Source organism: Stegostoma tigrinum, chromosome 8 (assembly GCF_030684315.1).
Source record: "Stegostoma tigrinum isolate sSteTig4 chromosome 8, sSteTig4.hap1, whole genome shotgun sequence".
NCBI classification, from domain to species: Eukaryota; Metazoa; Chordata; class Chondrichthyes; order Orectolobiformes; family Stegostomatidae; genus Stegostoma; species Stegostoma tigrinum.
This window is the reverse complement of record NC_081361.1, coordinates 73,105,297-73,249,475: the sequence shown is the minus strand read 5'-3', so window position 1 is coordinate 73,249,475 and position 144,179 is coordinate 73,105,297. Positions and strand designations below refer to the sequence as shown.

General features: G+C 41.7%; 1 protein-coding gene across 1 annotated transcript; it reads left to right on the top strand.

Moving 5' to 3' along the window:
- Positions 1–50,642: 50,642 nt before the first annotated feature.
- On the top strand, positions 50,643–116,452 carry LOC125456614 (protein phosphatase 1 regulatory subunit 7-like). The gene is made up of 9 exons (XM_048539894.1): positions 50,643–50,829; positions 51,163–51,275; positions 98,774–98,843; positions 100,621–100,748; positions 103,834–103,990; positions 108,081–108,205; positions 110,548–110,625; positions 113,878–113,926; positions 115,662–116,452. The coding sequence occupies exons 2-9, from the start codon at positions 51,228–51,230 to the stop codon at positions 115,775–115,777; spliced, it is 771 nt and encodes a 256-aa protein (XP_048395851.1). The 5' UTR covers positions 50,643–50,829; positions 51,163–51,227; the 3' UTR covers positions 115,778–116,452.
- Positions 116,453–144,179: the final 27,727 nt, after the last annotated feature.

Here is a 144,179-nt window from a genome sequence, read left to right as displayed (position 1 = left end):
ATATGGGGCCTTCACCTCACTGTCCACCTGGAAACCAGTAAACCTTGAGAATGATAGATAGAAGTCTTACTTCTCTTGGATGCTTCAAAATAGAGTTCCAGTATGGCCAATGCACTCATTTCCGAGTGTGACTATTTAGAACATAGAACATAGAACATAGAACAGTACAGCACAGAACAGGCCCTTCAGCCCACAATGTTGTGCCAACCATTGATCCTCATGGATGCACCCTCAAATTTCTGTGACCATATGCATGTCCAGCAGTCTCTTAAATGACCCCAATGACCTTGCTTCCACAACTGCTGCTGGCAACGCATTCCATGCTCTCACAACTCTCTGCGTAAAGAACCTGCCTCTGACATCCCCTCTATACTTTCCACCAACCAGCTTAAAACTATGACCCCTCGTGCTAGCCATTTCTGCCCTGGGAAATAGTCTCTGGCTATCGACTCTATCTATGCCTCTCATTATCTTGTATACCTCAATTAGGTCCCCTCTCCTCCTCCTTTTCTCCAATGAAAAGAGACCGAGCTCAGTCAACCTCTCTTCATAAGATAAGCCCTCCAGTCCAGGCAGCATCCTGGTAAACCTCCTCTGAACCCTCTCCAAAGCATCCACATCTTTCCTATAATAGGGCGCCCAGAACTGGACGCAGTATTCCAAGTGCGGTCTAACCAAAGTTTTATAGAGCTGCAACAAGATCTCACGACTCTTAAACTCAATCCCCCTGTTAATGAAAGCCAAAACACCATATGCTTTCTTAACAACCCTGTCCACTTGGGTGGCCATTTTAAGGGATCTATGTATCTGCACACCAAGATCCCTCTGTTCCTCCATGCTGCCAAGAATCCTATCCTTAATCCTGTACTCAGCTTTCAAATTCGACCTTCCAAAATGCATCACCTCGCATTTATCCAGGTTGAACTCCATCTGCCACCTCTCAGCCCATCTCTGCATCCTATTTGTCTCATTAGTTTTTTTTGCCTTTTTGGGATGCTGCCTTTCTGTGATCTGGTGTCCTTCCAGTGTCCACCCTGGCCCTTGATTTCCTGTGGGAACCCCCTTCTCCCTCTACTTGTCTGCAGAAATTTTCTCCCCTCCTCCCCTGATCTCTCTATTTGCCCCTTATGTGATCCTTCTCTACCACCCCCAACCACATTCCCTCCTTCAGACAGACTACAGCCGACAACAGCTCGCTACTACCTTCCCAAGTGTAATTAGGGATAGGCAACAAATCTGGGTTTTCATGCAACATTTTTAACAGCAAGAGATATCTTATTTATTGTATTAAAGAGACTTTAGCCTGGAGGTTACAAGAAGCTCGTGATCAGTACTGTATTGTTTCTGCATGGTTTATTTTGAAGTGGTTAGGATTTTGGAGCATTTTACATTATTTTTGGATTTCTTCTAAATGAAAGGAATGTAGAGTAATATAAATTGGAAGCAATCTGTAATTGACAGTAAGTTTGGTTTGTGGCATGGGAAGTTTTCCCAGACATGGCAGTGTGGGTGTTTGATTACCTACTATTTTTATGGGAGTGGTGAAAGTTGACAGCTAACTCACAATGTACAGCTTGTTTTTTTCTTTAAGAAAGTGCAGATGTTTATTTTTGGATTCAGTTGCTGTCTGAGATGGTTTTGTTATTTGTCTCTGTTTTCTTGTGAGCTTAAGATAAGGCCATGGCATGTGGCAGGAAATAGTCATGGTACAGCTTTGGCAGCATTTATCTGAACTAAAAAGATCTGCTCATAGGTTATCAAAGATGACAAGAACAGCAATAGGAATCTGTGACAGTGTCATACGGCTCACCACCTATCCGGGGCAGAACTGGAGTCTGACCTGCGCATCTAGTTCCAAGAGATGTCTCATTTTTCAATCCCAATTTGGTTTCTCTTTGGTGTTTTTTTGTTGAATGTTTGTTACCAACTGATGTCCCAACTTCAATCCCTAAATCGATGAAAAGAGTTTGTAAGGGAGTTAAAAACATAGGGAATGGACCCACAATGCACGTTGTCCATTTGAGAAGGTGGATTTCAGACAGTATATGAGTTGACCTTCCAGTCAGGCTAAAATCTCATTAAGACCTATTGCTCACACTACAATGACATTTGCACTCATATCAGCTCATATTACTGAAACTGGTAAGTTAGCTTTACTTTTCAAGTGTTTCTTCATTAGGGGCAGGAATCTGTCCCACTCGGAATCCTTGGAGCTCCCCTTTCTCAGGGTTTCACATGATAATCTTCCAGACTTATTTTCTGTGGGTGTTACTCTGTCAGATTCACTGTAGTGACCCGCACTTATCATGCCTGCTAAGTCAGTGCCACATCACAAATGCCAGCTTCGGACGGGTGTCAGGTCTAATTTATTTATGTGAGACATGCAAGTTAAAATGTTTTGGGCCATAGTATAAGTTAAAAAGCAGGCTCAGACTCACCAGAGGCACTACAGAGTCACGATTAATTTGGTTTTAATTGCCAATGTTTGTTGGCTGCTGCTGGTGGATTAAGGAATGATTGCTCACAGGGCCCTGAGTGGATATTCAAATATTGTTCACCATCAGGCATTCCATATTTGAAGACATGTGCTTTTGGAATAGGGGTCTTTGGCTGGCAGAAAGAGAAAAAATGTCCCCACTTCAGGGTGACTGAAGCCAATCATAATGCTCCTGCCCTTGCTAATCATGCAAAAATTAAATGTGGGAGATTTATGGAATGTTTGGTGTGGATATTCAATAAATAGTCTATTAGTAGAATGATTGCAGTGTCCCTTTGAAGAAGTAATGACAGACTCAGCTGCATCAAGTACTCTTTATCTAGCAAGCTGTGTGTGGGCTGAGAGGATAAGTACTGTTTGCAGCCTTTAGTGACACAGCTAAAGATTCATCTTGGAGATTTTTGTAGCACGACTGTGCTTACTGTTCTGTGCAATTAGAATGTAAATGACATTCAGAATTACCATAGCGCCACTCTTGTATTCCTAGTCCTCTGCTCCTTTGTTCAAAATGTGAAGGAACAATAGAAGGTTTCTGCATACTGCAAGCCCATTGACATGTCTGCATGATTATTGTTGGAGTTTGCTGGGTCTTATTCATTTAATTTTTTGAGCTATTTTCTTCCTCTGCTAATTTGCTTCAACCGAAAAGACAAGCGCTGACCTGCCGCATTAACCCACCAATGTTGCTTTGTACCTGAGATCAAGGTGGGAGTGAAAGTGCCAAGAATGATGAATGATCTTGTTTTCCTCTGTACTAAACAAGACTGTCCTGTGTTGACATGCTTAGATTTTCTCCCCCTTTCTCCATGACGAAGCATTAGTTACAGGTAACTAGGTGTAACCTGGGTTTGGCATGTATTGAGATAAAAGCACAACATGAACTAATGATTGAAAAATTTAAGGGACAGAGTGCTTTTACAAGCCAACTTCTTTAAGGCAATAAATGGATAATATATTGATCTAAATTCTAATGGCTTGAAGTCCCATCATTGTTGCCCAGAACTTCTAGTCACTGGATTGTTGGATACAGGGTATACGACATAAGATGTGTCTGTGGAGCTTCCCACGCATTGACCTCTACAGGAATTGCTTGGGAAGTTTGAACTTCTGACAGGCAATTCCCCGGCACCCAAGATCCTCTACAAAAATCTACTTTGAATTAAAATCAAAGACATCAGACTGATGTACTCACCTGAATGCTAACTCAAATGATATTAAATAGATTAAAATAGCTTACTATGTGCATGTTGTATCAGGGTAACCCATGGTAACATATAATACCCATGGATTAATGGCTACTCGCAAAAGTAAACTGAGACAGAAATAGGCTATTCAGCCCCTCAAGCCCACTCTACCATATCATCAAGATCAGGCTGACCTGTTTGTCTTTTGAATGCCACTTTCCTATGGGCTCCTGATAACCTTTGATTCTTTTATCTAAGTAAAATCTATCCACCTCCACCTTAAAAATATTCAGTGACCTTATCGCCACTGCCTTGTGAGGCAGAGAGTTTCAAAGCTGCACAACCACTCAGTGTGAAGAAAACTCTCCATGTCTCTGTTCTGTATGGGTGAGCCCTAAGTTTTAAGCAGTGTTTCCTTGTGGACTGGACTTATTGTGGACTCACTAACAAGAGGAAACATGCCAACCATACCCAATTTGTCAAGGCTGTTCAGGATCTTATATTCTTTAATCAAGCCACCCCTCAACTGCCTTAAACTGTAGTGAGAATAAGCCCAGGTGGTTCAGTCTAACCTCATAAGAAAACCTGCTCATTCCAGGTATTAGTGATAATGGGAACTGCAGATGCTGGAGAATCCAAGATAATGAAATGTGAGGCTGGATGAACACAGCAGGCCAAGCAGCATCTCAGGAGCACAAAAGCTGACGTTTCGGGCCTAGACCCTTCATCAGAGAGGGGAATGGGGAGATGGTTCTGGAATAAATAGGGAGCAGGGGGAGGTGGACTGAGGATGGAGAGAAAAGAAAATAGGTGGAGAGGAGAGTATAGGTGGGGAGGTAGGGAGGGGATAGGTCAGTTCAGGGAAGACGGACAGGTCAAGGAGGTGGGATGAGGTTAGTAGGTAGGAGATGGAGGTGCGGCTTGAGGTGGGAGGAAGGGATGGGTGAGAGGAAGAGCAGGTTAGGGAGGCAGAGACAGGTTGGACTGGTTTTGGGATGCAATGGGTAGGGGGGAAGAGCTGGGCTGGTCGTGTGATGCAGTGGGGGGAGGGAACGAGCTGGGCTAGTTTTGGGATGCGGTGGGGGAAGGGGAGATTTTGAAGCTTGTGAAGGCCACATTGATACCATTGGGCTGCAGGGTTCCCAAGCGGAATATGAGTTGCTGTTCCTGCAACCTTTGGGTGGCATCATTGTGGCACTGCAGGAGGCCCAGGATGGACATGTCGTCTGAGGAATGGGAGGGGGAGTTAAAATGGTTCACGACTGGGAGGTGCAGTTGTTTATTGCGAACCGAGCGGAGGTGTTCTGCAAAGCGGTCCCCAAGCCTCCGCTTGGTTTCCCCAAGGTAGAGGATGCCACACCGGGTACAGCGGATGCAGTATACCACATTGGCAGATGTGCAGGTGAACATCTGCTTGATGTGGAAAGTCTTCTTGGGGCCTTGGATGGGGGTGAGGGAGGTGGTGTGGGGGCAAGTGTAGCACTTCCTGCGGTTGCAGGGGAAGGTGCCGGGTGTGATGGGGTTGGAGGGCAGTGTGGAGCGGACAAGGGAGTCACGGAGAGAGTGGTCTCTCCGGAAGGCAGACAAGGGTGGGGATGGAAAAATGTCTTGGGTGGTGGGGTCGGATTGTAGATGGCAGAAGTGTCGGAGGATGATGCGTTGTATCCGGAGGTTGGTGCGGTGGTATGTGAGAACGAGGGGGATCCTCTTGGGGCGGTTGTGGCGGGGGCGAGGTGTGAGGGATGTGTTGTGGGAAATGCGGGAGACGTGGTCAAGGGCGTTCTTGACCACTGCGGGGGGAAAGTTGTGGTCCTTGAAGAACGTGGACATCTGGGATGTGCGGGAGTGGAATGCCTCATTGTGGGAGCAGATGCGGCGGAGGCGGAGGAAGTGGGAATAGGGGATGGAATTTTTGCAGGAGGGTGGGTGGGAGGCAGTGTATTCTAGGTAGCTGTGGGAGTCAGTGGGCTTGAAATGGACATCAGTTTCTAGTTGGTTACCTGAGATGGAGACTGAGAGGTCCAGGAAGGTGAGGAATGTGCTGGAGATGGCCCAGGTGAACTTGAGGTTGGGGTGGAAGGTTTTGGTGAAGTGGATGAACTGTTCGAGCTCCTCTGGGGAGCAAGAGGCGGCGCCGATACAGTCATCAATGTAACGGAGGAAGAGGTGGGGTTTGGGACCTGTGTAGGTGTGGAAGAGAGACTGTTCCACGTAACCTACAAAGAGGCAGGCATAGCTTGGGCCCATGCAGGTACCCATGGCCACCCCTTAGTCTGTAGGAAGTGGGAGGAATCGAAAGAGAAGTTGTTGAGGGTGAGGACGAGTTCGGCTAGGCAGATGAGGGTGTCGGTGGAGGGGGACTGGTTGGGCCTGCGGGACAGGAAGAAGCGGAGGGCCATTCCAGGTATTGATCTGGTAAACCTCCTCGGAATCATCTCCAATGCATTTACATCCTTCCTTAAATAAGATCAAACCTGTACACAGTATTTGAGATGCTTTCTCATCAATATCCCACTTTACTGAAGCAAAACCTCCTTACTCCTATTGGATAGCATTCCATTAGGCTTCTTAGCTACTGCTTAAACTGCGCACTGACTTTTTATGGTTCCTGCGCTAGAAGTCCTGGATCCATCTACACCAAGGAAACTGGAAATAAAATCAGAAAATGCCACAATCGCTTAGTGGATCAGGATGTGGAGAGAAACACATATTGGTCTGGACTTTGACATCCAAGTCAGGATTGCAACACTGGGACATTTCCTGGCTCCGTAAACATAACAGGGAAAAAGGCACTTTCAGTTCTGGATTTTCATTCCAGGTTCATGTAAACCATCCCCCCTATCCTTCTTGACCTATCTGCAGCCTTTGATAAGTGTAGTCACTTGCTTTTCCTCTAATATACATATATTATTTTCAACATTGCTGTTATACTTGGCGCAAATCTATTCTCAGGTCACGCTCTGTTTTTCATTTTCTCAGCCAAAATAAATAATTTCATATTTTCCCACACTATAGTCCACCCGCCAGATTTTTGCCCACTTATTCAACCTATCAAAGCAGTCTGCAACCTCCTTATGTCCTCTTCAGACCATATGTTCCTAATGATTGTTATGTCATCTGCTGCCATACCTTCATTCTCCTCACTGAATTTATTGACATAAATTGTAAAAAGCTGAGACCTTGGCATAAACTGCCTATCCTGCACATTCCTCCTGCCAATCAGAAGAAGACTTGTGCATTCTGCCTGTTTTATTCCAGTTAGCTAATCATGTATCCGTTCTGGCATGACAACTCCCACACCATAAGCTCCTACATTGTGCAATAACTTTTTACATGGAATCTTGCCAAATGTCTTCTGGCAATCCAAGTACAGAATAACACCAGTCTTCCCTTTATCCACAGTGAATGTTACCCTTCAAAGAATTCCAACAAATCGATTAAGCATGGTTTCCCTTTCACAAAACCATGCTGACTCCTCCTGATTAACCTCAGCTTTTTTGTGATCTCCTTATGGTCAATTCTAACACCTTCCCCAAGGTAGATGTCAACCTAACTAGCTTAATAATGACCTTTTTTACTGCCTCTCGCCTTTTTTGATTAAAGGGGTTATATTTGGTATTTTCTAGTCTGTTGAAATCTTGTGAATTTTGCAAATTAACACCAATGCATCATTAGCTTCATTAACCAACTCTTTATAAGGCCCTCTGTTGAAATCCTTCAGGTGTCCAGGACTTGATAGCTCTGCAGCTGCTTCAGTTTGATCAATATCGCTTCCTTGCTGATTGTAATTTCACCAGGTTCTTTTCTCCTTTCCACTTCCAGATTTAGAGCTATTGCTGGGAAGGTTTTTGTATCACTCTGGAATACTGCTTATTTGGTGCAACAGGTCTATGACTTCAAGAGATTTATGATTTTCAATAGATTCTAAGGGTAGTCTTTGTGGACAACTCATCTGTTAGCAGGAACTTCAGGAGACAGCAACATTGTTGTGTTTACTTTGTGCCAATGAGGACACCAGAGAGGGACGTTTAGACAACACATTAATGAAGGTTGGGAAGTTAGATAAGTCTTCATAACAGCGCAACTGTTAACTGAAGTTTTTGTTTTGACGAAATGAAAACATTACAGATGCAGGAAACTTAAAATAAAAACAAAAAATGCCACAATTGCTTAGTGGATCAGGATGTGGAGAGAAACACATATTGGTCTGGACTTTGACATCCAAGTCAGGATTGCAACACTGGGACCTTTCCTGGCTCCATAAACATAACAGAGAAAAAGGCACTTTCAGTTCTGGATTTCCATTCCAGGGTCATGGTAAACTATCCCTCCTATCCTTCTTGACCTATCTGCAGCCTTTGATAAGTGTAGTCACTCCCTTTTCCTCTAATATATCCATATTATGGATGTGAGTTTGCTCGCTGACCTAGAAGGTTAGTTTTCAGACATTTCGTCACCATTCTAGGTAACATCATCAGTAAGCCTCTGATGAAGCGCTGGTGTTATGTCCCGCTTTCTATTTATCTGGTTAGGTTTCCTTGGTTTGGTGATGTCATTTCCTGCATTGGTGATGTCATTTCCTGTTGTTTTTCTCCGGGGGTGGTAGATTGGCTCCAAATCAATGTGTTTGTTGATGGAGTTCCGGTTGGAATGCCATGCTTCTAGGAATTCTCGTGCATGTCTCTGTTTGGCTTGTCCTAGGATGGATGTGTTGTCCCAATCAAAGTGGTGTCCTTCCTTATCTGTATGTAAGGATACGAGTGATAGTGGGTCATGTCGTTTTGTGGCTAGTTGATGTTTATGTATCCTGGTGGCTAGCTTTCTGCCAGTTTGTCCAATGTAGTGTTTGTCACAGTTCTTGCAAGGTATTTTGTAGATGACGTTCGTTTTATTTGTTGTCTGTATGGGGTCTTTTAAATTCATTAGCTAAAAGGCCCCATACAGACAACAAATAAAACGAACGTCATCTACAAAATACCTTGCAAGAACTGTGACAAACACTACATTGGACAAACTGGCAGAAAGCTAGCCACCAGGATACATAAACATCAACTAGCCACAAAACGACATGGCCCACTATCACTCGTATCCTTACATACAGATAAGGAAGGACACCACTTTGATTGGGACAACACATCCATCCTAGGACAAGCCAAACAGAGACATGCACGAGAATTCCTAGAAGCATGGCATTCCAACCGGAACTCCATCAACAAACACATTGATTTGGAGCCAATCTACCATCCCCTGAGAAAAACAACAGGAAATGACATCACCAACGCAGGAAATGACATCACCAAACCAAGGAAACCTAACCAGATAAATAGAAAGCGGGACATAACACCAGCGCTTCGTCAGAGGCTTACTGATGATGTTACCTAGAATGGTGACGAAATGTCTGAAAACTAACCTTCTAGGTCAGCGAGCAAACTCACATCCAGAATCTCAACCTAAGCTACAAATCTTTTCAAAACTCGCTAATATCAATGTTATTGTCAACATTGCTGTTATACTTGTTGCAAATCTATTCTCTGGTTTCAATCTTATCTGTTCAGTCATAGCCAGAACTAACTCACAGCTGCTTCTCTTTTCTGCTCTGCCAGGACAATCGCTGATGTCTTCCAAGGATGTATCCTTGCCTTGCTCCCATTTCTCAAACTGCCCTTCAGTACTATCATCCAAAAATACTGAGACAGTTTGAGCATGAACTCTGTTGTTGTCTCATCTCTGTGCTCGCCTCCATTTCTACAACTCTGTGAGATTGATGCTTCTCCAGTTCTAGCCTCTTGAGCATCTATGATTCTAATCACTCCACAGTGAAGACCATGCCTTCAGCTGCCAGAGCCCTAAACTCGGAATTTTCTCCTCAACCCTTGCTATCTTTCTACCAATATAATCTGTAAGGTTTTTTTTGCAGTGTATGGGCAGTTTATTGAACAATACAGATTCTTCAAGTTATTATGCATGACTCTACACATGCAGTGACCTGTAGGGACTGACTTGTTTGTAGTCTGTGCAAGGTTCTTTTGGGTGATATATAGCCTACTGTTTAGAGGGAACAGTATTTGCTATCACTCTTTCTTCCTCTAATAAGCTTGCTAGAGTCTATTTCTTTGACTAACCTTTCGGTCATCTGCCCTGGTAACACCTTATGTGGCTCAATGTCAAATTTTCTTTCCTAACGTTCATATAAGGTGAGTTTGTAGACATGCTCGCTAAGCCATTGTGTTTAATTGCAGGCATTTCATCACCCTGCGGGGTGACATCATCAGTGCGCCTCCAGTGAAGCGTCGGTGTTCTCTCCCACTTGTTACTTATATAATTCAGTGTGCTGGGGTGGTTGGCATCACTTCCAGAGGTGCACTGACCATGTTACCTTAGTAGGATGACAAAATGTCTACTTCCAAACACACTGGCTCAGTGAGCAAGTCTATGACGCCATCCACAACCCGCGCTACAAATCTTCTCAAAAAGTTCACATGAGGTGCTCTGGGATGCTTTACTGTTTTAAAAATGGTTCACAAAATCTGATATTGTCACAGAGTTGCACATAAACCCTATACAATAGTCTGCTGTAAGAATGCACAATTTATCTTCTTGTTGCTTGTTAAGTTGATGGAAAACTTTGGTGGGAAATAGAAGTGTTTTCCATGACCTGCGCTAGTGTCAGTAATCTGCCCTTCTGCAGATGGTTGGAAAAGTAAAGTTTCTGTTACATGCTGTTATGGGCCATAGATTCTGTATTCTCCCTTTTTCCATTGTTCATTCACCCCCAGGGTTTTTAAGCTCCAGACCCAGAAGACCAACATCTATTGCAGCATTTCCATTTTCTGTATAAACCTTCGCAAACAAATATGACAATTAACTTTGAATTTTGTGCAATTGGCTTTCATCCACAGCCAAAGAAATCAGTAGAAGCTTTCTCATGATAATACTTGCACATGGCATTCACTGAAAGATTATGCTTGCATCTCATCTAGATGTGGATTTAAACCAGGCTCCAATAATCAAATGCCAGCATTCTAAAACACTATCACTTCCTCTTTGGAATCATGCCGAGGATTGTTATCAGACTGTTGCTGTGCACATTTCTTCCTGTTTTCTCCATCTGTTTCCCTCGGATTTCTTGCCTATTCTTGCAAATAGACAACAAAACGGTGCTTTAGATAATCAAACTCACATACAGCTCTTTAGATGTTTGTCAGACACCCATTTATAATGAACATCTTAATTCTGAGAAAATGATTGATTTAGCCCACTGATTAACCCCATAAATATGAATTAAACATTAAAACAAACCAATCACCTGTAGAAATACTGATATTCTGTATCTCTATTAAAATGCACAGAATCTATTTCCTTTTCTGAATCATCAGCACTTCTCGGGCTCTTTGAACAGACAGACTGCGTTAACCTGGAGCGTATCATTAGTTGCCAGCCCCTTGTGCAGAGATCTTAATAAAGTTCCACATGGAAGGAGGTGCTAACGATGCAATACAGTGATGTTTATCAGCTTCTTTTAGTGCTACACTACAGTGGATAGTCCTAAGTATTTATGAAAGTATTACAGGTATTTCTTCCAATTAGTATTGTAGGCTGTATTTGCACCAAAGTTGTTTGATTTATTAAACAGAAGCCTTTCCAATCACATGGAAGGGCAGCATGGTAGCTTGGTAATTAGCACTGCTGGCTCACAGAACTAGGGACCCGGGTTCAATTCCATCCTTGAGCAACTTTGTGGATTATGCACATTCTTCTCTTGTCTGCATAGATTTTGTCTGGGTACTCCGGTTTCTTCCAATAGTCCAAAAATGCGCAGATTAGCCATGCTAAATTGCCCATAGTGTATAGGGATGACTAGACTAGATGGATTAGCTTTGGGAAATGCAGGGTTTCAGTGATAGTGTGAGGGGGTGGGTCTAGGTGAGATGCTCTTCAGAGAGTCTGTGTGCACTTGATGTCTGAATGGCCTGCTTCCACAGTGTAGGAATTCTATGATTTGTATAGCACCACTAGCAAAGACTTCTGACAATTCCCACGTGAGGCAATACCGTGGATTATGACCCAGTGTGGGGTTCTTCATTAATATTTTTGAACTATCAAGAAATTGATGCAACCTGGCCGCTACCTGAATGAATTTCTTTCCCTTTGCTTCATTTCCAAGCCAAAGGTAAGAGATTTTTAAAATAAAAATCAAAAGGTGGGGTGGGGGATTGGTGAAAGGAAATTCAAAAATCAACTTGGCCATGGCTTTGTACCTCTGAGCCAGGAGTTTTTTGGTTCATGTCCTTCTCCAGTATGCACAGCATCTAATCCAGGCTGACTATCCAGTGTTACACTGAGAAAGTGTTATTATATCTGTATTGTCTTCCAGGTCAGACATGAAACCGAGGCCCAGCCACATGGGGGCATAAAAAGGATCTTGACATTCTTTCTAAGAAAAGTTGGGGGTGGCCTAGGTGACATATATCCATAGAACATAGAAGATAGAACATAGAACAGTACAGCACAGAACAGGCCCTTCAGCCCACGATGTTGTGCCAACCATTGATCCTCATGTATGCACCCTCAAATTTCTGTGACCATATGCATGTCCCTCAGTCTCTTAAATGACCCCAATGACCTTGCTTCCACAACTGCTGCTGGCAACGCATTCCATGCTCTCACAACTCTCTGTGTAAAGAACCCGCCTCTGACATCCCCTCTATACTTTCCTCCAACCAGCTTAAAACTATGACCCCTCATGTTAGCCTTTTCTGCCCTGGGAAATAGTCTCTGGCTATCAACTCTATCTATGCCTCTCATTATCTTGTATACCTCAATTAGGTCCCTCTCCTCCTCCTTTTCTCCAATGAAAAGAGTCCGAGCTCAGTCAACCTCTCTTCATAAGATAAGCCCTCCAGTCCAGGCAGCATCCTGGTAAACCTCCTCTGAACCCTCTCCAAAGCATCCACATCTTTCCTATAATAGGGCGACCAGAACTGGATGCAGTATTCCAAGTGCGGTCTAACCAAAGTTTTATAGAGCTGCAACAAGATCTCACGACTCTTAAACTCAATCCCCCTGTTAATGAAAGCCAAAACACCATATGCTTTCTTAACAACCCTGTCCACTTTGGTGGCCATTTTAAGGGATCTATGTATCTGCACACCAAGATCCCTCTGTTCCTCCACACTGCCAAGAATCCTATCCTTAATCCTGTAATCAGCTTTCAAATTCGACCTTCCAAAATGCATCACCTCGCATTTATCCAGGTTGAACTCCATCTGCCACCTCTCAGCCCATCTCTGCATCCTGTCAATGTCCCGCTGCAGCCTACAACAGCCCTCTATACTGTCAACGACACCTCCAACCTTCGTTGAGTCTGCAAACTTGCTGAACCATCCTTCAATCCCCTCATCCAAGTCATTAATAAAAATTACAAACAATAGAGGCCCAAGGACAGAGCCCTGTGGAACACCACTCACCACTGACTTCCAGGCAGAATATTTTCCTTCTACTACCAATTATTAAAAAATCCAGTCGTGACCACGGTGATGGGTGGTACGGTGCCTCAGTACTGCTGCCTCACAGCGCTGGGGACCCAGGTGCGATTCTACCCTCAGGTGACTGCCTGTGTGGAGTTGTATGTTCTCCCCATGTCTGCGTGGGTTTCCTCTGGGTCCTGTAATCTCCTCCCACAATCCAAAGACGTGCATGTTAGCCATGTTAAATTGCCCGTAGTGTCTAGGGTGGGACATGCAGGGATAGGGTAGGGGGTGGATTTGGGTGGAATGCTCTTTAGAGGGTCGGTGTAGACTTGATGGGCTGAATGGCCTGCTTGCACACTGTAGGGATTCTATGTATATGTGATCTTGTAGTGTGCATATTGATTGCTGTGTTTCCTACATTATGCTGGTAAGTGTACTGGTGTAAATTGAATGTCACTGTGCAACAATAGTCTAACATGTATAAAAGATAATGATTTTCCCTCACCAATACTCAAATGGCTGTAAAGTACTTCAGATTTTCTGAGATCATGAAAGACACTATTCAGATACATTTCTATTATTCTTCTCTCTTTCAACTATTATTTGTGTAAAAAGGCCATCTCTTTTCTGGCTGCTGTTTAGTCATGTCAAAAACAGGAATTTCACAGACCAATGTGGGCATTTTTGTTTGTCAAGCTGTTGAAAAATGGTAAGTTTTGAATTTTCATAGAATCCCTACAGTGTGGAAACAGTCCCTTTGGCCCACTGACCTTTAGAACATTCTACCCTGACTCATTCCCCTCCCCCTGCATTTCCCCATGTCTAACCCACCTCACCTAAACATCGTGGGCAACTTAGCATGGCCAATCCACCTAATCTGCACATCTTTGGACTGTTGGAGGAAACTGGAGGAAACCCATGGAGACATGTGAAGAGTTTGCAAACTCCATACAGACAGTTGTCCAAGGGTGGAATTGAACCCAAGTCCCTGAAGGTGTGAAGCAGCAGTGCTAACCACTGAGGCACTGTGCTGCTCCACTTCTTCTGCCATTTAGATTTGTAATCACAGCCATATCACGAGTGTCCCAGTCCGTGATTTCAGAAACTATCCAAAATGTATTAGGTTTTCGTTGCATGCTGATGTTTAAATTTCCTTGACCACACATACTGGCCATTGTGACCTGTTAATTGACTGACTATTGACTCTAAGTGAAGCATGAACTCTGTCTAGCTCACATTGTATTGAGGAAGACTTGATTTTGCCAATGAATGCAAAAATATATAAAAATGTTCTTTCATAAGACAATTCGCCTTTATTTTAAGACAAAGCCCACAAAAAACATAAATGCAAGCAAACACAATTACAAAAAGAATGGAACTTGGTACTTATCTTTATTTCTTGCCCTGTTATCCTGAAGGCTCTGACTCTACAGCTAATTTCACGGTTCAAGTCATTCATCATGTAAAAACTTGAGTATTATCGACCTATTTTAACACAGAGAGTCAACACAACCAGGTTGAATCTGTCTTCCCCTGTTACCTGGCATGTACATACTTTCCAGCACATACAGACTTTGCCATTCAGAAATCCCAAAGTAGGCTGAATGATGTCCTTTGGTTCCAACTCAAAGATACTGAATCCAATGTCCTACCCCTTCTGTTACCCATTCAGTATTCCTAAACATAAATTAGACAAGATATCATACCATACAAAATCAGTTAGCAAATGTAACAGGGCCAAGTCCAGGGACACAATTTTGGATTTATATTTAAAACTGTGGTATGTCAAATTCTTCTAACTGTTATTTCTTTCCTGCATTCAACTAACCGTAAGGGGGCATTCATTTCTACGTCTTACACGTTGTGTGACTTTCTGATGTGCCTGTGGGCTTGTTTTTATTTTGAAACTGCATATTTTTGTTTCTGGTTTCTTGCCATTGCTTGCATTTAAAAATCTACTTCACCTATAGCAGATATTTTGAGCCCTCATCTATTTGTGGATTATCAGATTGCTTCTCTGATATCCAGTACTGGATGAGTAGAAATTTCTTCCAGTTGAATAATGGAGAGAATAAAGTTGTTTTCTTTTGTCTCCGTAATAAATATCATTCCCTAATGGTCAATTCCATTCATCTCCCTGGCAGTGGTCTAAGACTAAACCAGATTGTCCAGAAACTCAATGTCATGTTTGACTCTACTGAGAGATTCTAACCACATATCTGTTCCATCACTTAAGGCTGCCTTTTCGATCACCATTGCATCATCCACTCCATCCTTACCTCAAGTCACCTGCTGCCAAAATCCTGATCAGTTCTTGCTTTTAAACTTGACTATTCTAATATTTCCCTGGCTGTTCTTCCACAGTGTACCCTCTCTAAACTTGAGGGCATCTTCTGTTTGTATGGTAGCTTACACCTAGCTCTGTTCAGGCACACCCCCGAGCTTACTGGTCTGCACTGGATCTAGGTTTTACTTTGATTTTAAAATCCTTAACATTGTTTCCAAATTCCTCCATGGCTTTGTCAATCCATGACTCAAAAATGTCCTCTAGCCGCACAACTCTCAAATATAATGAACTTTTTGTCACGTTGCCTCCTTAGGCTTCCCTGATTTTATTTGCTCCCTGAAGTGATTGTAAAGAGTTCTGCCAGGTGGACCCCATAGAATATGAGTTCCTTGATTGGGATTGTAAAGTGTCAGAGGTTCTGTTCACTCTGAGAGTTGGATCTGAGGGAGCTGGATCAGTGTCAAGGACTCTCCATGTGTAAATAAAGGGTGACTTGGTGATGGGATACTAGCCTCTGTGGAGTTATTTCTCTGCCATTTTCGTGTCTGTACCTTCAGCAGCATGTGCCTTATATTCTGGTATTTTCTTCCCCTTGACTTGTTTACTGCTTTTAAGACTTTTCTTAAAAGCCTCAGCCTAAACTTTTTACCAAATGTTACTCGGAGGCATATTTTCCTTTATAATATTCCTCTGAAGTGTGCTGGACTGTTTCATTACATTAAAGGCACATTGTAAATTATTCTTCTCCCTTTTCTCCTCAATTCTTCCATGTGAAACTAACCTTTGAACACCTAAGAGATCTGAATGATGAACACACGTCTTGTGGCTTGTATTGGGACTTCACTGTCATTGAAGAAAATGAAAAATTATAAATGCCTTTGATCTGCTATCGTTGCATTTGATGTGACATAACACTGTCTAACAGCTATTGATCTGGTGCTGAACAGTCTCAAGGACACTGGAAGAGAACCAGGATCCTTATGAAATGGTGACGACTTACCAGGGGAAAGCAGTGGGGCACAGGTTTCTGGCACAGAGTCTGTGCCTGCTGCTCAGAAGGGAAGGGGGAAGAGGAGCAGAGCAGTAGTCATTAGGGACTCCATAGTTAGGGGGACAAATAGGAGGTTCTGTGGGGATGAGAGAGACTCATGGTTGGCGTGTTGCCTCCCAGGTTCCTGGGATCGTGATGTCTCTGATCGTGATTTTGGGATCCTTAAGGGGGCGGAGGAGCAGTCCCAAGTCGTGGTCCACATAGGCACCAATGACATAGGTAGGAAGAGAGATGGGGATTTAAGGCAGAAATTCAGGGAACTAGGATGGAAGCTTAGTGCGAGGACGAACAGAGTTGTCGAATCTGGTTTGTTGCCCGTGCCACGAGCTAGTGAGGCAAGGAGTAGGGAGTTAGATGAGTTGAACACGTGGCTACAGGGATGGTGCAGGAGGGAGGGTTTTGGATTCTTGGATAATTGGGGCTCTTTCTGGGGTAGGTGGAACCTCTACAAGCAGGATGGTCTTCACCTGAACCAGAGCGGTTCCAATATCCTGAGGGGGAAATTCGCAAAGGCTATTCGGGTGGGGGGATGGGAACCAAAATTGTAGTTCGAGTATAGAAAAGATTGAGAGTAGGGAGGTCCGAAATAAAGTTTCAGGGACGCAAGATGGCACCGGCAAGCAAGAAGTTGGTTTGAAGTGTGTCTACTTCAATGCCAGGAGCGTCCAGAACAAGGTGGGTGAACCAGTAGCATGGGTTGGTACCTGGGACTTCGATGTTGTGGCCATTTCGGAGACATGGATAGAGCAGGGACAGGAATGGTTGTTGCAGGTTCCGGGATTTAGATGTTTCAGTAAGAACAGAGAAGATGGTAAAAGAGGGGGAAGTGTGGCATTGTTGGTCAAGGACAGTATTACAGTTGCAGAAAGGATGTTTGGGGACTCGTCAACTGAGGTAGTATGGGCTGAGGTTAGAAACGGGAAAGGAGAGGTCACCCTGTTGGGAGTTTTCTATAGGCCTCTGAATAGTTCCAGAGATGTAGAGGAAAGGATAGCAAAGATGATTCTCGATACGAGTGAGAGAGACAGGGTAGTTATCATGGGGGACCTCAACTTACCAAATATTGACTGGGAGCACAATAGTTCGAGTACTACAGATGGGTCAGTTTTTGTACAGTGTGTGCAGGAGGGCTTCCTGACACAATAAATAGATAGGCCAACAAGGGGCAAAGCCACATTAGATTTGGTACTGGGTAATGAGCCCGGGCAGGTGTTAGATTTGGAAGTAGGCGAGCGCTTTGGTGATAGCGATCACAATTCTGTTATGTTTACTTTAGTGATGGAAAGGGATAGGTGTATACCACTGGGCAAGAGTTATAGCTGGGGAAAGGCAATTACGATGAGATTGGGCAAGATTTAGGGAGCATAGGATGGGGAAGGAAACTACAGGGAATGGGCACATTAGAAATGTGGAGCTTATTCAAGGAAAAGCTCCTGTGTGTCCTAGATAAGTACGTACCTGCCAGACAGGGAGGAAGCTGTAGAGCGTGGGAGCTGTGGTTTACGAAGGAGGTGGAATCTCTGGTCAAGAGGAAGAAGAAGGCTTATGTTAGGATGAGATATAAAGGCTCAGTTAGAGCACTTGAGCGTTACAAGGTAGCCAGGAAAGACCGAAAGAGAGAGCTGAGAAGAGCCAGGAGGAGACATGAGAAGTCGTTGGCGGATAGGATCAGGATAAACCCTAATGCTTTCTATAGGTATTTAAGGAATAAAAGAATGACGAGAGGAAGATTAGGGCCAATCAAGGATAGTAGTGGGAAGTTGTGTGTGGAGTCAGAGGAGATAAGGGAAGCGCTAAATGAATATTTTTCGACAGTATTCACTCCAGAAAACGACAAAGTTGTTGAGGAGAATACTGAGATACAGGTTACTAGACTAGGTGGGATTGAGGTTCACAAGGAAGAGGTATTAGAAATCCTACAGAGGGTGAAAATGGATAAGTCCCCTGGACCGGATAGGATTTATCCTAGGATCCTCTGGGAAGCCAGGGAGGAGATTGGCGAGCCTTTGACATTGATTTTTAACTCGTCATTGTCGACAGGAATAGTGCCAGAAGACTGGAGGATAGCAAATGTGGTTCCCCTATTCAAGAAGGGGAGTAGAGACAACCCTGGTAATTATAGACCAGTGAGCCTTACTTCAGTTGTTGGTAAAGTGTTGGAAAAGGTTATAAGGGATAGGATTTATAATCATCTAGAAAAGAATAAATTGATTAGGGATAGTCAGCACGGTTTTGTGAAGGGAAGGTCGTGCCTCACAAACCTTATTGAGTTATTTGAGAAGGTGACCAAACAGGTAGATGAGAGTAAACCGGTTGATGTGGTGTATATGGATTTCAGCAAGGCGTTCGATAAGGTTCCCCACAATAGGCTATAGTACAAAATGCGGAGGAATGGAATTGTGGGAGACATAGCAGTTTGGATCGGAAATTAGCTTGCTAAAAGAAGACAGAGGGTGGTGGTTGATGGGAAATGTTCATCCTGGAGACCAGTTACTAGTGGTGTACCGCAAGGGTCGGTGTTGGGTCCACTGCTGTTTGTCATTTTTATAAACAACCTGGATGAGGGCGTAGAAGGATGGGTTAGTAAATTTGCAGATGTCACTAAGGTCAGTGGAGTTGTAGATAGGAATAGTTTCGGTTAGCTGGGCTTCAGATTGGTATGACAGGTCGGCACAATGTCAAGGGCCGAAGGGCCTGTACTGTGCTGTAATGTTCTCTGTTCTATGTTCTATGTGATGATAAAAAGTTCTCGTAATGTATTCAAAATCTTTTGAAATTTTGACTAATATTGCAAGTGAAATTAAAAAAAACTACTTGTTGAAAAAGATAACAAAATGTGAGGCTGGATGAACACAGCAGGCCCAGCAGCATCTCAGGAGCATAAAAGCTGACGTTTCGGGCCTAGACCCTTCATCAGAGAGGGGGATGGGGTGAGGGTTCTGGAATAAATAGGGAGAGAGGGGGAGGCGGACTGAAGATGGAGAGAAAAGAAGATAGGTGGAGAGGAGAGTATAGGTGGGGAGGTAGGGAGGGGATAGGTCAGTCCAGGGAAGACGGACAGGTCAAGGAGGTGGGATGAGGTTAGTAGGTAGGAGATGGAGGTGCGGCTTGGGGTGGGAGGAAGGGATGGGTGAGACGAAGAACTGGTTAGGGAGGCAGAGACAGGTTGGACTGGTTTTGGGATGCAGTGGGTGGGGGGGAAGAGCTGGGCTGGTTGTGTGGTGCAGTGGGGGGAGGGGACGAACTGGGCTGGTTTTGGGATGCGGTGGAGGAAAGGGAGATCTTGAAGCTTGTGAAGTCCACATTGATACCATTAGGCTGCAGGGTTCCCAAGCGGAATATGAGTTGCTGTTTCTGCAGCCTTCGGGTGGCATCATTGTGGCACTGCAGGAGGCCCATGATGGACATGTCATCTAAAGAATGGGAGGGGGAGTGGAAATGGTTTGCGACTGGGAGGTGCAGTTGTTTATTGCGAACCGAGCGGAGGTGTTCTGCAAAGCGATCCCCAAGCCTCCGCTTGGTTTCCCCAATGTAGAGGAAGCCACACCGGGTACAGTGGATGCAGTACACCACATTGGCAGATGTGCAGGTGAACCTCTGCTTAATATGGAAAGTCATCTTGGGGCCGGGGAATGGGGTGAGGGAGGAGGTGTGGGGGCAAGTGTAGCATTTCCTGTGGTTGCAGGGGAAGGTGCCGGGTGTGGTGGGGTTGGAGGGCAGTGTGGAGCGAACAAGGGAGTCACGGAGAGAGTGGTCTCTCCGGAAAGCAGACAGGGGTGGGGATGGAAAAATGTCTTGTGTGGTGGGGTCGGATTGTAAATGGCGGAAGTGTCGGAGGATGATGCGTTGTATCCGGAGGTTGGTGGGGTGGTATGTGAGAACGAGGGGGATCCTCTTTGGGCGGTTGTGGCGGGGGCAGGGTGTGAGGGATGTGTTGCGGGAAATGCAGGAGATGCGGTCCAGGGCTTTCTCGACCACTGTGGGGGGAAAGTTGCGGTCCTTGAAGAACTTGGACATCTGGGATGTGCGGGAGTGGAATGCCTCATCGTGGGAGCAGATGTGGCAGAGGCGGAGGAATTGGGAATAGGGGATGGAATTTTTGCAGGAGGGTGGGTGGGAGGAGGTGTATTCTAGGTAGCTGTGGGAGTCGGTGGGCTTGAAATGGACCTCAGTTACAAGCTGGTTGCCTGAGATGGAGACTGAGAGATCCAGGAAGGCGAGGGATGTGCTGGAGATGGTCCAGGTGAACTGAAGGTTGGGGTAGAAGGTGTTGGTGAAGTGGATGAACTGTTCGAGCTCCTCTGGGGAGCAAGAGGCGGCGCCGATACAGTCATCAATGTAACGGAGGAAGAGGTGGGGTTTGGGGCCTGTGTAGGTGCGGAAGAGGGACTGTTCCACGTAACCTACAAAGAGGCAGGCATAGCTTGGGCCCGTGCGGGTGCCCATGGCCACCCCCTTAGTCTGTAGGAAGTGGGAGGAATCGAAAGAGAAGTTGTTGAGGGTGAGGACGAGTTCGGCTGGGCGGATAAGGGTGTCAGTGGAGGGGGACTGGTCGGGCCTGCGCTTTTCCAGTTTTTTATGGTATTCCCAAAACTAATTTTTGTCATCCTTCTCCGGAAGTGGGATTTATACAATGGTATAACTCGACAGGTAGCAGTGATAGTGAACCCCTGGATTGTTATTCTCCACATGTGAACAATAAGTACTAGTAGATTATTTGTCCAATGTGGCCAGAGCAACTGCTTTTCCTAAACCAACAACCGAAATGTATAGAGACTGGGACTGGCTAGATTATCAGGAACTGATCATAAATTTGGGATCTTTTCTGTCTACGAAAGTGAGTTTTTAAATAACCAACCCTTTAGGAAACAGTATAGCCTGTTTGGTGCTATCATTGGTGGGGTGCAGAGAATGGAATGAAAAAAATACAAGCAATATTCACGTAAAGCCAACATGCATCTCTTCAGTATCTGACCAAGGCTGCAAAGATCCTAGATAACAAAGTGTGGATCTGGATGAACACAGCAAGCCAAGCAGCATCTTAGGAGCACAAAAGCTGACTTTTCGGGCCTAGACACTTCATCAGATGCTGATGATCAGATGAAGGGTCTAGGGCCGAAATGTCAGCTATTGTGCTCCTAAGATGCTGCTTGGCCTGCTGTGTTCATCCAGCTCCACACTTTGTTATAGAATATAGAACATAGAACTATGGCCTTCGATGTTGTGCCGACCTGCCATACCAATCTGAAGCCCATCTAACCTACACTATTCCATGTACGTCCATATGCTTGCCCAATGACGACTTAAATGTACTCAAAGTTGGCAAATCTACTACCGTTGCAGGTAAAGCGTTCCATACCCTTACTATGCTCTGAGTAAAGAAACTACCTCTGACATCTGTCCTATATCTTTCACCCCTCAATTTAAAGCTAAACCCCCTCATGCTCGCCGTCACCATCCTAGGAAAAAGGCTCTCCCTATCCAGCCTATCTAACCCTCTGATTATTTTATATGTTTCAATTAAGTCACCTCTCAACCTTCTTCTCTCTAACAAAAACAGCCTCAAGTCCCTCAGCCTTTCCTCATAAGACCTTCCCTCCATACTAAGCAACATCCTAGTAAATCTCCTCTGCACCCTTTCCAAAGCTTCCACATCCTTCTTATAATGCAGTGACCAGAACTGTACGCAATACTCCAAGTGCGGCCGCACCAGAGTTTTGCACAGCTGCAGCATAACCTCTTGGTTCCGGAACTCGATCCCTCTATTAATAAAAACTAAAACACTGTATGCCTTCTTAACAGCCCTGTCAACCTGGGTGGCAACTTTCAAGGGTCTGTGTACATGGACACTGAGATCTCTCTGCTCATCTACACTACCAAGAATCTTACCATTAGCCCAGTACTTTGCATTCCGGTTACTCCTACCAAAGTGCATCACCTCACACTTGTCCGCATTAAACTCCATTTGCCACCTCTCAGCCCAGCTCTGCAGCTTATCTATGTCTCTCTGTAACCTACAACATCCTTCGACACTACCCACAACTCCACTGACCTTAGTATCGTCTGCAAATTTACTAACCCATCCTTCCACGCCCTCATCCAGGTCATTTATAAAAATGACAAACAGCAGTGGACCCAACACCGACCCTTGCGGTACACCGATCGAATTCTCCAGCATCTGCAGTTCCCATTGTCTCTGCAAAGATCCTAAATGCTTTGCAGATTAGGGAAAGCAAGACCTGGGATTTCTGTGAAGGTTAGGGTAGTTACGATGGCTATGAAGTTCCGGGCTTGTCTTTTGTGACAATGCAATGTTCATCAGATTTACTCAGGTAGCCTGGTGTATAAGAAAGAGCCTGCAGAAGGAGAAAACAAGAAAGGAAACTTGCTGGTGCAGAGTGAGTTCAGGTGCTGATTTTTGTTGTTGGATGGACACCAAGGTGTGGTGTTGTTAGTGTTGCTATTTTCTTGGTGATTCAAAGTGTGGTTCTGTGCAGCAAATGTGACTAATCTTCCTGGGACAATTAGCTGATTGTGGAATGTGATTCTTTCAGGAGCAGCCACGTTCCAGGGGAGTGACCAGGAAAAGCTGAAAGAGATGACTAAGGTTTAAGTACTGAGCATGTTACCAAGGCTGTTGTTCATAAAGTGGGAGCTGTTTACCGGTGATGATAACTAATCTTACAGAAAGGAAATAAGGATGACTTTCACATAATTTCACAACATTTTAATAAACATCAAACGAAAGTACAGTTTCATCCACTTTATAATCAGGTAATTGGAGATTATTAAAATTTATATTACTGAAGTTGTGTTTGAAAACATTTGCCACACAGCCTACCAATTGGAGAAGTAATCATAAACAATGCAATATTTGTGTTTCATTGCTGTGAGACACTTAGAAAAATATTTAGGGGTGTGCCACTGATAAGCGTAAAATGGTTTCTGTTTCAATGAATGAGTTACTAGTCAGATCACAGACCAACTGGGTATATCAGATTGTTGCAGAGATTAACTCTGTGTGTAGTTCATGTTTTGTCTGCAGTCCTGGTTCCTCTGTTAATTTAGTTCAGTATTACTGTTCATGACCAGAAGGTTGTGGGCTCAAGTCTGACTCAAGAAGTTTGAGTACAAAATCTCGGTCAGCAGTTCAATGCAGCACTAAGGGCGTACAGCTCTGGAGGTTTGGTCATTCAGTTGTGATTTCAAACTGATGTGTTGTGGTAACTTCAAATGATCAACCACAGGAGTCTGAGTTCAGGTCTACAACAATTTATTAAATGAAAGCAGAGAGAGTGTATTCTTGATCAGCGAGAATGACCTCTGCTGAATACCAGGAATTCATCACCTATATACACCTTTAATCACATTCCATTATTCAAATTCCAAATTTGTCATTACAAGATCATACAATAAAAAGATGTCTCCAGGCCAGGCAGTATCGTCATTATGAATCTTAATTCAACCACGCAAAGCCATGTTTCTTTCTTACCCAGCCTGGCAGTCCCAGGGAAGGCTCTAGGCCCGAAATGTCAGCTTTTGTGCTCCTGAGATGCTGCTTGGCCTGCTGTGTTCATCCAGCTTCACACTTTGTTATCTTGGATTCTCCAGCATCTGCAGTTCCCATTATCTCTGGTCCCAGGTACTGTTTGCTTCAACTCTTACCTGCTCATTCTATCGTCCCCCTTTGTTTTGTAACAAATTCATTTTTAAGATCTTTCTGGAAGATTCCTGTTGTTCTTGGCTATTATGGTGTTCAAGGTTCGTGTGGAGAATTTTTCTCTTTTAATGTCACTATGAGCAAAGAAAATTCTAACTCTTACAGTCTCACTAACTCATATAAAGGCAACATTAGTCTGCTGAAATGGCTCTTTTTAAATAAGTAAGTGAAAGGGTTAACTGATGCAATGAAGCAAGCTCGGCCATGAGGATATGAAGAACTGTACCTGGGAGGAGCTAACAAATGTTGAATCAGTGTCCAGTGTTGTGTTTATTTACTATAAACCCACAGACTCCACAGCTACCTGGACTACACCTTCTCCCAACATGTATCCTGCAAAAATCTCCATCCCATTTTCCCAATTCCACCATTTCCATTGCATCTGCTCTGTTGAGGAGACATTCCACTCCCAAGCATCCCAGATGTCCTCCTATTTCAAACAACATTGTTTTCGCCCTGCTGTCATCCAGACAACCCTTCACCCCACCCTCTCCCTTCCCCACTCCACAGCTCTTAAGCCTTCCCAAACATAATAAAAATAGTGTCTCCCTTGTCCTCAGTTTCCACTCTACCAACCTTTGCATCTAACATATCAACCTCAAGCACTTCCGCCAACTCCAATTAGATCCCACGATCAAGAAAATCTTCCACCCCCAGCCCTTCTCTGCCTTCTGCAGGGACCATTCCTTTCGCTACTCCTTAGTTCATGTCACACTCCCCATCAACAACCCCAATCCCTCCCAGTACCTTCTCCTGTAACCATACAACAAGTAACACCTGCCTGCACACCACTTCCCTCACCACCATTCAGGGCCCTAAACAATCCTTCCAGGTGAAATAGAGTTTTAGCCGCATCTCCTCCAATCTTGTCTATTGCATCCAGTGTTCGCGATGTGGTTTTTTTCTACATCAGTTAGGCCAAATGTAGACCAGGTGACCGTTTTGCCGAGCATCTTCTTCTGGCCCAAAATGGCCAGCCTAGCCTCTTGGTCACCACCCATTTCAGTTTCCTCCTTCACTTCCTGTCTGACATGTCCATCCTCTACAGCACTCCTCTGTAGGAGTGGAGGGATGGATGAGTAAGTTCGCAGATGATACGAAGGTGAGTCGAGTTGTGGATAGTGCAGCAGGCTATTCTCGATTATAAAGGGACATTGATAGTATGCAGATTTGGGCTGAGAGGTGGCAGGTGGAATTTAACCCTGAAAAGTGTGAGGTGATTCATTTTGGAAGGACAAACTTGAAAGCAGAATACAGGGTTAACAAAAAGATTCTTGGCAGTGTGGAGGAGCAGAAGGATTTGGGGCTCATGTTCAGAGTTCCCTGAAAGCTGCTACCCAAGTGGATAGATTTGTTAAGAAGGTGTATGCGTGTTAGCTTTCATTAATAGAGGGATTGAGTTCAAGAGCTGTGAAGTTATGCTCCACCTATACAAAACCTTGGTTTGGCCACATCTGGAGTATTGTGTCCAATTCTGGTCGCCTCATTACAGGAAAGATGTGGAAGCGTTGGAAAAGGTGCAGAGGAGATTTACCAGGATGTTGCCTGGAATGGAGGGAAGGACTTATGAGGAAAGGTTGAGAGAGAGCTAGGGCTTTTTTCTTTAGAATGACGAAAGATGAGAGGCGACTTGATAGAGTGTACAAAATGATCAGAGGTGTGATAGAGTGGAGTGGACAGTCAGAGACTTTTTTCTAGACTGGGAGTAGCTATTATGAGGGGGCATAGTTTTAAAGTAAGTGGAGGTAGATATGGGGGAGATGTCAGAGGTAGGGTCTTTACTCAGAGAGTGGTAGAGGCGTGGAATGCATTGCCAGAGATGGTAGTGAAGTCGGCCTCATTAGGGACATTTAAGCAGCTATTAGATAGGCATATGGATGAGAATATAAGGTAGTTGTGGTGGTTAGATAGACCTTAGGATTAGGGTAAAATTTCGGCACAACATTGTGTGCCAAAGGGCCTGTACTGTGCTGTACTGTTCTATGTTCTAAGTTCTATGTCCCAGCGTCTCAGTGAATCAGACTGCAAATTTCAGGAACAACACCTTACCTTCTCACTGGGCACCCTACAGCCCAAAGGACTTAACACTGAGTTCTGTAATTTCAAATAACCTTCCCATCCATTCCCCGGTTCCCTTTCCAGGCCCAGCTCCTCACATCCATTCCACCTTCTGATCCTCCCTTCCAGCTACAAACCAGAACCATCCCTCCCATCGACCAACCAGGTTGTACCTACTACTAGTGTCCACCTATCACCACCATTCTGCTATCCTCGCCCTCCACCTTATCTGCAACTGCCCCTGCCCCCACGTCCAGCCCTGAAGAAGGGTAATACCCAAAACGTTGACTTCTCCTTTCCTCCAGATACTGCCTGTCTTACTGTGTTCTTCCATACTGTTGTTTGTCTATCTTGTACTACAATTAATTTTCCCACAGCTTTAGAGGAACACATTGTATGTGCTGCAGAATGTGTGCTCTCATGCTGAACGAAAGAAGGCCTCTACTGGTCATCAAGCCAGAATAAATAATTCTGGTTATTGAAAAAAATATTTTGTTGTGTGTCACTCAAATGTGCACATTATTTTAATAAGTCTGAGTGGTTTCCATTTTCCTTATTTAGAACAGAAACTGTATTCCCTCTAGTCTGCCTTTCTTTAGAGGGACTCCATGCTGGAAAAGGTTTATAGAAACGACCATAAAAGTCAACACCTATAAAAAAAATTGGACAAAGAAGTCCATAGTTGGGGCACCAGTAAGGCCTGAAGACTGAAGGAGGCTGCAGACGTAGGTTTACAAACTCAAGCAAGGAGTTTTAGTTTAATAGATTGGAAACAGGGAATTGTTTAAGGCAATGGTCTAGTGGTATTATCACTGGACTGATAATTCAGAGACCCAGATAATGTTCTGGGGACCAGGATGGAATTTGAATTCAATAAATGTCTGGAATTAAGAGTCTAATGACGACCATGAATCCATTGTCGATTGTTGGGAAAAACCCATCTGGTTCACTAATGTCCTTTAGGGAAGGAAACAGCCATCCTTACCTGGTCCGGCCTACATGTGACACTAGACTCACAGCAATGTGGTTGACTCTTAACTGCCCTCCAGGCAATTAGGCATGGGCAACAAATGCTGCCCAGCCATCGATGCCCTCATCCCGTGAATGAATAACGAAAAGGTTGAAAATGACAAGAATAGACCAAAAGGACTTCATGCAGGTTAGTAACTAGGTAGTGGTTTCAGATGAGGTGAAGCCTCTCTTAGGTAGAGCTGAGAAAACTGCCAAAGAGAGCATTCAATTCAAACCTGTAAGTGACACGTATAAAATAGTCAAACTGAAATCAACAGATATTAAAATGACAGTTTTGTGTGAATATTAAGTAAAACAAAATGAACTGATGTCAACAAAAGCATGTTATTATGAATGCTGTATCAGTGATAATGGGAACTGCAGATGCTGGAGAATCCAAGATAACAAAGTGTGGAGCTGGATGAATACAACAGGCCAAGCAGCATCTCAGGAGCACAAAAGCTGACATTTCGGGCCTAGACCCTTCATCAGAGAGCTCTGTGATGAAGGGTCTAGGCCCGAAACGTCAGCTTTTGTGCTCCTGAGATGCTGCTTGGCCTGCTGTGTTCATCCAGCTCCACACTTTGTTATTATGAATGCTTGTACTTTGTATCAGAAAAGACCATGCAAGTGACAGTCTCTGTTTTCAAGTGGTCAAAAACATGTTTTAGTTTTCAGACTCTGCAGGTTGGATTTTACATTTGGGAATCTGAGGTTGAATGAGTTTCCCGAATATGGCACTATGAGCTAGCACTGATGTTAAGCCTGACTCCTGTAGACTGGACTGCATTGCCCTGTCTGATTTCAGGCACGTTAAATTGATTGTGAATGGGCACAAAAACTTCAGGAACATTTGTTTAATAAAACTGAATGTCCCCTTCCTGCCCCCCTCCAAATCCCCATCACCCTCTTAATCCCACACCCCTACCCTTTGTGCATTCACTTCTCTGCATTCTAAATTATTTTTAAAACTTAAGTTTTGTTTATGTTCTATTTTCAAGGGAATAAGCTAAGAATGTCCACCAATGTTTTTGTTTAACTGCATAAGTAATTGCAGTGATTAAAATGGCCTTTGCGTAAGATTCATTTTCATCAACTGACTTTTAAGAGGTGCAGTTCTGATTATGAATTTTTAATGAGTTTGAGTTCTGATTATGAGTTTCACAATTTTTCTAATAAAGAAACTGTGTAGTGATGCAAAAAGCCCAGGCAATTACAATGAGATCAAAATAATGATGGGAGAGATTGATGCTATATTTGCTGGGACTTCATCACAGTATAATGCAATATAAGCAGTAGACAGATCCTATCCATGTCTTTCTAAATACATTTTGATGGAGATGTTCTCTATTCCTTCTTTTATGAAGTATTTATGACATACTTCGTGTAACATTCTATAGCTATAAACATTCTACAACTCATAAGATGCCGATAAAAGAAGTTGAAAGGCTGATCACTATGATCTGAGATTACTGAATTCCTATTTAATGCTTACTATGGTGAATTGTTATAGAAATGATTCAGATTGAGGACAGGGTAAGTAAAAGAAAACATAAAACTGTGTAGCAACCTGGGGTTATGTACATGCTCAGCTGTTTAACATTTTACCAGTGTTTAACATTCTGATGCAACTTCTGAAAAGCTTTATACTACTTAACAAATATGTAAGAATTTAAAAAAAGGGGAAAGATTAAGCCCTTCAGCTGCTTGAGTTCAATCTTCCATTAAATGAGATCGTGAATGATTCTCTACTCAACGAATTTCCCACACCATCTCTATGTCCCTCCATGTTTGTAATATGCTCAAATCTATCAATAACATGAACATGCTCAATGACTGAGCCTCCTCAGCCTCTCAGGCAGACATTCCAAAGATTTAACAACCTCTGACTGAAGAAGTTCCTTCTCATTGCAGTACTAAATGGCCTTTCCCTTATTCTGAAACTGTGTCCCAGTTCCAGACCACCAAGCCAGGAGAAACAATCTTTTTACATCAACCCTGTAAAATCTTGTTTGTTTGAATGAAATTACCTCTCATACTTCCCAACTCCAGAGAATAAACACCCAACCTATTTAATTTTTCATCGCATGACATTTTTCCCTTCCCAGGAAATAGTTTAATGAGCCTTTATTGCATGCAATACCTCTATGGCAGATGCATTTTTCCAGAGGTATGGAAACTAAAACTGTATACAATTCTTCAGGTGTGGTCCCTCCACGTCTCTATATCACCGTCTTGATGTTTTTACCACATACTCACAAATAACTGTAATAAAAACCAGAGTAGTATTTACCTTTATAATTGCTTGCTATACCTGCATGTTGACATTCAGTGACATGAGGACATGGGCACCTAAATTTCTTTGAAGTTAAACACTTTCTAGCTTCATAATGTTTGGTGATTATTTAAGATTTAGATTAGATTAGATTAGATTCCCTACAGTGTGGAAACAAACCCTTTGGCCCAACAAGTCCACAGTATCCCTTGAAACATCCCACCCGACCCAGACCCATTCCCCTATAGCCCACACACCCCTGAACACTATGGGCAATTTAGCATGGCCAATCCACCTAACCTGCACATCTTTGGACTGTGGGAGGAAACTGGAGCACCCAGAGGAAACCCATGCAGGCACAGGGAGAATGTGCAAACTCCATACAGACAGTTGCCTGAGGCTGGAATGGAACCTGGGTCCCTGGTGCTGAGAGGCTGCAGTGCTAACCACTGAGCCACTGTGCTGCCCCTCTGCAATTATTCAACAATTAGACTTCTTCCCAAAGTGGATAACGTCACATTTCTTCAAATTGTGTTCCATCTGCTGAATTGTCACTTTTTTGACGTTTGCAAATCCTCTTGAACCATGTTTACTTCTTTCTCAGATTTTGCTTTGACTATCTTTGTGTCATCAGCAACTTGGAAATGTTACATTTGATCTCCAAAACCAAATTATCAATGTAGATTGTGAATAGCTGGAGCCTAAATAATGATCCTTGTGGTACCCCACTAGTCACAGTCTGCCAATATAGAAATGATCAATTTGTTCCTACTGTGTTTTCTGTCCATTAACCAGTTTTTAATTTATAGCAGTATCTTACACCCCCTCGTTTCCATGTGCTCTAACTTTGTTTACCAACATCTTCTGTGGGATCTTATCAAAAATAACCACATCTACTTGTTCACCCTTTATCAATTTTGCTAGCTGCAAAATTCAAAACCAGCACGGCGAATAAATAAATCAATGTCTCCAACAGGTTGGCTAAATATAATTCCCCTTCCATAAATCTCTACAATGCCAAGGGAAATCAACACAATATTATGCAATTTTGTCTTCCTGGAAAACTTCCTGGGAAAGAAAATGCACAAGTAAAAACACAAATTAATGCAAGAATGGCATTTAAGATGAAATGACAGATTGTAATTTTGAAGTGCTAAATGGTAATAAAGCTTGGCTATTTATCTGTGCTGCCTCTGATTTGTATCCATGCACTTCACAGAATATTGTAATTAGAGAAATAGAAAGATTTGGACTGGGTTTGCAATAGTGAGAGTTGCATGCAAAGTAGAAAAATTTGCCTTACCCATGCCAATCCTGCCATGCTAGAATTCTCATCTACAAGAATGTTTTTCTGCATTTCAGGATAAAAACTGTCATGTACTCTATTTCACAAAACAAATTATTCAGAAAATTTTGCACAGTTGAAGGTGTTTTAACAATGATGGTTTCTGAATGATTATAATTCAATGACAGAAATGTGTTAGTTACTTTGAAAGATGTGTTGATGTTGGCTGACCTACATACATATAAACTGTAATTATATCTGGTTCCAGCACAAAGCAGCTGTGTATGACCCTTTTGTGTGCATATCAGACGTGCATGAGACAGAGATTTGACTGCTAGCTCATGCCTCAGGCAATTATTACTTGGGATTATTGTGTAAACCATGAAGGATGACAGTTTGCTGTCAAAATAGTGAAAAAGTTCATGGCATTCGTCATTATTTATGCTTATATTATACAGCAACTTCAAGGGAGACGATGATGCAAAGTCAATGGCCAATCTACTAAAGCTGCTGTTTGAAATGCAATGCCATTAGTCTTTTGAAAACACAGACTATCTCACGATTGAGTTATCTTGCATAATATTGCTATGTTTGTGAGGTAAATGTAAATTAAACTCATAGCAGAAAAATAAGTCCTGCCATAATAAACACCAAGTACCCTCCTAATGACAGGAGATAACGTAACAGAGTGGTAATATTACTTGACTAGTAATCCACATGCCAGGACAAATTCTCCAAGGACCGAGTTTAAAATTGAAATGTAAATTCCGTGTACAAATAAATCTGAAATAAAAACCTGGTCTCAGTTATGATAACTGTGAAACCACAGGATTGCTGTAAAAACTCATCTGATTCAATACAATCCTTGAGCGAAGGTAATCTGCCATCCTTACCCAGGCTGGCCTAAATGTGGCTCTGGACCCATAGCAATGGAGTTGATTCTCAACTGCACTCTCAAGTCTAGCAAACCATTCAGTTCTAGTAAACGGCTACAGAAATGTCACCTAGGAATAAAACAAGACATACAGAGCACCATGATGGCTCAGTGGATAGCGCTGCTGCCTCACAGTGCTAGGGACCTGGATTCGATTCCAGTCTTGGGTGACTGTCTGTATGAAGTTTGCACATTTTCCCCGCGTCTGTGTGGTTTTCTGCTGGGGGCTCTGATTTCTTCCTACAGTCCAAATATGTGCAGATTAGATGTATTGGCCAAGCTAAATTGTCAGTCGTGTTCAGGGACAAATAGGCAATAGGATGAATTATGGTAAATATGAATTATGGAGTTACGGGAAGAGGGTGTGGGCTGGGTTGTGAGTAGCTCTTTGGAGGGTCAGTGCAGACTCGATAGACTGAATGGTCTCCTTCTGCACTGGAGGGATTGTATGTACCATGTGGGATGAACTTAGGCCCTAGAAATGACAAAAGCCCACGCCTAAAAAATATGGAAAATTGCTCAGCTTTGCCCTATGTGCAAAACTCAGGACAATTACAATCCAGCCAATTTCCTGCCTACCGTTATCAGCAAAGTGATGGGAATTGTCACTGACAGCGCTACCATGTGGCATCTGAAAGGGAACAATCTACTCACTGATGCTTATCTTGGATTCAGAAAGAGCAACTCAGCTTCTGATTTCATGATGGTTTCGGTTCAACATGGACTAGAGAGCTGAACTCCAGAGATGAGCTGACAATGACTGACCTTGAAATCAAGGCCGTGTTTGATTGAGTATGGCATGAAGGAGCCATAGCAAAACTGGAATCTTTGGGAATTGGGGATCATGCTCTGCTGGCGTCACATTGAGCACAAAGGGAGATGGCTATGGCTTTAGAGGGCAATCTTCTCAAGGACATCTCTGCAGGTGTTATTCAGGGTAGTATCCTAGGTTGAACCATTTTCAACTACTTCATCAATGGTCTTCATTCTATAAATACAGAAATGCACACATTCCTGAAAATTGCACAAAGTTCAGCAGTATTTGTTCTTCTCTGATACTGACGTAAACATGGACAACAACCAGCCTTGGGCTCAAAGATGATGGGAACTACAGATGCTGGAGAATCCAAGATAACAAAGTGTGGAGCTGGATGAACACAGCAGGCCCAGCAGCATCTCAGGAGCTCCTAAGATGCTGCTTGGCCTGCTGTGTTCATCCAGCTCCACGCTTTGTTATCTCACCAGTCTTGGGCTGATATGTGGCAAGTGACATGCATAACACACAAGTGCAACCCCCAACTCTCAGCTGGTGAAACAATGCACCTCTTTGTTGAAGATCACATGGAAAAAGCACTGAGGGTATCAAGGGCCTGTGATAAGTAGCAAGGCAGCCAACAAGTGGGAGAAATATTTCTCATGATCACATGCCAGGTAGAGTAGTCCATGAACCAAACATTTGTATAAGCTCACATGAAGCCCACTTTAAACTATGAGAATTAAAAACAATGAATGACACAGCATTAAACAAGATAACAGGTTCCTCTATCACACAGCAAATGCTGGAAGTTACATAGGTAAGAAGTAATAAAGTTATTAAAGGTTCTGTTTCTGAAGAGAAGGCGTTGATAAACTTGAAGACAGATTCAGCAGGTATGATGAAATCTATTGTGGAATAGTTAGAGCAAGTGGATTGAGCAGATTAGGTCCTGGGAGCGAGAAAGGACTTGGTTGTTGCACTTTTATGGTTCTGGGTCTTGGTGACCTGGTTCAACATGGCAGCCCTGGATGCCTGTCTCTGTCACAAAGCCAGGAATTGCTGGAGAAACTCAGCAGGTCTGGCAGCATCTGTGGAGATAAAGCAGAGTTAATGTTTTGAGTTTACATTTCCAGCTCAATGACTTCTTCTTATTGAGAAGCAGTTTCAAGATGTCTGCCTCATGGCAATCAGATGATTTTCCTCACAGTAACATTTCTAGTTAGCTTCATCACAATCAACCAAAATGGCTTGCAAATGTTGTTTCTGAGAAATCATTTTTTCACAGTAAGCAATCAGTTATGCTGGAATTTTCCTTGAACAAATCATTTCAAATCTACTCTTCTCTAACGCATGAACCAAAGATCTTGTTTTTGATCTGAAAATTAACTTTGCAGCTCTGCTCAGAATGCTTTGCATATTCCCAGTAGCTCCCAATGTAAGAGGAGACAAAACTTTGATACAGGCGTTCTAACTAAAGTTGAACCAGTATCTTGAACAACGACAAATGATGTGCCATGTTTTTCAGGATATAATGCTCTTCTTTTCCCTACAGTACCAATGAAAAAAGCAATGTTCCATGTATTGAATTATATGGTCAGCTAATTTTCTAGGTTGGCAGATGTGATTGAGGAAGTAGATGTGAGCATTAACAGTGTAAATTAGACATAGATGAGATACAGTCCAGTGAAAGACCAAGGTTTAGATTGAACTAGTTGAAAAGGTTTTTAACATGATTGAAGTTCAGTAATTCATTTCAAAAAGAGTCATGTCACATGCTAGCAAGAATGTTCTTTCATGAACAATTTTGGAGAGCGTGAGAGAGAGAGAGAGAGTGCATTTGTTTTTTGCTTCAGAATTCCAGTATTTTGCTGTTGTTATATGATCCCAGCTACACTACTGTAATAGCAAGACTTCAGAGTGCTATAAAGCACTTTGGGATGTCCTAATGTTGTAAAATGTATTGCATAAATATCAGTCTTTTCTTTTTCTGATAATAGTCAATACTTTGCTCTCTTTATCTCCTTGAGGAGGCCCTAGACAAAAGTTCAGAGATAGTAGGAACTGTAGATGCTGGAGAATCTGAGATAACAAGGTGTAGAGCTGGATGAACACAGCAGGCAAAGCTGTATCAGAGGAGCAGGAAAGCTGATGTTTTGGGTCTGGACCCTTCTTCAGAAAAGGGGGGAGGGGAAGGGGACTCTGAAATAGATAGAGAGAAAGGGTCAGGCAATGATGGAAGGTGGGTAAAGGAGCAGATAGGTGGAGAGAAGATGGACACGTCAAGGAGGCAGGGATAAGGCTCGTAAGTAGGAGGTGGGGGTCTGTCAGTAAGTTGGGAAGTGCGGAATGGTGAGAGAAAAGATGCTCAGGTCAAGGAGACAGGGATAAGCTGGGCTGGTTTTGGAATGAGGTCAGGGGTGGGGAGATTTTGAGGCTTGTGAGATCCACATTGAGCCCATTGGCCTGCAGGGTTCCCAAGCGAAATATGAGGTGCTGTTTCTCCAGCCTTCAGGTGGCGTCGTCATGGCAAAAGCTGTCTGGTAACCGGTCATTCATGCCCTATTGATTCTTAGGGCGGTGCCAGTAATAGTTCCTCCCCATTATGGATATGATAACTAAACATGTTTTATGGTGGTTTTATATTAGGATACTGGGGGATTTACACCTCCTCATTATGATGTTATTGTGCTGGGATGTTAGGGGATTTGCAGCTCCTTATTTTCTTACACATTTTAAAGTTCAAATCTGTTGAATTCTTAATGCTACATGGATAGTGACTGTTGAATCTGCTGCTCAAGATTTGCTAGTTTTTTTTAGGTTGGTATGTTTGCAGTATGACAGCTTTACAAGTGATGGTTTTGTGTACATTTTTCCAAAAAAATTATTATTCCTAAACAAAATTCAGATGTAAAATATATTTTATATCATCTCCAAACTTATTTATCTGCTCAAGAAGTGGGAAGGTAGAATGCTTTTCAAATTGGGCTGCATCCATTGATCTTAACTGAGAAATTTAATAAAGAGTGGTCAATGTAGTGTCAGAAAGCTGAATAAATAGCTCAAGGACAACTCTGTTCATGGATCTCACAGACTGCCCAGTGCTCACCATCTTGATTGCAGTAAGTTAGGCAGGAGGCCAAGATGCAGAAGGAGAAACCCTTTGTAGAGAGAGAGATAAAGGAAATAGAAATAATTGCAGAGAAGAAATGTTTAAAACAATCAATAATAAGTGGATTAAGCAGGCCGGTGCTAAAATTATTTATCAGTTTGGTTGCTAGATAAGTGAGGTCTATTGCAATACATAATGTCTTACTCGCCAAAACATGATGTGACAGAAAATAAATCACTTTAGTGTAAGTTGCCAAAATAACATTATTTTAAAAGCTATGAACTTTGAAAGAGCTTGTGAAGTCTTTGGTCCCATCGTTGTCTCTTTAACACATGCAAAACTATTATGTTGTGGCCTATAGTGGAAATTCCCCAAAGATCTAAAGCTTGAAACAGATGAAAATATTAATTTTTGAGAACCAGACAGTAATAATTTGCTGGGACTTTCCAACAGACTCTAATAGCTTTAATAATTCCACTGATTTCATCTCATGCAAAGGGACTGACTTCCACTGGATTTTGAGGGAAAGTACTGTTGGGTGCATTAACCTTTTACTTCAGCTCCAACCCGCCCTCCACTTATGAGCTGCTTCTTCAACTGCAGCTTTGGCATTTCAGTATGAGAGCGTTGGTTAAAAGACACAGCTGAAGGTACATCAAAGGATGAAGAGTGTGTCATGGACTCTGATTTTAACTGCAGGTCAGTTTTCAGAGGATAAGTTTCAATCTCAATTCAAAATTTCCACCTGCCACCAAAACGCATGGCTCCAGCCTCTTTTAATTTATTGTAATCGCACCAATTTCTGATGGGTTCATCAGAGGCAGACTGAAGTGATTGTGTTCCCTTGAAACTGCTTCAGTGTAATTTAAAGTCAAGCTGCTTGGCTTTCTGACACTTTCTAAGAACCGCTGCTCAAAAGCTCAGACCCAGGAGAAAATTCTTTGCCCAGTCTGAGCTAGCTTCTCTTTAATGATCAAGTCATTGGTAGAAATAGCTGATTTTCTGATCTTCAGGACCGTTGCACGAGGACATGGAGGCAGCACAGAAAACAAATTAATGGCCTAATTAATTTAGCTAGTGTACATTCATTTTTTCATTGTCTGGCTCTATCAGTAACACAAAGGACAACAACTGTGTCCTTTCCTACTGCCCCTAATACTCTCAAAGATTCCCTTTAATTGAATCCTTATCTTTATCACTCTCATTGCAAATGCACCATCTCTGTGCTCATTAGCTCCCACAAGTCCCTTCTTTCTTACTTCACACTGTGCACATTTGCTTTCAATTTAACACATTTTCATCCTGATTATCTCATAGGAACATGAAGCATTGAATGGGAGAGTGGTACATATCCTGACAGAGTGCAGCAGATCATTCATCCTCTTTTGGCACTGTAGCTAGATTCTCTCGAGCCCCAACAGGCAATGACATTTGCAAACACCTCTGTAAAGGCTGCCTGTTGTCCGTCAACAGGGAAAATAATTTACCTTCTCCCTTGAGCAACCTTCAGGAAAACCTCTCTGGAGGCATTGCTAAAGTATGGCACTACCTGTTTGTGTAGTCTTCAACATCACCAGTGCATGGGTGGGGATGATGAGAGCAGATGTTGAGTGGTGTTGCTGGTTTGTATAGAGAGAAGTGCTGTCTGGGTATCTTCTAAATATGGAGCCAGGATATTGGGGCCCAGAAGTTACTGATGAGGGACAGAACCTCCTGCCCATAAAATATGACGTTATTTCTCTGCATTAATTTGTAATAAGCTGATAATGATGTACTAGCGTGGCTAAACCCAACCAGTGCAAAGGAAGTAGGTGCTCCCATTTTTATGTCCTCTTCCACACTTAGTGCAAAATAATGCATCACAAGAGCAGAGCCCGTCACCTGCTGATTCTGCACTGAGTCCTTTGAAGAGCAATCCCTCAGTTCTAATTATCTGCTTTTTGCCCAGTATGGAAACATCCCTCCAGCAGTGGGCCACACACTGTTCAAAATTACTGACCTGGCAGAGCTTTGAAATAAACTGAATGTCAAGGAATTGACTGGCATTGTTATTTTGACATTGCAAGTATATGCCATAGAGGTTTTCTTGTACTCAACCAGATGCTAGATAAGTGAATAAATACACAGACTTTGCTAGATTACATAGAGGCCTCAGTTTAACAACTCAACTCAAAGACAGCACCAGAGAATGCAGCGCTCCCTCACTCAATTGTCTGTCTGAACTATATTCAAGTCATTGCCAGTAGGCTCAAGCATATCGATTTCTAACTCAGAGGTTAGAGTGCTAGCATTGAGCAATGTTTGACACCAAATATAGACCAAATAACACAGACTCTAAGTGATTGTTTCATCATACTAGTGCATCTCAATTTATTAATCCTGAGGCTGTTAACAAGGCCTCATTTACCATTCCCTAGAGTTGTCCACATGTCCTTAATGAGCCATGAATTTGTTAAGGTTCAGATTTCCAAGGCTCTGTTATATTGACGTACTTCAAAGATGAGTTCTAAAGTTTCATTTTATTGTAAAGCCAAATGCACTATTTTGATTTTTAATTGACAGATCAGTGTTGATTGCATGCAAAAGCCACTTTGCTTGGCAAAAATAGAACTGTCTTTTCAACTGAAAATAAATCATGTTTGTCTTTGTGCTATTTGATTCTTTATTTTACTTTAGTTACCCTGATTATGTTAACTATGTCTGAGCCAACAAAGCTTCTTTCTAAAATATGAACTATACTGATAATGAAGGTAAAACAAACACAGGCAATTACATTTATGTAATTTTCACCTCCTTCTAGGTTAATTTGCCTTTTTCTAAGCCTCTGACATCAAATGCATCAATTGTGATCTTGAAAAGTAGGCCGAATCCTAAATCAAGTGTTGGAGGACAAATAATCCACGGAAAACTTTTCATGTTGTTTTGTCTTTCCACATAGAAGGCCGATGTAAACGTTATTTAGTGCCTCCCATGAAGGGATGGTGACTTTTAGGAATCTTCTGTCTTTTATCAACAGCAGTAAACATTGCTTTAAAAATAACCGAGAAACATCTGTACGGGCCTCATTTGTCAGCCCCATTTAAATGCATCAAAAGGCAGAGGCGATGGCCTAGTGGTTATTGTCACTGGGTTGTTAATCCTTTAGACCTACATAATGTTCTGTGAACCTGAGTTCAAATCCCACCATGGCAGTTGGTGGAATTTGAATCCAAGTTATAAAATCTGGAATAAAGATTCTAACAATGATCATGAAATCCATTGGCAATTGTCAGGGAAAAACCCATCTAGCTCACTAATGTCCTTTAGAGAAGGAAACTGCCATCTTTACTTGCTCTCGCCTATGTGTGACTCCAGACCCACAGCCATGTGGTTAACTCTTATCTGCTGTCTCGACATTTAGGGATAGGCAATAAGTGCCTAGCCAGTGACATCCTCATCCCATGAATGAAATATCAATGCACCATTTTCTAATTTTAGTCATTTTATTTTAACTGTTTTGGAAAGGGTTTACAGGCAAGGTTGGCAATTATTGCCTATTTGTCATTGCAGTTGAGAAGTTAGTTTTTACCTTCTTGTTGTCTATGTGGTGAATCTTACTAAATTCAATGACATTAAACGAAGAGCAAGATATGCCCAAGACAGGAATGGGTGTGACTTATTGCAAGGTAATGTGTAAATCGTGTTTCCTTTTCACCTCCTGCACTTGAGATTTTTAGGTTTTGCAATTATGGGCCAAATCCTTTGGCTTTACAAGATTCTCAGAGACAGAGCAATTAATTTTTTTCCAAGCCCAAAGTGTCTGTGTTCTGCCAGTCTGCATGATTTTCTCAGTGGCAGCCAGTTAAGCTTCATTCAGGGCATGTGAGCATCGCTGGCTATGCCAGCATGTCATTGAACATCCCTAATTGCCCTTGAGAAAGTAGTGGTAAGCTGCCATCTTGAACTGTTACAGTCCATTGGCATAAGCATACCAACAATGTTGTTCAGCAGGGAGTTGCAGGAGTTTGACCCAATAACAGTGAGGGAATGGCAGTATATTTCCAAGACATGATGGTGAATGGCTTGGATGGGAATCTATAGATGATAATGTTTCCATATATCTGCTGCACTTGTATTTCTAGATGTAGTGGTCGTTGGTTTGGACGGTGCTTTCTCAGGAGCCTTGGTGAATTTCTGCAGTGCATCTTGCAGATAGTGCACACTGCTGCTACTTGGTGTCAGTATCCAGCAAGTGAATGTTTGTGGATTGTATTGCCAGTTGCATTGTCCTGGATGATGTCAAGTTTCTTGAGTGTTGTTCCAGCAACACACATCCAGGTAAATGTGGAATATCCCTTCACATTCCGCATTTATGCATTGTGGATGGTAGACAAGGTTTGTAGAGTTGAGTCGTGACTTAACCAATGCAGGATTTCTGGCCTTTTGACCTGCTTTTGTACCCATAGTTTGTATGATTAGTCCAGTTTAGTTTCAGTCTCCACCAGGATGTTGATTGTGGGGGATTCAGCGATGGTAATGCTGTTGAATGTCGAGGTGTCATGGTTAGATTCTCTTTTGTTGGAAATGCTCATTGCCTGGCATTTGCATGGTACAAATATTGAGTGCCACTTGTTAGTCCAAGTTTGGATCTTGTCCAGATCTTGCTAAATATGGGCATGGACTGCTTCAGTACCTGAGGGTCTCGAATGGTGCTAAATGTTGTGCAATTATCAGTGAACATTCCCACTTCTGACCTTATGATACTAAGAAGGTCACTGATGAAGCAGCTGAAAATATTTGAAGGATGGTGGACAGTTTCCTCTAATAGGGCACACAATCAGAGGGTCCAAAGTTGTGGTAGAATGGGATGCTGGAGCTCTCTGCAGCAGAACGTAAAACATTAAAAAGTGAAGCATGGCCACAGCTGACAGGTCATCATTGTTAAGAAAAACCCACAGCCACAGTGCTCTATAGGAATACTCGTGGTTGTGGTTGTAGCTATCTGATTCCCATAGCTCTAGCTGAGCTTTTAGAAGAGACGATGCCAATAGCCTTGGCTTTTCACCAGGAATCAATTTCCAAACACCTGTGTAGATTTAGCCTCTGTGGGAGACCAGTCCAATGTTGGATAAGCCCTAGTCATGGTGGCATTTTGCTCACATTAGTTCCTCAAGTTTTCTTAACTGGCTATCTTCAAGATCACTTGGAGGCAGAGATGCCGCTGTTACTTAGAAAGCTCTTTGCTCAGTTTGTTTATTCCAAACTCTGGGTTCTGGTTTTAAACCACCTCTTAAGCAGCTTGATTTAGAAACAACCCTGTTTCATTCATCTGGTTCAAATCACAACATTTCACCACCACGAAGTCATCCCCACAGGACCTTTTAGGTTTTCTCTTCCATTGCTGCCTTGTTCCTGCTGTTGCCGGCTCATTGGTCCCAATTTTAAGGAACAGGGAATGGAAAACTCACAAGGTTGCAGATGTATGCATAGCTTCTTAATCCAAATATACTGAGGAGGAAACAACATCTTTCAAATTCAGAGATAATGGGAACTGCAGATGCTGGAGAATCCAAGATGACAAAGTGTGGAGCTGGATGAACACAGCAGGCCCAACAGCATCTCGGGAGCACAAAAGCTGACGTTTCGGGCCTAGACCCTTCATCAGAGAGGGGGATGGGGTGAGGGTTCTGGAATAAACAGGGAGAGAGGGGGAGGCGGACCGAAGATGGAGAGAAAAGAAGATAGGTGGAGAGGAGAGTATAGGTGGGGAGGTGTCTGCCTTCCGGAGAGACCACGCTCTCCGTGACTCCCTTGTTCGCTCCACACTCCCCTCCAACCCCACCACACCCGGCACCTTCCCCTGCAACTGCAGGAAGTGCTACACTTGCCCCCGCACCTCCTCCCTCACCCCCATCCCAGGCCCCAAGATGACTTTCCATATTAAGCAGATGTTGACCTGCACATCTGCCAATGTGGTATACTGTATCCATTGTACCCACTGTGGTTTCCTCTACATTGGGGAAACCAAGCAGAGGCTTGGAGACTGCTTTGCAGAACACCTCCGCTCGGTTCGCAATAAACAACTGCACCTCTCAGTCGCGAACCATTTTAACTCCCCCTCCCATTCTTTAGACAACATGTCCATCATGGGCCTCCTGCAGTGCCACAATGATGCCACCCGAAGGTTGCAGGAACAGCAACTCAAATTCCGCTTGGGAACCCTGCAGCCCAATGGTGTCAACGTGGACTTCACAAGCTTCAAAATCTCCCCTTCCCCCAACGCATCCCAAAACTAGCCCAGTTCGTCCCCTCCCCCCACTGCATCCCAAAACCAGCCCAGCTCGTCTCCGCCTCCCTATCCTGTTCTTCCTCTCACCCATCCCTTCCCCCCACCTCAAGCCACACCTCCATTTCCTACCTCCTAACCTGATCCCATGTCCTTGACCTGTCTGTCTACCCTGGACTGACCTATCCACTCCCTACCTCCCCACCTATACTCTCCTCTCCACCTATCTTCTTTTCTCTCCATCTTCGGTCCACCTCCCCCTCTCTCCCCATTCATTCCATTTCCCTCACCCCATCCCCCTCTCTGATGAAGGGTCTAGGCCTGAAATGTCAGCTTTTGTGCTCCTGAGATGCTGCTTGGCCTGCTGTGTTCATCCAGCTTCACACTTTGTTATCTTTCAAATTCAGTTGTCTGTGGGATTTTTGTTTCTTTTTAATCATTCATCGGATGTGGATATCACTGACCGGGCCAGCATTTATTGCCCATCCTTTATGACTTTTGAACTGAATGGTTTGTTAGGCCATTTCAGAGGGCAGTTAAGATTCAACTACACAGTTGTGGATCTAGAGTCACATGTAGGCCAGGCCCGGTAAGTGAACCAGATAGGATTTTACAACAATTGACAATAGTTATATGGTTGCAATTAGGCTAGCCTTTAATTCTAGATTTTTCAAAAAAACTTCAGATTTCACCTCATGCCATGATGAGATTTGAACCCACACCTCTCAGAACATTGGAGACTCTGGAATATTAGTCTAGTAACAGTTAGAAGACACCACACCTACTTAAATCTGGGTTAAATTTTAAAACCCGATAACATTCTGTGAGGCTGTGCATTTTAAATTGAAGCATCACGGCAATGTTATTAAAATCTTTACTGAATAACTTTCGCTTCTTAAATGATCAGCCTATTGCTGCTAATTCAGTCAGATTGCTTGCGAAGAATATTTTACACTGGGTGCATGAGGTCTGTCTGCTGACAGATTTTGCAGCAGACATGTTTCTCCTACACAGCTCACCAGGGACCACTAGTGGAAAGGCTGTAGCCCAACTTTATAAAGTCTTTTTTTTAACCAAAAAGGCAGCTGTTTAATTTTTGAAAACAACACCCATCACATCCTGTGAGAAACAGCGTTCTGGCTCAGACACTGCAGTTGCTTAGCACTGAGACAGTAGTTATTTTTGCTGAGCCTGTTTGGGTTGTGACCTATTAAATCATCTCTTCTGCACAATTTTCAAAACAAAATCCAGAATCTGGGGGCAAATTGTGGCTCCTCGACAAATGGCTCTTGGCAGACATGGGTAAAACCATTGTTACTGGAGCCATTCCTTTCAGAATTGAGTGGTACAGTGGAGCAGCTCCCTAGGCTTTCACCTTTGGAAGAAGAACTTCAGACTAGTCCACTTTTAGCTTAATGGACCTGCCAGGAAGAACTTGAATATTTTCACCTCGGTTCTTTATAAAAATAAATTATCAGTTTGTTACCAGCCTCATTTGAGAAATCATTGCATGGGGTCTTTTATCAGTTAAAACAGAATTTTCTGTTCTTAAACCAAATCCGGTGCCTCCTGCAGAACAGTGCAAGAGCCTGCAGAAAAGTGCTTGAAACACAAGAAACCCTGGCAAGCAAACTCTGTGGACCAGTGCTATTGAACTGTGGTTCCTAGTTCTGTTTCTCCCTCCACCCATCAGCCTCTTTTTTGTTTGTCTCTCTGTATATGTGTGTAGGGAGAATTTAGTGGAGGGCTAGAATTTTAACTAGTAGAGTTATATGTCAACAGTTCATTGTTGTTTACCTATAGTTGATTCTATTTGTAATAAATAGCAGTTCTTGCTATTTGCTGAAATCCGGTCCCTATTTTCTGTTAATCTAGGGCTATCCAAGAGGTAAGTTAGAGACTGCATACTTAGATGTGGCGGCTTTGGGAATACTGGGGCTTGATTTCCTGTGCGATATCCCAGTGAGACATAAAACTACAAAAGCACTTCGGTGGAAAGTAGACATTTTCATATTGGCACAGTGTGAGTACTTTTCTAAGATTGAAGTCAAACCAAAAATTAAAAGGAACTTATGGTCGCAGTCTACTTCCTTAAATGAGACGTTAGGAATAGAGCTGAATACTGTGCAATCCTCCATGAACATTTCCACTTCTGACCCTATGACAGAGGAAACGTCATTGATGAAGGAGCTGAAAATAGATGGGCCAAGGACGCTACTCTGAGGAACTCCTGCAGTAATGTCTTGAGGATGAGATTCTTGGTCCCTAATAACTACATCCATCTTCCTTTGTCTGTGGCATCTAGTCTGTGGCACATTTTTGCCCAGATTCCCATTGGCATCAATCTTACCAAGTCAATGGAGGTCTGATATTCAAGGACTTTCTTTCTAAATCCCCATTGTTATAGCTTACATGCTTTTCTAAAAGGATTTCTTGAGTGATATCTGCTACATTTATGCATGATACCAATGGGACCTTCTAGCTGAAGCTGTGAAGAAGGTCGCTATGTCTGGCGATCATCCTGTGGTTCTGAAAATAAGCAGTTAACCTCCTCTTATCTCAGACTGTCATCAGTTATATTGCAGTAAGGATCCAGTTGCAAGTCCCAGCCTCAGGCTTCCTCTTGGTTCCAAATGAGCAGACAAAGTGAAAACTAAAGTTGGAGGCCCGTTGCAGTCCCTTCAACATAATTTAAGTTCTGGTGCTTTGACAATGTCTACTTCAGTCACAGCCCAATTCCACAAGAAATAAAAACAAAATGCTGGAAATACTCTGTACATCAGGCAGCATCAGTGGAGAGAACCAGTTAACATTTCGAGTTGATGATCTGACCAGCCAGTGAGCTTTAATCAATACTTTTGCCCTCGCTTTCCCCTTTGTAGGAATATGTCACAGATGTTCTGGAACTCTGTGTTCACTTTGAAGACATTCCATGTTCTATTAGAGATTTTCCTGTCAATTTGTGATTCCAATTTATCTGGGACGTATCCATTTTCCTCCCACTGAAATTGGTCCTTCCTCAATTAGTTATTTTTGTTCTGGACTATACCTTGTCCTTTTCAATAACTGACTTAAACCTTGTGATATATGATCACTGTTCCCTTAATGTTCCCCAGCTGATACTTGATCCACTTGACCCATTTCATTCCCCAGAAACAGATCCAGCAGCTGTGGCTCCTTCCCATGTACTTTGAAACATGCTGTTGTAGAAAACTCTCCGGAATATGTGTTTAAAACAAACCCTTCCCCCTACTTGTTTAGCTTTAAACTATCAACACACTTGATCATATTAGGATAATTAAATGCCCCCATGGTAATACATTATTCTTTTTCACATCTGTAATTTCTAGTTAGAGATTTATAGACTACTCTCAGTAATATAAAAGCCCCTTCATTTTTCTTAGTTTTAACCACGTAGGCTTCAGTATATGTCTAACCTTGATCCCTTGAGAACGTTTTTTTTCCCCAGCACTGTAGCATTCTCCTTAATCAATAAAGTTGCTCCTCTTCTTACCTAATTATTTCATACCCAGTTCGGCCTATTTTTGATCTGGGTTTCCATTCTTGTCACATCACCAGAGAAATTCTGTTTCTCTCCTAAGGAGCTGCCTGATTTGCTTGCTGAGTATTTCCAGCATTGTCTGTTTTTAACCAGCGTTACTACTCCCTTTCCAATCTTCCACCTACCACCCCTCCTGCACAAACCCCGAGGAACACTGTGCATGAAATTTTTAGCCTCGTCGATCCACCTCTGTGATGTCCGCTGCTGCTCAGTCTCTGAAACCCAGAGGAGCTAATTGCTGCAGATGCTGGAATCTGTACTGGAAACAAAAAATGCTGGAGATCACAGTGGGTCAGGAGAGACAGCATCCATGGGGAGACAGCAAGCTGTTCAAGTTTCAAGTTTTGAATCTAGATGATTCTTCATCAGAGATTCACCTAGACTTGAAGTGTTACCTTTCTCTCTCTCTCTCTCTCTCTCTCTATGGATGTTGCCTGACCTACTTTGATCTCCAGCATTTTTATTTTCATTGCAAATTCCATAGTTTGACCTGCTGCAGTGATGATTCTTCTTAAACATGTGGTTATCCAGGATACAAGAAAAATCTTGGAGCTCACGTATGGGCAGGCTACACCTTCCAATTGACTGAGATGCCCTACCAGAGATCTCTAAATGAGTTTTCTAACTAACTTGTCAGAGATAAACTCATGTCTTAAATAAATAAGCCCTTATAGGTGTGTAAAGCTGATAGTCATTGGGGTTAACTGACTAAAATATTGATGTTGTAGGTATAAGGTGGAGTTGAGAGAAGGGATGCATTTAGAACCCGACTGGCACAAAAGGAATGTGACATATGTTGGGTATCCAACCATAATCATGGAAACTAAGGGAATGCTACATTATTGGAAGCGTAACCTTTTTTTAAATTGACTCATGGACATGGACATTTATTGCCTTCCCTCACTGAACTGAATGGCTTCATAGGCCATTTCAGAGGGCAGCTGAAAAACAACCTAATTACTAGGGATCTGGAGTCACATGTAAGCCAGGCCAGGTGAGGATGGCAAATTTCTTTCTCTAAAGGACATTGGTGAGCCAGGTAAGATTTTCCTGACATTTAGCATAATCATAGTCATCAATTCATTCTTAATTCTATATTTTTAATTCAAATTCTACATATGTTGTGTTGGGATTCAAACTGGGGTCCCCAAAACATTAGCTGGGAATTATTAAACCAAAAACACTGTGGGCCCTCACAGGTAAATGTAGATGATCCCATAGCATTAATGAAAAGATTATCTCATCATATCAGATTGTTTTTTGTAGGAGCTTGCTGTATACAATTGACTCTCATGATTCTCATATCACCACAATTACACTCCACAAAGTACTTAATTGACTGGAAAGAATAATAGGGATCAATAAAAATGCATCTGACATTGAGAAAAGCTCTAAGAAAGTACAGAGTAGTTTTTGAGGAATGGGAGGACCAAATGATAAAATTAGGCATCATAGGCTGAAGTTGTGATAAAGGACAGTATTCTGCCAACATTTTATAGAGTAGGTCAATATTTTATGCACAGTTAAAGCTCTAAGTAGGGAGGTGGGATAGAAGCATTGAAGGGTTGGTGAAAAGTTGTGATGTGTTTCAGAATGAGATGAGCAGCAATTCATCTGAATTCCTTTCACTCATGCTAGGGAATGGTGAATTCCCAATTACCACTCATTATTACAGTCCTACTCACCATAGCTTGCAATCTAACCAAACTCGACTTGCAAATGAGTGATAACAAAGTGTGGAGCTGGATGAACACAGCAGGCTAAGCAGCATCTCAGGAGCACGAAAGCTGACGTTTCGGGCCTAGACCCTTCATCAGAGTGTAAATGAGTGATTGGGAAAACTCAACGTGGAAACTAGTGCAGGCTCTTGGTGGGTTCAACTCACCATTTGCTCCAAGAAATTTCCATGTTAGACACGTGGCACCATCATCTCAGCATGGTCCATGGGCACCAGTAACATGCAATTCATGCAGCCCAATGACAATGAGATTCAACCCATGAAAATCTTGGAAATGAGTTCATGTCAATTTCTTTGAACTGGAAGGGAATAAGCTACTTGTTTTTGTCGATAGCCATAGCTATTGTTACCCAATACTATTAGTGACAAAGCACTGTTTATACCTAAAAAGTCTGAAATATTCTATGAGTAAGAATGGAGTCAAAGGCATACATTGTGGGAGGATCACTCTTTTTTCTGGAATTTTTTCATCCGCATGCTTTTATAAGTTACCACCTGTGGTGGTTCTCTTTGACTGAAGATTGTCACGGTTAAAGATACAGAATGTGCCCTACTTGACCACATCTAATTCAGCCTAGGAACAGAGATGGAAGAACACTGAAGAAAATATTAAATCAGTTCAATGGGTAAAGTGAACCCCAGCCTGTGGGAGCAGACAAAGTGAAGGGTCAGCTGAAATATTGCTGTTGTCTCCCTTCCAGCAAGGGAACTGGGACTCCGAGAAGGGAAGGATAAACACAACTTTTGTAAATATGTAAATCACACTTACTGTATTGATGGATCTTTTTCATAACTACAGGAGTGTGGAGGAGTTCAGAAAGATTAATGCCCCTTTGGGAATTCAAAAATCTCAGGATAACTGTACATCAGGTAAGGAACATCTGCTTTATCTTGTACCTCGTGATAAAGGCATAAAGATGTTCAGTTCAGTAGGAGTTTGGATGTCATGTTGCAGCTGTGTAGAACATTGGTTAGGGCTCTTCTGGAATACCGCGTTCAGTTCTGGTCTCTGTACTATAGGAAAGTTGTTAAACTTGAAAGGGTGCAGCACGGATTTACAAGGACATAATCAGGGTTGGAGGGTTTAAACTATAGGGAGAGGCTGAATAGGCTGAGGCTATTTTCCCTAGAGAGTTGGAGGCTGAGGGGTGACTTTGTAGAGTTCTATAAAATCAGGAGGGGTAAGGGTAGGGTAAATAGCCAAGGTCTTTTTACCAGAGTAGGGAAGTCCAAAAATAGAGGGCATAGGTTTAAGGTGAGAGGAGAAAAATATAAAAGAAACCTAAGGGGCAACATTTTCACACAGAGGGTGGTGTGTGTACGGAATGAACTGCCAGAGGAAATGGTGGAGATGGGTACAATTACAACATTGAAAAGGTATCTGGATGTGCACCTGAATTGCAAGAGTTCAGAAGGATTTGGGCCAAATGCTGGCAAATGGTACTAGATTAATTTAGAATATCTGGTCAGCATGGACAAGTTGGACCGAAGGGTCTGTTTCCATGCTGTACAACTCAATGACTGCTAATCTGTGAAATTTTCAAGCATTCATGTTTGCTTTTGTTGCTTTAGTCAAACTCTATGAATACATCTTTGCATGTACCATTTCACATGTCAATATGTGAGTTTATTTTGTAAGCAGCTAGGGAGCTTTGCTGGGAAATCTAAACATTTTGTTGTATTACCTCTCTGCTGCCAGTCTTGTTGGGGAGGTATACGTGAAGTTAGTTCAATACCAGCTGTAAATCCACATGGTAAGTTTTTCTCCTTTTCTGTACTTGTGAAAGGTGCTGTATAACTACAATTTCATTCTCTTTGTAGATAATGTTGCTACCTGGAGGGAGAGATAAAATACAGACTCATAACCTATCCATCAAGCAAATACATTGCAAAATTATTAATCAACTTGACTTTGTTAACTTCCTTGTTCCCTGCTACAAACAGCTGAACACCTGCGGCCACGTGTCTGAAGGTTGAAATGATATGGGGGACTCTATTTGCATGTCAACATGGTCATTGTTAGAATTATTGTTGTTTAGAATTTGTGATTCAGAGTTGGTGCCAGAAGCAAAGTTGTCTAAGTTTGCAGATGACAATATATTTAATGGGGATGTTACAGAGAATATAAAGAATGGATGGATTGAAAAATGGACTGATTATCAATAAATGGTATTTAAAGTGAAAAATCACATGATTAAGGATGGGAAGACATACAAAAAGCTACAAAAACAAAGTTGCTGGAAGAGCTCAGCAGGTCTGGCAGCATCTGTGAAGGCGAAAACAGAGTTAACATTTTGGGTCCTGTGACCCTTCCTCAGAACTGCGGAAAGCTCTTTGGTATGGGAGACTTCACCCAGGATATGGATAGGAGAATCTAAGATGAACACAAGTTTGTGGAGTTTGGAGGATGGGAAAGCGATCAAGAAAAGATCAGAATAGGGGAGCCTGGAGGTAACAAGTACAGGGATGAGGATTTCAGCAGCAGGTAGCGATGTAATGGTGGTGGAAGTAGGTAGTCATTGTGCTAAAGAATATTCTGGCTATGGAGGGAATGCAATAAAGTGTTTACCATTGTGATTCCTGGGATGGCAGGACTGCTGCAGAGTGGTGAGCTTGTAGAATTCTCTGCCACAGAAAGTAGTTGAGGCCAAAACATTGCATGTTTTCAAGAAGGAGTTCAACATAGTTCTGTGGTCTAAAAAGTTAAAAGGTATAAGGAGAAAGTGGGAAAAGGATACCTAGTTGGTTAATCAGCTATGAATGGCCTACTCCTGCTCCTATTTTCTATGTTTCAACGATTAGAGAGGATGTAGTGTCAGAGCTCTACTTGCAGATCAAAGAAAATGCCTAGCTCATAACAGTCCGCTTCAACTTGAGAACAACTGAAAGGAAGTAAACTGGAACCCATGATGAGAGAATGAAATTACTACTGGTGACTGAGATGATTGTTTTCACCTTAATTAGAAGAAATTGTTTCTTGTCCAAGAGTACTTGGTCTGACCAACCACTCAAGTTTCACATCTGCAACACGAGAATTGTGCGCTCCTTATTATACATCTCACTACAGGATGTTTACAATTTTGGGCATAACTCCATTGTAACTAAGCCTTCAGGAACTGAACATCTTTATGCCTTTATCATGAGGTACAAGATAAAGCAGATGTTCCTTACCTGATGTACAGTTATCCTGAGATTTTTGAATTCCCAAAGGGACATTAATCTTTCTGAACTCCTCCACACTCCCGTAGTTATGAAAAAGATCCATCAAATATATTTGTCATGTTGGCCGATGACTGGAACAAAATGAACGCATTGGCTGCAATTTTTAATAAGCTCCCAGGAGGATCTGATTGTCACTGGTGACATATTTTTTAAATAAAACTGCACATGTGTTGGCGTAAATGATAGAAGTGTTAGTACTTTTGCATGAGTCACGGCAATGTGATATTAACAAAGGAAATGATATTCTTCAAGGCAAGAACTCTGTTTTCGGAACATTACCTTGATTGCTGCAATGAAATAATTGGACCATGTGTGAGCTTTCAGGAATTATGTTGGACTAATCATTTCTCACTATCCAGGATGATGATGTGACGCACCAATTGCGTTTTCTGCAGTGTAATCAGGTTGGCAAGCTTGTGCACTTACTAATTGATTTCAGATGCTCTAATTGCAGTTTGTAACAAATTATGTATGGGTCATGGTATCGCAACTGTATTTGTGTTAGTTAATCAATTAATGTTGAGCAGACTTAAGCAATAATATCATAATCCTCTATATGGACACCCTCATATGTTAACTAAATGGAATGCTTAAAATCAGTCCACAAAGAGGAAGGAATGCTTAAATTCTATACGTTAAGGGTGAAGAGTTTTATTGTCATGTGTCTTTTTACAGAAGGCTTTTATCATTAGCAAGATACAATCTAAAGAGGATATTCTGTTTTTAAATGCTTGCAGGCTACCTCTAAACAGCAATGTTATAGCCTAGAGCAGAGTCATCCAGTACGTCAACTGCTTGCTATATGTGGCTAATTCAGGATCCAGGCATGGCAAATTTCATTTTATTATCAGTAAGTAAACAATGAATAATAGTTGCTCCTGTTATACTTGGGATCTCAAACCTCATGCATGCAAAGCACATATAAACAGTTTAACCTTTCGTGTACTTGCTGTAGAATGGTCAGAAAGAAAGAGTACACAAATAATATTTGGTTGTAGCGTGTCTTATTTTCTTGGTTTAAATTAAATGGATGGATTAGCTGACTTACAATGCCCAGTGATGCTAACAATATTGGTCATCCATCTCTTCTCCTTTATCCCCACCTAGCCAGGCCTTGGTGTGCCCATTTGCCACTGGGTGGTGGAGATCCCCAGGGGAGGGCCCTCTATGTGGGGATCCTCCCCATTTCTCTTGTGGATCTTAGATGGAGGGTGTTGCATGCAGCAGTCCCTTGTAATCGCAGGTTGCAGTGGTTCACAGACTTGTGGCCCAAAAATGTATTTTCATATATTATTTATTTTAATTATCTTAAAGACCTCCTTTTGTGCTTTTGGTTACATTTCAGCACCATGCTCCTAATCTTTGAGCACCTGGTGTGGAGGGGGGCGAGCAGATCAGAGGATCTCCTCGTGAGCTTGCTCCTGGGCCTGGCCAAACTGGGCATTAATAAGTCCGGGCAGCAGGCCGTGGAGGGGGTCATTATCATCAACTGCCTGCCCCTTTTCTGTGGCTATGTTCAGACCTGGGTGTCCCTGGAGAAGGAGCATGTGGTGTTAGGGGAGGCAATGGCCCAGTGTGGTATGATCGCTGGACTGTTAATCCAGAGACCCGGACAATACTCTGGGTACCTGGGTTTGAATTCCGCCACGGCAGATGGTGGAATTTGAATTTAATAAAAAAAATCCGGAATTGAGAATCCAATGCTGAAATGTAACGAAAAATCCACCTGGTTTACTAATGTCCGTTAGGGAAGGAAACTGCCATTCTTACCTGGTCTGGCCTACATGTGACTCCAGACCCACAGCAATGTGGTTGACTCTGAACTGTTTTCTGAGCAGGTAGGGATAGGCAATAAATGCTGCCTAGCCAGTGACACCCTCATCCTGTTAATAAATAAAGAAAAAAATCCACCAATACTCTTGACATCTTTCAAGAAAGGTGGGCACAGTGGGGTGTGGAATGCTTTATCTCCCCCTTCAATTCTATTTTTATTTGACCCCTAGCCATCTCTTCACCTTTTTGTTCACATGGGTATTGTCTCCAGCAGTTCTTCTTACTACTGGTTCTTCAGTCACATGGGTGTCGTTCCTGGTGGTGGTATGTTAATAAAAATATTTGCACACCTGATGTTTTTACTATGTCTCACACTTGCGCACGCACAACAAGGGTGCTGGGGAAATGAGTACTGCTGCTGTATGGCAATAGGGTAGGGGTTTGACAAAAAAAGGCAAATAAAACAACATTGGTTCAATTCCCATAATGGCTGAGGTTTGCTATGGAACATTCTCCCTCTCAACCTATCCCTTCAACACAGACATGGTGACCCTCTTTAATGAGAGGATAATGCTGTAGTCTGGTAAGACTAGAGTGATGTAAACTTTTATTCTTCAGGTAATGCAGCATTGACTCAACATTAACAACGTAAACTTTGTCAAACTCTATCATTACAGCAGTCCTGACTTCATGTGAACAAGGAGCAGGGGTAGTCTATTCAACTGCTCAAATCTGTTCTGCCATTTAATAAGTTTATGGCGGATCTGATTGTGACCTTAATTCTATATTCCTGCCTAGCCACTGATAAATTTTCACCCGCTTTCTTACAAAGAATCTATCTACATCTGTCTTGAAAATATTCAAAGACCCTGCTTCCACTGGCTCTTCAGGAAGTATGTTTCAAAGGCTCACAACCCTCTGAGAATTATTTTTGCATCATCTCTGTCTTAAATAGGTGACACTTATTTTTAAATTCACCTAATTTTACATTCCATCAAAAGTGGAAATATTCTGTCCATTTCTACCTTGTCAGGGCCTCTCAGGCTCACTTACGTTTCAATTAAGTTGCCTTTTACTCTTCTAATTCCAGTAGCTATAAGCCTACATTGTCCAAACTTTTGTCAAAACACAACCTGCCTATTCCATAAGTTATTCCATTATTCCCTCTTTGAGCTGCTTTCCACATATTCATATCCATCCTTAAATAAGGTGACCAATTCTGTACCTGGTTGTCCAGATATGGTGTCACAGGTGCATTGTTTTAACATCTTTAATAACAGCTTCTAACATTTTCCCTCCGGCAGATATTAGGCGCACTCGCCTGTACTTTTCTGCTCTCTGTCCTTTTGAATAAAATAATTACGTTTGCTATTGTCTAATCTGAAGGAACCTTCCCAGAATGTAGGGAACTTTTGAAAATGAAAATAATGCATCAATTATCTCATGAACCAATTTTAAGATTGTAGCGTAAGTCAATCTTGATCTGGGCACGTATCAGCTTGCAGCCCCAAATATACGCGCACTAACACTCTCTTGGTGATTGTTCTTTTCTTTAGTCTTCCCTCCCTTCCAGTTCTTGAATTACAGCTATTTTTGAGATGTTATTTATATTCCCTGGAGTTAAAAGCAAAATACCAGTTCAATTCATCTGCCATCTCCTTAATTTCCAACTGTTCATCTCCAGATTCACGATCTGCAGGCAAATATCCAACGGTGTTAACTCTTCTGCTTTTTAAATGTCTATAGAAACTTTTACTACTTGTTTTTATATTTGAAGCTAGCTTTCCCTCATATCCAAATTTTTAATCCTTATTTCAGCCATTCTTCCCTTTTTGTAATATTCTACCCAATCCTCTGACCTTCTAACTGACTTTGCATAATTACATGCTTTTTCTTTAAGTCTGCTATAATCTTAAACTATTTTAGTTAATCACAGATGGTGGATCCTCCCTGTATCTATTCTGTGTAATCTAAAACATCCCCTTCAATGTTTGCCACCGCATCTCTATTCATCTAAATTTTAATCTAATTTGTCAATTCACTTTGACCAGTTCTGCTTTCGTACCTCCATAGTAGATTATATTTAAATTATAAAAATATAATCTCAGACCTAGTGTCCTCTCCCTCAAACCAAATGTAAATTTGGTCATTGTGCAAATTATGGTCATTGTGACCTAGTGTGCCTTCACAATTAGGTCATTAATTATTCCTATCTATTGCACAATACATTACTAGTACAGCCTGATCTTTGGTTGGCTTCAGAATGTATTTATTTAAAAAAACTCTCCTGCAAACATTCCCTGAACACCTCATTTAGACTAAAGCCATATGAAATATGATCAGCGGGTAGACCCTTTGGCACTTCAGGCCAGCTCTGCCATTCAAGAAAATCATGCTGATCTGTTTGTGTTTCAAATTCCATATTCCCATGCAGCCCCAGTAATCTCTGATTCCCATGTGAAACAAGAATCTATCTACAGCTGCCTTATAACTATTTGATGACTCTGCTTCCACCACCTTCTGAAGCAGAGGGTTTCAAAGTTGCACAACACCCTGAGAGAAGAGTTATCTTCCAATATCAATCTTAAGGCAACTTCTAATCTTAGAACAGCGTCACAAAGTTCCGCACTCACCAACAAGAGGAAACATCCTTTCCACATCGAACTTGTCAAGACCTCTCAAGATCATATATATTTAAACCACATCATCACTCGCTGTTCTAAACTCGAGTGAAACAAGCCCAAGCTGTTCACCCTATCCTCATAAGACAACTTGTTTTACCGAGTGTAGGGGTAGGTGATGCCCTAGTGGTATTATCGTTAAACTATTAATCCAGAAACTCAGCTCATGTTCTGGGGACCCAGGTTCGAATGCCACCACGGCAGATGGTAGAATTTGAATTCAATAACAACAATCTGGAATTAAGAATCTACTGATCACCATGAAATTATAGTCGATTGTTGGAAAAATTCATCACATTCACTAATGTCCTTCAGGGAAGGAAATCTGCCATCCTCAACCTGGTCTGGCCTACATGTGTCTCCAGATACACAGCAATGCAGCTAATTCTCAATTGCCTCTGAAATGGCTTAGCAAGCCATTAAGTTTAGCAATGGCTACAACGTCTCAAAGAAATAAAACCGGACGGATCACCTGGCTTCAACCCAGGCACCAGAAAAGACAACAGCAAAAACAGCCCTGTCAACCCTGCAAAGTCCTCCTCACTGACGTTTGGGCTTGTGCCAAAATTGGCGCAGCTGTCTCACAGACTAGTTAAGCAACAGCCTGACATAGTCATACTCACAGAATCATACCTCACAGACAATGTCCCAGACACCACCATCACCATCCCTGGATATGTCCTGTCCCATCGGCAGAGCTGGTGGCACAGTGGTATACAGTCGGCAGGGAGTTGCCCTGGGAGTCCTCAACGTTGAGTCCAGGCCCTATTAAGTCTCATGACTTCAGGTTAAACACGAGCAAGAAACTCTTCTGCTGATTACTACATACTGCCGTCCCTCAGCTAATGAATCAATGCTCTTTAATGTTGAGTAACACTTAGAAGAAGCACTGAGGGTGGCAAGGGTATAGAATATACTCTGGGTGGGGGATTTCAACGTCCATCACCAAGAGTAGCTCAGTAGCAGAACCAATGAGTTGGTTGGTTCCTAAAGGATGCAGCTGCCAGACTGGGTCTGTTGCAGTTGGTGAGGGAACAAACAAGTGGGAAAATCAAATTTGACCTCATCCTTACCAATCTGCCAGCTGCATTTGCATCTGTCCATGACAATATCGCTAAGAGTGACCATTGCACAGACCTTGTGGAGTCAAAGTCCTGCCTTCACATTGAGAACAACTTCCATTGTGTTGTGCGGCACTATGACTGTGCTAAATGGGACAGACCACACAGATCTAGTAACTCATAACTGAGCATCCATGAGACACTGTGGGCCACGAACAGCAGCAGAATTGTACTCCAGCACAATCTGTAACCTCATGGCCTAGGATATCCCCCACTCAACTGTTACCATTAAGCCAGGGAATCAACTCTGGTTCAATGGAGAGTGCAAGAGGGCATGCCAGGAGCAGCACCAGGCATACCTGAAGATAAAGTATCAACCTGGTGAAGCCACCAAACAGGACAACTTGCATGCCAAACAGCATAAGCAGCAAGTGATAGACAGAGCTAAGTAATCCCACAACCGATGGATCAGTTCTAAACTCTGCCACAGCCAGTCAATAATGGCGGTGGACAATTAAACAACTCACTGGAGGAGGGTGGTCCACAAATATCCCCATCCTCGATGATGGAAGAGCCCAGCACATCAGTGCAAAAGATAAGGCTAAAGCATTCGTAGCAATCTTCAGCCAGAAGTGCTGGGTGGGTGATCCATCTAGGCCTCCTCCAGTGGTCCCTATTATCACAGATACCAGTCTTCAGCCAATTCAATTCACTCCATGTGATATCAAGAAATGGTGAGAGACACCGGATGCTGCAAAGGCTACAGGCCCTGACAACATTCCGGCAATAGTACTGAAGACTTGTGCTCCAGAACTTGCCGCTTCCCTAGTCAAGTTGTTCCAGTATAGTTACAACACTGGTATCTACCCGATAATGTGGAAAATTTTCCAATTATGTCCTGTACATAATAAACCAGGACAAATTCAACTTGGTCAATAACCACCCCATCAGTCTACTGTCAATCATCAGTAAAATAGTGGAAGATGTCATCAACAGTGCTATCAAGCAGCACCTGCTCAGAAAATAACCTGCTCAGTGATGCCCGGTTTGGGTTCCGCCAGGGCCATTTAGCCCCTGACCTCATTACAGCCTTGGTTCAAACATGGAAAGAAGAGCTGAATTCCAAAGGTGAGGTGAAAGTGACAGCTCTTGACATAAAGGCTGCATTCTACTGGGTGCGGCATCAACGAGCCTTAGCAAAACTAGGATCAAGGGGCATTCTGTTCGCCATAAGCTTATTCAGATACTTAATGGAAGGAAGATTTGCCAATCAATAAATTAGGTCTCAAGGTTTGACTTTTGATGTATTGAATTGCAGATAAGTAATATAGAATCGTACAATATAAAACTGTATAAAATTAACAAACAATTTGGTAACATTAATGTTGCTTTAAAGTCACACCAATGTAACTTTGTTCTTTTGTCTAGTTGGTGAAAGGTAACTGCCGCAAGTCTTGTTACATTAATGTTGAGCAATCTTAGCAGAAAGAGGATGACGCTCAACAAGGTGAAGTTTTCATCATTGAGCACAGTTCCTGCTGGACTCTGTATTCTATTTGCTGGTGCTTTGGCCTTGTTGTGGTTAACCACCACATTGCAAGAATAAAAGCTCGATAACACAATTAATCAAATGTAATCAAACTTCCTGTTTACACTCTAACATTTTGAGGTGAGATTTCTGGCACTACTGAGAAATAACAGTGTGAGAGGCTGTTTTTGACACAGTCTGCACAGTGCCTTCACTTGTTTGTGATGAGTCTTGCTGACATCATTAGAAAAGTTACCTCAGGGAAAAGGCTAAAATCAATAAGGTTTGCATCAGCAAAGTTATAATTCCAGCTGTATGACATATTCAACTGACAAGATGATTCTGCAGTCCTGTGGTCCTGGAGAAGTCCGGAGGATACAGTTTGGAAAATCAGGTCTTAAAAATGATGTAGTCCTCCCTCTACACCGTGGCTCCTGAAATTCCACATTTCCTATTGAAATTAAGCAACACCAGTGTTGAGTAATACAATACTGTTACAGAACCTAAAGGATTAGGATCATCTGATTCCCATGCGGAATGTACTAGAGGCAGAATAGATTAAAAAAAAGTGAGAATTCTCCTGGTGACTGTGTGCGGTGACATAAATATGTACAAAAGATTTTTCCTTATTCAACATTTCTAATGGTCTGCAGTCATAACAACGGTTAAGAGCATAAATCACAAGTAGACCCTTCAGTCACCAAAAGATATCTGGTGGTGCAAACACAAAGTGACCTAGAATGCATCGTTTTAACGTGTTCTTCTTTCCACATTCCTTTACAATTATTTCTCTCCCACATAGCTCGGCAAAGTATCCCAATCACTGTATTGATCATGTCAGCAGTGTTTATTTATAAAGGAACACAGATCACAAGGTGAAAAAAATTGCATTTTCTGAGTGCTGCTGCCTCAACCATGTTTCTTCATCTGGGACCTAAAACAATTATAAATGTGTTTTTTCATGAGATAGTATAGAGTCAGTCATTCTGGTCCTATAGTCACAAACTTTCTATGTTTTATAATCCCTTCTTGCACAAAAGAAGAAGATCTGATGACAAGAAAGAGAAAGAATAACTTTTGGTGATATCAGGGATGTTTACATGTTTTTCTTAAAGATAATTCATTTTTAATTCTCTTTAAATTATTTAAAGAGAATAGGTTCACAGCACCGTCACAAGCAAACATAAACATTAGGAACAGAAGGAGGCCATTTGGCCCATAAGCCTGCTCCATCATTCGTTAGGTCAAGGATCATCTGTTTGTGTTCTGAATTCCACAATCCCATCAATCCCCAATGACCTTTGGCTCCCTTGCATCCTAGAGTCTACCTTTGGGTTAAAATATTCAATGACCCTCTTGCATTGCATTCTGAAGCAGAACGTTTTAATGTCGCACAAGCCTCTGAAAGAAAAACATTCTCCTCAGCTTAGTCTTAAGAGGTATAGAATCTAGCACATTCCCCCTCTGTCTGCGTGGGTTTCCTCCGAGTGCTCCAGTTTCCTCCCATAGTACAAGGATGTGCAGGCTAGGTGGACTGGCCATGCTAAATTGCCCATAATGTTTAGGTTAGGTGGTTAGACATGGAAAATGTAGGGGAATGGGTCTGGGTGAAATGCTGTTCGGAGGGACGGTGTGGACTTGGGCTGAATGGCCTGTTTCCACGCTGTAGGGTTTCTATGATTCTATGCTAGAGATTGAAGCACGGAAATAAGCCCTGCAGTACAACTCGTCCATGCCGACCAGATATCCTAAATCAATCTAATCCCATTTACCAGCACTTGGTCTATATCCCTCTAAATCCTTCCTATTATGTACTCATCCAGATGCCTTTTAAATGTTGTAATTGTACCAGTCTCCACCACTTCCTCCGGCAGCTCATTCCATACATGTACCAAACACTGCATGATAATGTTGCTACTTAGGTCCCTTTTAAATCTTTTCCCTCTCACCTTAAACCTACGCCCTATAGTTTTGGACTCCCCCTGCCCTGGAGAAAAGAAGAGGGCGATTTCTAGATTTAAAACTGTGTCCCTTAAGCTCTCGACTCACTCGCAGGAGGAAATATCTCTTTGACATCACCATTTCAAGACCTATCAGAATTTTATGGGCTTAAATAACTCTACACTCTTTTAACCTACTGTGAAAACATTTTTTCTTTATAAGACCCCATACTCAGTCTCGGTATGAATCGAGTAAACTTTGGCTGAACTGCCTTTAACACATTTACATCCTTCCTTAAAGGAGACTAAAACAGTATGCGTTATTTGAGATAATAAAATGTGAGGCTGGATGAACACAGCAGGCCAAGCAGCATCCCAGGAACACAAAAGCTGACGCCTCGGGCCTAGACCCTTCATCAGGCCCTCTGATGCAGGGTCTAGGCCCGAGGCGTCAGCTTTTGTGCTCCTGGGATGCTGCTTGGCCTGCTGTGTTCATCCAGCCTCACGTTTTATTATCTTGGATTCTCCAGCATCCGCAGTTCCCATCATCACTGCGTTATTTGAGATGTGATCTCACCAATGACATGAATAAGTGAAGCATAAGCTCCATTCTTTTGGGTTCAGTTGTTCCTTTAATATACGATAGCACTCTGCTAGCAGTCTATTAGCTGCATACTTAAGTTTTATGACTCATCATTAGGCTAACTGCATCCCTCAGGATTCTGCAATCATTCATCATTCCAATAATGCTTGTCCTTTTACTTCATCCTGCCAAAGTAAACAACTTCACATTTCTCCACTTTATACTGCACCTTCTAGATTTTTATGTACTTTCTTAACATGTCTACGTCAGTCTACATCCTTGTTATGTCACCTTCACAATAGTCTTTCCTACCCATCGTTATATACTCTGCTAATTCAGCCACAATTGACATCAACTGTGGGACTCCATTTGTCACATCCTGCTAATCTGATAAAGGCACAATTATGTATATTGTCCACTTTCTGCCGCCCAGCCAATCTTCTATCCATGCTTGTATGTTACCCGCCTTACCTTGGCAATAACCTTTTATGTTCAGCGATATAGGGTACATTGAGGTGTTCTTTTAGACTTCCAAGGTCATTCTGTTGCTCAATCTGCTTTGTCCAGGTTCTTTCACTTCTTCACAGGGGGCACAGAGAAAATGGTCAATCTTTAAAACATCACTTAGTTATTAGTTGAAGGCAGCAGCTTACTACAATTAGTGGGAGAAGATAACTAGATTTCTTCAGGCCTCAGGTACTTTTACCGGAGAGAGAGAGAGAGAGAGAGAGAGAAGGAACCTGCTCTTGTTGCAGTCCAAAGGCTTTTTGCTTTATCATTCACATCCACAAGCTGTTCAGCTACCAGGAATCTGAACGTTGTTGCCAGGCCAGTGGTGTTTGGCAACCACGCCTGGTTACAATTGTACAAACCAATCTGCTACTTGTTGCCAACCAAATCTCTCTCTGTCCACATATGCTCCTGCTGTGCCATCTACAAATATCTTTGACCGTTGCTTGAAAAAGTAGCAATGTAGACACCACACAATGAGTTTTAGTAAATTGTTTTAAAAAGAGCAGCAATTTATTCCAAAATCCTTGCTTTTAAAACAGTACTTTTTCCCATCTTAGTCCACAATAAAAATGCAAACATTGAAATGATACAGTCTTGTCACATTACCAGATCAATTCTAGTAGTAACCTAACCTCTATTGTTTTCAGAATGCACTGCTTTAAGAAACTATCCCAGAATGATTGTATGGACCCCTCAACAAGACTACTATTATCAATCTGACTTTTCAGGTTATATTAAAATCGCACATGATTATTGGACAAGCAGCTATTCTTTCTTCTTGTTATACTGACTAAACTTTGGTTAACTTTTGGAGGCCTGTAGAATGCTCCCACAAATCACTTCTTTCCCCAGTGATCCTCACCTCAAACCGACCCGATTCTGCAGCCTGATCTCCTCAACCAAGGTCATTGCTAACTATTGCCCATAATATCTTTAATGAGGAGTGCCACCTCTCCACTTTTACCCAGCTTTCTATGCCACTTGAGCAACAAATACCCCTTAGTATTCAGAATCCAATCTTTGTCATTCTGCTGCCATGTCTGCAGAATGGTATTAGACAATATTTATATGCCTGAACGAGCACTGTAAATTCATTTAATTTGTTATGAATACTATACATAATCAGATACAGAGCCTTTAGGTTTTTTTTGCTATTTTTCTAGCCTCATATTAGGTACTGATTTACCTGCTTCTTCTGCAGTACAATATTCAAAATCAAATTACAGTGGCTTCAAGAAGTGTTGTGCAGAACAAAAACCTCTTCCGCACCTTTTACCGAACACCTTGCTTAGCATGCATTGTTTCTTGCAGTGAACCTTACTTCAAGTATGTCTTTCCCCCCAGTTTGAACTACGTTCCCAGAAATACTCACTAGCCCTCTGCCTAACTCAGGCAAAGAACCCCTCATACTGATTGTGCTCCCTAATGCCGACTAGAAAACTAAGGGTAATGTGTGTTCCTCAACAATTTTTTTAATGTACTTGTCAGTTTTAGCAGAGAGGCTAATACTACTTTGAATTTTTTTAAAAAGTCGTTATGTAGTTTGCATTTTAGAAGTAAAGATGAAAATGAGGAGAGATGTTGATTTTCGTAACTGCCAATGCGACAACACCTTTGCATATCTTTTGTGCAAAAGAACACCTTCTGGTGCTTCACAGGAGCATTGTACAGAAAATCTAGCCAGGTTTCTGCAGCAGATCAGCTGGGATGGGGCGACATCAGGCTTTGTTTCAAAAGGTAGAGAGAAAATATGTGGTCTTTGTGATGACATAGATACATGGTTTTGGACTTCTCCTGGGATTAAGTATGACACCAAAGTTATAAAACATTTGGCCTTGTCTCAGAGAGTTGCCAGGAAGAGATGGGAGTTGGGTATCAGAGTTTGGAGCGAGATCTGAAGAATTTCTTAAGCTTTCCCAATATTTAATACATAAATATATTTGTTAGATGTCAGAGTAGGCCATTTGGTCCCTAGGGGCTGCATCACCATTTATAATAAGATTATGACTGACTTCAATATGACCCAGCTTCACACTTCCTCGATTCCACTGATTGTTCACCCCTTGCTTACTAAGGCGCTACTGAGCTCTGCCTTAAAAATATTTGAAAACACTGTTTTTATCATCTTTTCATGTGAGAGTTTCAATAACTCAAAACACTTAACAGAGGAGTTATTTCTTCATCAATGTCTTAAATGAGGACCCCTTAGTTTTATAGATTGACCCTGAAATCTACATTCTTCCAAAAGAGGAAACATCTTTTTCAAACCCATCCTGTCAAATTCCAGAAGGATATCATATGTTTGAATCAAGTCCAGCAGATATAAGCCAAGGCTATTCAAATGTTTTTCAAAGGACAATCTGTCCATTCTAAGTATTAATCCCAGTAAACCTTCTGTGAGCTGCTTCCAATGCATCTACATCCTTTCTTAAATGAGGACCTTGGAGAGGAAAGGGATGTGGAAAATTAATTAATGGTTTGCAAGGATGGTGGGGCCAACAGTCTTTTTCGAAGAGATGGATGATGACAGTCGGTTTCACGTAGAGAGACCTAATGCCTGAAAGAGAACTGTCAGGAAAGGGGATTGGTTGAACAGCAGTTCAGTAGAAATAGAACTGAGGTAGGTTTCATGCATACAACTGCTTTGAGAGGGCATGAAGGGAGATAGCATAGAAATTGGATAAGAATATGAGTTCAAGCGAAGAACTTTTGTCCAGTGGGCTAGTGGAAATGATGAAAGTGTCAAAAGCAGCCAGTCAGGTAGCCTTGGTCCTTGAGCTCCTTGCACAAATTGTATGAGTTTTTAAAAAATTGATTCACAGCATGAGAACATTGCTGGCTAGACCATTATTTATTGCTCATCCCCTATTGCCCAGAGGGCGGGTAAGAGTTAACCACATGGCTGTGAGTTTGGAGTCATGTGTAGGCCAGACCCGGTAAGGACAGTAGTTTCCTTCTCTAAAGGACATTAGTGAACCAGATGGTTTTTCTGACAATCAACAATGGATTCATGGACCTTTGAATCATAAATGGCTTTAGTAGAGGAGAGCAGGAACCAATAGTGCTGTATGTTGTTCAATCAAATCGAGTAGAAAATTGCGAAACCATATGTCCATTATATCCTATGAATCTGTGTCTTTTGACTAAAGGGAATGCAGGAGGGTGTCATACCAGTAGAATAGTGAAAGTCAGAAAGAGTAATGCTTCTATTGGAAACTAGACCATCAAAGGTGTAGGTGAGGACATGATTGACCAAATCAGAAGCTGCAGAAATGTTGGAGTGAACAGAATGCCAAAGACTAGAGAATCTGAATTTTGAAAGTGCAGTTTGAAGTGAACTGGGGGAGGGATTATTCTAGGAGCAGATGCGATGCCAGTTTTGCATCATACCTCACCTACCATATTCTGAATTTTGTCATCTTGGAGAAATATGCATTATTTTTCACATTAGTCACAATTGACATCAACTTGAAGATGAAATGTGATTTCCCTGTGGAGTGTGGGTTCAATTAATGGTTAGATTCTTAAATGTCAGTGGAAATGAATTTCCTGTTTGTGAATAATGGCCTTTCAATCAGAAGGGGTATCTTTTCAGCATCTTCCCACTTGCTCACACAACTTAGAGCAATGAAGGGACCATTTCCTGTTTACTTGAGTAGGCTAAAGATAGAAATACTTTACAAATAACAAGTAATGTGATTAGTCTTATGGTTTAAGTTGAAGGTCAGCTGTAAACAAAACATCAAACAAGAAGGACTTAATAGATCAGAATGGAAGATTCACAGCAATCGACAGAGGGGAAAATGTATGCAATTTAATTTCTGAGTGAGGAAGGTGCAGAAGCATAGAGTAAAAGCCAAAATTGATTCCCAGCCCATCTGAATTTTCATTGGGCCAGTCCAATAGTACTGGGTGAGGGAAGAATGTTAGTCAAGATGCAAAGAGAATCCTCTTCTGACAACACCAGCCAATCTTCATCGCCACCACAGGAACAGATTTTTAGGACCATGGTTAGCCCCTTGCTCAGTTTGAACATTTTGGTTCAGCACCATCTTTTCCACATGCTCCTTTCCCAAAAAGAAACTCCAGTCAGACTTACTCCCCATCTGTCATGCGATGATGTGTCTAATTAAGTAGAGATTAAATACTTGGAAGTTTTATGGAACATTGCCCATTTTTGATTTCCCCCTGTTTTCAGCCCAGACAGTGATCGATGGCATGTTATTCAGACTCGCAGAATTTTGCTGTTGCCTATCCCTGTATGATGTATGAAAATGGTCATGATAATCTATTACAAAGGATGACATAAAAAGACACCTGGTTGATAATGATCTGATTGGGCATAGTCAGCATAGATTTGTGACTAGGAAATCACAAGTAATGAATTTGTTGGAGATGTGTGAAGATGTTTGTAACAAAATTGATAAAGGAGGGCCGATGGACGTATATACTTAATTTTCAAAGGGCATTTGATAAAGTTTCCCACAGGTGCCTGATTAGAGAAATTGAACTGCATGGATTGGAGGTAATGTACTGGCATGGGTTAATGATTGGCTAACAGACAGAAACCAGAGAGTGGGAACACATTGGTCATTCTTATATTGGCAGGATGTGACTAGATGGATATCATAAAGAACCGCACTTGGGCCCCAACTCTTCACAATATGATTCAATGATTTGGAAAAGGGAGGGAACCAAATATAATATTCCCCAATTTGCAGATGACACAAAGCCATGTGGGAATGTGTTTTATGAGGAGGATGTAAAGCAGTTTCAGGAGGATTCGTACAGGTTTAGTGAGTGGGCAACAACATACAGTAGGAATACAAAGTGGTAATGGTCAGGTGATTCACAATGGTAGGAAAAATAGATGTGCAGAGTATTTCTTTAATAGTAAGACATTGGAAAGTGTAGATGTACTAGATGTCCTTGTGGATAAGTCATTGAAGGCTAACATGCAGGTGCACTAAGTCATTAGTAAGAATAATGAAAAATTAGCCTTTTTTGGAAGAGGATTTGAGTACAGAAGTAACAAGGTCTTGTTTCAATTTTAAAGGAGCTTGGTTAGACCGCACATGGAGTACTGCGTGGAATTTTTGCCTCCTTATCTCCAAGACGATATTCGTGCCATAGAGTGCAATGCACTCTAATTTATTAATTAAAAGGAATCTGCCTGTATGAATGTAACCATCAAAAGATTGTCATGAATTTGTGTGCATGATCCTCAGAGATCTGTTTGGTGTCTTCATTCTGCCATAGCCATTGTCTTCCACTGATATTTGCACTTCCAGGCAAGGTTAGTGGATGGCTTCTGGCATACACAGTTACCTTCGGAAGAAGTGCTTAATGACTTGGAGGATGTGCAGGAAGTTGCATGAAAAATAATTTTTTGGGATGCCGCAGAAGTGATTCTGATGTTAGCAACATCAACAGCAACTTATTTTTATAGAGAGCCTTCAATGTAATGAAACATTTCAAGCAGTGTTCAGGAGCATTATAAATCAAGGTACGATACTGAACCATGAAAGGAGGTATTTTGTTAAATGAGCAAAAGTATGTAAAAGAGATAGGATTTCAGAAGTATCTGAAAGGAGGAAAGTGAAGTGGAGTAGAAGAAAGCTGCAGGAGGAGAATTTCAGAGTTTGAGGCTGAAGTAACTGAAGGCATGGCTGTAAGTGGGTGGAAGATTTTATTTGGGATGTACAAGATGCCAAAATTAGAGGAACTCACGTACTTCAGAGGTTTGTGAGGTTGGAGAAGATTACAGAGATAGGGAGGGATGATACCATGGAAAGTATTTTAAAACAAGGATGAGACAACCAAGAATATGTTGCTCAACTGGGAGCCAATGTAGGTCAGCGACCGCATGCACAATAGGGAAAGAAGATTTGCTGCAGTTAAGGTATGGACAGCAGCATTCTGGATGTTGTCAGGGTTACAGAGGATAGGATGTGCAGTCCCAGCCATTGGAATGCATTTGGATTGGCCAGTATAGAGGCAGCAAATGTACTGACAAATAAATCCATCACTGGTCTGTGTATTGCACACCACCAAAATCTCCAACTTATCAAACCTACCTCTTTCTGTGTTGGTCACTCAGCAACTAGCTCTTAATTTTCATAGAAGTTGACTTTTAAAATCCCAACTACACAGCCTAGTTAAGCTGGTGAAATGCGTATACAGTTGATTGATCATGACAGCATTGCTGCTGCTTCTAATGCTCCAGGAAGATGGGGATCTCTCTTCATTAAGGTATTTAGTGTAAAGGCCTAAGTCATCATGGTCGAGATCAACTCCTCTCAAATCTCTTCCAGCATGAGCAATGGGCCTGAAGTGCTTCACAATCTCTCAATCTACTCTCCAGTGTAGCATTTTTCATTGACAAGGCCCAAGCATCTGAGGACAAATGTGACTCTTGCGCCCTCTGATGGGGCTTCTGCCCTCCTGCCACTCACTTTTGGAACTTGAGTGCAAACATTCTTGAGCAGGCAGACACAAATTACTACTCAGCTGACATCATGTGTGATAATTTACTGACTTCAAACATAATATTGTGGTGAGGAGGACAGCACAGGAGAAGGCTGTTAAGCTCATCCAATTCCAGCAGCACGTTCATGGGACAATTCAGTCAATCCCATTTCATCCCCAATCTATTGCTGTGGCCTGCAGGTCCATTTTACCTAAGTTTCAATTTTCCTTTTGAAATCATTCATTGCCTTGTTGTGAACAGGAGAGGTGATGGGTCTCCTCTTTCTAGAACCCCTCAGTAAATGGCAAAAAAATTCTTCTCTTTTTAATACTCAGTTATCTCTGACTTCCTTTAAGATATAGGCACTTAATCTGAATTAATAAATGATTTGCAAGGTTTTCTTGAGCAAAGGAAAGAGAAACTTTGTTGCCCACTAAAGCCATGAAGAAAATGATTGTCCAGGAATTCCAGACAAAATAACATACAGAAACACATTTAAATGATTTTGATACTGGAAGTTCCTGCACAGAAGCACCCTTTAATGAAATAGTGGCGACCCATCCAGAAATCCTCACAGCCAGCAGGGGAGAAGGATTGTCATTAACATCGTGGCCCTTTTGTGACTTGAATAAAAAACTCATTCTTTTACCCCTTATCCAAACAGTGACTCCCACTTCTGATGAGTGAAAACCAAAATATATTGAGTGATAATCAGACAAATTGGATGCAGAAGAGGTACAAACATGTAATATTTTAAAAGTCTCATTTTTAATTCTTTGTGGGGCCACAAGGAAGAACTAGCTGTTTGGAGACCCAATTGAAAAGCATGCACCTCACATAACCTGAACATTCTGCACCTTTCAAACCACCTGATGTTTTCCCTCAACTCATTTTTTTCACCACCAGTTTCTAATTCATTTATTTTATTCTTTTATGGGATGTGGGCATTAGCAGCAAGGCCAGCATTTGTGGCCCATCCCTAAATACCTTTGGACTCAGAGACATGCTGGAGAACTTCAGAGGGCAGTTAAGAGTTACCATGGATCTGGAGTGACATACAGGCTAGACTGGATGAGCAGGGCAGAATTCCTTCCCCAAGGACATTTACCAACTGAGTGAGTGGTGACCCCCCCTTGTCAATGGGGCTTCAACTTCAAGTGATGAAATGTCACTCAAAGGGCAACAGAATTACATGGATCATCAAACATACCCGTGAGTAATACAAGCTATATGAACTTTAGGCATTAACTTACAGTGTTAACTCCAAATCCTTCCCCCAGCACTCATCCATATGATTGAAAATTGCAAATCATTTCCATTAATGGCCACGATGCAATAATATTTGGCGGTCAGGAATTATTGACTATAAGTTGCACGAGGTAGTAATTACCTTCCAAGTTCCCAATGCCTGCACGTGGTACAGGAGCTGCTCACTTCACACCTTGGGCCTTAAAACCTCATATAATGCTACAGATGTGTCGGCCATGTGCCTTCAGTAATGTATTTGCAATTAGACAAACGTTCGCACATGCTGGTGATGGTAAAAAATTAACACCTTTTTAAAAACCCAATAACTTATCTATGTTGACCTGTCACCCATGCCATCAAATTGTTTCTTTCCATCTGTTATGTCTCATTGTGATCCTGGGTAATGGAAGCCTGCCCAACTTTGGAGCTCAATATCATTGAAACTTTGGCCTGACAACCTCGGACACACTGTGCCTGGGCGAGCCAGACATGCCGAATGTCTCTTGGCCAAGGCAGGTAAACCCTCCCCGGCTTGACCTCCCACAGGGCTGAGAGGGGGCAGGCAGGGTGGAGGTGGATATCCTGGCCACCTCTGGAAAGTCCTGAGAGAAGACTTCTGGGATGGGTGGAGGGTTGGGGGGAGCCAGTATGTGACTCTTCCTCTGGTTTGACTCTTTTAAAATTGCGCAGGCTTTCACACTCATCTATCAAATCACCACTAAACCTTTCCTATTCTTAGGGGAACAACTCAGCTTTGCCAACCTCCCCACACAGCTGAAATGCCTTATCACAGTAATGTGGTCAGTCATGTGCAATGATGGTGTGCACCATGATGATGATCATCCTTGCATTAAGCATTGCCTGGTATGTCTGAGCTGCTGGATACATGGGAAGCTGACAAAGTGCAGAAAAAGGTTACAGATGGGTGTGGTGTCACTGTAACCTAAGTGGGCTGTGAAGGATGATGTGATGGAATACACATGATAAGGCAAAGTGAAGGGGAGGAAAGTTGTACAGTACAGGATATTGGAGAATCAATATGTACCATTACTTTCTTAACCTAAGGAGGCCATTGAACCACTTCCTGCAGTGCAATTCCTTATCTGCTGTCTGTCTCAATGCTCTCTAACCACACTGTAGCAAGTTCCTTTCTCCTATTTCTGGCAGCAAGTATGTCCTTTTACGCCTGGCAGCATCGAGCAGCATTTGAAGGGGATCATCACTGATCCTGGGTGCTGGCTTCATGAACTCATTCTAAACACCACTGGCTCTTATATATTCCATTTTATCATTACTTTTTAAATTGTCTAGTTTTAGAAGTTACCAACCAGTTAGCACTTCCCTTTCACTTGGTATAAGTGCTGTTTTCCCTCCGAAGGGTCTGCTTCCATGCTGTATGACTCTATGACTCTGTACATTAGTACTTCTTACAAAGTATTCTGATGAGTGCAAGTCTAAAAACTTTGACGAAGTCTTTCCTTTTAGCTATACTCATGTACTGCACTAGCAATTATTTGAAGTGAAATTATTCCTTGGTATATTCCCAATGTGGTGCTCATGGAATACTAAACCATTGGTGCCATATCTTCCTTAGTGTCAGGTTCTGTAGATCTTTGTCTGCATCATGTATATATTTCTCACAGATATTGAAAAGAAGTCAGATAAGGCCAAACACTTCCAAAATGATGGCCAGGTACCACAGGTAACTCAGCTTGAGTTTCTGTCAAATGATTGTACTTGTAGCAGAGGCTGAAATAGGAATTTGAAAGAAAAGGATACGATCTTGTGCTAACATCGAAGTCCAAATATTTTACCTGTTTTTGTGATTCATGAGTGTGGCAAGTTATGTGAATATGAGCAAAACCACAGATTGGATCAATGCTGGGGAACATTACAAGCTCAAAATTTAGCCAGTGCTGAATTGGCCGAGATCAGCTGATAGGGCAGTGCAAAGTCTATGGGTATCATGGTCTTGATGTGGTAATGGGCAAGTTTGCAAAATTTGGGGTGGAGAAGGGTATGGAAAATGTACATTCTGGCAATTATAGGGAAAGAAAAGAATATCAATCATTCATTGCTGTTGTTTCAATTTTTCATCTACTCATTCCTGATCAAAGAAAATACACGGCCTCTGAAACAAAAGTTGTGTAGTGATTCCGATCTGATTCCCTGGCATTTGTTCTCTGGTCTCTAATATGAAACTACTCAGTGATGGTGGTAAAGAGTTTCTGTTGACTGTGGCTGAACACCTAGTAAGACCTGTTGCATTCAAAGACAAATACAAGCCCATGAGGAATGAGCACCTGATAGTTGAGTGCTGAAGCAGCTTTCACTGTCACATTGCAACGTGCAGTATATATTCTCTCATCAGTTTCATGTCTGACAGGGTACAGTATCTCAGGTTTAACTATCCTTCTGCAGAAGCATGTGAAAAGAGGAAAGGAATCAGCAGAAAGCCAGCAAGTGACTGTTTTGTCATTTACACTGAATAAATTAGCGTCATGTTGTTCAGTTTCCAGACCACATGAAGATCATGCTAAACTTTTATCAAGTATAGGTGGAGATGGCTTGAAATGTGAGAAGTAGATAGGGCTGCTTTGAGAAAATGTCACTATATACCAATAACGTGAGAATTGGAGTAGAGATCAACGATCCAATCGTCCTCTCTACTTTCAATGCTAGTGATGAGTTTTGTATCCAACCAGATTTGCATTATGAAAATAAAGAAAGAACTGTAGATGCTGGAAATCAGAAACAAAAACACACATTGCTGGACAAACTCAGTGGGTCTGGCAGCATCTGTGGAGAGAAAGCAGAGTTAATGTTTTGGGTTCAGTGATCCTTCTTCAGTAATCCATGTCCCTCCACATCAACTACTTATTCTGTTGTAAATTTGGATGCTTCATGTTGGAATCTAGAAAAGGAAAATAGAGCTATTTTGGAATCTGGATTCTCTGGAAACAGGGAAAAACTGTTTCTCCTTATTTCTGACCTAAAAGGAATGGCCCAGAGCTTTTAACCAGTGCCCTCCAGTTGTGGACTCACCCACAAGAGGAAACATCCTGTCCACATTCACCTTGTCAAGAATATTCAGGATATTATGCTCTTCATCAAGTCACCCCGGCTTTTCTAAACTCCAGTGGAAATAAGCCAAGTCTGTCAAACTTATTCTCAAAGGACAACCCTTTCAGATCATATATCAATCTAGCAAGCTTGGGTGACCTGCCTCCAATGCATTTACATCTTTCCTTCAATGGGGAGACCAAGATTGCACAGAGTATGTGGTCTCACTAGTGTCCTGTCTAATTGAAGAATTGCATCCTTATTTTTATGTTCAATGTTTTCCATAATAAAGGAAACCATCTCATAATCTTCTTGATTACATGCTGTATCTGCATGCTCAACATGATTCATGCAGTAAATCGCTGCAGCTCGAGCATGAGAAGTCATTCTCCACTGAAGTGATATTTCTGGATCTTAGTTGAGAAATTCTCTCAAAGGCCATTTCACTCAGGATTTTTAAGGCCAGAAGTAGTACAGATTTTCATCCCATCAGCTAAGGTCAGCCCCTCATGATGAGATAGTTGTCAAACTTGTAACTGAAGACTGCACGGAAGCATTTCTTGTGCCTGCATGGTTTTCATTGTAGGCCAGTTCTGTATTTGTGCTTAGATTTGTGTTGGAGCCATGAGTCAGGACTGGAGAACCGCATTACCTTTTAGCCAGTCATTAACCTTATAGCCTGCTCAGAACAAAAGTAGCACAGAGGAATGGCACATAGGATAAACACACAGTGACTGCTGGCAAAATGCCAATCTCAGACTTAAAATGTGCTACCTGTGGTCACAAATCATTGAAGGACTGGAATCCTTCTCCATTGAGAAAGATGCCAGGCCCGTGACAGAGAGTGGACAAGGCAATGTGAGTGCAGTGTACAGCACCTTTGACCCTTGGTAGGCTTGTTATGCAAATAAAGCTGTGTACTTTCTCATTCTGCCCCACTTTGTCCATGGGGAAAGAGAACTGGGTGTTCTCTCTAGTGTGGCACCTTTGATTAACCTCCCTGATATGGCAATGGACTATAAACAGAGAAAGATGCCTGATTTTGCAGCCTTTATAGTGCTCACACCTTAAAAGTGCACTGCCATGCTGATCTTGATAGCCACAGACAACGCTATCTGTTTCCTGGACTGAGTTGTCAATGGATCAAAAAGCTTTGGTAATAATGTGCTTGAGATGGACACGCCTAAGACTCACTTTGTTTATTACCAACTGTTCAGGGACCACATCACCGATGCTGTCCTCAGAGATGTTCCTCTCCCTTGATTTTCTTCTGCTCTCACATTCCTAGAACCCATGACTGATTTGAAACTGCCAGTTCAAGAAAACATTGGAATACAGTAAGACCTTTTCGGCAGTAAAAATCCAAAGTCAGATACGCAGGCCAAAAGAACATAACCAGCTTCCCCACATGACAAAGCAAAATTAACCTGTAAATACAGCTCCAAATAGCACCTCTCGAAGTCCAGTCTACCTGTGGCTGAATGGCTTTATCACTTACCAATTCCAGGATTAGCATATGCTGATATCAAGCAGGATGAGTGGAAAGAACTCTATCTCAATGTTTGCCATTATTCTAGTTTACACCTTGTACCTATAAGCAACACACTCCAATAAAATAGGCAACATTAATCTGGCTCGTGATTAATGCTCATTTCTTTCTCTCCTTATTGCATATTTAGCATCTGAAAAACAGTTGTGTACTATCAAATTTATAGGCCATAGTATCTCGAAGAAGAATCAGTCACTTTCTCTTTTACCAGTTTTAACACACAACTACATGTAATCTGCACTTGAACTTGGCATTGCACACTAGGGAAGTAATATAAACATTTTCTGACGCTAAATTAAAGAGATGGGAGCAAATTTGTAATGTCCCAAATTATTAATATAAACATTGGAAAACTTTTAACTTTTTGAAGTGTATTTTAATAAAAATGCATATTTTTTCTGAAGAGCAAGGATGCATCGAAATGAAAGTTCTTCTATTTTAGCTTCAAAGTAACACAATGTAACCCAAGGCAGGTGATCATACTGTTTACTGCCATTGTGTTCCTGTACAGTTTTGAAAAGTATAGCCACAGGATAGTGAGGGATGGGCACTGTCTTACTTGAACAAACAATGTCAATGTCAATTTCACATTGTCAATCATTTTTAGTCATATGTCAGAGTATTCTATTCCTCTTTGGTTCTTTTAAATAGTTGTAAATAAAGAAAAGATCATTTCAGCTGTTAATAACATTTCTGTCACCGGACTCCATGACAAGCAGGATTTCCTCTCACATTGTTTCCTGCAGGTGCTGTTGTGACACTGAACTTTACCCACATTGTTCAATTTAATTGGAGAACTTTAGAAATACATATATATAGGTACTGTATGTACTATGACCAGACATGTAAAAAAATGCAAATACATACCATCTTTGAAAATACATCCACAAAAATATCATCTGATGGTAAAATACTTATGGAATAATAACAATTCCATTTTTATGAATAAGCTCCTATCACGAAATATATATTAAGGCAAGGTCAGAGGTTGCAAAAGCTCAGCCTGGCCAACTAGATAGTGTTGTAAACCTGTCTCTCATCCATGCTCCCTTCAATCGCTGCCTTCTGCATTTGGAGGATGTGTTCGCTGAATATGCCCCATTTGCAGGAAGAGTTCATGAATGAAATATCCCACAGTTCCCCATGATTTTGTTTCCATGCAATGTTTACTTCTGTTGACTGGGGGCCAGTAAAATTTAAAATGCTGGCTTACTTAATATAAATAAATTCTTTGCATGGGCAGTGTGGTGGCTCAGTGGTTAACACTACTGGCTCACGGCCTCCAGGTTTGATTCCACCCTCGGGCGATGGTCTGGGTGGAGTTTGCAGGTTCTCCCCGCATCCGTGTGGATTTCTACTGGGTGCTGTGGTTTCCGCCTACAGTCTAAAGATTTCCCAGTTAGATGGAATGGCTATGCTACATTGCATGTAGTGTCCAGGGATGTCGAGTTTAAGTGAGTTAGCCATGGGCAATGCAGCGATAGGGTAGGGGAATGGGTCTGGGTGGGATGCTTGTCAGAGGATCGCTGTGGACTGAATAACATGTTTCCACACTGTAGGGATTCTATTCTAGTCTAAGAATTGTTTTGGTATCTTCACACCTATTTAATTGTCAACAGAGCATAGTTACTGTCAAAAGTAGACCAGTTAACCACTTTGTAGTATGGCTTTGCTTGAGATGTGACCACACGGAAATCTTCCTGTTCATCTTTGCTTGTACAAGGGGATCACTTACCTCTATCCAAATAGACAGATGAAATCTGCAATGCAGCACTCCCTTCACACCACATCAAAGTAACAGAGATAACAAGGTTTGGAGCTGGATGAACACAGTAGGCCAAGCAGCATCTTAGGAGCAGGAAAGCTGACGTTTTGGACCTAGACCCTTCAAAGTAACAGCCTGGATTATGTCCTCAAATCCTGATATACTTTTTGTTATACATTCATGGGATAAGGTGTTGCTGGCTATGCCAATTTTATTGCTGTCCTTAATTGCCCAGAGATCAGTAAAGAGTCAACCATATTGCTCTGGGCCTGGAGCCACATGTAGGCCAGATCAGGTGAGGATGGCACTCCTGAAAGGACGTTAGTGAACCAGACAGGTTTTATGACAATTGATAGTGTTTCTGTAATTGCTATTAGCACAGCTTTTTACTGAATTCAAATTTCATTGTCTGTGTTGTGTGATTCAAACTCATGTACCCAGAATATTAGCCTGGGATTCTGGATTATTAAACTATTGATATTACATACACCTACCCATGAAACAATCACCTTCCGACTCAAGTGCCAATGCTGCAAAAGAGCAAAGCTGACACATTTGAAAAGCTCAGTAGCCTAAATTATAGCCAAGCTTCTCCTTCGCTGTTTCATTATCATGAAGCCAGACGCCCAAGCTAGTGACAGACAAGTTTTCCAGGAAAATGCACACGAGCATGAAGCATCAAACTGATGATGCTCCAACATTGGAGCATAGAATCCCTATGGTGTGGAAGCAGGATATTTGGCCCATCAAGTTCACACTAACCCTCCAAAGAGCATCCCCCTACTCTATCATTATAACCCTGTATTTCCCATGGCTAATCCACCTAGCCTGCATATCCCTGGACACTACGGGGCAATTTAGCATGGCCAATCCATCTAACCTGCACATCTTTGTGACTGTGGGAGGAAACTGGGGCACCCAGAGGAAATCCACCCAGACATGGGGAGAATGTACAAACTCCGTGCAAATTGTCACCCAAGGGTGGAATCAAACTCAAGTTCCTGGCGCTGTGAGGCAGTAGTGCTGATCATTGAGCCACCTTGCCACCCTAGAATCATCAAATCATATGAATGTGAAACAGCACAAGTAGCATGCTAAACAAAGGGAAAGCCAATGAGAGCTAGGAGGAAAGTTTAAGGAATGGGACTAGCAGTTCTTGCAGAGCAGGCTGAATGGTCTCCTATTGTACTGTAGCTATTCTATAATTCTAGAGACAGAGCAAAATGATTCCATAACTAGCGAGTTTTGAGAAGATTTGTAGCTCAGGTTGAGGTTCTGGATGTGAGTTTGCTCGCTGAGCTGGAAGGTTCATTTTCAGATGTTTTGTCACCATTCTAGGTAACATCATCAGTGAGCCTCCGACAAAGCGCTAGTGTTATGTCCCACTTTCTATTTATCTGTTGAGGTTTCCTTGGTTTGGTGATGTCATTTCCTGCGTTGGTGATGTCATTTCCCGTTCTTTTACTCAGGGGATGGTAGATTGGCTCCAAATCAATGTGTTTGTTGATGGAGTTCCGGTTGGAATGCCATGCTTCTAGGAATTCTCGTGCGTGTCTCTGTTTGGCTTGTCCTAGGATGGATGTGTTGTCCCAATCAAAGTGGTGTCCTTCCTCATCTGTATTTAAGGATACGAGTGATAGTGGGTCATGTCGTTTTGTGGCTAGTTGATGTTCATGTATCCTGGTGGCTAGCTTTCTGCCAGTTTGTCCAATGTAGTGTTTGTCACAGTTCTTGCAAGGTATTTTGTAGATGGCGTTCGTTTTGCTTGTTGTCTGTATAGGGTCTTTTAAGTTCATTAGCTGCTGTTTTAGTGTGTTGGTGGGTTTGTGGGCTACTCTGATGCCAAGAGGTCCGAGTAGTCTGGCAGTCATTTCGGAAATGTCTTTGATGTAGGGGAGAGTGGTTATGGTTTCTGAGCCCGTTTTGTCTGTTTGTTTGGGTTTATTGCTGAGAAATCGGCGGACTGTGTTCATAGGGTACCCATTCTTTTTGAATACGCTGTATAGGTGATTTTCCTCTGCTCTGCATAGTTCCTCTGTGCTGCAGTGTGTGGTGGCTCGTTGGAATAATGTTCTAATGCAGCTTTGTTTGTAGGTGTTGGGATGGTTGCTCCTGTAGTTCAGTATTTGGTCCGTATGTGTTGTTTTCCTGTAGACGCTGGTTTGAAGTTCCCCATTGGCTGTTCGCTCTACTGTGACATCAAGATGTGAGAAGCAGCCTCAAAATAACTTGTTCTTCAATTATTAAAATGTGGAAGCGAATCATGTAGCATTAACAGCACCACTGCATGTTACAACAATGGACAATGACATGAGCTAATTTCCAATGGTGAGTTAAGGGGTCAGTGATTGATCTTGACATCAAAGTAACATTTGACAGATTGTAGCACCAAGGTGTGAATCAGAGAATCAGAATCACAGACTGCCTACAGTGTGGAAACAGGCCCTTCAGCTACTGAACCAAATGTCAACGGCAACTCTTTCATGTATAGGTCGTGAAAATCTTTTCAAGCAGTCATTGTTGCAATACAGAAGATCCAACAGTTCATCTGTGTACAGTAAGCTCCCACAACATCAATATAACAATAATTTGTTCTTGACTTGTTGATTGAGAGTAAATGTTGGCCAGGATACTGAAGGTAACTACTGTTCTTCCATGGAATGTTGCCAGGAAGTCTTTTACATTTACATGATGGGCAGGGACGTGGTTTAACACCTCATCATCTCTCAATATGTAGCACTCCCTCAGTGCTGTACGAGAGTGTCAATCTTGATATTTATGATCAATGCCTGGAAAGGGACTTGAAGCCATAACCTTCTGATCTAGTGGTAGTAATGTTACCGATTGACCCCTACCTTACACACGATCTCCCTAAGGTAATGTCCATTGTCAACTTATCTTCATCTGTTTCATTAGAGATCTTCCCTTCTTTAAAATGCCAGAAGTGAGTTTGCTTGCTGATGTTCATACTTGAATGTTCCTTGTCTCTCGTCTCATCCTCTCCCCCAAAACCAACTCCTCTTACCGTGGAAATCCAGCCCCCTTTTTAAAATATTTATGACCCAGCATCCAATCAGCCAATTAATCAACGAAACAAACACATTTTAAGCGCTGTCCACCAGGGGCAGTAGAACAGTAAGAAAAATGAAGGAAGGGCAAAAATAAGCTGACGTTGAAGGGGGAGAGCATTAACTCCAGTGTACATAGTGGCACTTCTCTATAAAAGCTTTGAAGATGCTGAAAACCAGCGTTTTTTTTTAAACCAACCACAGAACCACCTGAGAGAGCTACTGTGTAGGACACGATGAGAGGGTGAATGTCATTCACTAAAGGGATTCAGAACGAATTCGGCAAAATTTTGGATATGGTGTTAATAATTAAAGTTGACAAGACACCAGCACTAGATAAGAAGCATCCAAGGATTTTGAAGGGGGTGAGAGTGGAAATTGCAGAAAACTGGAAAATTGCAATTACGGTCTTACTCAAGAAAAGTTATAAGGATAAGCCCTTGGGCATGGAATAGTGTAGGTTAGAAGGGCTTGAGATCGGTATGACAGGTCGGCACAACATCGAGGGCCGAAGGGCCTTTACTGTGCTGTAATGTTCTATGTTCTATGTTCTAATTACAGACCAGCTAGTTTAACATCAGCATGGGGAGGTTTCTGGAGACAACTATTCAGGACATAATTAGTAGTTACAATGGAAAAGGTGGGTTTATTAGGATGGGTCAGCATGGATTTCCAAAGGAAAATCATTCCTGATTTCCCTTCAAATTAGCTGAAACTTCCTCCAAGTAAAAATAGGAAAGATTAAAGCCATTTTCTTAAGCATCTAACATGATTACTGTTCCTTACCTGTTGATTCAGTTATCCCCTCCAGCCAACAGTTAAGGCTGAACCAGACTATTTGCAAAGTTTGGTATCTATTTGATCCTGTGCTTTGTTTCTGATCCCATACCCACTTCTTCACAAAGATCACCTGCTTGCACATGTATTATTTGTTGCTGAAATCCTCATTCATGGTTTTGTTACCTTTAGATTCAGCTGCTCCAATCCTCTGAGCTAGCCTCTAATATTATATCCTTTGCAAGTGTAAACTTACCCAAAACAATTTTCTGAGCATGCAGAGTGGAGTCACCTGGAGAAACATATCTAACTATGTGCTTCAGTTGATACAGTTGTCAAGTGGCTTCCTTCTGAGTGCTTGGCTGATTTTCAATGGTCATTGATGATTATCCTAGAAAGAATTATTTACAGAAGTTGAAATAGGGAGTTAGTTTGATCCATTGACATCTTAGTGAGGTTTCAATGATTTTTTTCTTTCACTGGTTAGTTTTGCTATTGTCCATGTTTATTTGGTCAGGCTTAAGTGATGTGAAGCACGATAAAGTGACTGATATGGAAACGATGAATGGTAGCGTCTCATTTACACTTCTATCAGGTTTTGCAGTTTTTTAAAAGAGTTTATGAATGAATGCTTTTCTTTCTTGAGCCTTCCAAGACTTATCAAACCAAATACAGAGTGCTATGTCACCAATTATTACACTACAGTCAGTGTAACAACACAGTGTTGTATCATTCTGCAGCACATGGTAAAATCTGAGGAATAGACATTGATTTCAGTTCCAGCACTTGTGTCTAAAGTAAAACTATTTTAACTTCTGTTGCAGGGACCACAAGACATATCAGAAATTAAATAAGCAAACTTTCAACCCACAATTGTGTGAAATATGTGAAAAAAATCAATTCATGGCTTTTGCACCAAATCTCATGGTTTTCAAAGTGCTTGTTTCTTAATTGAGGAGATGGAGGACATCAGAGATAATAGGAACTGCAGATGCTGGAGAATCCGAGATAACAAGTTGTGGAGCTGGATGAACACGGCAAGCCAAACTTTCCTGCTCCTAAGATGCTGCTTGGCCTGCTGTGTTCATCCAGCTGTACACCTTGTTTTCTAGATGGAAGACACGCCTTTTGAACAAATTGCATTTATAGCTGCAGTACTGACTTTCTACCAGCAGGTGACAGTGTCATACTTGCAGTTCTGTGCTGCATTAACCAAACATATGCCAAGGCACCCAACTCTCTGGTAACCGCTGCTGATCTCTTCTCCCACACCCCAAACTGATACTGCACTCTTCCTCACGACTTGACTGAATTATATATCTGCAATCTTGTTATTTCACTTGCAATACTTAACTAGAATGCTTTGGCTTCCAGAAGTAGGTAATAACTTGCATTTGGATTAGGTTTAGGGGCAAATCTCATAAACTTTGTAAGGCAGCTCTACCCTGACAGTGCTCAACGTGGCTACACAATAGCCCTTTAAAGATGGTGCCAGTGCCCGGAATCCAGTCAATGGCGAGTACCTCTGGGGAGGGCGAGTGGGGGAATAGGGCCAGCATTGGACGAGAGTGGCCTCATAGGGGTAGGATAGGTCATTCATGATTAAAAACTGAAAGGCCTGCGGCTGCTGTCAATCAGAAACAAAAGCAGAAGTTTCTGGAAAAGCTCAGCAGGTCTGGCGGCAACCGTGGAGAGAAATCAGAGTTAAAGTTTCGAGTCCGGTGGCCCTTCCTCAGAACTGACTGAGGAAGGGTCACCAGACCTGAAACGCTAACTCTGTTTTTTCCTTCACAGATGCTGCCAGACCTGCTGAGCTTTTCCAGCAACTTCTGTTTTTGCAGTTCATTCATGAGGTTGGAGTGGGACAACAGTGTGAGAAAGCCTACTGGGCCTTGCAGAGAGAAACCTTCATGAAACCTAATGTCAATGACACCTAGCCAGAGTAACATAAGATTCAACCCATTTTAAACAAAGTAACACAAGATTCAGCCTATGTTAAATGTCCAACATTTAAAGCGTGACCACCGAGCTGTGGAAGAGTGGATTTGACAACAACTGTGAATGTATTTGTCACCACCTTGTGGTGAGAGTCAGGTGATACATTAAAAACTCTGTGGTGATGGCCTCCTGCTAAATCAGTCAAAGGCAAATTTTCTGATTCATTAAAGCTCAATAGAGTAAGTGCAGTTGGAGTGAAACTGATTGAGAAAGCGTGTGAAAATATGATCTGTGAGGTTGCTGCCAATTTAGTTTCACATTAAATATTCTGTTTACCTTGATACAATAGAGTCTTCCCACCTTTCAGTTGACTGTTTTAAAATTAGTCTACAACAAAGCATTTTAAATATCGATATATTGTGTACACTCATTCACAAGTCAAGTTTTTAAGACTAAATCTTTAGTGCAAACCTCTGGAGTTGACATTTACACTTTTGCATCTTGGAAGCATTGAAGTCCATCCTCTCCTGTCAAAAAACACTGGTCAGGCTGTCTCTACCAACCGCATCCCCAAAACTGATGCAAACAGCACCAACAAGTATATTAATTGTTGAATTTCTATTTGGAAATAAATAAGAGCCCTCACAGGAAGGACATTCATTTCTGTACACTGAATTCATCAACATTTTTAGATTCATCAAAAACAAAAGCCAGATGTGCAAATTTGCCCAGTTCTCTTTGCACTACAGAAAATCATACAACATAGCGGCAGAACACGCACTTGAGCATGTATTAAAACCTATGAAACTCACCCTTCTCCTCATCTTCAAAATCGTATAACATGTTCTAATCTGCTCTTTGAATGCATCATCATATGGATCAACAACACTAACTTCACCAACGATTGCATCACAGTTAGGCACTCTCCACGCTATCAAGCACATTGGAATTCTCATATTTCTTAATGATATAATGGCAGTCTCTGTTCAGATTTCATCCTATGTCTTTATGACCCTTTCACACAGCATTGCTGATATCAAAATGCATATGCTGTATCCCCAAATAAAGAGCATCAACATACAATACAGAAACAAGAGTAGGCCACTCAGCCCTTTGAGCCTGCTCTGCCATTCAAGAGGAGCATGATCGATCTTATTATCTACATTCCTACCTGCCCCAATAAACTTTCACTTCTTTTCCTCTCAAGAATCTATCTGCCTCTAAGTTAAAAATATTCAATGTCTTTGCATTCACCACTTTTTGAAAGAGAGAGATCCAAAGCCTTACAATCCTGTGTGAAAAAAATGGCCCTATCTCTGACTTTAATGGTGACCCTGTGTTTTGAAACAGTGATGCATAGGTCTAGACTCTCTCATAAGAGAAAACATCCTTTCCGTATGTACGCTGTCAAACCCCTCACGATCTTAGGTGTTTCAACCAAGTCATCTCTTTTAAACTCAAGAGGATATAAGCCAGCTTGTCCAGTCTTTCATTGTAAGCCCATCCCCAGTTTTGGCCGGGAAAACATTGTCTGAACTGTATCCAATATATTTACATTCACCCTTAAATAAAGAGATCAATGCTGTACACAGGTCTTTTCTCTTTTGATCAACAATTCATTCCACATTTTTTCTATGCTATACTTGAAGACCTCAATTAGTGAGACATCCAATGTTTGAACAAGGCCGGTTAGAAAAACAGGAATCACTGCAATTTAATAAAATGTGAGGCTGGATGAACACAGCAGGCCAAGCAGCATCTCAGGAGCACAAAAGCTGACGTTTCGGGCCTAGACCCTTCATCAGATGAAGGGTCTAGGCCCGAAACGTCAGCTTTTGTGCTCCTGAGATGCTGCTTGGCCTGCTGTGTTCATCCAGCCTCACATTTTATTATCTTGGAATTCTCCAGCATCTGCAGTTCCCATTATCTCTCATCACTGCAATTTCACTCTTTTGCCATTTATCTCGGGAACAGTCATCAATAAAATGGGGAGACTCTTCTCTTCATTTAATCCCTAGTTATCCTTGAGAAGTTGGTGGTGAACTGTTGTCTTGATGTGTTGCAGTCTATCTGGTACAGGTAAATCCACGATACTGTTAGGGAACGTGATCTAGGATTTTAACCTTGTGACAGTGAAGGAACAGCGATATATTTCCAAGTCAGGACGGTGAGTGGCTTGGAGGGGTACTTGCTCTTGGTGGTATTCCAATGTAGATGCTGCCCTTGTCCTTTTAGACAATAGCCACCATGGGCTTGGAAGGTGTTGTTTAAGGAACCTTAATATTTGTAGGTGTGGTGCCCATCAAATGGATTGCTTTGTCCTGGATGTATCAAGCTTCTTGAGTGTTATTGGGGCTGCATTCGTCCAGGCAAGTGGGGAGTATTCCATCACACTCCTGATTTATGCCTTGTAGATAGTGAACAGACTTTGTGAGTATACTGAGTTACTCACTGATGTTTCCTGGTCTCTAACCATGCACAAACTAACTGGTACATTTGCCTAAAAAACAACTTTTAAAATACTTAACTGACAGTGCACTGGGATATCCTGAGACTCGTGCAATTTTAGTACTTCTGAGCTAGATTCTGTTTCTCTTTTTTCTAAAATTGTGAAATGAAGTATAGGCCAGTTGTGCAGGACACTACTAAAGGTCTAAAACATACAAAGAGATGAACAGGTCGTTCAGGAGGTAGTGACTTATGATAATCCACTTTTAAATTCCCGAACATTGTACAGAAAACAAAAGACTCAGGGGTAATTCTACTGTTTACAGAATGAGTGAGAGATAGTCAGGTTAATGGATTTTTATTTTAGGCCATGTGACATTAGACTGAAAGGGAGCACGTAGTTTACTAAGAGACCAAGTATAAGATCAGGCACAGGTAATATATAGGAAGAGAAGATGGGAAAGTGTAATAAGATCTGACCAATACACTAATCTATCAAGAGCGGTTGCCTCTAGTTGTATCAGTTGAGAATGACTTTAATTCTATGATGTCATCAAGTGCTCTGAATGTCCTTTACGTATTTAAACAATTACTGTGGTGATGAAACATTAACACGTCTATTGATACACTATACTTTTTAGAGAATGCTATATAAACAAGTGTGAGCAATAAATGGAAGCTAATGTTGGAGTAGGGATCAAGGAAGCTCATAAGGAGTGTAACAACTAAATGGTTTGTTACTCAGCTGACAAAACAGCCTGTAAGTCCCTGAGCCCTGAGAGCATTACCTAATTAAATAGTCACCAAGTTGGAGGTCAGAAAGTTTTGCAACTTTTTCAATAGCACCTTTGTTGAAAATGTATTCTGTTTGTTATATATTAAGAGGTAGCCCTCACATTCATGCCCACATATGTTCTACTGCAGAGGTACATATAAGAGCAACTAGACTAAAAAGGACTACATTAAAGGTTAAAAGTTCATAAATGACCAGTGGAAATGTAGAGGTGGTAGTGGAGGAGAATCTACTGCTTTACCAATGCATTCCCGCTTTTGATCTCCCAAACTACAAACTCCATTGCACCATCTTAATTTATCTTATCCTGGGCACCGGAGGATTGTGTGGTCCAGACTGATGGGGCCGTTGCTGCTCATGAAAAAAACCTGAAACCAACTTTGATTAAGAAAGTCCAAGCAACACAAACACTATGAAACCCAGCAGCAAAAATTTATTCTGGAACAATTCCGTTATCCTTGAGATCCCAAAACAAAATACCTGACCAAAACTCACCAAGTTAGTCTAAAGCCGTATCCATATATTTTGAGCTGTACAGTGTTACAGCATTCAAATAAATCCTGGATGGTGGTCCATTAGACCATAAGATGGCAAATCTAGGCCATTCAGTCCATCAAGCATGCCCTGCTATTCAATGAGATCATGGCTAATCTGACCTCCCCATTTTCTGCCTTTTCTCCACAACACTTAATTCCCTTACTGATTCGAACTGTGCTTATCTCAGCCTTGAGTATGCTTAATTACCCATTCTACAGCCCTCTGTGGTAAAGAATTCGACAGATTCACTACCCTCTAAAAGAGAAATTTCCTCCTCATTATATAGGTGGCTCCTTATTTTGAAATCATGCCCTCTCATTATAGAATTTCCACAAGGGGAAATGACCTCTCCACATCTACCCTGTGAAGTCCAGTAAGAACCTTTCATTTGCCTTTCAGTTTTCTAAACTCTAATGACTACAGGGCCAATCTACTCAATCTCTCTTCATAAGACAATCCCTCAATACCTGGGAGTTACCTAGTGAATCCTCTACAGTCTATCACCCAATGCCAGTATATCTTTCCTTAATTATGGGCTCAAAACGGCTCACAGTATTCCAAGTGTAGTCTAACCAGTGCTTTGTATAGTTATAGCAAGACTTCCTTATTTTATATACTCCATTACCATTGAAATAAAGGCCAACATTCCACTTGCCTTCCATATTACCTGCTGAAATTGTGTGCTTGCTTTTTGAGGTTCATGAATGAGGAATCCTAATTCCTTCTGTGTTTTAGATTTCTGCTGTCTTTCTCCACTTAAATAATGTTCAGTTCCACCATTCTTCGTGCCAAACAGTATAAACTCACTATTTCCCACACTGTATTCCAACTGCCAAATTGTTTGTAATAAACTGTAATATTTCCCCAATAACAAGTTTTCAGCTGACCAGCCTATAGTTACTTGACTTTTACTCACTTGCTTAATCTGTCTGATTCCCTCTGCAGACTCTTTACGTCAATCTCATCACCTGTCTTCTCAGCTATTTTTGTGCCATCCTCAAACTTAGCTATAGCATGTTCACTTTCCTCATTCAAGTCATTAATGCTTATTGTAAATAATTGTCATACCAGAACTGTCTCTGGTTGGTATCCCAAAAGCATCTCCCTTATTACAACTCTCTGCCTTCTATTAGTTGACAATCTGTTATCCATGCTAATATTACACCCCTCACACCACAGGCTCTAGACTTATTAAGTAGCTAATGTGTGGTACATCATCAAGCATCTCCAAATATTTGACAGTCAGTGTTTTTTTCCTCCTGTTACTTTATCAAAGAATTCTAATAATTTTGTTAGGCATGATTTCCTCGTCGACAATCCATGCTGACTGAACTTAATCATAATATATATTTTTAAATGCTCTGGTATTACAGCCTTTATAATAGACTTGTTTTCCCAAAAACAGATTTTAAGATAACTGGATATAGTTACCTGTCTTTCAGCTCCATCATTGTTTGATTAAAGACATTACATTGGTGGTTTTCTAATCTTTCCTACTTTTTCCTCCCTTATTATTTAATATTTTTTGAAATGCTGCTAGCTTATTATACCATAAAGACTGATGCAAAATATTTATTCAGCCACCTACCATTCCCTAGTTCCTGTTTTTTTTCCCCTACCCTCATTCTCTAAGTGTGTTTTGTTCCTTTGGCCTCTTTCTTCCTTTTTACATATGCTTTAAATAAAAAAAACTATTGATGTTCATCATGATATTACATGGAAGTGTGCCCCTAAAGTGTGTTTTTTTTTTGGTCGTCTTTGTTGAGAAAGAAACTTACCCAGTTCACTGGCTCACCATTAATTTTTGATGAACCTGTATGAACCGGTATCCATGAGAAACTACATGAAGGGCATCTGAGTATCACTAAATGCAGAGCTTCGATATGGTGACCAGGAATCACTAAACAGATAGACCTTTCTTTTTTAAATTGCTTATCTTGCATGTGCCATACATAGGCATGAAAGAAAGGATTTGGTGATTCTTCCAACCTTTCCCACCAAACCACGGGAATGTGTAGGAACTCGGCTGTTTGCATTCGAAGGCAACTTTTATCTTATAGCAGTTGACTATTTCTCTCATTGGACTGAAGCAAAGAAATTCTACTCCATCACCATGGAGCAGTCATCAAAGTTCTCCATGAAATACTTGCCACTCAATTCCAGGATGTGGTTATATTTGATAATTGATCACTATTTACGAACAAGATGCTTGAGAATTCCTGACCGTTTCAGGGTTCCAACAAATCACAAGTTCATCAACGTATCCCTAGTCAACCAGGGAAGCGAATGTGGTGACCAAAATGTCAGAAAACCGAAAAGAACACACAGCCTTTTTCACAGCACCACTGACCTACTGTGACACTGCACTCCAATGTGGACCCTCAGCAGCAGAAATATTAATGGGGAGAAAATTTAAGATTCAGCCCCCTCTGCTTCCAATGCAGTTGAATCCACAAATGAATACCACAGATTAAAAGAAATTAAAACAATGAACAGAAATTTCATCAGCAGTGGGAGGCAATGGCCTAGTGGTATTATCGCTGGACTATTAATCCAGAGGCCCAGATAACATTCTGGGGACCCAGGCTCAAGTCCCACCACAGCAGATGGTGGAGTGTAAATTCAGTAAATATCTGGAATTGAGACTCTAATGATGACCATGAATTCATTGTCAATTGTTGGAAAAACCCATCTGGTTCACTAGTCTCCTTTAGGGAAGGAAACTGCCATCCTTACCTGGTCTGGCCTACATTTGATTCCAGACCCACAGTGATGTGGTTGACTCTGAAATGCCCTCTCAACAATTCGGATGGGTAATAAATGCTGCCCAGCCAGTGACACCCTCATCCTTTTAATGTATAAAGATTAAAAAAAAGCCAAAATAAACAGATGAGGTTGCATCAAAACCTTGCCTAATCTACAACATGGTCAACTGGTTTGTATTAAGGACCTCAACACAATTGGTCTATTCATACAACACATACCAAATCAAAGCTGGTTCACAACTTGTTAATTCCTTCTGGAACAGCCCTTTATATCCTGATTGGTGAAGCTTATCTCATGATGTCATTTAACTCTGTCATGCACTGTCTTATATGACAGACAAACGTATGTGCCATGCTTAGAGCTGGCTGCAATAAAGTTGAGTTTGACATTGACATTTCTCAAATAACCTTTAGCTAACTTGTCTTGATTTAAAGAACTTTCCCAAATACAATGGATCCAACCATCGTCTGTTCTCTTGAAATGTAATTTTATGCCCTGAATCTTCTACAAACCAAAATATACATCTCTAATTTTTGTTGCTGAGTTAATATACCCAAGCTTCAAAGAAATGTATTTGTATTATTCATTATTGGATATGGACATGACTCGCTAACCCTTATTAGCCTCAGAAGAGGAAGTTGTCAGCTGCAGCTCAGTTAGTAGCACTCCCACCCCTGAGTTGGAAGGCTGTGGGTTTGATTCCACTTAAGTCGAGTTATGAGGGAGTGTTTCATAATCATAGCTGCTGTCGTTTGGATGATGTGGTAAACAATGGTCTCTTCCATGATCTCAAAGTGTAAGTAAATGTTTCTCTGTCACTATGGCATGTGTAGGAGAGTTATTGCCTGTAAACTGGCCAATACTCATCCCAAAATCAGCATCACATAAACAATGATCTGGTCAATTATGGAGAAGCCAGGCAATGGAATGGCACTAAGAAAGGAGTGATGATAAAGGCAGAAGTGATTTCACACTTACAGGGCTAAATAAGGGGAACATAGTGGAATGGTGATAACGTCAGGAGCCAAGCAATCTAAAGGCCCAGGCTTTAAGCTGTGGGTATATGGGTTCATGTGGAATTTAAACTCAACAAGTAACTAGAATTAAGAGCCAGTTTCAGTAATGGTAAAAACTGATTTTGGTTGAATAATATCCTTTGGGACATAGAACATAGAACATTACAGCACAGTACAGGCCCTCCGGCCCTCGATGTTGTGCCGACCTGTCATACCGATCTCAAGCCCTTCTAACCTACACTATTCCATGTACATCCATATGCTTATCCAATGCCTAGTCAATGCCACTTCTGGGAAATGCCTAGTCTGGCCCAAATTTGATTCTAAACCCAGAATAATGTGTTTGACTGCAGTGCACAGAATGTCTAATTTGATTTTCTGAGTGGGCTGCTGACCCTCACTGGAGAGCATGGAATGAATGAAGATAAACCAAGGCAGCATTGATTCAGGGCTTCTCTGCAGATCACTGAATCAAAGTCCTAGAACTCCCCTCCTAACTGCACTGTGGGTGTTCCTACACTCTAAGTACAGTTGTCGCTCAAGAAGGCAGCTTGCCAACCTTCTCAATGGCAACTAGGGATTCTCCATAGGTTTCTGTAACTGGGAGAGCCTCCTTTTAAATCACAGAATCTTGTGTATCTGTCTCTGATAGTAATTGTGATTTAAATGCAAGGTTATCCACTTTGGTAGCAAAAGTATGAAGGCAAGTTATTATTTGAATGGCTCTATACTGAGAGAGGGCAATCTTCAATGGGTCCTGAGTGTTCTCACTGAAAGTATGCAGGTATAGCAGGCAGTAAGGAAGGTAAACAGTATTTTGGCCTTTATAGCAAAAGGATTCATGTAAAGGAAGAAGGAAGTCTTGCTGCGATTATACAGGGCACTGGCGAGGACACACTTGTGCAGTTTTGTTCTCTTTATCTGAGTAAGGATGTTCCTGCTATTGAGGGAGTGCAGTGAAGGTTTACCAAATTGATTCCTAGGATGGCAGGACTCACATATGAGGAGCGATTGAGTTGGTTAGGATTAAGTCCATTGAAATTTAGAGGAATGAGGGAGATCTCATAGAATCTATAAAATGTTAACAGACTTAGACAGGTTAGATGCAAGATGTTCCTGTCAGGGGAGGAGTCAGAACCAGTGAGGTCATTGTTCAAGCATAAAGGGTAAACCTTTCACAACTGAGATGACAAGAATTTTTTTTCTCCCAGAGAATGGTGAACCTGTGGAATTCACTATCATAGAAAATGTTTGGGAATGAACCTTTGTGTTTTCAAGGAGGGGGGAGATACAGCTCTTATGGCAAGATGAGGCTATTGGTCTCAATGATCAGCCATGGTCTTTTTAAATGGAGGAGCAAGACCGGGGTGGGGGGGGGGTGGAAAATGACCTACTCCTGCTCCTATCTTCCATGTTTCATTAATACACAGGGTTGTGATGCCCTTCTGGTTGCTCAAGGAAGATCATAGTTCCCAATCCTGTAGCTGAAGCATTAGATTCTATGATAGTTGGAAAAGATAGGTTTTAGTGAACTAAGACAACTGGGGATGTCATGTCCTTAAAACTCTTAAAAGCCTCAAAAGAACAAAGAACAAAGCGCAATGAAGATTACAGCACAGGAACAGGCCCTTTGGCCCTCCAAGCCTGCGCTGATTCATATCCTCTTATCTAAACCTGTTGCCTACTTTCCAAGGATCTGTATCCCTCTGCTCCCTGCCCGTTCATGTACCTGTCTAGATGCATGACGCTATTAAGCCTGCCTCTACCATCTCCGCTGGCAACGCTTTCCAGGCACCCACCACTCTGCATAAAGAACTTTCCATGCATATCTCCCTTAAACTTTTCCCCTCTCACCTTGAAATTGTGACCCCTAGTAATTGAGTCCCCCACTCATAGAAAAAGCTTCTTGCTATCCACCCTGTGATTTTGTAGACCTCAATCAGGTCCCCACACAACTTTTGTCTTTCTAATGTGAATAATCCTAATTTACTCAACCTCTCTTCATAGCTAGCACCTTCCACACCAGGCAACATCCTTGTGAACCTCTTCTGCACTCTCTCCAGAGCATCCACATCCTTTTGGTAATGTGGCAGCCAGAACTGTACGCAGTATTCCAAATGTGGTCGAACCAAAGTCCTGTACAACTGTAATATGACATGCCAACCTTTGTTCTCAATACCCCGTTCAATGAATAAAAGCATGCCGCATGCCTCCTTGACCACTCTATCCACCTGCATTGCCACGTTCAGGGTACAGTGGACCTGAACACCCAGATCTCTCTGTGCATCAATTTTACCCTGGGCTTTTCCATTTACTGTATAGTTCTCTAGGTATAGGTTCCAATACCATCCTTGCTTCTACTTGAGAGTTGTCACAAAAGTTCTGTAGTTGTTGCCCAAGTGAGGCAAAAATTACAATAATTAGGTTACTATCCCTCAGAATCTTTGAAGATTCTGGACAGACTTCAGAGTGAGGAGCACCATAATGAAGTTAGTCTTCTGAAGATCTGTCATTCTACATTTAATATTGGCAAAGTGTCCCAAAAACTAAATTGATTCTTTCGAGAATTCACCCTTATCTTTAAGGGTAAGCCATTCTACTTGTAAGCGCCATAATGCTGTATGCGCTCTCTGATCATGCTTTTCAACTTGTTTCCATGTATCACTATACCATCCATGTGGCTTCTAACTCTGTGAAGGTCTTGTAAAATAGTAACACAGTTCATTATATTTCTTTGGGGCTGAGGTGATCCCAAATGGTTATCTAATGAATCAAAATCCCCCCAAATGGAGTTATGAATGTGGTAAACAATCTTATTTGGTTATCAAATACCTGTTGGAACCCACTATTTGTGTCAGATTTTGTGGAAACTCTTACTTTTGGATAACTCTCATCAACTGTAGACATTGATGTAATTTCTCTTGCCTCTGAGTTGTTGAGTTCTATGTAAATTTGAGTATTAAAGTTAGGCTTGGAAACAGTAACCAAGCCTGAGAACCTGCTGGTTCACCAATGATGTGCATTCTTGTCGTCTCTGCAAATTGCATCTCAACTTGTTTCATTAAGGGATATTGAATATTTCTGGATATATAGAGACATAAGTGTTTGGTATCTTTCTTCATTTAATGCTGTATTCAGTATTCAGCTTCCATAGGTTTGGACATTCCTGTTCAAAAGAGCTCTTTAGCTTCTGCTATTTAACCTCTTTTACAGTTTGACTAAGACTCAGGTAAAGAAATGTCTTCCAATTCCAGAATGAGCATTCTTGATTGTGGTATATCTGTAAATATTCTACAACATGGTGTTGAAGAGTTGCTTGTAATATGCATTTAACCTTAAGTGGTTATGATTTCCTGGATCATCTATTTGCTCTGTCATTGGAATAGGCAGTATTTTCTCAACCATGTCTCACTGTTTGATAACATAATGACATTTGCTTTGGTTTCTAACTTGAAATTTGTGAGTTGGCCTACTGACATAAATATCATTTTACCAATATATGAAGTGTGGATCACTTATTTCCCCTGGGATTACTTGAAGTTTTTAATTATGTTGTCTGCTGTTCTACTATATTAACTGCTTTGTGTGGCTCCCAAACCATTATTTGGCTGTCTATATTTCTGAATGTGTGTCCTACTTCTGCACATTTTCTGTAAGTGATGTAATGTGTGACAGATAAAAAGTTCACTTTTAGTAGCTGGGCACTGTCTCTGCCTGTGCATTTCCTTTGCTCCACAGGCCTGACATGGACTTTCAGTACCTAGTGCCTGTCCTACTCACTGTACAGTTTTCACATCTGTGTTATTTATGGGTTTGTGGTTTTGTGGCTTTAGAATTAAATAGACTGTGCTGATTTCCCATGCCAAGGTCAATATTTTCCATGGAATGATTTGTTCTGGATTTCTGCTCACTCACTATATGAATGATGTTCTCTAGATTCAGGTCTTCTTTGGCCTGTAGTATATCTGGCAAAGATAGAATTTCTGTAATAATTCTGCCTCAGTGCATTCTGAATTAAAACTGCTATAGTCTGATTTCTCTACTAATCTGTTGAGATCATTAATGAAATCATCTATGAATTGCCCTGAATGCTGAACTCTCCTTCTTACTCTTTGAATAATTTTATTAGCCCTGAGATTCAATGCATTTGTCGAAGGCTTTTAGAACTTCTTCTATGGTCTCTTGTGCTTCTGTATCCCTAGGTGAGTTATAATGTCAATAATGATATATAACCAATAACCAATTATGTATAGCGTTATATTGACTTATTTAGCTTCTGATTTAGTATCTAACTTGGAAGTTATTCTGTATATTAGAGATTGTTTTCTCCAAGATGTCCAATTCTATGTCATCTTGGTCCATCTCTGGAATTATGATTTCTAAGCATTAATGTTTGTGATACAACGTGGTTACAATGTTGGGATTACATGCTTATGCCTGTGTGCTATGTAGAAAAGACTGGTGTATATTGAAATTTTGGAGGAAACCTTGGGAGCTGATGATTGCCAAGCAACCCTAGGTTGGGGTTCTGTGTTGACCATATAGGGAAGGGCAGCAAAAACAAGTAACAGTACTTTGAATAGTTGGAATAAGGAACAGCAGCAATAAACAAATAGAAAAGCTACTGCATACTCACTCCCTTTTTCTTGGGATTCTTAGAAGTCCCACTCCTCAATATGTGGCCTATCTATGCCTACCTTAAAGGTTAAGCTGTAATGTATTTTCAAAGACCTAGCTCTAACCAGGTTTCCATCTGGAAAAAACTTTGTACGGAGGACTTTCCATTGGTCTGTCAGAGATTCGGCTTCATTCACAAAAATGTCTGAAATGATTAATCGAGCTTTAGTTTATGTTTCAAGTCCAGAGACCATTCTTCAGAATTCAGGGTGTTTCTCATGCAGTTTCTATTTTTGTTTCAGATTTGTGGCATCCACAGTTTTACCTTTTATTGAACTTTATTCCTTGTTTCACTGACATTTGCAGAAGCGTTTTTACCTTTTTTAAATACAATCTTTGCAGAGTTGTAAATCTTGTCTCATCCTGTCTGTGGCTGAATATATCTGTATTTGACTTTAAAGGGGATGTAGTTTTAGTTACTGTAGTTGTAATTAAAAACCCATTTTGCTGCTTGTTCATAATAAATATTAATGAAATAGGAGAGGCGATGTCCGAGCAGTATTATCACTAGACTGTTAATCCAGATAGCAGAAACCCAGATAATGTTATGGGGACCTGGGTTCAAATCCCGCCACAGCAGTTGGTTGAATTTGAATTCAATAAATAGCTGGAATTAAGAGCTTAATGATGATGACAAATCCATTGCTGATTGTCAGGGAAAAACACATCTGGTTCGCTAATGCCCTTTCGAGAAGGAAACTGCCATCCTTACCTAGTCTGGCCTACAAGTGACTCCAGGCCCACAGCAATGTGGTTGACTCTTAACTGCCCTCTGGGCAATTAGGGATGGGCAATAAATGTCGCCTAGTCAGTGACATCAGCTTTCAGTGAATGAATAAAGGCAAAAAAAAGAAACTTAGCGGAAGTCACTTTTGGTCCAAGTTGACAGTAAAGGAAAATCAATTTAACTATCTCAATTGTTCATTTAGACATTTGTAATTTTGGGACGATTTGAGGGCTAGTGGGCCTTGATAACCAGTACACTCCTTCCATCAGAGTCATAGCAATACATTTTGCTGGTTCATCAGGTTGTTATTTTCGAATGCTGTTATAGAAATTCTGCAGCTCTTGCCATACTGTAAGTTTTCCCACAACTTTGTAAATAAAACAGAGGTTTCCCACCTGCTAGCAGCTAAAATGGAGCATTCAAGCCTCTTGTGACTAACATAGAGGATTCTTGACCCCCACAGACAAATTGGAAATATTTCCTCCAATTTTACATGTTCACTCTGTGGATCCCAGTGTCTGTGGTCTTAATAAATGATTTCTGTTTTCTCAACAGCTTTGTTTAATGATTCCAGCTCTAATCACACTTTACGGAATTATTTCTGCTCCTCATATAAACGACTCCTGCCTTTATTGAAGCTCTCCTGAAGGATGTCTCTCTCTTTTCATGGCCTGAATAAAGTTTCACAAACTTTGTGTCCCCTTTAGACTAAATCTGTCTCGCTATTAATCTCCCATTGTTATCACTTTAATTCCTCACTTTGTAATGTACCTGGAACTACAACTTCAAATTAATATTCATTTCATGGCTCTTTAGATATTATTCTCTAGCCTTGCTTTATGATAACTTCTTGGTATGGTAGCAACATTCAAGCTAAGCTGTAAGTAATTTGTAACTTTGCACTTTTCCACCTTGATTTATGAGCCAGTTTAAACTTTTCCATAACCATGAAAGAATTTCAAGCCTTAATTATGAAGCTTTCGATGTCTGATTGTTCAATGTTGAACTCCACTTGGTACTGCTCCCACAACCTCACAATGCAGACTGTATCCTCTTTACAGTGACTTATTCACCTGTCCGGACTTGTTAGTTTTTTTTTAGGTCCAAAATACTTTTACCATTCACTAGAATATTCTTCCTTGCTGAGGATTGCTGGTGGGTTGAAGGGGGGTTAGCAGGGGTGTACACTTACTTCTGTAGAGCTCTTAAATGTTCATCTTTTCCTGGCTGTTGACTGTGCTGTATGAGCTGGAAATTTAAAATAGTGTGTTGTGAGCTGACAAATTAAATTCCCCCCTCTGCTTAGCATGTTGACTGGGCATGTCAACTCATTACACTGTACGAGCTTCTACTCATAGTGAAGGTGGTTATCAGAACCTTAGAGGTACTGGTTGGTCTATTCTGGCAGCTGGAAGAGTCTCTTGCAGTTAACAAGATACTGTTTATTGCACGTTAGCAACTCAAATCACCTTGAGGAGGACCAGATGTTAGCTCACCCTCCTTCAAGACCCTAAGTTGTTCTGTCCAAGTGTCCGTTGACATCGTCATAGTGGGCGGTGCTTATGGCATTCCTTTGTGTGAAACCTTTCAGAGTCTCTCAAATCCTTATATTATATCCAACCTGCCTACTATCCTTCCACCTAGTTGTCAAACTGTCCCCTTATGCACTTACCTACCAAACGTGTTCTCTTACTCACTTGCACCCCCGCAACCCCTGATCTACCTACCTTACAATTTTTCAAAGAAGCTTTGGTGCATTTGAATTCTTTGATTGCTGGCAGTCAGCAGCCAATGCCATAAAATGGACAGTGACTTCATCCATGGATCCTCTGTGTTGATTCCTCAATGGATATCTGCTCTGTCAATTCTCAATGATACTCCACTAGACAATCCCTCAGGAAAATCAATGGAAGGTAAGTGTTTAATTTTTTTGTCCGATCAGGGTCACAAATAATCACTCTGACCCTAATGGCAGCTGTGAACCAATATTGACTGGCATTTCAAAATAATATTGTCATATGTTATGTTGTCAGGTGTTCATATTCCAGGTCAAACATTTTATAAACAGTTGGATGCGAAAGGTGGCACTATTAAAACCAAGTTAAGGTAGTTTTCCAACGACCATCCTGGCCAGCTGCCTCCCCTCAGTTAAAGGCATTTGGCTCCAGCAGAGAGTCAGCATAGTCACGAGGGGCTGAATGTCCCCCTTCAACTGTTCTTTTGTTCTATGATCTCAGTCCTATTTGTGAGACCTGGTTACATATAAATTGGTTCTTGGGCTTGCCCTCAAACCAGAGATTGCGTGGCAGTAGAACTGTTTTGGGTATTCTGGGACCATAATTAATACTGTTGTTTTAAAGTAGGTAACACAAACCCTAAACCTCACAGATGGACAAATACCGAGCAATATGAATGAATTAGCTTTATTGTCACATGTATTCAATTGAGTACAGTGAAAAGTTTACAAGTTACCATCTTAGGTACCAAGGTACCAAGGTGCAACTTGCTCAGTTACAGATTAGTTACAGTGTAACAATGTCAGCAACACGCAGTGCCATCTTTGTTACAGAGTGCATAGGTACAATCCTTAGTTACAGAATAGAGAAATGAAGAAAAAAAGTTATATTACAGCTATACACAGTATAGCCATAGGTAAAAATAAACAAGCAGCAAAGTTAAAATGGTGAACAGCACAGACTCTCTTCAAAGGCTTTCCACAGCAGACCAACGTGGGGGTTGTCCATATAGTCTGACTGCTGTCTGCTGCCACGTTCCACAAAAGGCTGTCTGCTGCCAAATTCCACGTAGGGCTGTCTGCTGTCACGCTCCACACCGGGCAGTCTGCTGCCACGTTCCACACCAGGCTGTCTGCTGCCACGTTCCACATCAGGCTGTCTGCTGCCACACTCCACACCGGGCTGTTTGCTGCCACGCTCCACACCGGGCTGTCTGCTGCCACGTTCCACACCGAGCTGTCTGCTGCCACGCTCCACACCGGGCTGTCTGCTGCCACGTTCCACATCGGGCTGTCTGCTGCCACGCTCCACACCGGGCTGTCTGCTGCCACGTTCCACACCAGGCTGTCTGCTGCCACACTCCACACCGGGCTGTCTGCTGCCACGTTCCACACCGAGCTGTCTGCTGCCACGTTCCACATCGGGCTGTCTGCTGCCACGCTCCACACCGGGCTGTCTGCTGCCACGTTCCACACCAGGCTGTCTGCTGCCACACTCCACACCGAGCTGTCTGCTGTCACGCTCCACACCGGGCTGTCTGCTGCCACACTCCACACCGAGCTGTCTGCTGTCACGCTCCACACCGAGCTGTCTGCTGTCACGCTCCACACCGAGCTGTCTGCTGCCACGTTCCACACCGAGCTGTCTGCTGCCACGTTCCACACCAGGCTGTCTGCTGCCACACTCCACATCGGGCTGTCTGCTGCCACACTCCACACCGAGCTGTCTGCTGTCACGCTCCACACCGAGCTGTCTGCTGCCACGTTCCACACCAGGCTGTCTGCTGCCACACTCCACACCGAGCTGTCTGCTGTCACGCTCCACACCGAGCTGTCTGCTGTCACGCTCCACACCGAGCTGTCTGCTGCCACGTTCCACACCGAGCTGTCTGCTGTCACGCTCCACACCGAGCTGTCTGCTGTCACGCTCCACACCGAGCTGTCTGCTGCCACGTTCCACACCAGGCTGTCTGCTGCCACGCTCCACATCGGGCTGTCTGCTGCCACGTTCCACACCGAGCTGTCTGCTGCCACGCTCCACACCGGGCTGTCTGCTGCCACGTTCCACACCGGGCTGTCTGCTGCCACACTCCACATCGGGCTGTCTGCTGCCACACTCCACATCGGGCTGTCTGCTGCCACGTTCCACACCGGGCTGTCTGCTGCCACACTCCACATCGGGCTGTCTGCTGCCACGCTCCACATCGGGCTGTCTGCTGCCACACTCCACATCGGGCTGTCTGCTGCCACACTCCACACCGAGCTGTCTGCTGTCACGCTCCACACCGAGCTGTCTGCTGCCACGTTCCACACCGAGCTGTCTGCTGCCACGCTCCACACCAGGCTGTCTGCTGCCACGCTCCGCACCGAGCTGTCTGCTGCCACGCTCCACACCAGGCTGTCTGCTGCCACGCTCCACACCGAGCTGTCTGCTGTCACGCTCCACACCAGGCTGTCTGCTGCCACGTTCCACACCGGGCTGTCTGCTGCCACGTTCCACACCAGGCTGTCTGCTGCCACACTCCACATCGGGCTGTCTGCTGCCACGCTCCACACCGAGCTGTCTGCTGTCACGCTCCACACCGAGCTGTCTGCTGCCACGCTCCACACCGAGCTGTCTGCTGTCACGCTCCACACCGAGCTGTCTGCCACCACGCTCCACACCAGGCCACTGGTCACAGGTACCCCCACTTCAGGCTGCCCAGCACTGAACGTGCTTCAGAGGCTGGGAGTCGGAGTTTGGCGCCAGGTGTCTGAGTCCGAGGGTCTGAGAATCCGAGAAGACAGAAGAGGGGAAGAAAACCACAGAAGGGAGGGAACAGAGGGAGAAAAAGACGAAAAATAACAGGCAGAGCAGATGAGCTCCAGCTGGAGTGTCCTACCCTGCTGCCATTCTACTGGAAATAAATATTGCGTTTGTCTAATCATATGCCCAAATATCCGAAATTCTGTTCCTTTACTAAATATTTTCAAAATATTTAACTACTGTGGGTCCAGGCGTGGCTGTTTATTTTCAAGTGCCTAACTATATATATGCAGAGCTATTACACCCTCCTAGTACTCTTCACCTGCTCTTGAATTACTCCAGTTGGGAGCTGAGAAATATAGACAAGGAATGCCCCAGATGAAATTTTCATTCTGAGCTTGGTAGTAATGAGTATTTGTTACAGTTAAGGTTTCATGTAACCATTGAAAAAAGTCATCTCACCTGATAGAAGAAATCGCTGTTCAATCATTTTGCTCTAGTGTGAGAGGGAGATAATGGGAACTGCAGATGCTGGAGAATTCCAAGATAATAAAATGTGAGGCTGGATGAACACAGCAGGCCAAGCAGCATCAAGCTTTTGTGCTCCTGAGATGCTGCTTGGCCTGCTGTGTTCATCCAGCCTCACATTTTATTATCTTGCTCTAGTGTGACCCTGTTTGATAGTTCACATTGGTCAGAAGGGCTAGTGGTGTCTTGAAATCGGTTGGTCTCAATCGTGAGCAACTTCACTGCAAGCAAGCAGGGCTGATCCATTCATCCCCTAACAAACTGTCTGCCTAGAATTGTGGTGTTACAGTAGTTTAGAAATGAAATGTTAGCTTGGAAACATTCTGCTATTAATATCGGTGAATGCACAACAACTAGAGCAGACTATTTCTGATATGTGCTGATTTACTGTGTAAACCAGTTTACTTTTTTCCTAACAGCTATTGAAAACATCATCTCAAAAATCTTTGAATTTTGTGCAGTACCTTGACTTATCGAGAAGCAACATTAGTAAGTTGACTTTTCTTTCCTGATGAAGTTTAGTTTGTGCCATTTTAACATTGTACTTCACAGCTAAGTTTCTTTTGTCAAAGTTTTCACTGACTGATTTTGGTAACCAAATGGTCAGGATGGAAATGTTATTCACCTAGAATGCCAAGTTAACATAACGAAACAATGTGTCCTACTGACTGTGCTTAGTAAGGATCTTATGGGACAATTGTGTCCTGACACCTATGCCAGTGGGCTTGGGTTCAAGTAGCACATGTCTGAGCAAGCTAATTAAAAACTATCTAGAATTACTTTACAAGATACTGTCAGCAATGTAGACTTGTTGAGTTGCTTTGAAATGCAATGAGTCAATGTGTACATTCATGATTCAATTCACCTCTTCCCAAAAACTGCATGAAAATGTAGTTAAAACCAGGTTAGATGACAAAGTGAACCAAAATGCTGACAGTAATTTTAACTTTGAGTTTAAAAGCCTTGGACTTATGGAACCTTTGTATATCTGCATGTGATAGGATGTTCCAGATCTTTAGGGAATGAGAAAGGATGAAAGAATGTAGAAGATTCAGTATTCAACGTTAATTTTCACATAATAAACCATTAAGTAAACATGGAGCTGAGGTATGCAACATAAATTTGTGGATTGAACTCAGTCTGTAAAACCATCTAATTCATTTAGATTAATATGTTAGAAAATAGTTAACAAATATATTGCAAGAGATGTGGATATTTTTTAAAATGGGGAGGGAATATAGTATTTTGTGCTACTGCCCTCTCTATTGCAGTGATGCAAATGAAGTTTGTTCAATATGGTTGCCTGCTGTGAATTTACAAGGTGAGTTTATCTTAGGGCAATACTAACATTGTCTAACCACCTTGCATCAGGTCTTCCGTCCCTTTGAGGCCAGAAGTCCCGCCTCTGGGAACTGCTGATCAGTCAGTGTGCCGGACGCTGCTCATTTGGAGTAATGCCCTTCACTAGCAATGGCCATTGCTGGAGTGTAGTAAAACCAACCTTCCCGATTCTTCACTGATCTGGAGCAAAATGGGAAATTAATGAGCACTCCACTGCTCTACCTTGCCTCCTAATACTTCTGCAACTTAACTCCATTCCACCTTCCAAAGATCACCCTCCCTGTCCCCTCCTGAAGACAGGTTTTTACAGAGATAGTTCACAATTTTGAACTTTTACAGTCTGACCTTCATTGAATTCTGCTTTTCATATGCATTTCTGGCAATGAAACAATGGATATGTTAAGAGATGGAGACCTATGCAGACTTGCAGGAAATGTTGATAGTGGAATATGCATCCAGCTTCCTAGATAATTGCCATTGAATTAGAATTAGGTTATAGTGTTGCGTGTGCTCAAATACAGGGATAGAAGAGTGCAGTGAAAGTTTACAATGTCTACAAGGCTCCTAGGTACAAAATCTTAGGCAAAAAGTAGAAAGTAAAGAAATAAGTTAAAAGTTCAACATTTCTTGTCAGTATAAAGTAGCAAATATGAAGTAAAGTTACAAGTTCCAAATTACAGACTTCATGTCTAACAATGAAAGAAGTATTGTTAGATTTAGTTCAGGAGATGAATCTGGTGAATAAAATCACAAGGGGTGCCATTTTAAACTCAGTATTAATTTCTGAATTCTCATGTGTAAAGGGGGATAAATCCCAGTTGTTTCAGGTAAATAAAATAATAAATTTCATACTTTACAATTAGTTCTCATCTTAAATGGATTTACTTCATTTGCAATATTCTGAATGAAAACTGTTCATTTCCAGGTTTAGTTGATGGACTGAGCTACTGTACCCACCTCCAGATACTGATACTAGCAGACAATGGGATTATGGAGGTGGAAAACTTGGAATGTTGCCCCCACCTTTGGAAAGTTGATCTCAGCAATAACAAGGTTAGAGGCAAGGCAGCATATTACAAAGACAGTTTGCAATTTGGACTTTGACAGTCTGACCTTCTCTCGGAATTGTTGGCAATCAAAATGGCCAGTGGTAAGAAAGTTGTGAAAGCCTGCGGTAGCAGATGAATCTCTTATTTTCGCCTTCCTGCCTTAAACACCACAATCCAGTTGCTAAACATGCATGCTCACAGGCCTCTGGTGCTGCTGAACTTAACTATTTTTGGAACCTGGTTTCAAATCCTGCCATGGCACATGGTGGATACATTTTACACTTGCCAATGGCCCTCCAAATCTCAGTCTCCAACACCACCTCCTGAGTGTTCGGATTGCCAGAAGCGGGAGCAATTGGGGAGTGATAAATGGAAGGTCAGGCATGGGCAAGGCAGGGGCAGGGGTACCCTGAAACTTCCAGGCAGTATGGGTCAGCTTTTCTGTACAAAGTCGGCAAGCAGATTGAAATTTCAATGAGATATGTATAAAGATAGAGCCTACTAATGTGCTCTACACTCATTTGGAGTAACAAAAGTAAGGAAAAAAGGGACTGCTGGCATGTTTGAGCAGTGCATTCATGGCACTAGGTAAGATTTGCCTAATGCAGACTGGTCAAGCCATCTTGTTCCATTGCACTATCATCAGAAAAGAAGCACAGGCAACCTTCTACTTTTCCAGAATGAAATGTAACAAACAGGCTATTATATTCCCCTCCTCCATCTCATTTAAGTGGTACCTTTTAGAACATAGAACATAGAACATAGAACAGTACAGCACAGTATAGGCCCTTCAGCCCACGATGTTGTGCCGTGGAATAATCCTAATCCAAAAATAAAATAACCTAACCTACATTCCCCTCAACTCACTGCTGTCCATGTGCATGTCCAGCAGTCGCTTAAATGTCACTAATGACTCCGCTTCCACGACTACCACTGGTAAACTATTCCATGCGCTCACAATTCTCTGGGTGAAGAACCTCCCTCTGACGTCTCCTCTATACCTTCCTCCTAACACCTTCAAACTATGACCCCTCGTGGCAGTCAATCCTGCCCTGGGGAAAAGTCTCTGGCTATCGACTCTATCCATGCCTCTCCTTACCTTGTACACCTCGATCAGGTCGCCTCTTTTCCTCCTTCTCGCCAGAGAGAAAAGTCCGAGCTCAGTAAACCTCTCCTTGTAAGACAAGTCCTCCAGTCCAGGCAGCATCCTGATAAACCTCCTTTGCACCCTCTCCAAAGCCTCCACATCTTTCCTATCATAGGGCGACCAGAACTGGACACAATATTCCAAGTGTGGTCTCACCAGGGTTTTGTAGAGCTGCACATAACCGCGCGGCTCTTAAACTCGATCCCCCTGTTAATGAAAGACAAAGCACCATATGCTTTCTTAACAACCTTATCCACCTGGGTGGCAACTTTGAGGGAGCTATGCACTTGAACACCAAGATCCCGCTGTTCCTCCACACTGCCAAGAATCCTGCCTTTAATCCTATATTCAGCATTTAAGTTCGACCTTCCAAAATGCATCACTGCGCATTTATCCAGGTTGAACTCCATCTGCCATTTCTCAGCCCAGCTCTGCATTCTGTCAATGTCTCACTGAAGCCTGCAATAGCCCTCGATACCATCAATGGCACCTCCAACCTTTGCGTCATCAGCAAACATACTAACCCACCCCTCAACCTCCTCATCCAAGTCATTTATAAAAACTACAAAGAGCAGAGGCCCAAGAACAGAGCCCTGTGGGACACCACTCAGCACTGACCTCCAGGCAGAATACTTACCACTCATCAGCATTGAAAAATGTAAACTGCCCAATCTCATGCTTACAATCTTAAGGATGTTCTATCTCTTCCAGTGTCAGGGTAAATTTCCAATGGCATTAGATGTGAGTTGCACTTTCTACCTTCTCAATTGTTCAATATTGCACCAACTAACTAATAGGCTGAGTAAATTCGCTGAGTGTGAGACTTGAATCAGGGCCAACACAGGCCTGCTGTGTTTCTCCTTCTCTACACTATGTTATACCAGAGCTAGTTAGCCAGAAGAGGTCATAGCCATAGAGTCATACAACATGGAAATAGACCCTTCAGTCAAACTCATCCCACCTCCCTGCATTTGGCCAATACCCTTCCAAACCTTTCCAGTTCATGAACTTATCCAAATGTCTTTTAAATGTTGTAACTGTACCTCCATCCGCCTCTTCCTCGGAGAGTTCATTTCACCCACTAACCACTCTCTTGTGTAAAAATGTTGCCCCCATGTCCTTTTTAAATCTTTCTCCACTCACCTTCTAAATATTCCCCCTAGTTTTGAACACTCCCACCTTAGGGAAAAGACCTTTGCTATGTGCATTATCAATGCCCCTCATGAGTTTACAAATGTCTATAAGGTCACCCCTTAACCTCCTAAGATCCAGCGAAAAAAAGTCTCAGCCTATCCAGCCTACCTTTATAACTTAATCCCTCATTCATTGCAACATCCTAAAAAATCTTCCCTGAAACCTCTCCAGTTTAATGTTATTCTTCCTAATACCGGGGCGACCAGAACAGCACATAGTACTCCAGAAGAGGCCTCATCAACATCCTGTACAATCTCAACATGACGTCCCAACTCCTACACTTAAAAGTCCAAACAATGAAGGCAAGAATGCTAAGAGCTTTCTTGACCACTCTACTACCTGTGATGCAACTTTCAAAGAATTATGTACCTGAGCCCATTGGTCGCTTTGTTCTACAACACTACCCAGGGCCCAACCACAAACTGTATAAATCACGCCCTCACTTGTTTTGCCAAAATGCAAGACCTTACATTTATCAAAATTAAACTTCATTTGTTACTCCTCAGCCCATTGACCTAATTGATCAAGATCCTTTCGTAATTCAACCCCAGCACACTCAAAGGTGGTCAGAAATGTTTGGTGTTTAATTTAATCAAGAACATTCGCAAATTTGATCAATGAAACAATCTGTTTCAATGACACCTGAAGCATGAAGTTATTTTTTCTATTTACAGATATTGACTAATCTGCAAATTTTTAGCATTTTGTACTATAACGTAATTTGAAATCTTTTTAATCATACTTCCAGATTAAGGGTTTGGATGGATTGAAACGATTTATTGCTCTAGGAACATTAGACCTCTCCAGAAATCTTTTAACTTGGAAGGAACTTCAGAAAATTCGACACATACAAATACTGGACCTACGGCTGTATGGGAACCCCGAGCTGCAAAACGATGTACACTGTATGTAGAGTATTGAATGACATCACACAGTGGCAAATGTGGGTAACACAGCTTATACACTTGTGAAAGAAAAATAATATTGTAAACAAGGCAGATGAGGTCATCTCATGATCAGTACATGAGTGTGGGAATGAAATGTTACCAAAGTGTAATTGCGGAAGAATCACGGGACCCAGATCTACCGGCACTTCAGCCAAAACTACATATGGCCCAAATTCATGGCTGTAATTGGGGGTGGTGTAAATGTAGGTGGACAATGTAAGAATGTTCTGGCTGTGTGTCTAGCAAGTTTCAGGACTACCATGTTCCCAGTTCCACAGGAGCAGATTTGAAGGCAGGAAATTCAGATCCATCAGGTCAGTGGACCAATGCACTCCCATCTCAAGGCAACCCTCCCAGCAGCCAAAAGTAGTCAACAATAAACTACTCATTTGTGGCCTTTGAAGACACCACTGGGATCATCCCAGTGAAATATGGGATCTCTACTGAGGGCCAAGCTGGTACATGCTTTGAGTTGGCTTGCTGGTAGCCTAGTTGAGAGGTGGGAGAGGCCTCTTAGACTCACTCTTGCCCACAGTAAAATCACAGCATGCAGAAGGAACAACATCCTCTGGAGAAGGTTCCCATTCCCAGCCTTCCAAAGTAGCAATTCCTTTGAATCGACATACAGCCTCAGAAACCCACTTACTATCTGGAGGCAGCTTTTTCATTGGTGACCTCCAGGAAGATCTCCCAGGCAGGTGCATTCAGTACATGTAAGACCAAGACCCAGAAATGATCCTGACCCTCAATTATTTTCCAAATGGGACAATATTCCACCCAACATTCGGACTCATCATTGAGTTTTCATCAACCTGGAATTTTAAATCCGTTTCTTGATCCACAGATCAATAAAAGAACTTAAGAAATAGGACATTGAGTTCTTCAAATCGACTCATAATTCAATACAATCATGGTTGATCTTCTAAACTTTCTTGGAGGAACCATACTTAATTAATCCTTTTATTTCTTTGATTTCCAAAATAAAATCATTCTAATTTGAATGATGATGGCAGGATTCCACAATTCTCTGCAGTTGAAAGTCTCAAAGGAGAAAACAGGAAGATCTAAGATGGGTAGTGAGGCCCCTCATATTTAGCTCCCCCATTGCTCCACACAAAGAGAGAATCCTGGCCCTGGTTGGTGAGGACCAAGACTGCTTATGTGGTGATGCCAAAACATCCATGTCTCAGCAAGCAAGAGAAAACATTGTCCATTGCTGAATTAGTCATCCATTATTGCCAGCATTAATGTACTTTTCACATGTCTGAACTCTACCTCTTGTTTGTAGTGCATTCTCTCTTTCATCTCCTACATATTGATAAGGCTCCACATGGTAGGCTCATTCAGAAAGTAAGGAGGCATGGGATTCAGGATACAGAATTGGCTGTCCAATAGAAGACAGAGGATGGAAGTAGGTGGAAAGTATTCAGCCTGGAGCTTGGTGGCCAGTGGTTTTCCACAGGGATCTGTTCTGGGACCTCTGCTCTTTGCAATCTTTATAAATGACTTGGATGAGGAAGTAGAAGGGTGGGTTAGTAAGTTTGCCGATGTCACTAAGGTTGGTGGAGTTGTGGACAGCGTGGAGTGCTGTTGTAGGTTGCAACAGGATTTTGGCAGGATGTAGAGCCAGGCAAAGAAGTGGCGGATGGAATTCAACCCAGAAAAGTGTGAAGTGATTCATTTTGGAAGGTTGAAATTGAACGCAGAATATAAGGTTAATGGCAGGATTCTTGGCAGTGTGGAGGAACAGAGCGATCTTGGGGTTCACGTTCATCAATCCCTCAAAGTTGTCACCAAAGTTAATAGGTTTGTAAATAGGGTGTATGGTGTGTTGGCTTTCATTGGCAGAGGAATTGAGTTTAATAGCCATGAGGCTATGCTGCAGCCCTATAAAACCCTGGTTAGACCATATTTGGAATATGGTGTTCAGTTCTGGTCACCTGATTATAGGAAGGATGTGGAAGATTTAGAGAGGGTGCAGAGGAGATTTACCAGGATACTGCCTGGACTGGAGGGCAGGTCTTATGAGGAAAGGTTGAGGGATAGGAATTTTCTCATTGGAGCGGAGAAGGCTGAGATGTGACTTGATAGAGGTGTACAAGATGATGAGAGGAGTAGATAGAGTGGCTAACCAGAGACATTTTCCCAGGGCAGAAATGACTATCACAAGGGAGCATAAATTTAATGTGATTGGAAGAAGGTACAGGGGAGATGTAAGAGGTATATTTTTTACACAGAGAGTGGTGGGCACATGGACTGCACTTCCAGGAGTGGCAGTACGGTCAGATACATTACAGACTTTTAAGCGACTCTTGGATAGGCACATGGATGATAGTAAAATGAAGGGTATACAGGTTAGTTTGATATTTAAGTAGGATAATAGGTCCTCACAGCATTGTGAGCCAAAGGGCCTGTGCTGTGCTGTGCTGTTCTTTGTACAAATGGCATCTTCATGGTCACTCTAGTCAAGAGGATGGCCCCACATGACATCCTCTCCTCCAAAACCTCTGAGGAAGAAGCCACAGATCCCTCAGAGGATGCACTAGCAAGTCTGCCTCCTGTGCCCTCCAACAGCTCTGATACTGACCACTTCATTGGGTGCATTAGCAAGTTTAGATTCAGGAGTACAGTCCTGGTGAGCACGTCTCTGCCACCTCTCTGCAGCTGATCGAGGAAGGTCCAGGCTACTGCTAGTTGGAGGATTGCTGAAGTCCAGGCACCTACTCAGCCCCACGATATGTGCGAGGCATTTTTTTTTACACAGACTGTGATAGGCGCCTGGAATGTGCTGCCAAGGAAGTGGTATAAATAGATACAGTAACTATGTTTAAGAGGCATTTATTGAGGCACTATAACAGGCAGGGAAAAGAGGGTTAAGATGCAGATGCAGGCAGATGAAATTAGTTTAGAATGGCATCATGGTTGGCACAGGCATGGTAGTGGAATGGCTTGTTCTTGTGCTCATTGTTCTATGTTCTATGTTCAAACTAGTCTTGGCAGAAGCATTGCATTGAAAGGTGCCAGTGTGCTCCAAAGTGCAGCTTTGAAGTGGATTGGTACATGGTTTGTGGCTGCGCTGAGGCTGGCACATGTTGGATTCTAAAGTCAATGAACATGGAGTGTGCATGGTCACTTTCCATTGAGCGTGCACAATGTTTGTGTGCAGAGTCTAACATGGAGGCCCAGAGGAACAAGCTGGAGTCGCCAAGTTACTGCTTTGACTTTCATGTCAGGAATTGTTGCTGTTAAGTTTCTATCTGCTGGTGGGACAATGGGAAACTGCATATTAAGGGGGTTCAATTAATACATGCAAGTGGTTGCAAATGGGCCTCCTGTAACCAACATCTGAAAATCTCATCTCATCATTGAACATTTGGTTGGAAAATTGGACTTCTTGCTCTCAACATGAAGAAGCTTGTCGCTGGTCACCTCATGCAGCTTTCTCAATTGTTTTGCTTATAACCACATCATTCAGTGCTTGGGAAGATTGCTGCTATTAAGAGGTGACGACTCATTAGTGCATAAAAGAAAAATAGTTGCAGTTCTTGGAAAACAGGATATTATCACAGTTGCAGGACATTACTGTGCACTATCTCAGTGTGCAGATCCATTCATCTTCAGCTGATTTATCAATAACTTTTTCTCTATCATAAACTCAGAAGTCAGGAAGCTCTTTGATGTACTCAATTCAATTTGCAACTCTGCAAAAATGAATCAGTCCACACCCACATGCGGTAAGACCAGAACAACCTTCAGGCTTGGACTAAATGGCAAATAATGTACGACTAAAATAAGTGAAATGTAGTAATAATCTCCAACAATGGAATAACCATTTGCAACTCCAAGGTTGCTCAAACTGTTTAATAACTTTTGCTTAATATAATTTTCTGTTCAAAAATAACAGACAGTCAATTTAAGTTGTGTCTACCTACTGTTTATAAGAAATCACCACTTATGCAACATATAATTTGTGCAATGTCTTATAATACCAGGAATCGGAAACTAAAAATACAGAAAGTTTCCATTTTTATCACGTCTTTCTTTTTAGATCGTGTCCATGTGGTAAGCGGTCTGCCCCGTGCCTGGATGGTAGATGGAAATTTTGTCACTTCCAAAGAGAGAAACCTGGTGACCCAATTCTTCCTGGATTCTGCTTTAACAGGCCATCCAGTTGTATGTATTTTGTAATGTTTCCAACCACCCATTGCAGTTAATTGATTCATTTAATTTAAACAAAGATGAATTAAATATTCAGACACTTGCTTCGCAGTATTTAGATCAAATTTAATTGCAATGGTCTTCAAATATCCACAAAGCCCTGGAAATAGATAATGAAGGTAAGAGATTCCTTCAAAGACCTTTAGGGATCTTTCCAATTTCAAATAATTTTCATGCATCAGCAAGCATATTTCCAGGCATTCCACGCATGGACATTGTCAATTGGGTGCAACTATTTGAGGATAAATCCTCAATGTGGGGGGGTAATACAGTGTGGAGCTGGAGGAACACAGCTGGTGAGCACAGGAGCAGGAAAGTTGACATCTCAAAAGGGTCTTCTTTCTAAAGAAGAGTCCTGACCCAAACTGTCAACTTTCCTGCTCCTCTGATGCTGGTTGGCCTGCTGTGTTCTTCCAGCTCCACACCTTGTTATCTCTGAGTCCAGCATCTGCAGTTCTTACTGTCTCTGATATGACATGTGGGAATGTTTTAAAGACAAGCTGATTAGACTGCAGGAAATGTTATGCACAGAGGAGATTATTCAGCCCTGAGCCTGCACCAGCTCTTCAAGAGAGTGCCGTCAATCTCCTATTTTCCCCTCCATAACCTTGCACAGTATTTCTATCCAAATAATTATTCAATATGCTCTTGAATGCCTCAATGGGAGCCACCTCCACCACACCTGCAGGGCAGTGCATTCCAGACCAAAGCTACTCAATGCGTGAAAAAGTGTTTTTCTCACAGCTCCCTTGTTTTCTTTGCACATCACTTCGCATCTACGCTCTCTAATTCCTGTTCTGTTTACAAGTAGGAACAGCTTCTCCCTATCTATCCTATCCAACCTGCTCATGATTTTGAAAACCTAAATCAAATCTCCTCCCAGCTCTCTCTCCACAGAGAACAACATCAATGTCTTCAATTTATCCTCATAACTGAAGTTTCTCATTCCGGGAATTGTTCACATAAATTGTTTCTGCAATATGGGAGTATATTTACTGATTTTGCTGTGCAATGAGGGTGCTCAAGCTTGGAAATTTTATTCAAGTAAGGACAGCTATGTGGTTATGCATGGTATCTGAAGACCATCTTCCCAAGATAATTTGGGTGCAAATGACAGACAGTATAGCCTTTCAGACTCAACAGTGTTTATAACCAGAGCTGAAGACAGTAAATCTAGTTTAACCATCCTTCCAGTGTCCCTTCACTTTCAAATCAAATGACCTAACCAGATAAATGACCATGTGAAAAGATTGTTGGTGCTACCAGATTATGAGGTGTTGGCTTGTATTATATGGTCCTGATGGACAGAGATAAACTATACTTTAGTTGAGTTTAAACCTTATTCTGGAAATGAAAGTCATTGTGTTATGGATAGGGCCCCAAATTCACTGTCTTAACCCATGGAATTGGGAAGCTCTGTAACATTACTGTTGCTGGTAAATAGAGAAAGGGGAATGTGTTAACCCTACTGAATAAAGTATCAGTCACCTCTTCTAATTATTTATGAACAACAATGTGCCTGATACCAGTCATGTCCCTTTGTTAATCTATTATGAGCCTAAGGCATAAAAAAAAGGCTGTAATAACCATAGCAACCACTGGCAATACATAGAGTTACCTTCAGGCTCTCCAGCAGTACCCGCCCCTTGCTCCCCCCCAGTCCTTCCCAAGAAGCCTCAGCTCCCAAGGGTAATATTCTTCAGATATTACAATAAAGCCAAAATATTGTAGATGCTTGAATATGTGAAACAAAAATAGAAAATACTGGAAATACTAGTCCTGCAGAATCTATGGAGACACAAGTTTTCGAGTCAAAAATGACTCCATAAGTCTTCAGATATTGGTACGCAGCTATGCCTCGGTCTTTTCTTGTGGTGGGTGGTATATGGGCTGACCCAAACATGGTTACTCCTAAAATGTCCAATAGTCTTACTCTGCAGCCTCTTGTCATCTATGTGAAGTGTTAGGAATGCACTGAAAGTCGTCACTATTGCTGCAAACCACCTGTCATCGGAAACTTAATGAAACAGCAATTTCAAGAAGAATCTTGACAAATGAGAACTTTGCACAGCTGCCCCAGTAGTTTCATCAGAAGGTGTTTGTGATAGATTAATATAACTAATGCAGCAAAAGCTAAACACATGAGGCTTAATCCATGGATTTAGCACAGTAGCAGACTCATCTTCACTGTAATCTCAGACCAAGTAGCTGAAACAAATGCCACATGGCATTTCCCCATTTTGAAAGTGTGAATACTTTAACATTCTTTTTAAATTTTGTTTTAATATGTTATACAGCGCAACAAGATGAATCCAAATCTGTTTACTCCAACCACCCAGAAGAATCTTTTCCAGACTTGTCCTTATGGCAAAAGGGTAAATACATTCTTACATGCAAAGTGAAATAAGTAAATGTAATAAATGGTGTTAAGAAAACTGCCAAAAAGTGGAACGCGCACTGTACACTTAGGTCTCTCTGTAAAATATTAGTGCACAAGTTTTCTGCTGCTGACCTGAAGGGGCCCTTTGCTTCTGCAGATATGTTTTATAATTTATTCAACAAATTATTTGACTGTCTTTTACGAACTGGGACAGAAAACTAGCAGCCATCAAAACTTAGCTGTTTAATAAAATGTGAGGCTGGATGAACACAGCAGGCCAAGCAGCATCTCAGGAGCACAAAAGCTGACGTTTCGGGCCTAGACCCTTCATCAGAGAGGGGGATGGGGTGAGGGTTCTGGAAGAAATAGGGAGAGAGGGGGAGGCGGACCGAAGATGGAGAGAAAAGAAGATAGGTGGAGAGAGTATAGGTGGGGAGGTAGGGAGGGGATAGGGCAGTCCAGGGAAGACGGACAGGTCAAGGAGGTGGGATGAGGTTAGTAGGTAGGAGATGGGGGTGCAGCTTGGGGTGGGAGGAAGGGATGGGTGAGAGGAAGAACAGGTTAGGGAAGCAGAGACAGGTTGGACTGGTTTTGGGATGCAGTGGGTGGAGGGGAAGAGCTGGGCTGGTTGTGTGGTGCAGTGGGGGGAGGGGACGAACTGGGCTGGTTTAGGGATGCGGTGGGGGAAGGGGAGATTTTGAAACTGGTGAAGTCCACATTGATACCATTAAGCTGCAGGGTTCCCAGGCAGAATATGAGTTGCTGTTCCTGCAACCTTCGGGTGGCATCATTGTGGCACTGTAGGAGGCCCATGATGGACATGTCATCTAAAGAATGGGAGGGGGAGTGGAAATGGTTTGCGACTGGGAGGTGCAGTTGTGTGTTGCGAACTGAGCGGAGGTGTTCTGCAAAGCGGTCCCCAAGCCTCCGCTTGGTTTCCCCAATGTAGAGGAAGCCACACCGGGTACAGTGGATGCAGTATACCACATTGGCAGATGTGCAGGTGAACCTCTGCTTAATGTGGAGGTTCACCTGCACATCTGCCAATGTGGTATACTGCATCAACTGTACCCAGTGTGGCTTCCTCTACATTGGGGAAACCAAGCGGAGGCTTGGGGACCGCTTTGCAAAACGCCTCCGCTCAGTTCGCAACACACAACTGCACCTCCCAGTCGCAAACCATTTCCACTCCCCCTCCCATTCTTTAGATGACATGTCCATCATGGGCCTCCTACAGTGCCACAATCATGCCACCCGAAGGTTGCAGGAACAGCAACTCATATTCCGCCTGGGAACCCTGCAGCCTAATGGTATCAACGTGGACTTCACAAGCTTCAAAATCTCCCCTTCCCCCAACCCATCCCAAAACTAGCCCAGTTCGTCCCCTCCACCCACTGCATCCCAAAACCAGTCCAACCTGTCTCTGCCTCCCTAACCTGTTCTTCCTCTCACCCATCCCTTCCTCCCACCCCAAGCCGCACCCCCATCTACCTACTAACCTCATCCCACCTCCTTGACCTGTCCGTCTTCCCTGGACTGACCTATCCCCTCCCTACCTCCCCACCTATACTCTCTCCACCTATCTTCTTTTCTCTCCATCTTCGGTCCGCCTCCCCCTCTCTCCCTATTTATTCGAGTTCCCTCACCCCATCCCCCTCTCTGATGAAGGGTCTAGGCCCAAAACGTCAGCTTTTGTGCTCCTGAGATGCTGCTTGGCCTGCTGTGTTCATCCAGCCTCACATTTTATTATCTTGGATTCTCCAGCATCTGCAGTCCCCATTATCTCTAAAACTTAGCTGGTGTTTGATCTGGCTGTTCATCGAAAACTCTGTTACATTTGACTACACAGTAGTCACCAAGCTCTCTAGGCATTGACTTTTTGCCATGTGAGTGGTTTACCAGGTTCACTCTTTTGTTAGATAGGGGAATGGGATGTCGGTGGCGGGTGAGGTAAGGTCCATGACTGTATTTCCTGGTATATGACTTTATTACTGGCTCGTGTTGTTGCTGTGCCTGAGAGCTCTGATTATCCAGTAAGTGGTAGGCAAGGTTTCACTTTGGTAGGTGGAGCGTGGCGATTCTGCGGAGTAGATTTTAGTCCCAGTGCTTTTGCTGCCGTAATTTCACAGCAGAGGCCGAAAATGTGTGTTGCTTTTGTTCAGTGATTCATTTTCAGATGCAAGCAGAAGGAAGCTAGTCCGTGTGTGTGTGATTGTGATAGCAAAAATAATGCAAAGCTTATAGAGGTTCATGTTTCATGAAATGGACTGAGGTTTTCTTTTCTAGCAGCTTAGAGGGAAGATTCTTTCACTACTTTAACTGTTGTTGACAGAAACAGATAGCATAGAGGCAGAATTTAATATAGGTCGTAGGCATCTTACTGGCAGGAGAGCAAGCAAGAGTTCCATGTCTCCTCCTTTCTGGAAAGCTTATTGCATTAGATACTGAACTAAGTAGCCGTGGGCCTTACCCTGCAATCAAGGGCTCCATAGGAGAGGGGAGGTGGGGGACAGGGCTAAATTCCGGAACTGTCTCTTTATTGATTGGAAGCACCAGCAAAAAAGCTTTGGGTCTGGTCGTAAAGCACCAACTCGAAGGCTAAGATCACCAAAGGACAGAGACAACAGGTGGGTGATGCAAGTAGGGTACCACGGGATAGGGTGTGTACGGAGTTAGGTTGGTAGCAAGGGAAGAGTAGTGACTCTCAGTACACCCTCTGCAGGCATAACTTGTAATACAGTTAACAATTGCATTATTATAAATATTTTACTACTGAGGTAGCTGCCATAAGATCTTTTCAGGGACTTGAAATGGAGTAACTATTATTTTATGCCATATTAGATATAGAAGAGAAGAAAATTGATGAGCAAGGCTTGGAAGTGAAATGAAAGAGTGCTGTTGACCAATTTAAGAGAGGTAGCAAGGGATTCATCAGAGCATCGGAAATGTAAGAACAGTCAATGAGGCTTTGAGATTCTTTAGATGCGAAGGAACCAACCTGTACTTGAGATTGAGGGCACTTTCACCTGCTTTAAGATTCTTCCTTTCCATTGAATAAGTAGAAGCGATTACACATGGAAGCAAATACTTTTCACTGGCATGCTTTTAGTTGTAGGAAGACTACCATATCTCTTAGGTGATGTTGGCTGTTTGAGTTCTGGTAATAATTATTCATGTTTTAGTGACTATGTGCAGCTTCTTGTAATTTTGATAGATATTTCCTGATGCAAATGCCTCTTTTTAACAGACTCTTCACTTAATGAAACAGTTTCCTTTGAATGAACAGTTAAATTCAGGTAGGGCATCCTTTTAATTCTTGAACTTCCATATTTCAGAAGGTTAAAAATGCTCCTTTCCTTTCTTTAATTTCTTTTCCCCTGTTCTCTTAAAAAATAGATTGTGCCCATCCATTTCAGAGCAGAGCGACATTGAAAGGATCTTTACAACAATTTTCTCATTCCAAAGGGAACTCACTTGCCTCCAAATAGTGTCTAAACACTTTCTCTCAGAGTATAGAACAAGGCTTGGTGAGATATGATTCAGTCTCTTTTTTTTCTTTAAGATTTCAGAGATGTTGATCTCAGCAGCTCTCTGTTAATCCAAGTGGTCCATTCTCTCAAAATATTTTCCTGTTAGTTCTTTCACTTTCAATAGTTTACTGGCACCTATTGACCTCCTTTTTCTCTTTGCTACCTCTTTCAGTCTAGAAAATTATCAAACAATTTCTGCACAACTATTTCCATTATTGACAGGCAGGACTTTGTGCTTCTCATTATCAGTTTTCAAAATGGGATCATGTGAGTGATGAATGGCTCATAGTCTACTAAAGAAAAGTTTGGACCACAAATATCATGGTGAAAAAAACAGCAGGAGGAGATTGAAGGTGGCAGCTTCAGCAGCAGCAGCCGTGGTGATGGCATCATGGCCTGAGGCAGGAAGAGCAAGTAGTGAAGGAGGTCCCTCAGTATCTGTGGTGGCGGTGAAAACAGGCAGCTGAGGTCTCCTAGAGAGCGAGCCAAGCAGAGAAGATCGGGGCTCCAGAAAGTACTCATCAGCAGCTGTTGAACTTTTAGCTTTATTCCTTTATTTTTCTCATTTATATTCAGAAGGACTTTAATGTCAGCTATTAACCTTTTCCTTTATTTTCTGCCTTTCTATGGAAGTCTGTAATGCTTAACTTTTTAACTTTGTGCCTGAGTTTTTCGTACCTAGGTATCTTTATATATAAGATGGCGCTGTCTGTGGAGACATTAGCCATTTTTTGACTGTACTCCTGGGCTTCTGCACTTGAGTACATATGACAATAAGATCAAAATCTAAATTTAGGAATGATTTCTATAGGGAACTGAAGTTTGAGTTCTATCAAAATTGTTCAATTCACAATTTTTCTTCAACATATAATGTTTGGAAATTTCTGACTATGGAGTGGAACAATCTTCATTTTAAATAATACGATTGAACCCTCTGAAATTTTTCACTCAGTGAATTAACTATCGGCTTCATTGTCAGTCAGGCTGCTGGAAACTGGTTTAAAACATACAATTATTACCCCTATTGTTGTCAGGCAACTGATCACCAGTTGGTTAAAGTACTTGTGTAAAAATGTGCATGCTGCTACATAGTGATTTTTGCACGCAAGTAAATGTAGAGTTCTTGCAATTATTTCTTGTTGTCTTAAAACGCAAATTAAAATGCAATTAAAACAACGTGCTGCAGAAACTCAGCAGGTATGACATTTAGTGTTTCAAGTGTAATATGACTTTTCATCGAAAATATTTTAGAGTTCCAAAGGAGAATCATATTGCACTCAAAACACTACTCTCATTCATTTCTCACAAATGCTGAGTTTCTCCACCACTTTCAGATGTCCTTTCACATTTCTATCGTCTGCAGTATTTTCCTTTTGCTACACCATTTTAATTGATGCACAATATCAGTTATGGATCTGGAATTACTATTGGACAACAAGGTATTACAACAAAGTTCAAGAAATAGATGCAGGTAAATTAACTATTTTTATTTTTATTACAGACTCTGATCATCGGAGAATCAAATACCTCGCCTACAATCTTCAGACAGATCTTACAATAGGAATGAAGTATACTAGCAGGTTATGTGTGGTTAAAATGAGGTATTTTAGATATTAGATAATAACTGAATAAGTAGGGGAAAGATTTTGTTTGTTATCAATGACAGTTTAATGAACATAAAATCGCATCAGAAATTTTTCCATTGAAGCTGCTATGGAGTGAAGCTAAGAAACATTTATTGCACGACTAAACATATTGGCATGTCCAGAGTAAAGATTTACCATTCACAAAAGCTTTAATATTTGAGTGAGCAGAGGTTTCCCTTTCAAAGATGGTAATAATATGCAACATCATAACATCGAAATAAAGAAGAAAGTTGAACATCTAATTAGGCTCAGCAATCTTAGACGACAACAAGAACAACAACAAAAGCTCATCGTCCGCAGTTCTTCCAGCAATCTTAGACTTGACAAACTATCCAAACATCTAACTCATATTTGGTATTCCAATCCAACACTACAGAAAAGAAAATTCTGAGCCATCCAGGTTAGATTGGATGGTAGGATATCAAAAATAAAAGTTCATGCAGCACTGACATTGTGCCTCTGGATGTTACTTATCTACTTGGCAAATATAATATGTGGTCACAATCAAGATACAAATCTGAAGAGGGAAAACATTGTTAGTTCACTTGCTTGATTCCCTGAAAACAAAATTGGTCTCTTGAATTCAAGTTAAATGGAAGTTTTGAATCCTAAACCAATCAAGATCCATCCAGAACTTGTTTCAATACTTAGCACAACCATGCAAATCAGTATGAATCTAAGCATCATGTCCTCTTAAGCATTAAAAAGCATGAAAACCCACCCCTTTTCAAATACATGCTGCAACTTCATATAAAATAAGATGTTAATTCATTCAAGGCTAGCAATAGGAATTCATTGTAACATTAGATATGAAGTAAAATGCAAATACAGAGTTTGGATTCCAGCGATTGTTTAAGCAGCTAACATTAGAAATAAAAAAAATGCAAATCAGGGAAAAAGACGAGATGGCTGAAGAGTTCTAAGACCATGAAGACACTACATTTATTAATTTAAACTGATTTAGTTAAAGCTACAGCAAAGCAATAATTTGGTTTCTTAACTTTTGAGTTTACACATTGCTATGCATGGTCATCTAAGCGGTAGCACTGAAACATTGTTAAACCCTTAAAGTCTGGGGAAAATATCTGCTTCTGATTGTGGCTAAAGTTTCACTCGTGGCCTAGAGCTCTGTCACAGCAGCAACAAAAGCAGGCCCTGGTCCTTTGTCAGGGACATGATTTATTTCTGGAGCCAGGAGCGTGTTTTGTAAAGCCTTCTATTCTACAGGATACAATGCGCAGCCACTGAATTTTAATAGTATGGCTTGAAGACAGACATGTTTTCAAAAGGAGTGAGTCTTTGGATCCCTCTGAATCCCAGCCTAGATGAGTGACAGAGTTTATATAGGGGGATGACTAGCACACGGTCTGGTAGACCTTTTATTCTGCCTGAAAGAATATTTACAGAAAGTTTTGCAAGCTTGTTGAATTTTTTTTCTCTTTCTCCCCTCCCCACACTGTGTTTGAGCCCTCTCCATAAATGGCTTTATTTTCTTTCATTGTCAATGTTTTCTTGACTGAGATTCAGTCAGAGGGAAGATTACAGAGTTTTTTGGGGATCGCAGTAGCAACTTAAATCAAATGTATGTTGTTAAGGAGGGGACACTAATTTCCCAGAAACTTTTACCTCAAGCATCCAAGATTCAAATTTCACATCTGCAACCCTTTTGAGCTGTTGTATTCTCTATTCCAAAGATTTCACAGGGAGTTATTATCATCAATACCATTTGTTTGAAATTAAGTAATTAAGGGAAGCTTGATGATATAGCATATCAGCACACTATTCTTCCACACTCAATATTTGAGTTTCAATCTTATCCAGCTTGAAAGGATGAAAGTCTCCTTTTTTTGGCTGTTAAAAATGCTATTTGTTTTTGGATAGTTCTCAACCACATGCTTAGTAGGTTTGCACATTAAGCATCATTCTTGGTACTAATTAGCAGTAAATTCGAAGTTTCACTTGGAGAATATTAGTATGGGATTTGGAAATGTCAGGCTGATGCAGGATGCACAAGAATGATGCCAAATCCGGTTGAAGCAGACTAAGAGGAAGTGTCACTCTGTAACTATCTCTTATTATAGCTAACATGGAGATAATTGAACCTGAAAAGGTGAAAAAATGTTCCATTTCCCCAAAACTGATGGCCCGTACTTTGAAAAAACACAAAAATCATGAAACAAAACACTGGTACGTAAAGTTCCCAATTGGATTCTCCTAGTCTCCTGCTGCAACTTCTCCAGAGATGGTGAAACATTCAAATCAATAGCATAAACAGCTGAAAATTGTCACTGTTCATATTTGTTGAGGCAGAAAGGAGGGGAATTCGTGATGGCAGAGGGGATATCGTGAATCTCCTGCTGAAGACAACATGGAATTACAAAAAAAACATGGTGAATTTCAGAACCCAAATGTATAGAAACATTGTTTTCATTTTCGTACCATGTTTTAATTCTCTAGTTCAAATTTGTCATTTGCTGGAGTGACTGTTAGTGAACATGAAAAAGCACAAAAAAGATTATGACAGGCCAGTATATTACTTAAAAAGATATCTACATCTGGATCCCTACAAAAAGAAACAACATAAATCCCTAACTTTGACATATTTTTGCTTGCTTCTGTTAATTTGAAATGAAATAATTTCTGTGTAAATAAGAACTGAAGCCAGTTGTAAATTTAGTTCCAGAAAGATATAGCATTGGAGCCCGGTGGCAGCACCTTCCAAACAAAATCTTCTGACCTTTCACCTCTGGAAGCTGGGTTTAATGCTCACCCGAAGTGATGCAATGGAAGTCTGGTATTTCACTGGGTACAATGTCTGAAATAAAATTAGGGTGGACTATTCTCAATTCAATTTGGAGAGGTTTGAAAACAGAAAACAGCATGCAACTGGGTGTCATAATGCCTCCATGGTTAGCACTGCTGCCTCACAGTGCCAGGGGCCCAGCCTCAATTTCACCCTTGGGCGACTGTCTGTGTGGAGTTTGCATGTTCTCTCCATGTTTGCGTGTTTCTTATGCTTGCGCTGGTTTCATCCCCATGGCCCAGAGATGTGCAGGCTAGGTGGAATGGCCATGGGAAGTGCAGGTTTACAGGGACAGGGTGAATCTGGGTGGAATGCTGTTCAGAGGGTCAGTGTGGACTTGTTGGGTCGAATGGCCTGTTTCCATGCTCTAGGCATTCTATAGGTACAGCAATTTGGGAATCTCACTTTGACAGACTTCTAAGTACAATGTGCATAAATGGGCATACCTATTGAGCTGATGTTGCTGTCAAAATAGGGACCAGGCTGATGATATTTTCCACAAAATACGCATAAATAGTATAGCAGTTTAAGATGAGGAACATCTTGTTAAAATCAAATTTCCAAGAGTTGCATTGCTCCTCCATTAGCTTTGTGAAAATGGCATCTCATCATCTTCCTCACTCTTGACATGCAGTGAATGTCATGAAGTTGTGTAGTTATCTTGTAGATGCAGAGGACTAGTGTCGCAGGCATTTAAGACTAGTATTTAATAGTAAGTACCCATTTGTTAAGATGATAGTGATAAGACTACCCATCTGACGTTGAAGGTTTTCACAATAAAGAAGTGTAGACAGCACAAATCTAGAATGTTCCCCTTTTGAAGAGTTTCTGATAAAATTTATAAACAGATCAAGAAGGATTTCAGAACGAGGCAGCGATCAGGTAGTAGGCTGTTGCCTTGAATTTTCTGTGGCTAATTGTAAAATACTAAGGGTAGGCAGCATGTTTTCACCTCAACCAGGCAATCTGTGGTAAAGGAAGCCAAGACGTGGAATGAAGAAGACATGAAAAACATATAAAACTAATGCCAAACAACTAGGATTTACTTCATACACATTTGTATATGCATATTAACATTTGAGGATATAAATTATGATCACACTACATACTTCTTGCACATCCCCGATTTTATATGATCACCATGAGTGACTGCCGCTTCATCTGCCCAGGTTCCTAAGCACCATTATTCCCTAACGAAACCTCTCCTCCTTTCTACCTTTTAATTCTTAAGACATGCCTCTTTAACCAAGCTGTTGGCCACCTCCTAACTTCTCTGTATGTAATTCAGTGTCAGGTTGTATTCATTGGCACTCCCGTGAAACATTTTGGGACATTTTACTTAGTTAAAGATGCAATATAAATACAAGTTTTTGTCACTGTCCTTCTACAGTATTTCACCTGCATTCACACACTGCAGAAAGATTGTTAGGCTGATGCCGAGACAGGGTTAATACTATCACATCAAGTTATTTTTATGTACATTTACACTGAGATATAAAGTACCATGATCAGTGAAAACAGTAAACATGAAAAACTCAGTATGTTTAAAACTTTATACTGTATTCATTATTGGGTGAAAAAAGGGCAGCCAGCAGGGAGCAAAACAGTTTCTTGCTCTTGTAGCTTGTAACGTTGATTATCTGCCACGTCCTCCGCCTACCCCCTGTGGAGAATGGAAATTGACGGACAATTGAGGGTCCTCAAATCTCCTTTCAACAAGCATTAAATGAACTTTGTGAACTTCTATGTTATACTTTAAACTGAAAGGTTTTTCTCTTTTTTAAAAAAAATTCTTGCTGCCCGGACCTCCGGTGATTTTCTGACCCGACTCCCAAACTCTCATGAAAGTCGTGGCAGCCTCAACTCCCTCAGAAACCAAGTGTATAATTGAGTGCGGATAATGGGATCGAGGTTCCCCTGTAATCTGAAGCCCTTTAATTGGATTATAGTTGTATACAATGTACATGACACTGTACCTTATCCAAATGCAAAATAAAATTGTCTTATCCTCAATGCAAATCATGTGATGGATGGCATGTTAGGAGGTCACAATACAAAAATTTGCAATCTGTTACTCCACTCAGGCTGAAGCTAACTAATACATCTCTTACCAATTGACTTTGGTCGGATTTCAAGCCACCATGACCTGAACAAAAAATTAGGAGACATCTGTTTATGAAATAAATCTTAAAAATGCTGCTATAAATGCACTGAATTCTGGAATTTTGATATTAATAACAAATCCCTCAAGTCATTTTGATTCTTCCAGGACAAAGAAGTTATTTTGTTATAACCTAAAGTTAATAGAGTTTAAATCTTTGCAAAATTATTTGACGTTAAATGAGGTTTGTAGACATGAAGTTTGTTAAATTCATGCCAGTAAGGGATCTTGCCAATGATGCAAGGATTATAGTAAGAAGGTTTGTAGTAATGAGGTTTGTTAGAACAGAAATAAGCTGTTTCCATTCGCTGTAGGATTGCTTGAGCACTTACAACAGTTACTAGAAGCTAATTGTTTAGCAGGGGTACTCTGTGCTCCTAGCTCGCAGAAGTTCAAATGCACATTTACATACACATAGTTTTGTTTTTGTAATATAAAGTAAAGCAGGCAGTCGTGGACATCACACCATCAATCAGTACCCTTTTCTGGGGTGCCCTGATCTCCCCATTCCCTAGGCAACCAGCAAACAAAGCCATCATTTTCCCAATTTTCACAGACACAGGTGCTAACACAATAACCGCTTCCTTCTCCAATGAAAGGGAGGTTACGAAGGGGTTCATGGGAACCCACGCTGACACGCTCGTGCAGTTGAGCTGTCGGCCATCCGCTCTCCCATGAAAGGAGGCTAATTTGTTGTAACTGTGTTCCCAGGAGATTTGACATATCCTCAAGCAAAAGAAGGGAATTAATCTAAACTTCTGATAGGTTCTACTTGGGTAATCGTGCGTTAAAATAAAACTTGCCACTGCCGCCACTTATTTCAGAATCAGCTGCAGCCTTTCCTTCGATTTAAACAGTGAATAAAAAGTTGCGTATAGCATTATGGACAATTGGGATGGTTATTAAAGCTGCACATTGAGGGATTTAGATGGTATCAGAAGCCACAGAGCACAGTTTCAATGATAAATAACTGTCATCTGAACCCTGTGATTAAATCACTGTCTTGCAATCACTGCTGGGACTAAGTGTATCACAATTTGTACTGTGAGCCAAACAAGTTTAATAAAGTCATTTTTGATTCCTTATTGTCTCCTGACAGTCCTGACCAATAACAAGTGCCCATGTAATTCATTTGGTTAACAAACGTGGATAATTATTATAATTAAATTACTACAATGTTATCATCAAATAAGTTGATGAACATTTTGAGAGCATTTCTTCAACAGTGAAGCAGAATATAGGAGACATAAAAAAATCTGTTTAGGTGCTGTAAATTAGAATTCAATGTTGGTATTTGGTGTAGAACCCAGCAATAGTTAATATATAGATGGTGAGATTGACATGTTACTATTTGTAATATTAAAGTCTATTGTAATTTAGCCAATGATGAAGAGTAGTATTGTTGAGGGTGCCTTATGCTCAAATTCATTCACTTTGGGAGAGGGGATTTTTGATTTCATATCCTAAGATATTCTCCTATTTGAACTCAGCTGTCTCAGTCTGGTAAGCTTTCTGACCTTGACCTTGCCTTACTTTAGGAATGAGCATTGTATTTGTTTTGGGAATCCATCTACGCCTCAAAGGTCTAAAGTGGTGGGATAAAATATTATTTTGTAGTGAGCTATTTGTCTTCTAATTTTCTCTGAATGGATTTCCTGATCAAAAAATCTACACAGTGGAATCTTTATTCAAAAAGCGGCAATTTCTTTTTGCTGTCCAGAATTATCTTTACTTTTTCCTCATAGGTATCTGAAGCAATTGCTAGCAGCCCCTTTCAGATTCTTCACTCTGAAGAGCAATCTCTAATACTAAGTCATTGCAGTGAGTTTGTTTCACAGGCTTCCACCTTAGAGCAGGCGCCCAGGTAATGACGCCACTTTCACACAACTAACAGAATTTATGCACATTTGCCTGATCAAGATGTGTTTCCAGAAATGGGGGTGCTGAGTGAAAATGAAATCACAACCCGTATAATGGTCTCCACTTCAATTACTTCAGCTTGATGCTCCAGAGCCAACTCCTCACATGAGATAAGATCTGCTTCTGGCTTCCTTTTTAGAATGTATTGCATATATGAATTCTGCCTGAACCCTTGACCTTCCCTTCAGTGCTTTTAACTGGACACGAAGGCTGCTGTATCATATGTCTATCCATGTCTTAGGTAGTATCCACCCGTTTTATCCACACTCCTGTTGTGAACCTCTTGTTAATTCAAAACATTTTTTAACGCCTACCAAAACTGATGCAAGTCCAGTACTGAGGTGTGCTTTTCACTGCATTGGTAAAAGCAAAAAGAAATACACAAAGTACCCATGGGAAGGGGAGATAGTGAAAATCAAATTGCTTTTCAGGAATTTGAAAATTGACTGCAAAGATAAAATACTGCTATTCATTGGTGGGAAGGAAGTTAAATGTTTTGTTTTGTTTTTAATACCATATGGAATTGTGTTTTACATAAATTCTGTTCCGACCTCAATTTAGTGAGGACTAAAACCTAACGTTCTTTTTGCACACACAGAATATCCCTTGCTGATAAGTTGTCAAATGGCCTGGTTGAACTGATCTCTGTCAGAGATAAAGAACCTGACAAGTGTAACATAATGCTGTTGATTCTAATGGTAAAGTAACTGCTGTTCCGTTGTCTTATAGCACAATATCACATCAATGAGTTAAAGTAACTGCTATAGGAAAGAAAATCTGCCCAGAAACTTTAATGATACTACTATCTGTTGCTTATTCAAAATGCATTTTACTTCTTTAGCTTATTGATATTATTGTTTCCTGAATGCACTGCATCAACATATTTTGTATTTTCCTTTGGCTTGATGATCATCCAGTAGGTTATTCTAAAGGATTAATGCAGAGGAGCCAGAAATCCATGAGGATCTTTAATCATCCCTAAAATGTTTACTATTAGTTCTTGTACATTTCCAGTATCTTCAAGAGTTGTGGCGGATAAGTGCTTTTAAATAATATCAAAAGACGATGCAGCAGCTTGATGTTGTATGATGGGTCAGTCAGCCAAGGGTTTTTGTTAAGTTAATGGAAGCAAATGTTTCATCTTCATCTGCAATCCACAGAAAATCTGTCACTAAACGGCATTCTTTCTCTTGATGGCCATTGTTAGGTGCAAAAAACAGAAATTGCTGGAAAAGCTCAGCGGGTTTGGCAGCATCTGTGAAAGGTCTGCCAGACCTGCTGAGCTTTTCCAGCAATTTGTGTTTTTGTTTCTGATTTACAGCGTCTGCAGTTCTTTCACCTTTTATCTGCTGTTTCGGGGGTTGGTTAGTTCAGTTGGCTGGACAGCTAGTTTGTGGTGGAGAATGTTACAATGCAATGTGACGCTAACAGTATGGTTACAATTTATGCACCAGCCGTGATTAGCATAAAGGACTCATTTTCTTAACCTCTCACCTCACCTGAGGTGTGGTGACTATCAGGTTAAACCACCACCAGTCATCTCTTTCTAATGAGAGAGTAGCCCTACATTCCAGTGAGAAGATTTTAACTCTACTGTAAATCAGTGAATATGTGTAAAGTTGGGGGTTCGTTTAACTCAGTTGGCTGGGTAGTTGGTTTGTGATAGATTGTGACACCAACAGGGTTGGTTCAATTCCAAATAAAAACCAAAAGAACTGCAGGAACAAAAACAAAGTTGCTGGAAAAGCTCAGCAGGTCTGGCAGCATCTTTGGAGGAGAAAACAGAGTTAATGTTTCAGGTCCGGTGACCCTTCATTAGTCCTGAGGAAGGGTCACTGGATCCGAAACGTTAACTCAGTTTTATCCTCCATAGATGCTGCCAGACCTGCTGAGCTTTTCCAGCAACTTTGTTCTTGATTCAATTCCAACATTGTCTGAGGTTACCATGAAGGATTCTCATTTTCATTCTCATTCTCATTCTCAATCATCCCCTCACCTTTCACCTAAGTCTGGTGACCTTCAGGTTAATCTGCCAACAGTTCTCTCTGTCCAATGAGAGAGCAGTCTTGTGGTCTGGTAAGGATATGATGACATTCCTTTTACCTTTGAATGTGAGTAAAGCTGAAAAACCAATGGAATCAATCCTTATAATGTGGCCAGGATGGAATATTATGCACTTCCCAACCTTAAAAATTTGCTCAATTTCATCATTAACATAGCAACAATTTCAGGGCAACATTAGCATGCAGTCTGCCTTGCGGATTATGATTAGTTCAAAAGGAGGATGGAATAAGACAGAGATCTTAGGTGTTAGGGACCCTCTTCCTCAATACAATAATCATTCACAATACAGATACAAATGCAACTTTTCTTTGATATTAAAAAGAACTTGTGTCATTAAAAGGGCACGAGCCAAAAAATGGTCAGAGCATGTATTGACTTTCTTCAGACGATAAAATCAGGTTGCTCTCCTTGTTGCTTATCCACATTAATTCCCAGTTAAACAACACTTTTATTTTTTCTGAAGAAGGGTCCAGACCCAAAACATCAGCTTTTCTGCTCCACTGTTGCTGTCTGGCCTGCTGTGTTCATCCGGCTCCACACCTTGTTATCTCAGACTCCAGCATTCACAGTTCCTACTATCTCTGACTTTTATTTTAAAATTTTCCGTCTTGTTTGAAAATCCCTCTTTAGCCTCATTACTCCATTTCTTTGTAACCCAAGTCTACAACAAAGCTTTTGGACATCTGATCTAATGTTGCCTTATGTGGTTCAATACCACATGTTATTTTAGAATGCTCCCCTGAAGCACCTTAGGAAATTTTGTTGTGGAAATAGGAGTATTCCTGTTGCTATCACAAGGATTTTCCCTGGTCTATTTGGTATTTAGATCTTTTACATCTTCAGTGGTGGGACTGTGGATCTTGGATGATCCACAACATTTGTAATTTATATCCTTAGCAGATGAAGGGAAACATCTGCTTCCATTTAAATTCAGCACATTTAAGCTCCCATATACGGAATATGAATTGTCCAATGTTGTTTATATCATTAGATAAAAGGTGCATATTATGTTATAGCTAATAATCAAGGAAGGATTTCTCGCCAAATTAGGTTACTTCTAATTTATTCCTAGTAGGGAGTAATTTATAATTTGGATTTTGTTGGTTAATATGTGCAAATTTTATTTTATAAATTTAGGCTTTTTTGGAGTTCGGCCTCCCTCTGCAGTTAATCATCAAGACGCTGGAATGTATCAATCTTACAACTATAGGGTAATATTGAAATAGTTTGTTTAATGGTACCTGTGATTCCTATTGTCAGAAATGGTCAATTCCTTTGTAGTAAACCAACTTTGCCAGAGAACCTGTTTAAACTGGGTCACTGTTTATTGGAGTGGTGAAGCAATTCAGGAGGTTGCAAACTAGTTCCCTCAGCATTTCATAGAACTCTGTTCTTACCTTCTCCTCTCCAATTATCTGACAGAAGCTAACTTAAGCTCAAAACCATTCTGTGCAGATCTACAAAATGGAGGCCAAGGGCCAGATTTGCAGCACTGAGGTTCAAGGCTAGAAATACTTTGATTCAGCAGAATATCTCCATGGAAACAAGCCCAGCATGCATGATTGCTGCTCTAGGATAGGAGCGGGGTGTGATTGAATCTGGCCCTGTGCCTCTCGAGGTTGTCTGGAGGTCACCATGAAAAATTGGTGAGTACTGAGGCAGACTGGTCAACAGGGGAATCTCATTTTTTTGTACATCAGCTTATTTACATTAAAAGCTGCAAGTCCCTCTATTCATCATCCATTACACAATCCTCCAAGTGCTCCATACTCTATGTCACCTCCATGCCTCTCATTCTATTTCATAATACCATGCCACTTCACGCCACCACTATTCCACCACATACTCCATTCCATCTCCATAGCAATTCCTCCAGAATCCTCTATAGACGAATATCAGGAGCTATGCTGAGATGACAAACATAAACTGCTGTTAAAAAGGGCTCTGAGATACAATTGTTGCTAACTAAATCTCTCAGTCATGAAATCTATTCAGAGTTTTAAAATTCCCTCAAGTAGTCGATCTGTTATAAAAACAAACCAACTTGGTTTAGTAATCACAGCAAAGACAGCTAATTCATTAATAATCTTTCAAAAATGGGAATCAAAGTATGAACTCAGCTCATCTACTGAGATAAGTGGTTTTTGAGCTTTTGGAATTTAGCCAAGCATTCATAAGGCATAATGTATTGAAACTGTGGGAATAGATAAGTTTTAGCTTTTGAAAGCTACAGCTGATGGTCAAATTAAAACTATTAGACTCATCCATCTCTCACGAGTTCATGCCTCCTCCATGAACATGTCTTCCGCACTGCTTATTAAGGTTCTTGGAACAGTGAAAATGGGGTCTGTTTGAACTCAGCACTAATTTCAAATGCATTTCTGACTTTGAGTTTCTTACCTGTGTGATTTGCGCCCCAGACAATTATCGCCAACTGGCAAAGATGGGACTTTGAGAATGAGAGTGGGACTTCTTCATCCAAATCCAAACCACCATTTTAAAGGCCTCTGGAGTCACCCAACTCATAATCTTGCTTAAATAACATCTCTGATCCACTAAAAAAAATTGGACAAAAGTTCTGAGAAAAATGTGTATTTTTTAAAAATTACTTCTTTACATATGGAGAAAAAATGTAGTGATTGTAATGAGGTCAGCCAGCTGGATCTCATATAATATGAGTTCCCTGATTTGAGCTATTCAATCAAGGAGACCTGGCTGACATATAAAGGCCATGTATCACCAATACTGACACTCTGGTGCCTGACTATGTATAAGGCAGTACTATAGCCGAGAACTGTTCATTTGTAAATAAAGGGTGACTTGGTGATGGGATACCAGCCTCTGTGGAGTTATTTCAGTGGTGGCAATAATAAATCATAATTCTGAAGAAACTCACTCATATTAGTAGCCTTTGAGTTGGGTAAGCCTTTTCTTACATCATGCCTTTGTTTGGAAAGTAAAGGAACAGCTATCATTCTCTAAGGTGTTGACACACAATGATCCCAAAACTGTTCTAGTGTTGACATGTGACGTCTCTCCATATGGCATTGGGGTGGTATTAGCTCATAGGTGGCCCAGTGGAGAGGAAATGCTCGTTAGTTAATGCATCCAGACCTTTGGCTATTGTAGAAAGTAAATATGCTCAGATAGAAAAAGAATTAGCAATCTTATTTGGAGTTGAGAAGTTCTATCAATACCTTTACGGATGAAAATTTGTGATAATCATGGACCACAAACCCCTACTTTGTCTGCTCAAAGAGGACAAGCCAATGCCACCCATAGCTTCAAGCTGCATTCAGCGGTGGGCATAGGTTTCATTTGTCAAACACTGAGGCGATGACAGAAAAAAACAGAATGATCCTTTTGCAATACACAGAGTCCCAGTAATGTTGGTCACAGATAGCAAGCTATCATTTACCCCCATGGATTTTGGTTATTTCTGCAAGTCAAATGGGATTTGGCATATAAGGGTAGCATCATACCACCCAATGGCTTGGCAGAAAGAGCAGTCCAAACTTTAAAATTTGGCTTGAAGAAACAGACTACAACCTCACTAGTTACCAAACTATGATGGTTCTTATTTGATTAACGGACCACTTTACATGCAGCGACAGGGATAGCACCAGTAGAGTTGCTAATGGGTAGAAGCCTCTACACCAGGTTAGGTCTGATCTTCCTGGACCTGTGGGGGAGAGTGAAACGGCATCAGAAATACCAATACCGGACACAAGCCTCTGCCAAGTGAGAGAGACAGTTTGAAATAGGGGGCAAACTTAGTATAAAAATCACAGAAATGGCCCTGCATGGGTGAGAGGCATGGTGGATGCGAGGTTGAGACCAGTGATATTTAAAGTCCCAGTAGGCGCAACAGTCCTGAATAAATGTGTAGACGATATGAAAGCTGCGAATACACCAACTGTGCAGGAACAAGACATCCCCTGACCCGGGAATAGTCAGAAAGGCTGCTGGAACCTGTGGATTCATCATCTCCACTAAACATTCTCATGCCCTCAGAATCCAAGATGACCATGACTGAAGTGGCTAACTCGACATCTATGCTGCCAGAAGAAGAGAGTGAAATTCTGCCAAGACTCTCCTCACACAAGAGGCAAGCTCCTTGCTTATGCTGCCTGTATTGGACACTGAGTCAGAGGAACCTGACCTGATACTAAAATGCCCCAGGAGGGTCTCCAAGAAAAAGGCCTACATCTGTAGGCTCGGAGGTGGGGGCAGGAGGATTCAGTGATTGTAATGGGGTCAGCCATCTGGCATCATAGAATATGCATTCCCTGATTGGAACTGTTAATTTGGTCCAATCAAGGAGTCCTGGCTGAGATATAGACACTCTGGTACCTAACTCTGTATGTGACAGTAATAAAGTCAAGTGTGTAAATAAAGTGTGACTTGGTGATGGGATACTGGCCTCTGTGGAGTTATTTCAGTGGGAAACCACAAAAGATTCTCATTTTCCACAATGTTATCGATATTTTGTGGCCATATTAAACATACCTGCCTTGCAAATAAAAGAAATGGAGGTACCCCCTCTCACTCTGAAAGCTGGAATTCAGTTACCGTCCAAGGGAATTAGAACAACAGACTTTGCAAAATCCTGCAAAACCAAGAATCTCAAAATCAGCTGACGACATCAATGCTCCCAATACAATCCAGTAACAGCCACAGCATTATCTTGTCTGTTCTTCATGAACAATTCAGAAACCAAGTTGCATTTTTTAAAATTTTATTTCTATCTTTTTGAACTTACCCCATTTTTTCTCTGTGTGTATGTACATTTCATTATTCACTTTTGTAGTAATGAAAAAATACGCTTTTTTGTCATTTCAAGAAAGTCTGGTTAAATTGACAATTTTTTCAAATATAATTTAGTTTGGATTTGGTAGAAAGGTATCCACAAGGGAAGGGATCCCTTTAATATTAATTTTGTTTTGAGCAATCCAGGGGAAGGTGAATAACCAGGGGGAGCTAGACAGCCAATTAACTCCATCACCCAGTAGCTTAACAGCTGGGGATCGTGTGTGGAACCTCTCCAGGTATCTAGTCATTACAAAATCCAATACCACCCATTATAGAATCATAGAATCCCTACAGTGTGTAAGGAGGCCATTAGGCCCATTGAGTCCAGAATGACCCTCCAAGCAGCATCCCTCCCAGACCCATCTCCATATCCTGTACCAGTAACCTTGCATTTCTGATGGCTAATCCATCTAATCTACACACCCCTGGACACTATGGGCAATTTAGCATGGCCAATTCGCCTAACCTAGACATCTGTGGACTGTGGTAGGAAACTGGAGGACCCAGAGGAAACATGAGGAGAATGAGCAAACTCCAAACAGACAGTTGCCCAAAGCTGGAATTAGTCTCATTTTGCATTTTTTTGGTCACAATAGATATAGTGGACTGAACGGCCTGTTTGAATGTTGTATAATTCCATTGCCGCAAGATGGCCGGCAAGGAGAAGTTCCCATTTTCACAGCCTCCCTTCAGACATATTGGAAAGATTTATAGATTGGAAAAATGACATGCTTGGTGTGGACTTTTGCACCAAAGGGTCTGTTTCCATTATGTATGACTCTATGGCTACATTACAAAAACACCTACCCATGGTAAATATGTTTCAGTGATAATGGGGACTGCAGATGCTGGAGAATCCAAGATAATGAAATGTGAGGCTGGATGAACACAGCAGGCCCAGCAGCATCTGATGAAGGGTCTAGGCCCGAAACGTCAGCTTTTGTGCTCCTGAGATGCTGCTGGGCCTGCTGTGTTCATCCAGCCTCACATTTTATTACCATGGTAAATATGCCTGGTATGGGACTCAAATCCAGGTTTCTGGCCCAGAGGTAGGAATATTATCAATTGTGCCAATAAATCATCCTCATAATGGACATAAATGTACTCATTATTTTGTACAAAGTCATTTATCTTATTTGGTTTTTGATATAATTATCAGTGCGCAAATTGGTTCTTGTATTTGCAGAGGTTATAACAGTTAAGTACACATATAAGATTGTTGTGAAATGCTCTGGGCTGCTCTGAGAAAGAAGCTTTATAGATGGAAGTTCATTGTTCCTTCCCATTATTCAACACCAATAATTAAGGAGAGCTCATGTTGGAAATAGAAATGGTCATTGCTGCAGCAAGGAATACTGACCAGGGATTGGTCTTAAACTGAATTATTTTGGCAGGGAAGACTGAACTTTACACTGACTCCACCTTTTTCAATTCAAGTCTGTGCAGGCAGGCATGCAATCTGATACTGAGTTCAAAAGGTGGAAAAGTCTACTATTCTCCAATATGATTACATTACATGTATAGGCAAATGAATAGTGTTATGCTCACAAAGAATATGATGCCATTTTTTACGATTTCTCCTGTTTTAGAAAAGTTCCGACATGTATCTTCTTCTCATTGAAATCTGCAGAGCTGGTGAATATTTGCTGTCTTTTAGTGAGTACAGTGAAAGTGCATAAAGATACTGAACAGGTAACTGTGTGCATGAAATTAAAGCATCAAATGCTACTGATGTCCACTCTCTGTCCTTGAAAGTTTTAGGACTAAATAAACAGCCAAACTAGATTACTAGTCACCTATTCAGAGTGAACGTCTTGCCTTTCATCTCATGTGCATTTCTTCAATTTCACAGGATGAAATATTTCTCTGGGGAATTGTGAATAATCTTATCATGTCCACAAATAGCTGTGAGGCCACAGTGAAAAAATGTCCATAATTCTTCAGTTAATTGATCCTTTCTGTTCAATGATATTCACAGGAATGGTTTCACTGGGAAGTTAGTAGTGTAGCAAAGCCCCAGCGCTGAATTTGAAGATCAAATATACCTGTATGGTAAAGGTGCATTGACCACGTCCTATCCAGCATGCCAACTTCAAACAAAAAAGGATGAGTAATATTTTTCCTGAGTAATCCCATCTGTCTCAGAAATTACTCAATGGGATTGACTTTATTGTTTGGTGTAAAACTAGTAGTATATATGTTTGAACCATTGTTCTTTCAATAAGGTCAAAGTCATTTTATGACCTTGGCTATATTTGCATTAATCTGGAGGTTCGTGGTGCTCTGATACTGCCTGGTGATTAAAGAAAATCGACAGTTTGGGTGAATGGGGAAGGAATGATGGATGCAACATGGAATGGGACTGTGACTGGAAATGGTTCCTCTTTTTTCTTTTTGGAATGCGTAGGTAATTTATTGAAGTGTGTGACCGTTTTAAATTTTTTTTGTACAACTGTGCCATGTGTGGTAATTTAAAGGGCTAACTTAAGTATGGGCTTGACAAAACATTAGGATTGCCGTGTGACCACATGGATTACAGGGAACATTGATGACTGTGGATATTCTTGTTTCTTCTGCTCTTTCATAAATAACAGGTAAAAATTTTTTTGGGCTACTTATTGAACATTGTCCAGTCTCACAGCGGCCAAATGCCGGTTATAAACCCGTTGGCTGTCACCATGCATTGGTAATGGCTGGTCCCTTTTGGCCCCTTCCCCAGGTTTTGTCACAAACATCCAGAAGATATTGGGACCTCTTCTGGGACAAGATGATAAGTGGCGTCATTGCAGGGATCAAAGATGATTGGTTACTGGTGTGCCTCCTCACCCAAGTGGTGAGTTTCCCTATTCCGACCCGGGGGCAACACCTTCACTTCGAGCCTCCTCCCAGATGGTGCACCCAGGTGACATATTTCTCCTGCTGGGTGAACAACCTCAAATATGATGCACAGCTCTCATTCATGGAAGACAAGGGTCTTCGGTTCTCCCTCAGCGCAGTGTTTTGTCTTTTAGCAGGACCCAATTAATTTCTGGAACATGTCTGCTGGCACGGGTTCTTGCTGCCCACAGGAGTAACAGCTAATGTTGGAGACACCCTGCTCAGGAATCTGCACCTCCACCGTTGTGGGTTCAAGTGGCTGATGGAGGGGAGAGCCATGCTGCAGGGGTGACCAGAGTTGGTTATGCTGAGTGGTGGAAGTCTGGGCTGGATGTTGCTGAGGGAATTGGGAAGCAGGGTGGTGACGGATGTCCCAGTTCAGGACCGATCCATCCATCGCCTGAAACTGGTGGTGCTCAACTTGGTGTTGTGCACCATTTACAGGCTAGTCAAGTCATAGAATCAAATCATAGAATTTCTACAGTGTGGAAACAGGTCATTCAGCCCATTGAATCCACACTGACTGTCCGAAGAGCATCTCACTCAGAACCACTCCCCTACCCAATATAAACCTGCATTTCCCATGGCTAACCCACCTTATCTGTACAACCTTGGACACTACTGGCAATTTAGCATGGTTAACCAGCACATCATTGGACTGTGGGAGGAAACAGGAGCACCAGACGGAAACCCAAGTGGACATGGGGGGAATGGGCAAACTCCACACAGATAGTTACCCAAGGGTTGAGTGGAATCCCAGTTTCTGGCACGGTGAGACAGCGATCCTAACCACCGAGCTACCGTGCCACCCCATGGTGTGTGGTGAAATCCTGTCTCCACGCACCTCCGGTCAAGCAGAATTTCGTATTGGCTCTTGGGTTCTGAATCTTCCTCAAGAGCCCATGCCTCAAAACCAGAATGAGCACATGGGAACGCCCAAAGTGTCTTTCTATGCGGAATGAAGTTGTTTCCTGGATGGGCTGTTACTACACAGCATCCACTTTTCCTTCATCCATCATCCAGACACACCATGGTGTGCTTATTTACCATTGGACAATGGGGATCTCCAGTGGAGGTCTTTCTACACTGGAGACCTCCCACTTTCATCAGTAGGTTGGGGTAGGGGGCATTGCACACAGCTGTGCCATGTAACGGAGGTGGTGATGGTTCACAGACTGCCAGATTAAGTGTTTATTTTGTGGCGATGTGGAATCCATGGTCCGTGTATATATTGGTTGTGGGCAATTGGCGCTGCTTTTTAGTTGTTTACAAAACTCTTTTGTCATGCTTTTGATTGCATTTCAAGCAGCACACTCCTGAACTTTGGGCATCCGGTGCAGAAGGGAGCAGGCAGATCGGAGCACATCCTTGTGGGACTGCTGACTAAGCTGGCCATTGGCAGATCCAGGCAGCAGGCTGTGAAGGGGGTCAACCCTGCCGACTGCCTGCCCTTCTTCCCGACAATGGTTGTATCAGGGTTTCTTTGGGGAGGAAACATGCATTGTCCACCACTACTCTTAATGCCTTTAGAGAGGGGGGTAGAGTGCTTTTCTTCCCCCTCCAACTCCATTTTAATTTCATTTCCTCCTACTCTGCCTACCTTCCCCTCACCTCTGAAGGTCAATGTTGCCCTTTACAGGATTTGCATGTAAATTAACTAATGGGACAACATGGGTGATTTATCGGTGGTGGTTAAGAGATGAAAATAAAAACCATAGGTCATTTAGTGATGTAGAAAAAAAGTTTGGTTGTGTGTTAAAAAAACCGTAAAATTAATAAACAGCAACCTGAGGATAATCAGAAATGCTCTGAAATTATCCTCTGCATGCAATGACATCATAACTTGCAGATAAAAAGTGGCCTTCCCAACTGAAACAAATTATTAACTATCTATTAGACTCTAGGATTCTTGTTTTGCAGTAATAGTGTCTCCACCTCTAAGCTAGGAGGCTTGGGTTCAAATCCCACCTTCACCATACATGAATAGTAACATCTTCGAGCAGGTTGATGAGGAAAATATCTAACTGACTTTACTCTGATGTCAATGGGCAGAGGGCCAGAGTAAATGGGACAGTGAGAAACTTAACAGCAAATTCAGCATCTTAGATCTGCAGTTAAAATCTGCCTCTTGTGCTTAACAAGCTCTGATTGCAAACCATGAAACACAAAGTAATGTGTCTGATGAAATGAAGGTGAAGCAGCCCAGATTAGGTTACCAGTTCTCATTGGGATGAAGACAGGCATAGGGATGTGACATGGTGGATTGGTGGCACAACAGGTCTGATCAGGAATGGTATGAACACCTTTTAAGAAAAAAGAATATGTGCTAGTCATTGGCTTCACATAATCCACATTTTTTATCATTTATTTTATTCTTAATTTGACTGTTAAGTAAACACATGTTCTGCTTGATACAGAGTAGAAGTAAAATATATAATGAGCTGTACCTGACTCTGCACTTCCTACTACTGGAGATTATACAGAGGGGAAGCCCACAGTACATACCCATGAGACTGATGTCAAAATGGAATACACGGTAGGTTTCTTCTTTGCACCACTTAAACAAAAGGGTGTCAGTTTAGGCAGAGTTAGGAGTTTGTTGTTCTGTGGTTTGAATCATAACTTGTCATAATCAGCAAGAATGATCAGAACCTGAATCATAATCATCAATGATTCTGCAATTCACACATTTGCAGAAACATTGTGGTCTCAGAGATCATGGATGTCAGTATTGGAGAGTGCAATTTCCTCACTAGGGTCTTCCCTAAAAGTCACTATCTCACTACTCCAAGTTAAAATTGTTCCCAACGTTTGTGCAACATACCTGATCTGTGAGTGCATGATATTGACAGGACAACGATAGTTTTATATTTGAGGTGAGCAAACATTGAAAGGCTTTTGGATTAAATTAATCCAGACTTGACTTTTGGTTATCAAAAACATACAGCTTGCAAAGCTTTTTTTGGCAGTTTGCAGAAGAGCTGGCCAAGACTAAATGCAAGAACAGTTTCTTCTTGAGGAAGGGATTCATTCAGAACAGTTAGGAGTACCTCATTGGTAGGGTGTTATTTTGAAAATTCCAAACCTGAAGTATTTGGTTGGTACTCTGAGAGGCTATTTGAAGGTTTGAAAATTTAAGCTCAGTTGTATAAGTAATCAAGGAATGAGCTATCAAGCTCTCAGCGACTGGAATTTATCCAATGAGATCCAGCACTGATGTTCTTCAACTTGTTGAGCCCCAAAATTGAAATTATTTTTTCATAAATAATATAAAAAATAGCCTCAATTTATCTGTTTATTGGTGAAGTTGTTTCTAGATTGTTTTTAAAATGTTGTATTAGCCATCCGTAAGACACAGCATGTTTTAAAGATGGTATTGTAAAGACATATCTAAACATTGATTTTCTTTATGAATCAAGTATTGTCACCAGCAGTATCTTTCTGCATCCTCGGAATTTCATATTTTGTATTCTCTCAGTGCTAGGTACCCAGAGTTTACAACAATGTTGCAATGAGTGACATACTGGCACAGCACTGAAAATCTTTGACAGATGTTTAATTGTTGAATAGTTGGACTCAGGGTTATGCCTATGAGCCACTTGACTGGAAATTCTTGATTTTGGGATGTCAACAATGAACAGATGGCAACTAGTTATCGCATACTTCAGCAAAAGAAGGAGAAATTAGTTAGCTGCATTTCTCTTGTGATCCAAGCCAACGTTACTACTGGATAAGTCAGATCCCATGCTTGATAAGAGTTTTTTTTCATTTGGCAAGGTGGTTTTTCACTGGAATATAAGCACCCAATATTGCAGATTTGGTTTTAACAATAAAACAAAAGTTCATCACATAAAAGAAAAAAAAAACCCAAGTTACTTATATATAACATAATTTTAAAGATTATAAAATATGTGACAGAACAGAATCTCATCTATCCTAACACCGTCATTATACTATACCCATCTGTATCACATTCATTGTTTAACTTAACCATTCCTTTCTTTTTTTTATTCCTGAGAGCTTGATACCTCATTCTTTGAGTATTTATACAACTGAGCTTAAACTTTCAAAACTTCAAATAACTCAGGATTCTCACCAAAAAGCTTAGGTCTGGAATTTTCAAAATAAAACCCTGCCACTGAGGGTGCCTATTTCCTACCTGTTCTTGCATTTAGTCTCAGCCAGGTCTTCTGCAAACGCCAACAAAAACTTTTAAATCTGTGGGTTTGTGATAACCAAAAATAAAGTCTTGGTTCTTCTAATCCAAAAGCAAACTAATGCCTTTCAGTGATAATGGGAACTGCAGATGCTGGAGAATCCAAGATAACAAAGTGTGGAGCTGGATGAACACAGCAGGCCAAGCAGCATCTCAGGAGCACAAAAGCTGACGTTTCGGGCCTCGACCCTTCATCAGAGAGGGGGATGGGGAGAGGGAACTGGAATAAATAGGGAGAGAGGGGGAGGCGGACCGAAGATGGAGAGAAAACAAGATAGGTAGAGAGGATCAGTGTTTTCTTCCCTTAATATAAAACTCTTACATTACAAGCAAGCTCACATAATCATTGAGGGAGTAGCCCGGACAGCTGAAGTACTGTTTTAAAATTATGGTTCCAGTAAGACTGACAAGTTAATTATTAGACCCCCTATGCATATACACCAAAACCCACAAACCACTAGTTCAAAATCCAAACTCTAAAGTAAATGATATCAGTATATATAAACCATGTAAATTACGTTACACTCCGGCAAATCTTTAAGTCGCTGCTTGTAAAGCAGCATTTACGTGCCTGCAAGTAGGCACTTTCTCTTCTTCCCCAGTTAAGTGTGGAGCGTAAGCATGAGCACTTATTAACACAAGAAGCAGAAAACATAATCTATGCCGTATTATACCCACCCAATATGGAGTCTGTGTATAAACTTTCTAATGACCATATTAAATGTAGTTTTAACCATAATTTAAATTGACAGAATATTGAGTTAATTCAATTATAGTTGTGCACACTGCTTTCCTGAATTTCTTTTCTGCACTTCATCCCACTGAATGATTTTACCAAGTATAGCATAGGATCATTCGTCTTAAAAGACTTGGTATATTATTTCCCACTGTGGAAATATTTCACATGGGGGATGGTATTTCCTATATAGTCTACATAGGCATCACAATCATAACTATTATTTATTACTATTTATCGTCTGCACCCAGTTATGCCTACCTCTTTATGGGATATGTGAACAATCCTTGTTGCAGTTGATCACTGGCCCTCTCCCACAACTCTTTCTGCAGTACATCAAGGGCTGCTTCAGTGCCGTTTTGTGCTCCTGCCAAGGCCCTAAAAATTTCATTCATTTAGCCTCCAATTTCCACACTTCTATAACTTTCACATCATCCATTTCTAACACTTCCGTTCCTTTCCTCAACCTCTCTGTCTCCGTTTTGGGGAATAAACTGTCCACTGCCATCCACTACAAAACCACTGATTCCCATAGCTACTTTCACTACAGCACATCACATCCCACATCCTGCAAGGACTCCAACCCATTCTCCCAGCTCCTTTGGCTATGGCACTTCTTTTCGGATGAGGTCACCTTCCAAAACAGTGCTGCTGACATGGCTTTCTTCTGCCATGACCATGGTTTCCCACCCACTGTGGTTGACAGGGCTCTCACCTGTGACCTATCACCCATGCTTCTGCCCTTGCCCCTTCCCATCACTCAAAACAGGATGCTTGGGGCCCCCTTTTCCAAACTTTTCATCCCATCAGCCTATGTATTTAAAGGGTCATTCTCCACCAGTTCAGACATCTCCAGCAGAATGCCAACACCAAACACATCTTCCCCTCATTGTCCCCGTCTGCATTTTGCTAGAATCATTCATTCTGGCACACCCTAGTCCACTCCACAACCACCAACACCACCATCCTCTCTCCAAGGCACCTTCCCATGTAACCGTAGAAAGTGCACCACCTGCCTTTTCACCTCCTTCCTACCCAACATCCAAGAACCTAAACAGTCTTTCCAGGTGAAACAGCATTTCACTGTACCTTCTCCAATTTTGTGTATTGTATTTGCTGCATCCAATACGGTCTACTCTACGTTGGAGAAACCAAATGCAGACAGGGTGACTGTTTTGCAGAAGATTTCAGGTCTGTGTGCAAGCAGGACCCAGGCCTTCCTGTAGCTGGTCATTTTTACACAGCATCCTGCTCGCATGCCCGCATGTCAGTCCTCGGCATGCTGCAGTGTTCCAGTGAATCACAGTGCAAACTGGAGGAACATCTCATCTTCAGACTAAGTTCTCTACAGTCTTCTGGGCTCAATATTGGGCTCAACACCTTTAACATGTGAGCCATTTCTTCCTTTTCATTTAGCTTGTTAACATATCCTCCCCTCCCCCATCTCAGTTACTGTCCTTTCAAGTCTGGCAGGTAGACACACTATTGTCCTGCTATCTCACATTCTGATCACTTAATCTAAATTATGAACATCTTTTCTCCACCAGCACCCTACATCCACTGCCCCACACCACCCTCCTGCCCCACTAGAACATAAATGCTGTTCCCTCCACACTTCACTTCAGCTCTGATGAAGAGTCATCTAGACTCAAACATTATCTTGCTCTCTCTCCAACATTTATTATTTTCAGTACTTCACCCAGCAATGTTCCCTCTAAACTGAAAATGTGTATGGCTGAGCAGCTAATGTGAAGAAGCTCCACAGGCCACTAACAAAGTTATCCTTTTTAAGATACCTTGCATAAAAACGTAAGTCTGCCACACATTGCTACGCACAACAGGAACAATTTCAATAGATTATTGATTGACAGCAGTTTCTGTTCCTGCCCTGATAGTGCTACCTCCAGAATCCATCTCGTCCTCCTTCTTACTCAGATGTTGTCTCTTGATGCCACCATGGGGTTTGCTTCTTCACTTACATACCATTCAGTTCTACCCTAATCCTAACCCATCACCTCTCAATTCCTCCAGTGTCAGACTACTTCTCCCGTTGTTGAGTGAGCCACAATGTTCCAGGAAAACATCAGGAAGACCAAAACTGTCTTCCTTAGCCTGACAAGAAATTCTGCTTGCCACCAATTCCATTTCATTTCTCAGCCAGTTTCTTAAGTTAAACTATTGTTTTCAGCAACTCAGTGACTGGACCCTGACCTGGGCTTCTGGTCTCATATTCTCGCAATCATAATATCTTCTTGTTCCATTTTAGTTGACGTTTCTCACCTCTGTCTCTAATCAAATATATTTGAATCTGAAACATTCAGTCATGCACGAACATAACTATTCCAACTCTTTCTTAACCAATCTCTTATCCTCCGCTCTCTGTACTCCAACACTCTCCTCCAATCACATTTAAAATTGGCTGTTTTCTTTCAAAGACACATTGGTTTCCTACATTTCAGATTTATAGTTCTTATTCTCATATTAAAGATACTGCATGGCTTCATCCCTAAAATAAATAAAGGATTCACATTTATATAGTGCTTTTCATGGCTTCAGTACTTCCGCAAGTACTTTACCCACAACTTTTTAATGTTTCACAGTTGCAAAGTAAGAAATTGGCTCTGTAACCCTCTAACTATAGCTGCAGAAATTTACCAAACATCCCCAGATACCACCTTCTAAACCCATGGCCACTTCCATCTGGGACAAGGGCAGCAGACATATGGGAACACCACTACCTTCAAGTGCCCCACACCACCCTGACTTGAAAATATATTGCCGTTCCTTCACTATCATTGGGCCAAAATCCTGGAATTCCCTCCCTGAAGACATCATGGGTCAACTCAAAGGAGGTGGACTGCAGCAGCTCAAGTAGGCAGCTAACTACTACATTCTCATTCTTCATACTACACAGGAATGGGCAATAGATGAAGGCTCAGCCAGCAATATCCATGTCCCACAAATGAATTTTAAAGAAAAGCCACTTGGACGTGCTCTTTCTGTTGCTCTACCACGGTTTTACTGCCTAGGTGCTAAACTCTGAAATTTTGCCTCTGAAGCAACACCACTGTGCCTCCCACCACGCCCAAACTGACCTCTCTACCACTCTCTCGTCCTTCAAGACCCAACCTCCTATCCCCTACACTCCGTAAACCTGTGCTCATCCAACACTCTCCTCCCATCACATCTAAAATTGGCTGTTTTCTTTCACCGATACATTGGTCACCTATACTTCAAATTTAAAATTCTTATTCTCATTTTTAAGATTCTGCACAGTCTCACCTCTCGATTTGAAGGAGTCTATAAATTCCCCTACAGTGCAGAGAAAATGAGGATAATATTGAATGCATAATTACTTTCTCTTTACTGCACTTATAGAATTTTGGAAAAAAAATTGATTTAGAATGCCACTGGAATTTATGCCACTGCCTGGTAGCCAATTAGATATCCAGACAAATTGTATTATGTGTGAGGATGCTGTCCTCTGGAAAAGCGACCTTGACTACATAATCAAGTGGACACTATTTGTAGGTTTGGTTATTATATCTGGTATTGAAACATATGCAACAGTTTATTTAAATTGAATTTTAAGAAAAATCTGCAAAATATACTGCAAATGTTTCTGCAGCTTGACAACGCTAGATCATTTAAAATGGTGCACTTTGAGTTGCATAATACAGACTGTTATCTATTTCGTATTTCCTAACAATAGAAAGCTTTATTTTTTAATTCCAGGCTCTCCTACAAAACAATCGGTAACTAACAATACTGTTCTATTTTCAGTTATAAACAGTGCTGCCAATTTCTGGCCTCAGAAACTGTCTTGCTGTTTGCAGTGGTGCCTGACTTCTATGGCTACATTGGTGAAAATGCAAGAGTAAATAATATGATAGATTTGGCCACAGGAGACCCTGACTTTGTCATTAAGATTTTGCAAATTGTCCAGGACAGAAACCGCCAAGAAGTAAGTGCTGGTTTAAGTGGCGCTCTTACAGTGTTAGCCAATGTTTAGATGACATAACTTTTGAAAGCTGTAAACATATAGATAGTGGTAATTTCCCCCGTTCTTTCTCAATCCTAATTAAACACCACCATTTCGCAGTGTTCTGTGTTAAACATTTTTTTCTGCTATGATATTTTTCTTTCAGCCACACATTTATGCAAGATTAGTTTTTCACGTGCATGACAAAGGAGGATGGGGGGAAATTAGAAGGCAAGTCACTCTGAGACTATCTAACCTACCTCTTAATAGTCAACTCAGACATCCTATCGACATAGCTTTTGAAGAACCTTACAGTTTTCGGGGGCATTCTTCGATCCGGTTCTTCTTTGCAGGTGGTCATACTGGCAAAATGTTGCCACATGGAGTCCATTAGTACTTGGCCCTTCTTGCTGAGTAATACATAGAACAGTGAGATACAAATTATTAACCACTGTCTCCTGATGCTCAAATTATCGCAATAGAAGCAAGGTGCTTGAAGATACTATGAAAGGTCTTTTCAAATGCACACATAAATAAACAAGAGAAAGTAAATTGCACTTATGTAAGGAGAGAGGTGCACATTGGAGAAGTCACAACCTTACTTACTTTTGGTGTTTTATTATATCTATGTGAATTCTGATTATCTCATACTTTCTGTAGTATCTAGCTAACTTTCATGAAACCGTAATCCTTTGGATATTGAAGGACCATCTCAGTTTGCTTTAATTCTCAAGACAGATGCAAAAAGAATCTTAGAACAGGCTTCAAAGCTTGTTATCCAGAAAGTACATGAATTCCACTGTCACAAGAGGACTCCCTATGGCAAGAACAAATGGGCACGCCAGTTTTCTTTTACACTGCAGGTAAGTAAGAAGGTGTGTAAGCCAGAGGTGCAGTTATAAAATGTCACTGAAAAACATGGTTCTAATGGTTTGGAAGGAATGCGCCCTTGCTTTGTTCAGTATTTGTGGAATGGTGTTAAGACATTGAAGCAATAAACCAAAATGTGTTGAATAGCAATATCCAATGGCATTTTTTGAAATGACTAGCTAAAAAACGTTTAGAATATATTGAAAGCACATGAAATACTGTAGGAAAGAATATAGAAGCATAGCTTTTTAAAAAAAAGAATCCAGAGTTGAATCTTACTTTTTTTTGTGTTGCCTAAATGCCAATTGCATTGAGTTTTTGAAGGGTTTTAGCCACAAGGCCAATTGAGTCTTACTAAACTTACCTCATAAATAGCCTACCTTGCCCTATGGTACCCATAGTCTGATTGTATCCCCAACTTAGAATATGTGTTTCCCCCTGAATAGCTCAACACTGCCTGTACGTCCCAAAATTTACTGGCATCACTGGCATCTGTACCATCTTTAAAAGGCTGTTGTGCACCCAGACAAGCACTGTCAGCCAGAGCACAGGTATTTGCCCCAGACATGGCAGACAAGGGGAAATTTGTTGCCCTACTTTGCAAGCAGGAACCTGGAGATTCTTGTCAATGTGGTGGTGCATAACCAGGCATTCTCTTCCCCCAGGAGTAGCAGAAGAAGCTATGATTCCTGGTCTGAGGTTGCTACCAGGGTCAGTGCAGTTTTAGCCATCTGGGGGAGTGAAACAATGTAAGAAGAAAGTCAATGCCCATGTCCACTCTGCCAGTATTAGTGCCACCATCAGCTCTCTGGTACCTCTCACTTACTAAATCAACCTCAGAGCAACTCTCATGATCTATTGTTCTCACTAAAACCTGCAATGTCTTCCACACTCACCCTTAACCACCCCCTAAAGCCACTAACCCTGTGTGCCCTCTGTGTTGCCAACAAACTTAGTCAGGACATTTCCCCATCTGTGCCACTCACGTTCAACACCCTTAAAACTTATTACTTAATTTCCAGGAAGAAAACAGCCAACAATAGTGCAGAAAGAGTCAAGTTGGGTGGTGTCTGACATCCAGCTCCATGCTCCTTTATGTGGAAAGCATCTGACTCACCTTGACCGGCATTGCCACCACACCCCTGAGTACCATAGGTGCAATATCTTTCAAAAGGCATATCTTTCTAGATCCTAATCAGCCTTGCTCCTGGACACAGCCTTTTTCATCTTTACTTGCACCAACACTTTTCACTTTAGCTGACTTACACCTACAGCCAGTCTACTCTCTCTGCTGAAAAGCAAAACTTTTCATCCAAGAAAAAATTAACAAACAGTGAAATTCGCAGCTGACCTCGAAAAACCTGTGTAGGAGACCTCGCAGCAGGGGGGCAGATAAGTGGCTTTTTAAAGTGTAACCTTACTATTTTTTAGTAACAGGAACAAAAACAAAGTTGCTGGAAAAGCTCAGCAGGTCTGGCGGCATCTGTGGAAGAGAAAACAGAGTTAACGTTTCCGTAAGACCAGAAGATCATAAGACATAGGAGTGGAAGTAAGGCCATTCAGCCCATTGAGTCCACTCCGCCATTTATATCATGGCTGATGGGTATTTCAACTCCACTTCCCTGCACTCTCCCCGTAGCCCTTGATTCCTTGTGAGATCAAGAATTTGTCGATCTCTGCCTTGAAGACATTTAACGTCCCAGTCTCCACCGCGCTCAGTGGCAATGAATTCCACAAGCCTACCACTCTCTGGCTGAAGAAGTGTCTCCTCATTTCCATTTTAAATTTACCCCCTCTAATTCTAAGGTTGTGCCCATGGGTCCTAGTCTCCCCACCTAATGGAAACAACTTCCCAGTGTCCACCCTTTCTAAGCCATACATTATCTTGTAAGTTTTTATTAGATCTCCCCTCAACCTTCTAAACTCTAATGA

Coding starts and splice junctions, on each gene's coding strand:
- LOC125456614 (XM_048539894.1), top strand. CDS start 51,228: ATGTGGCTAATTCAGGATCCAGGCATGGCAAATTTCATTTTATTATCA. Junction 100,749..103,833: donor TTGATCTCAGCAATAACAAG/GTTAGAGGCAAG, acceptor TCATACTTCCAG/ATTAAGGGTTTGGATGGATT. Junction 113,927..115,661: donor GAATGAACAGTTAAATTCAG/GTAGGGCATCCT, acceptor TTTTTATTACAG/ACTCTGATCATCGGAGAATC.